A 126754-nucleotide genomic window follows, 5' to 3' on the forward strand; every position below is an offset into this window, starting at 1 on the left:
AGAGAGAAATATCTGACAGAAAGCTGTGGGATGTTGGGGAAATCTTCTCTTTTCAATGAGCCTTGTTTAACCCATCTGTGAAATAGGAGAACTGAAAACCTCTCTATGACAATCCCAGCCAACAAGTCAACCTACTTAAACACATGGTCTTCATATTAAAAATTTACTATTTACTTTGCTGTGTCCTTCATCCACACTTTTGGATACTAGAGATATTTTAATAAGCCTGAGAAAAACTACTAAAAAGGTGAGCACTACAGGGGAATTTAGCAACGGTTTTCAAATATATTTTTTATCCTGAGAATGCTGTGAATGAAATCACAGGAGGAACATAGTATTTAATACAAACCAGTTTTCTCACATACCTCAGAAAAAATTATATACAGATGCATATGTGCATCTATATATACAGACATACATATGTGCAAGGATATATATGTCCCATACCCACATACAGAGAGAAGTAAATAGCAAATGTGTTAACCTTTGGGGAATCTGGTGAAGGATATATGGGTAGGGTATAAGGCTATATTCTTGCAACTTTCCACAAGCCTGAAATACTTCCAAATAAATAGAGACCAGAATTTTATCCCAGCTTGAAGTGGTGCTCACACCCATACGCAGATGATGAAACCACGGACCAGAAGCGACGAGGCTTGTCTAAGCACATAAGGCTCTAGAATTCCAAAGCCAAGGCTCAAGCCCTCACCTTGCAGCCTACAGATCAATGCATTTCTTCTCCCTACGCTGCGTCTGATCTTCCTCTTTTCTTTTCAAACAGTTTCCCTGTTGGTTCTCCTTTGACGAGAGTGTCACTGAGTCTTCCTGCCATGGACTCCTCCACTGTTCCCTCCCTCCCCCCCCCCACACACATACAACGAGTAAGACTTCCTGAACTCTTGTCCAGAGCCAATGCCCCCATGTTACCCCTCGGACACACAGAATCACAGATCACAGAGAGCTGGAGCTGGAATAAAGCATGACTGTGTACAAATTATTCTAGACACTTAACACCACAAATAGGGAAATATTTCTTCAGTACGATCTATATTCTTTTTCCATCCTTCGGTCAGAAGTTGCATATTATGGTGTGTAAGATAGTCTCCCCTCTACATTCCAGGCAAAAGGAATCCAAAATTATCCTGCAGACCATACACCTGTTCTTGGGCTGTGTGCAGAAGCACAAAGCCTGCAAAGACACCGGCTGGTACATTATGAGATTTTCTGTAATGACAATCATCATCATCATCCATGGGCCACAAAGCTGCTCAGAAGCAGATTCTTTCCTGAGCATGGAAGAGGACACTCAGGTATGGACGGCTGGTCTAGAAAACCTTTAAGGTCTTTTCTGTAATGGATACTGTTATAATTTAGTTGTAGCGAGTGGCGTCATGTCTTTGAGTTTGTTTCTTCTCAAGCTTTGCGATGGCTGAGATGAAGGAATTTAGGATAACAAACAGTGGGTAAATGGAGTCTCTACATAAATGGAGGCCACTGTGTAATTATGGCCCCTCATTTCACAGGCTTTGCCTTTGGAAAACAAGATGCAGAATCATGCTCAGTCTCCACTTACCCCATCTGGAGGGACGTTCGAGATCACCACTCTGGACATAGGCCTAGGACTCTTGAGCTACCTCAGCTTTGGGGACACCACACAAGCGAACATCACCCTCAACCCCTCCAACTGCTGTTGAGTGAGTTCAGACTGCAGAGCCAAGAGGATGTTGTGCAGGGTGGGGCTGGCCTAGCTTCCCCTTAAAGAGGGGAGTAGCAAGAGCATGAGCGTGGATCAGGTCTTCAGCGTGGAGAGGAGATACCAGGAAACTGCACCGTGGAGAGAGGCTGACTGGGTAAACAAGAGATCTGGATTCTTGTCCAGCACGGTCATTAAATCTCCTGTTCTGGACAGGATATTTTCCTTTTCCTATGTACTTCAGTTTCCCCATCTACCCAACCCAGGGATTAGACTAAATGCTTCCTAAAAGCCCTCCCAACTTTGAACAGATGTTATTAACCAGAGCTCTTTCACTTGCAAGTGACTGAAACCCACTCCAGTCTGGCCCAAGTTTAAAAAAAAAAAAAAAAGTCCAGGGGTGCCTGGGTGGCTCAGTGGGTTAAGCCTCTGCCTTCGGCTCACGTCATCATCTCAGGGTCCTGGGATCGAGCCCCGTGTTGGGCTCTCTGCTCACGGGGAGCCTGTTTCCCCTCTCTCTGCCTGCTGCTCTGCCTACTTGTGATCTCTCTCTCTCTGTGTCAAATAAATAAATAAATAAAATTAAAAAAAAAAAAAGAAAGAAAAGTCCATGCATATATCTAACTTCCGGCACAGCTAGATCCAGCCTTTTAAGTGGTATCAGCAGGACTCTTGTCTTCATCTCTATTTGTGTTCCTCTGCATGGGCTTTACCAAAGAGACACTTCCCTTGCAGTATAGAGTGGCAGATAACTGCTGAAAACCTCTCGGTTACAGGCCATTCTCCCATCAGCCCCATGTAAAGAGAATTTCTCTTTTCCAAAAAGTCCATAAAGTCCTTGGAATGAATTCTGATCCCTGCAGCTAGAGTCATATGTCCTTGCTGAACTAAACCTATGGCTGGTAGATGAAATCTACTGATTGGCTGGCCTGGATCCTGTGCCTTGCTGGAGCGGGTCAGGAGCACCCTGAACCTAGCACACTGAGAGTGGGGATGGGGTGACCCCTGCTAACTGATGGGGTGCTGGCTGCTGGCTCAGTTAATCCATCTGAGGCATGTTAACACAGATCAGAATCGCGGTCAAATCTGAGGACCACAGATTATTTGATTGATATTCTTACAACTTCTTAGTAAGCCAGAGAAGGAGATCATTACAAAGGTGGTAAATGGGATATCACTAGAGGGTGGTTAATAGCTTCTTTTCCCTTTTGCTCACCATCTTGGCTTCCTGGAAGCGCTCAGGTTCTCAAGTACATAGACCCCTTCTTGGATTCTGCTCCCTGCTTTATGCCCTTACATTAATAACCTCAGGATGATTCTATGTAAATTTAAATAAAGGGCTTACCATGGTGATGATCTCATAGAAGTGACTCAATAAATTTTCATTATTATCATCCCCTAAAAATACAATCCCATACATGTTATTCCCTTTCTTTAAAAAAAAAAAAAAAATCTAAACCAAGGTACATTTTTCTTCCCCTGTGTGTGGCCTCTTACTGATTTTTAGCTACTGTAAGTTATGGCCCTAAAGAACAGAAATTATGGGATGCCTGGGTAGCCCAGCCAGTTAAGTGTCCAACTATTGATTTAAGCTCAGGTCATTACCTCAAGGTTGTGAGATCGAGCTCCCCTGCCCCCCACGTCCATCGCGCTCTATGCTAGGCATAGAGTCTGCTTAAAATTCTCTCTCTCTCCCTCTGCACTCCCCCAGCTTGCACTAAGAAAAAAAAAGAGAGCAGAAATTCACATGCTTAATGTATAATGTATAAATAATGTATAATGTATAATAATAAAATGTATAAATGTATAAATAATAAAAATGTATAAATAATATAAATTATAATGTATAAATAATGTAAAAATAAAATGTATAATGTAATGTGTAAATGTATAAATAATAAATGTATAAATAATGTATAAATAATAATGTATAAATAATAAAAATTTAGAAACACATAATATGATAACTTGGATTTTGTTTTGAATGAGTATTTCACACTCGTCGTTAATGGAGAAGAAAGAATACAGGTATTTCCTGGATGCTTCCCAACTGGTTTACAGGCATGATCTCCTTTGTCCTTAACACAGCCCCATTTGCCAAGGGAGATAATAGTACCAGGTAAAGGAGTCCTGACAACATCTGGCCACATTCCCTACCCTCATGGAAAGCCTGACACACACACAACCAATTCGGATTCTGTGTCAGTGGCTCTGGAACTGGGATGAGGAACAAGGGTTATGAGAACTCCCAAGGACAGTTAATCCTGACCAGGGAATAAGAGGTTCCCTGGGGGCCTCTGGCACTTGATCGATGAGCAGGAATGTGACAGATTAGGAACGGAGGAAAAAGCAATCTTGGTGGAGGGAACAGAGCACTGATGCTGAGGGTACGTGTTCCCTCTCAGGGGATGGCTCTCATTGTCTGGTACAGTTGCAGTGTTGAGCATGAGGGCTAGGGGCCGAGGTGGGACTGTTTGAGATGAGGCAGTGGAAAATTGCACTTGAAATATGATGGGCTTTTAATCCCAGGCTCAGGTTTGACAGTCTTTCTTGTGGGCGATGAGATACCATTAAGGTCTTTTTGAGCATTATGGTAACATAATCACTCATCTCTTCTGTCTTATGTCCACTAAAAAGTAGTGGGTTTTTTTCTATTCTTGATAAAAAGAAGTCCTATATGTTTAACATTTTATAATCAGAGCCCATCAGATTCAGCCCCTCCCTACCTTTTAGCAAGTACAGAATATATCCCCATGTTACAGATGAGGCCAGTGACCTCATAGTGACCTAGATAGTTAATGATAGAGGATGAGTTAGGATTTAGACCTCCCGCAATTCTACCTAGTTTTTCGAACATCCACATCATAACTCTGACCTCATGCAAATTCGATTATGAAAGAGGGAGTGTGTGCTATTTTTAAAGGGCTGGTCATTTCACCCATCATCCCTGCTCATTGGATAGATGCCCTGAAGGAGGTGAGATGGGAAGTGTGAACACAGCACTTTCTCTGTAGGTCTTGGTCTCCTTGTGCCCTTCCTAGACTGAGGCTCTTGCTACTCTTTCTTGAGTAGGACTTTAGTGCCTAACATTTGCATAACATTTTGTACTATATGGTCTCTAAATACCTTGCTGTATTTTAGGGTGTTTAAGGGATTATTCAGGGCAGTTTTGACAGTTCCGCATTTCTGCCCCTCACTCTGGCAAAACTGGTTTCCCTGCAGTCCTGCAGCAGGTTCTCCAGAGGCTGCTGATATCTACAAATAGGTCTTTTCGGATCCCTCTTGCATTCCGAAGTTTGTACCAGTCTGTCAAGTTCCTCTCCTTGAGCAGAATCTGCATCACACCCCTGCAGTTCTGTGTCCCTGTAGAGATCATTGTGCCCTTCCCTGAAGCACTGGGTCTTCTCGGTTGACCTGGGCATGCCCACTGCTGTGGTCTGTCTGACATGTGAGTGAAAGGTAGGGAGCCTCGCAGGACCCTGGGAATTTCCGGAAGTCAGTCTCCCAGAGCCTCCCCAGGGCAGTACAACATTTTAGGCAGAATACATGTTTGTGGAATTAAGCCAAACCTAAGGGGAGCTTTGGTGGTAAGAAACAGAATACAAGTCTGGACAACTTAAGCTTTAAAAAAAAGCGGATTTAGAAGTAGCTCACAGAGTCAAAGCAAAAGCTATAGAAGCAAACCTTAAAGAAGACAGGAACCAGGGAGAGCCTGAGATTAAAATCAGAGGAATTAAGAGAATGCCTCTGGGATAAATTTCCTCCAACTCTTTTCTACCCTCGTGCTCTCTGCTTAAGATGCAAATTCTGTGGAGATAGAGTTCCATCACACAGGCCCATTCATTGGATGGAGGAGGTTGGGGCATTCAGATTGGCAGTGCCTTCAAAACCCCCACGCAGTGACAGAGGGATGGCATGTCAAAAATAGGGTTCTGATTATCCTTACAACTCTCTCTTCGATGCACGGGTTATTTAGAAGTGTGTAGTTCAATTTCTAAATATTTGGTTGTTTTTCAGCTACCTTCCGTCACTGATTTCTAATTTAATTCCATTTTTGTCAGAGAACATTCTTTCCGTATGATTCCAATATGTGGGTTTCTTTTACAGCTGAGAATATAGTTTATCTGGGTCTATGCTCCATGTGCTCTTGAAAAGAATGTGTATTTGGCCATTGTAAAATGGAACATTCTATAAATATTAAGTAGGTCAACTTGACTGATGGCATTGTTCAGGTCTTATATATCCTCATTGGTTTTCCACCATCTTATCCTGTTAATTACCAGGAGAGTAATTTGGAGACTTTAATAAATAAATAAATAAATATATATATTTATCATATAAATAATATATATTATAAATATATTAAATAAATAAATAAATAATAGATAAAGTCTCCAAATACATTTGTGGGTTTGTCTACATTTTTATTTTTTTTTTTTTAAAGATTTTATTTATTTATTTGACAGACAGAGATCACAAGTAGGCAGAGAGGCAGGCAGAGAGAGAGAGGAGGGAGCAGGCTCCCTGCGGAGCAGAGAGCCCGATGTCGGGCTCGATCCCAGGACCCTGGGATCATGACCTGAGCTGAAGGCAGAGGCTTTAACCCACTGAGCCACCCAGGCGCCCTTGTCTACGTTTTTAAACCCAACCGTTTTGGCTTCATACATTTGGAAGCTCCATTGTTAGATATGTGCTCATTTATATCATTGAGTTTTGTCTTGAAGAATTGACCCTTTCCTCACTAGATAATGTCTCTCTTTATCTCTGACAATATTCCTTGTCCAGAATCTAACTTGTCTAATATTAATACAGCCACTCCAGGTTTCTTTAAAGTAGTGTTTATATGGAATATATTTTCCCCCCTTAATTTTAACAGATTTATGTCTTTACAATTTAAGTGCATTTCTTATAGATAGCAGTTCATTGGATCTTGCTCATATAGTCAATCTCTTACAATTGGTGTGTAAACCAATTATATTTATATGGTTGGATTAGTTCCATCCTGCCATCTTGCTAATTGTTCTCTGTTCCATCTGCTCTCTGTTGGTTTTTTCTTCCTTCTGCTTGCTTTTGGATTGAGTATTTTTTTCAGATCCCAACTTATTAGGTTTACCTCCTTCAACTTTTTTTAGGAGTTGCCCTAGGTTTTATAATACACATCTTTAATTAATCACAGGGTATTTTCAAATACTATTATACCACTTCATGTGTAGTGGGAGAACCTTTCCGCGGTGTACGGCCAAGCCCTTCCTCCCATGTTTGTGCTGTTTTTGTCATATGCTATAAACCCATAATATGTTGCTACTATTTTTGCTTTAAACCAGGGATAGCCAGACTTTTTCTTAAAAGGTCCGATGGTGAGTATTTCAGGCTTTCAGCCCATATATCGCCTGTACTGCAACTGTTCAACTCTGCCACGATAGCAGAGCGCCTCCATGGACAACACATGAACTAAGAGTCATGGCTGTGTTCCGATACAAGCTTGCTCATGAAAATAGCCCACAGACCATAGTTTGCTGATGCCTGCTTTAGATAATCCAGTCTCTTTAAAAATAAAGAAAAAATATCTTTTGTATTTACCTTTCCTTTAACTATTTCCAGAGATCTTTATTCCTTTTTGTGGATCCCTGCCTGTCATCATAGTCCTTCTTCCCGAAGAATTTCCTTTAACGCTTCTTATAGCACAGATCCGCTGGGAATGAATTATCTCAGTTTTTGCTTGTCTAAAAAAAGTCTTTAGTTCTCCTTCATTTTTGAAAAATATTTTCTCTGAGTTGAGAGTGTTTATGTGTTAGCCCTTTCAAGATGTCATTCGTTGTCTTCCAGTTTGTGTGATTTCTGATGAGGATGCTGCATTTCTTACAGTTCTTCCTCGGTAGATACGCGTTTTTTCCCCCTGGCTGCTTTCAGGTTTTCTCTTTATTTTTGGTTTTTATTAGTTTGAATATAATGTGTCTACGTAAGTGAGAGTTTGTAGGCGGGTAGGGGGTGTTGGTGTTTATCCTATTCTGTTTTGGTGATTTTCTCTGAATTTCTTGATCTGTAGTTTGTTTGTTTTTAAAGATTTTATTTATTTATTTGGCAGACAGAGATCACAAGTAGGCAGAGGCAGGCAGAGAGGGGGGTCGCTAAGCAGAGAGCCTGATTTGGGGCTCTATCCTAGGACCCTGGGATCATGACCTGAGCCGAAGGCAGAGGCTTAACCCACTGAACCACCCAGGTGCCCCTTGGTCTGTAGTTTTATGTCTGTAATTATTTTATGAAAATTCTTGGCCATTATTTCTTCAAATATTTCTCTTGCCACATTCTTTCTTCTCTCTCTGGGATTCCAATTATTGATATGCTAGGCTGTTTTATATTGTCTTTTAACTCTTTGATATTCCAGGGGTTTTTTTCACTCTTTTTTTCTTTTTGTATTTCAATTTGAGTAATTTTCATTGGCCTATCCTCAAGTTCACAGACTCTTTTCCTTGACTCTCTTGAGTATACTGCTAATCCTATCAAAAGAATTCTTCATATTCTATCAAAAATTCTTCATAGTATTTTTTTTTTTTTTACTATTTTCATAGTTTCCATCTCTCCACTGAATTCTCCGTTTATTCACACATTTTGTCCAAATCAATTTCAGAAACTCCGTGAAGTACTCAGAAATCATCATGTTCTCAGTTCTTTTGGCCTTCTGGGATGGTGGACAGCAGTCTTGGAACTGAATCAGTTTGTAAGAGCAGCCTTCTGTAGAGGACAACCAGGATAACAACCTAGAGAGTCTCCGCTAGAGTCACAGAATCTCAGAATTCTAGAACCTTATCATCTTGGAATCTTGGAAGCTAGGGTTCAAAAAAAATTCAAAGGATTTTAGAGTTGAACTTTAGAAGTTGAATACCTCCAAGGAAGGGCGTTCACCAGCTCACAAGGCAGCTGAGTTCAAAGGGAAGATGCTGTCCTCCCTCAGGCGGGACGATGATGTTAATGCACCACTAGAGGGAAGCCAGTCCTTGATAGGGTGTCACAGTCACACCAAAAGTAGGATCTCCCCTCTCCCTGACCTTCACCCCCACATATACCAGGAATGACATAGCCACTGATCAGAAGAAAATCTAAGGAAGATAAGTAAACACTTGTCTTCTGTAAAGCACTGTATAATGTTATTGGATATGGAGTCTTAGCTCCTTCTCAAAAGGAAGGAATAAAAAATAAGACTATGCCCTAACGTTCTTGAACACCTCTATTTCTTAAAATTGCTTTTCCAAATCTTTGTTGATAGTTGGAGCCAATAATAAGACAGACTATTATTATTAATGAGGGGTTATTTTAACCTCACTAAGCCTCAATGATCTCATCTCTAAAGTGGAATCCATTTCTGTTCTGTTTCCTTTTTAGGCTTTAAAATGCCATAATGTAATATTTAAAAATGCTAATGACATATTAACGGAGAAAAACATATAGTAAGACAATGACTATTATGCGGTGCCATTTGTAAAAAATGAATGTGTGTGTGTGTGTGTGTGTGTGTGTGTGTGTGTGTGTGCTTTGTATGTGTGTGTCCAGAGGGAGGAATAACAGTTGATCTCTAGGTGGTAGAGTGCATATACTTTCTGTGTATATTTTCCAATTTTTCTACATTGAGTATATTTTTTAGTAAACCAGATTACATAGAAAGTGAAAAGTTCTATACAAATATAAGGAATGATTGCCATTGTTCCATGCAGAGCCCCTCCCTGAACTGAATTTATTTATCTTCCCTCTTTACTTACATCAGGGATTCTCAACCGGAGGTGATCCCTGCTTCCTTTTGCAACAAAAATAAAAACATATGTGTATATGTAGGATGTGTGTGTGTGTGTGTGTGTGTGTGTGTGTGTAGGTATATATATATATATACGTACATTTGGTATGTGTGGTACATACGTAGAATAGAATATATTCAGCCATAAAAATGGAAGAAGTGCTGCCATGTATGAAAATGCGGATGGACCCTGAGGGCAATATGCTAAGTGAAATAAGTCAGACAGAAAAAGAAAATACTCTGCAATCCCACCTATGTGTGGAATCCAAACAACAACAACAACAACAACAAAAAACAAACTTATCAAAAAAGAGATCAGATTTGTGATTACCAAAAGCAGGGGGTGGGGAATTGAATGAAGGTTGTCAAAAGGTACAGATTTCCAGTTTTATGTAGGTGAGGACTGTGGGGGTGGTGATATACAGCATGGTGACCGTAGAGAACACTGCTGTGTGGTACACATGAAAACTGTTAAGAGAATAAATCCTAAGAGTTCTCATTACAAAGGAAAATGTTATTTTACTTTTTCTTTTTTCTTTTGTATCTATATGAGATGATGAGTGTTTACTTATTGTGGTAACCATTTTATGATATATGTAAGTCAAATCATTATGCTCTTTACCCTAAACTTATATAGTGCTATATGTCAATTATATTTCAGTAAAACAAAAGGCACAAATATTATGTAGTCATTTTGACTCAGAGGACATTTTGTTTTTAATACATCAAAATTAATACATCATAATAATTAATACATCATAATTAACCAAAATTACTACATTAATACACCAAAATCCACAAACACCAGCTCTTCCTTCCATGTGATGGTTGAAGAGACTTGTTTCTTTCCTTATTCCTGAGTGTGTCTCAGTCCCAGGTATACTCCAGGGAGTACAGGAGAAGAGTATGGGGAGGAGGAAATAAAGCTAAAAAACGGGGTGAGAAATATTTTCTGCATAACTCGGCATTTTTACAAAAGACCATAAGTTTGTTGACTTGTATTTCAGACTTTATCAAACCACAGCCTCAATATAGCCACATTGAAGTTGGCCCATGAAAATAACCTGTCCCGGTAAAGCATTATTAGTAGCATGAAGAGATCCCCTCTGTGGTCCAGTGAAATGTTTTCTAACGCCCTGCCATGCTAAGATTCTGTTACTGTAAGTGTGTTCCCTCTAGGGCAACTGGAAATCAGGTGTCTTCTTCATCTGCAGTTGCCATAGTCATCCTGATCCCCAAGCTGGATGAAGTCAGGTCCATGAACAGCAGTGCCCTCGTCCTCCTCATTCTACCCCTCCTAGAGATCACCACCTACCACTCAGAGAGGGTGAGCACCCTCATCATCCCAAGGATGCCCTAATCAGCATTCTGGGCTTTGTGTGCTTTATGGTGGGGACCTGCCAAGCCCCAGACAAGCTGATCCAGCCGGAAGACACTTTCACTTTTCCCAGCTCCACTGGCACCTTGGAAAAGTCACTAGCTTTCAAGTTGACACTTTTCCCTTCACTCCTTAAACTGGTATCTTAGCCTTTTCTGAGCAAAGGTGCTCCTTTCATTGCTAATATCTATTTTTATAAGACCTCCATGGTGCTCGGCAGAAACGGGGTCAGAAGATCTGAGTTTTAATCCTGAGCTCTGTCATTGACTCCCACCTGATCTGTGCACACACCCTCAGGTGCCCCAGTTGAACAAATGTGGTTAAAGAGTCCGGCAGCACCTACCTCAAACTCAAAATGTTGTGGAAAACAAGTGAGGGTATGTGAACAAACATACTTTGACAAGATAAAGTGCTCTATCAATGTCAGTGCTTCTTATTCTTTTGATTTCTTATTATTTTACCATTGCCTCGTCTGAGGCCAGAGAGGCAGGAAGGAAGGAAGGAAGGAAGGAACGAACCTACATTTCTTCAAACCAGGCTAACTTATCTCTTGTCCTAACTGCTGACAAGACTCTGAACTGTGATCCAGGAGACCTGGTTATAGCAACCCCCGGAGCAGGCACCATTGAGCCAGACTTGCTGAGGGCCAGGCAATGTACAAAATGCATCACATACCTTATCTCTTTAAGTCATCCTCAGAACCCCATAAGGTCAATGGGCTTAAGGTAAACCCTTGGGCTCCAGGAGATTAGGTTATGCTCTAAATCATACAATTAGTAAGTGGCAGAGCCAGAATTTAAACACTGGTCTAGGAGGCACTGAAGGCCATGCTCATAACCATTACACCCTGACATTACCTCAGCTGCATGAATTAAGTGATTTTTCTCTGGGACTCAATTTCCCCATCTATAAAATGGGAGGGTTGGCTAGATCTCTGAGGGCCCATTCTAAATCATCTTTCCACACTTCAAAGTCTTCTTAACACAAGAGGCTGGCCTCCCGCCCTCAGTTGTTGGGGCCAGCTGTGGCCTTGCCTTCAGCCTTCTGTAGCCCCCTGAACTGGTTGCTTTCCCTGAGCCGATCAAGTAGAGACAGGAATGATAATGGGTTTGCACTCACTGGTCACTTGAGCCAGATGAAGATGCAGCTGAGAACTAGCATTACACTCAAATAACACAAGCAGCGTCTTGATTCAGGAGAACTGCACTGAGCAGAGATTCGTATAGAACTGGGTTTTTAGGTCCAGGACAACTTTCAGCTAGCTGGGGGAGTGGACACGTGGAAGGGCTACCGTCCCAGCATCCTTTCCCTCGTTCTAGAAACAGTGCCCTGATTTTGCCTTAAGGATCCACCCTTTCTCTGCACTCCCAGTCCATGTGATTGCAGAAGTACAGACTCCACCTAGCCTCCAGGAGTGGGCACACTGACCCAAGTTGGTAGTCAGTGAAGTCACCCTCTTGCCCATAATTTTTTGTTCCAAGGTGGTCATGTGATCCGTGGGCTTTGATCAGTGATTCTGGGAAAGGGGGATCTTTGTGCTGGGATTGCTAACCCCAGGTGCTCAGCAGAAGCTCATCTCAAGCAGAAGAAAATGAAGTCAAGAGATGAAGGAGAAGCCTGTTGATAACACTGGAGTTCCTCCTTCCATGGGTGCCTAATGCAGGTGAACCTAATTCCCGGTTCCTGGGCCAATTTTCATTTTGTTTACGTTGCATTAGGCTACGTTTCTGACATTTACAACTAAAGAAATCTGACTGGATCTCTCAGTGACCTTGAGCAAGTTCTTTCACCTCTTACAGGGTTGCCTTATCCAAAATGAGAGAATTGAAACTCTAAGATCCATAATAGTACAACAACCTATAATTCTATATTATAATTAAAATGGAGTCTCACTATCCATCCAGCAGAATGACTATAATCAAAAAGATGGACAATACCAAGTGTTGACAAGCATGTGAAGAAACTGGAACTCTTGCGAACTGCTGATGGGAATGTAAAGTAGTTGCAATCGCTTTGATAAACAGTTTGGTAGTTTTCATAAAGTGAAACCTATACTCAGCATACAGCTTAGAAATTCTACAGCTAAGTATTAATCCAAGGGGTGCCTGTGTTTCTCAGTCAAACACCTGCCTTTGGCTCAGGTCATGATCTCATGGTCCTGGGATCAATCCCCGAATCAGGCCCCCTGTTCAGCAGGGAATCTGCTTCTCCTTCTCCCACTCCCCCTGCTTGTTCTTTCTCTCTCTTTGTCAAATAAATAAATTTCATAAAAAGTATTAATCCAAGAAAAATGAAAACAGACATGTGTCCATACAATGATGTATATGCAAATGTTCATAGCAGCATTACTCATAATGGACACAAACTGGATACAGTTCAAATGCCCCTCAACTGGTAAATGGGTAAACAATGTGGCATATCCATAGAATGGGATATCATTCAACGATTAGAAGGAACAGACTATTGATACATGTTACACCATGAATAAACCTCGAAAATATTATGCTAAGTGAAAGAAAACAAATGTAAAAGACTACATACTGTGTGAATCCATTTATGTGAAATATCTAGAAAAGGCAAATTTACAGAGACAAAGAGCAGATAAATTGTTGGTTAGGGCTCAGAGGGTAGAACTGGGGATTAGCTATAAATGGGCAGGAGGAGACTTTTTTGGGTGATGGAAATGTTTCAGACTGCCTTGTGGTGATGGTCGTACAGCTATAGATTTACTAAAATCATTTAATTGTACATTTGCAGTGGATGAATTTTATATGTAAATTAAAGCAATAAAGCTATTCAAAAATGGGAGTCCTTGGTTAGTCTCTCATAGGAACATTAGAATAGGAGAGAAAGATGCCTCCTCCAGGAATTGCCTCTTAAAATTTTTCTTTCGGGTGCCTGGGTGGCTCAGTGGGTTAAAGCCTCTGCCTTCAGCTCGGGTCATGATCCCAGGGTCCAGGGATTGAGCCCCACATAGGGCTCTCTGCTCAAAGGGAAGCCGGCTTCCTCCTCTCTTTCTCTCTCTATGCCTGCCTCTCTGCCTACTTGTGATCTCTGTCTGTCAAATAAATAAATAAAAGCTTTAAAAAAATTGTTTTTTCTTTTAGGGGCACCTGGGTGGCTCAGTACGTTAAGCATCTGCCTTGGGCTCAGGTCATGATCCTGGGGTCCTGGAATTGAGCCAGACTCCCTGCCTATGGGGAGTCTGCTTCTCCCTCTCCCTCTGACCCTCCTGCCTGCTGTGCTCTTGCTCTCTCTCTCTCTCTCTGTGTGTCTCTCAAATGAGTAAATAAAGGAATCTTAAAGAAAAAAAGTTTAAAATTTTCCCTTTAAGTTTTTGTCTTTCTTGCAACTCTTTTTTGCATCAGGAAAAAATACATTAGAGATGTAAGTTGAGTGGGATGGCCAGGAGAGATCTAGAACATTCATGGATGTTGTGTCCAAGTTAACTCAGGAAAGTGTGGAAATGTTTGAAGCTGAAACCATCATAGTTTAAATGGCTGTCATTGCTCTGGAGAAAGGAAATCAGTTTGACATGTGTTTTATAGCTCTAGGACTGAGTAATGTCACAAATACTGTTTCTCACATGACTGCATTCGAATCACTCCTCAGTGATTATAAATAGGTAGATTTCTAAATCACCATTAATGGGTAGGTCCAGGAATCAGTGTGTTAACCAGCTTCCTGGGTGGTTGCCTGCCCACTGAAGCTTGAGGACCACTGCTCCAGTCAGTAATGGCTATTAATTAGGTGGGCATGGAGGAATTTCTCAGGACCACCTAAAATGGGTCACAAAATTCAAGTTCTGATCCTGTAAACTAGCAGTGGATTTTTGGAAGTGGAAGAGTATGAAGACATAGAGTTCATGCTCAAAAATGATGGATTGACTTAGGTCAGAGGTTGGCAAACATTTTCTGTGAAGGGCCAGATAGTAAATATTTTAACCTTTGTGGGCCATACAATCTGTCATAACTGAGCAACTCTGCTGTTGTAGTGAAAGCAACCATGGGGAATATGTAAATGGAAGGACATGGTGTGTTCCAATAAAACTTTATTTACAAAGACGGACCTCAGGAGAAATTTGGCCAAAACAAAGTCATAGTTTACTAATCCCTGCTTTAGGTTGTCACAAAAGAGAGAAATCAAACAAAATCAGTAGCAATTCTTGGCATTCCACTCATCTTGTAAAAAAGTACAAGACAGTAAGGCTTTATTGACTCTACAAAATCAGCAATGGAAGCTCCATCTCTCCCATGTTGGAATACACACCCTACCTGGCTGGTGCTAGAATGGCTCCTTTTAGTGCAAAGAAGAGTAATGAGTTTTGTCATGCTGATACTGTTTGCCAACAATATTTCTCCCGCTGCCCACTACTGCCTATTATCACACGATGATAAACTCCTTAGCTACATGGGCCTGTGGGTAAAGCCAGGAGGAAGGTTAATGCTGACCTAGGAACAGACCTTCTGTGACTTTGTGAACAGAAGACTGAAATGAGGATTTTCTGGTTGTCCACTAATGCACGTGGTCCTGTCATTAAACCCCTCTAGGCTCAAGTAGCTCATATGTAAAAAGGGGACTATAATCCCTCTCCTTCTTCCCCCCAGGTTTGTTGTTCACATCAACAGGATTCTGGATGGGTTATTTCCTGGGGAACTGCATAGCCCTCTTCCCACAGGAGCACCCTGCCTGGGTAAATATTAACTGCCAGACCTCTCTTTTTTATTCTTTAATGATCTTCACCTTTGAACAAGGAATCACAAGCAGGTGGAGGGGGAAAGATACCTCTGAAGTTAAATTTGAGGAAGAAAATTGTCCTCAGTTTGGTAGCACTTATTTTTTACTGAATTTATAGCAGAGAACTATGGCTAACAAGATGGGTTAACTGCAACCTAAAACCCAGCAGTTAAGCTTACTATGCAGGGATTTCATTGACCTGCTTCCTTCTTTGTCTTTGTCTGAGTGGATGGGAGAGTGGCCTGAAGGTAAACTTCAGTGTGTGTATTTCTCCTTGCAGAAGTGCAGAAGAAGCGCCAGTCCTGAGAGCGGAATTGCAGGAAAGAGACAGTGCAGCAGAGGCATCTACTACGTGTGGGACACAACACTCAAAATGGAAAGGAATGCAGAGGTGAGCACCAATACACAGCCTCTCTCCTCCTAATGCTGATCAGCTCCTGCTCGGAGGGGACGTAAGTATTCAACAGACTTTTCTCTCCTCTGTTTTTCTTCCAGCACTTTATCAGAGCTGCCCTGTACTCTTAACATACCCTTTTTAAATTTTGATTTTTGTTGCAAAAACAACATCTACATCTTTAAAAATTAAAGCACTGAAATGAAAACATGAAGTTCCACCCCCGCTGCTAGTACTGTATCCCCACTCACACAGCTACAATGTCGGAGGAACTACTATCAATTTTTTCAGACCTTTGCCAGCACATACAAAGATGGATGTGAGATGTGTGTGTCTTCATCCATACAATACATGCTGCTGTAGCAAACATACCACAGACCAGCTGACTTACAAACAACAGAACTTCGTTTTTCACACTTCTAGAGACTGGAAGGCCAAGGCCAAGGCCGCAGCATGATCAGCTGAGGGCCTTCTACCAGGCTGCAGACTTCTCATTGTATTGTCATGTAGTGGAAGGGACAAGGGAGCTCTCGGGGGTCTCTTTTATAAGGGCACAAATCTCACTCAGAGGGCTCACTCTCATGACCTAATCACCTCCCAAAGGCCTCACATCCTAATACCATCACATTGGGCATTAGGATTTCAACATATGAATTTTAGGGGGACACAAACACTCAGACCATAGCAGTGTATGTATGTGTGTGCGTGCGTGTGTTTTCTTTGTGTGGGTGGGGATTTGGGTTGTATGTGTATGTGACTTCTTATTTTTAGAGAAAAGGGATTACATTAAACTTAGGTTAGCATTTCATTTTTCACAATAATATACCCTGAACATCCCTCCACATGAGTATGTACAGAAGTACTTGAATCTTTTTAGCAGCTGCGGCAACATTTTACTCAACAGAATCACGATAGTTTATTTGATCAGGATCCCCTTGATGTACATGCAGGGTCTCCGATATTTTGCTGGTACAGATGGTGTTATAGTAAACACTGTAGTGTACAGCTGGGCAAGCATCTCTGCAGGATAGATTCCTAGAAATTGAATTGCTGAGTAAAGGTAATGTGCTTTTCAAAATTTCAATAAGTATGGCAAGTTAATTTCCAGCTCTATGTCACTGTTATTTCAGTGGCCCTGTCTTTGATCTGTAGAGAGGTCTTACAATGCTGTCCCTTGCATTACAGCTTCTGATGTTCAAGTTTTATTTCTCCTGTGTGACAAGCATCTCTTTCTGCTGCCCAGCATCCATCCTCCCTTCTTCTGGTAGTTGTTCCCTGATTTTCCTTCAGAAAACCACTCTGGCACCCTCCTTCCTATGTACACAGTTCCAAGGCTGACTCTGTCCTCCACTCCAGGGGTGAAAGATAACCTAATCCTGGGCCAGCAAAGTAGCTGGTTCAAGCCTGTGCATGGGACCCAATCTGGTTAATAGCAGCTAGTGCCAGGACTGTTTCTAGAGCAACCAAGAAGGGGAGTAGCCCTAGAATCATCCCTCCTTCCTGTCTTCCTACCAAAGTGGAGCTCAATCCAGCAACCCCCAACCGCAGCTGAGAGGTAGGGTCCCAGGTCCAGGGCAGAGTCAATCTCCCTGGGCCTGTTTCCCCATATATGAAATAAGGAGGTTGGACTCTGTGTTCCCCAAGCTTATTTTAACTCATGTGACTCTGCACAGAGAAGCTCAGGGACTTGTCTGAAGCGCAGGTATTTATCTAGGTAAGAGATCATTTCCTCCAGAATAGCTGTTCTGCAAACCAGACCTAACAAAATGAGGACATCGTTTTATGATGAGCAGATTTACCCAAATGAGTTGAAAACTCATGTCCACACAAAAACTTCCACGCAGATGTTTATAACAGGTGTATTCATAATTGCAAGAGCTTGAAGCAAACAAAATGCCCTTCAGTAGGTGAATGGATAAGCAACCTGCAGTACGTCCAGACAGTGCAGTGTTATTCAGCACTAAAAGGAAATGGGCTATCAAGCCATGAAAAGATGAGGAGGAACCTTAAATGACTATGACTTGGGGGAAAGAAGCCAGTCTAAAAATGCTATATACTGAATGATTTCAATTACGTTCATTCTGGGAAAGGCAAAACTAGGGAGACAGTAAAAAGATCAGCAGTTGTCAAGGGTTGGGTGGAAGGAGGGATGAATAGGCAAGGGTCTTTAGGACAGAAAAACTCTCCTCTATGATAATGTAATGGTGGATACATGCCATGAAACATTTGTCCAAACCCACGGAATGTACAACACCAAGACTAAACTCTAATGTGAACTATGGATTTGGGGTGATAAGGATGAGTCACTGTAAGTTCATTGATTGTAACAAATGTACCCCCTGGTGGGGGGTGTTGCTAGTGGGGAAGGCTGGAAGCTGTGTTTGGGGACAGGGGTTATCATGAGAACTCTACTTTTTACTCAGTTTTGCTGTGAACCTAAAATTACTCTAAAACATAACGTCTATTAATAATAAATTTTTTTAAGACAATAACAGGTTTGGGTAGACATTTCCTAAAATGAGAAGCATATTTTAGGTTCTTTTTCTGGCTCTGTCCCAAACACAGTGTGTCTTTGTATATGATCATTTCCTCTCTCTGAGCCTCAGTTTCAAGTTCTACAGAATGAAGAAACTAGTCTGTGCTTTGGATTCTACAATTCTGTGACATCTAAGAATAGAAAGGGAGGAAGGACAGACGGAGAGAGAAGGAGAGAGAGAAACAGGCAGAAGATGCAAGGGGAGGTAGCAAGAGGAGGGAAAGGGGAAGGAAAATGGGACAAAACAACCACAGAGTCATTAAGTGGTAGACAAAGAACTAAGGAAGAAGGCAAATTGAGCCAGAGCCATCAGCGGTATCTGCTTTGGGTAGATCAACAAGGAAAATGCGTTGGCCCAGAAGCCACATCTGAGTCTTTAGTCTTACCTGAATGAGAAAAACTCTAATGCCCCAAGGGAGACTGTTGCATTTATTTGATGAGCACTAAGTGAGAGGTAATTGTGTGCACAAGCACGAGCTAGATACATCCTGGGAAGAGAAATGCCTGTATATAAACACTACAGCTTAAGGTCGATGGTTGGGTTCTGAAGTCAGACAGATCCTGGCTTGGTGATTGGCTGTGTAAGGTAATCAGGTGAATAATGGCCTCAAAGATATCCATGTCCAAATCCCAGAATGCTCCTTTATATGGCACCTTGCAGACATGGTTAAATTAAGATACTCAAGATGAGATTATCCTGATTATCTAGGTGGCCCTAAATGAATCACAAGTATCCTCCCAAGAGAGAGGTCGAGGGAGATGTGAGGACAGGCAGAAGAGAAGAGAAGCATGTGATAAAGGCTGAGTCAGAAAGAGAAGCCGGCACATGAAGATGCGGGAAGGACCAAGAGTCAGGGAACGCAAGGAATGCAGATCTAGAAGCTGGAAAAGACAAGGAAACAGATGCCCCTAGAGCCTCTGGAGGGCACGTGGCCCTCCCAACACCCTGATGTTAGCCCACCAACTGATTTTAGGCTGGCATCCAGAACTCTAAGAGTATAAGTTTGTGATGTTTTAAGCCACTAAGTTTGTATCAATGTCTTAAGGCAGCCAAAGGAAACTAGGCAGGGGCAAGGAACTTTACCTCTCCAAGCCTTATTCCCATCTGTTGAAAAGGAACAATAATACATTCACTCATCAGTTGTTTTTGGAGAGCCTACCATGCGCCAGCCCTAAGTACTGGGGACAGCAGGGGACCAAGGTCTTTCCACTTTCACGGAGTTGAAATGCTAGTGAGAAAAAGTGAGAACGTAAGCAAGGCAATTACAGACTGTGCGAAGCAACCTGAGGGTAGACAGTGGGTGTGGGACACAGTAACTCAGTGGCAGAGGGGGCTTAGGAGAGGCCCTTGGAGAAGAAAAAGTCCAGCTAAGACCAGCAAGGCAAAATGTAGAGGGAACAGTGCAGGCACAGGGAGGAGCCGAAGGAGGGAAGGACAGAGTTTTGGAGAACAGAAAGGCAATTGGGTGGCTAGGAGTCCTCTTCTAGGGAGAGGAATAAACAAGGGGAGGTTGGGAGGGCAGCAGGGGCCAGAGCGTGCAGGTGGTGACGAGTCTCTGGATAATATTCTCGGGACAATTTGGAGCAGTGGGAGGTTTTAGGCAGGGGCGTGGCATCATCACCGGCTATGGTGAGGATGTAGGTTTTTAGGTGGGGAAGAGGGAGGCGAGGGCACTCCTTAGGGTGCTCTTGTTTTCTTCCAAGTGAGAGGCGGTGCTGGCCTGGGTGAGGGTGAGGACCATGAGGGCGAAGGACTGCTGTGAGCATTAAGTAACATACCGAGTTCCATCGGAAATGGCCAATGAGTGGAAGCGCTCATTATAGCATGATTACCACCATCTCCGTCATTATCATACTGAAAACAAACGGGCTGAACACGACTCACACTGGGCAGGGTAGTGCGAGCAGAGCTGACATCTGTGACAGGTGGAAGAGGCCCCACCATGTCCTCACTTCTGCCCACCAGGAGAAGTTACTGGCTGAAGCCACTGACCTTCTCTCCCTCCCTGACCTGCCCGCTTCCGCAGATTCGGAAACCCAGGAATGTGTGACACGAATACGTTCTTAGGAGTTCTGAGGGATAGCTTTAATGTTCAAAATGGCATGGTAAGGCTGACGGACCTTTGGAGATTGGACCTGTCACAATATTATCATGAAAACTTACGGTGTCATTGAGTGGGCCTTTGTCTGACCGTCTGTCTGTCTCCCTCTGTCTACAAACACACACACACACACACACACACACACCCCTCCCTCCATCTCCACCAGCTCCCTAGCAGCCCAAGCCCAGACCTCTCTCAGTTAGTGCACAATCACCTCCTCGGAGGTCTCTCTGCCTCTGCTCTGGCTCTTGGGTGACCCGTTCTCCACACAGATCTTGCTCAGCACGCTTCAGATAACCCTCCAGACCCTACCATGACCCGCATGGCTCCACCTGCCTTTGCCCTCCGTCCCCCTGCACTCACACAACTCCCAGCCCTGGCCTCCTTTCAGCTGCTCAGACTCTCAGCCACCCCCTCCTCAGGGCCCCCTCCCTTACCAGCTCTACCTAGAACACACCGCTACCTCCTCGCCTCACCCGTGTCCCGTTTTCCCACAGCCGGCCCCTTCTTTTTGGTTCTCGGCTCCAGTGCCACCTTCTCTAAGTCCTTCCCTGACAGATTTACCTAGATTGCCTCTTCCGTCCCCGCCCCCCTCAATCTCCTTGACTGTACCATGCTCACTCCCTTCAAAGCACTGAGCGCACTTTATGATTATCTGCTGTTTGTTGATCGTCTGGCTCCCACACTAGACCATAAGTCATCCGGTGGGTTGTCATGGACTGGATGTTTGGGTCTCCCAACATTCAGATTTTGAGGTCCTAGCCCCGTGCCCCTCAGCATGGCTGTATTTGGAGATGGGGGTCTCCAAGCAGCAGTTAGGGTTAAACGCGGTCACCAGGGTAGGTCTCTGATCCAAAAGGATTAGTGTTCTTGGAAGAAGAGACATCAGAGGGGGAACTCTCTCTTCATGCACGCACACCCAGGAAGACCATGTGAGAACGTAGGGAGGAAGCGGCTGTCTGCAAGGCAGAAGGAGAGCTTTCCCCAGAAACTGACCTGCCAGACCTTGATCTGGGACTTCCGGAGTTCAGAACTGTGAGGAAGTGAGTATCTGTGTTGAAGCCACCTGGCCTGCGGTGTTTTGTGGTGCAGTTCAAGTGAAGACACAGGCGCTGGTTTTGTTTGTCCGTTACCTTTTTCCCATTAGGGCCGTAGCACTTGGCACATGGCAGGGACTTGGTAAATAGTCGTTAAATGAATGAATGAAACTTCTCCTCTGTGCGGCGTTTCAAGGTGTCTGGGAAGTGTGAAAGCAGCGGGGCTGGGAAATCAGGAGACCTGGACTGGGTCATAGTTTTGGCCCTGCCCTGGCACCACTATTAATCCACTGTGTCCCTTCCCTCTCTGGGCCTCAGTTTCCTGATCGGCAAGATAGTACAGCTCAGCAAGATGACCTTTCGAGGTCCCACCAGGGATAAAATCGTATAAGAAAAATAGTTCCCCTGGAGCAACCGGGTGGCACCATCGGCGAGTCTTGATTTCAGGTCAGTCATGATCTCAGGGTTGTGGGCTCGAGTCCTGCATTGGATTATGTGCTCAGGGTCAGTGTGGAGTCTGCTTAAGATTCTTCCCTCTCTCTGCCCCTCCCACAACTCATGCACGTGCCCATGTGCATGTTGTATGCTCTCTCTCAAAAAAAAAAAAAAAATTATCTCCCCTTTCTGGGGCCCTGCTGGTGATCGAGGCACTGTACTTGTCCCTTTTCTCTATTGCTCCTCACTCTTGACTGGAGAGGTCGAGACGCCCTTGTCAGCATTTCACAGGTGAGGAACACCAAGGCCTGGAGCAGTGACCAGCCAGAAAGGGGAGGAGCGCTTCTAGCATTAAAAACATTGTCCTTTATCCTGAGATTGTGTCCTTCCAGTTTTTGGGGATTGAAATATTCTTTAAGAAATGATTCCTCTCCCCCTTTTTAAAAGATTTTATTTATTTATTTGGAGAGAGACAGAGCAAGTGGGGTAAGGGGCAGAGGGGACGCAGGCTCCCCAATGAGCAAGGAGCCCGATGTGGGACTCAATCCTGGGACTCCGGATCATGACCCAAGTCAAAGGCAGGTGCTTAACTGACTGAGCCACCCAGATGCCCCAAGAAATGACCCTTTTAAGATACTTACAGAGAAGAATGAGAATTTGGCCATCTATGCCTGTCCCTAAAAGTCATTTGGAAATTTGATAGCTGCATGAAATCCCAAAGTCTTCAACCACATAAATTATGTACATGGAAGGGTTTATTATGATGATGATTATGATTATTTTAGAGTTTCTAGTATACATTAAGCATCGTCAGGGCACACGTTCCAAGAGGCCTGGATTCACATCAGAGCTCAGCCTCTAGTGCCTCTGGCAAGTCAAGTAACCCCCTTGAGCCTCATTTCCTCATCTGTAAAGTGGGGGTGATAACAGGGCCTTCCTTGTGTAATGCACGTAGTCTCGGGGCGGCGCACGGAAGAGACTCACTACGGTGAGTTGTGATTATCGGCACATAGGGAGTTGATATGCAGTCAGGGAGAGAGTCATAGTCATCAGTCACAGGCTGGGAAGAACTACTCAAGGAACACGGCTGGGTGATGAATTCCCACCACGGTAGTGGTTTCAGCGTTTCTGAAGTCACCAACGTCCTGCTTAAAGGAGTGCGTTGTGTTCATTCTAGCCAAGTCCTACACCTTCAGGTAAAGCACTTCCCAGCCTCTAACCTGTTAAAGGCGGGCAATGACTTTTACCCCATAGCACAACAGTGGAGCTTGAACTCTGGCCAGTGTCAGAAACAGCTGGGAAACTTGGTCGAAATGCAACGGCCCAGATTCCCTCTACTTCAATGAGTCAGAGTCTCTCTGTGGCTTATTACCTCCCCAGATGATTCTGATACACACTAGCTTTCAAAAGGACCGTCAAAGAGTGAAAGAAAAAAGGCCCTTTGTTTAGTTTACTCTACAGGGTCATAAAAGATTATTATCATTATTTAAATCTCATTTGTTCCACCCACCGGGGCAATACTAAGTGAGTAGGCTGTGCTCACACAAGGGCCATGGGCTCCAACCAAAGAGAGGCTGGGCCTGCAGCTCAGCGCCCAGGGGGGATGAAAAGCACAGGCCCCCAGGGTCCTCAGTGCCTTAGAAGTCCCCTACAACCTAGCACCCAGGGAGAGTGGGTCCCCCCTAGCAAGTTGGAGGAGAGAGAAGCAATACCTTTCCTGGGGTCACAGCAGCTTCATGTAAGGGTGGCAGTGGAACCAAGAGCTGCAGACGCTTGGGTCAGTGTTAAAGGCCTTGCTTTGGAGGCCCCCACCTGGAAGGAGCCCTCTCGCCGGCTGACAGTGATACGACAAGTCGGATGCCTGCAGACAGTGCTCTGCAAGTTTCCCTGTAGCTGATGACGTCTGGGAAGGGCCCCCAGCAAATTCCCGTATTCCAGCAGCTCCTTTCTCAAAGGTCTGAAGATTAACTCAGGCTTCTCACAACCTGGGGAGGAAAACAGGACCTGGCCCGTATCTAAACATCTCAAGCTCCTTTACAATCTCATTCATCCATCTTGTTGCCTCAGGGGGAGCCAAAATCTGTTGGTGGGATGAAAGCTGAGATTAGATCGAATTATAGAACCTCAGTGCTGCGAATGAGCAGACCCGAGGATGAAGCCTGCCGCCCCACAGACCAGGAATGCTGCCACGTAATGCTGCCAGACGAGTGAAGAGAAGACGTTCCAAACCGCAGCAAGTGTCTCCGTTAATTCAGGGCAAGAGCCTTGAAGGGTGGGGCCAGGATTCAAACCAGGAGGTCAGTGTGGTGGTCACAGCTGCAGGCTTCTGAGATAGAAAGATCTGGCTAGGGTAGATTTGGGGTTCTGCCAAGGATTAGCGGTGCCTTCAGGCAAGCTAGTCTATACCTCCCTAAACCTCAGTTTCCACATCATAAAAACAGAATGACAATGCTACCCGGAGAAGTAGTTGGGCTTTTTTGAACCTGACGCTTATACCACTTGGGTGGGGATAGGGAGGTGCTTGTAAGGGGTGGAGTGGGCCTCTTTAAGGGAAGGAGTACAAAATTACAAATTCAAAATTGCATACAGGACTTTGGAAGGGGTCCCATGTGAGGGAGGGGCTGGACAAATCTGTCTTGAATGCTACGGTTAGCTGAGAGATCACTGGAGTAAAGCTCTTGGCACATGAAATGATGGTACGGAGAGTGGTCTGGCTTGAGTAAAATGCTATAATTTTAAGGAAGGAGGAAATCTTGGCCTGTGCATCTGTGACTGAAGCAGAGATAATGACAGAAAATGAAACACTAGAGAAACCCCCACGAGTCCTTCTTTAGCTGCAGAGTTCTATCCCGAATGTCATGCGCGACCTTAGGCAAATCATATGCTCTCCTGGTGTCTGTGTCCTACCCAGTGAAATGTGGCTTGGGGTTGTACAGTCTCTGCCCTTTTCCCAAAGAACCCCCACTGCTTTCTCCCTGGAACCTCACAAAAGCTAAGAAGCAGCTAGAGATGAGTGAGTGCTTGCTTCTTTTCCTCCCAACTTTTCCCAGGGAAGAGGATCTCCCGGAAGGATGCCTTACAACGGTTGTCAGCCAGTGGGAAGTGGAGCCCTTAACCTGGGATGAATAAGGAGATGGGGTGTGGAGGTATTCTCCCGGAGACAGAAAGAGGGTATTAATTAAAAAGCCTGGTCCCCACTCTTTCATTTTCTGGCTGTGTGACATTGGGCAGGTCTCTTTAGTTCAGAGTCTGGTTTCTTCATTATTTAATTTATAGGGATAAATGAGAAAATATAAGTAAAGCATTCAGGAGAATGTCTGTCTCTTAGTGAAGTGCTTCATACCTGTTAGTTAGGAAAATGAGGGGTATTGTCACTGCTATTAGGTGAGGTGGATGACTCCCCTCCCGAGTCTGTTCCTGCCTCTCTGTTCTAGCCTCTCCTGCAGGAGCTGCTGGGGCTTCTTGGGGCAGGAGGAGCAAACTCCGGGGGAGGTGGGCGGAGCCTCATTCCAGCTCCACCAGAGCCTCCTGAGGCACAGCCGCTGAGCTGGGGTTTGCACCTGACGGACACCTTCCTGCTTGCAGAGCAGACCTCCTCCACACCCAGAGCCCTCTCTCGGAAGCAATCATGCCTGTGACGAAGAGTGCCGGGGGTCCCCAGGGCACTGTTGACCTCAAACTGGACCTCAGGTCCCCTCCCAAAAGTGCCAAGAAGCTACAGAGCAAAGACTCCAGTTTCTGGGATGGATGTCCTTCCGAGTCACCAGGCTTAAAGAAGACCAAGGGCATAACGTGAGTGCTTTTTTCTGCCACCTCCCATTTCTGCCTCTGAGCCTGCAAGCTTGCATTGACAAAAACCCTAGCGCAGCTGTGTCTGACGCCCAGCCCATTATGCAGATGGGAAAACCAAGGTCAAAAAAAGTACAGGCAGAGACTGAGTCAAGGTGAGAGGTTACAGGGGCAGGAGCAGGGACTCAGAAAGCCCTAGGCTCTCATGGTACCACACTCCATAGTGTGGGGACACTAAGTCCCAGTTACCGCAGGCCATGCACTGGGTCATTGGCAGGATGGGCACTAGAATCCAGTGCTGGCCCTAAGTCAGCTTTGCTCCCAGTCAGTCCTGACCATTGGCAGAATCCCTAACTTTCTCCAAGGAGATTAGTTCTGAGCTTAAAACCGTGGCCTCACTGACAACCAGGCAACGACTCCTGTCTAACTCCTTCCTCCAGTCACTCCGACTTCTACTTTGGCCTGTGTTTAAGTTGTGAGGACATCGAAAGCACAGGATGTGGAAGACTTTCTTCTACTTCCCTGCGGTGTGTGTGGGGGGGGTGGGGAGGCTTGCAAACCATGACCAGGAAGGGTCTGCAGAAGGAGTTTAGGAGGGGGAGCCACACTACGGGGCTCAGCAATCACCGCCTCCACCGCCCAAGCCGAGTGGCCAGTCCCCTTAGGAAATGTGGGTGGGTGGCCTGCTGGAGAGTGCTGCTGCTTTAAGAAGAAAATGTTGACAGCACTGATATAGTAGAAAGAACACCTGCGCTCAACTAGTGATTCTGTACCTTCCCTTCCCCCAGCCTCGAGCCCCCCATATGCAAAACAGGGGTAAAGGGGTGGCAGTGCGAATTTAAAGAGACCGCCTGTGGGAATTACGTCTGTTGGGAGGGGGTGTGCGGTAAGCAGGGAGAAGTTACCAGAAGGCAGGCGAAACCCCCTTCCATTGTTAGCGTCAAGACGGCACCAACAGGGTTCATTTGCCCCCAGGGGCTAGCCCTGGGGGCTGTGAATTCCTGACACTGAAAATGAACTCTCCAGGCCTTGGGCCATCCACAGCAGAGCATGGATATTTCTCAATCAGAGGCCTTGGGGGAACCAACCAGCTCTTGTGTCCTAAACTGACCACGTGGTTTGGTGGCATTTCAGCTACTTAAGGATCAAAGACGGTAAAGCACGAGAGAACTAGAGGGGCCCTCACGGTTTGGAGCAGAAGAGAAACATGTCGGGCAAGTGTGGAACTCAGGTCAGCTCACGCGGTTTCAGATGCCCCCTTAGCTGCTAACCAGCTCAAGCAAGTGACAGAACTCACTGCCCCAGTTTCTCCTCTGTGAAATGACAGTTCACTCCTCCCAGGATGGCTGCAAATGTGACTTGCACATAAAGCCCCCAAACACAGGACCCTTAAAAGCTGGCTGCTACGAATACCTTGAAAGTCCAAGGTCACCAAAGGACTTGGGGCTAGAACACCAGTGCCTTGCCTCCCAGCCCAGTGCTCTGCCCAGCTCACCACCCTAAGTTCCTAAGTCAGCTGCGTGGCCCAAAGTTAAATTCTGATTTCTTAAGTCCTTTGCTTAGAAATTTCTAAAGCGACCTGTTGACCCTTTCCCTGTTGCAAAACAAGCCCATTATTGGAGGGCCGAAGGGCACAAGCGCTGGGTCAGCAATGCTGACACCCACAGCGGGAGAGAAGGGCACAGCACTCTCCGCCCACATTTCTCCCTCAATTGTTCTCTTTAACCCGTAACAAATCCATGGGCAGATGCTCAGAAAGCCAGAGGATCTAGGGATTAACACAAAGATAAGGGTGGTTGGGGGCAAATTCTTTCAAAATTTACAGAGGCTCAGCAAAGTAGACCTGTTGGCCAAGATGACACAGCTAGTTAAGTAGTGGCCTTGGAATTTAATCCCTCGTTCATCCAACCTCAGAGACCAGGCTCCCTCCAGAATACCTCTGGTGCCCTTTATAGTGTCCTCGCTGAAAGCCTCTTCCAGGGAATTTCCAATGTTTCTGAAGTTGTGGATATAAACCCAACACTCAACTTGGTCCAACCTGGTCCAGGTACAAAGAGGTATAGTAACAGGTTGTTCCGTAATTCATCAACACAGAGCGTACCTCCCTGGAACTTATCCTTAAAGGTGCCCTTCAGACCACTTTCCCATCTGTCTTAAAGAGGAGATCGGAGTTTTTATTTTTGTTTTTGATTGGGGTGGGAGGAGACATGCCTTTCCCCGGTTTGAGGTCTTGGCCTGAGGGCCAAAAAAATTCCTCTGGAGCCCGATCCTCAAATGACCTTGTCTCAACAGACCCCATCTGGGGTCCTATTTAATTCAGAAGTCACCATGAAGTCTCTTTGCTGCTGGCCCCTTTCCCTTTTCTCTGAGTTCAATCCTATCTCAGCTACTAGTTTTATGACCATGGGCCATCCCCTTTCTGAGCTTCCATTTCCTTCATTACAAAATGGGATTTTTCCTTTTATGTGTCTCTCTGGGCCTATTTCCGGGAGGTGGTCCAGTAGAAGCAGGGTGAAGAACAGGGATACGGAGGCATTTCTGAGTTCAAATCCTGACTCCCCTGTGTGTCTCTGGACATGTCATTAAAAAAAATCTCTATGCCTCAGTTTCTTCATCAACAAAATAAGGACAATAATGTACTTCCTAGGCTTGACAAGAGAATTAAATGAGGTAATACGGGTTAAGTACTTAGCATAGTACCTAGTATATAGTAAATATTATCATGGCATATGTTGAGTGTTAGCTGCTAAAACCATGACAGGCAAACTGAGACGGTTGGTCACCCTATAGGAGACCCAGAGGTGCCAATCAAGGTCATGGGGACAGAGAGATGGCCAGGAGCCCACCTATCCAGCTGAACTCAGCTGTTGGCATGTCATGAGGGAATGCCTGTTGGACCTCCTCACCTTCACACACCTACACCCTCATGTCTCTTTCCTCTCCTTTAGAGCCTTCCAGACCTTGGTTCACCTGGTGAAAGGCAACATGGGTACAGGGATCCTGGGACTACCGCTGGCTGTGAAGAATGCAGGCATCCTGGTAAGAGGGGGTGCTGCAGGTTGGGCCAGCATGACAGGGTTGGAAGGGGAAATAAGTGGGAGGAGAGGCTCTCAGAGTTTATAATGGGTTGCGAGAAGCAGTCTTTCTTGGAGGCAGCTTGGTCCAGACCTGGAGTCTAGACATCAGCCAGGGTTTGAGTTCTGGCTCTGTCACAGAATTGGAGTGGCCCTGGTGAGTCATTTGTCCCTTCTTTGCGGCTCAGTTTTCTCCCTTGGAGAATGCAGGAGTTGGACGAGGACGAGTTTTCTGATTGTGCCTTATGTAGCACTAGGACGCGTAGACACCTCTGAGGTCACTAAGGGTCAGAATCCTGAGTCCCCCACTCACACTACAACACCCATTGTAATTGCTTTATGTACTTTATTGGAGTACTACTTGAGATTATATTTGAAAGCACCGTTATTGCTGCCAAAAAGGACTTCCAAACCAGTTTGCTAGAAAGTTCCTTGAGTGCCAAATGGTATCTGCGCTACCAAATCTGTCCTTGCAAAGTTCTTCCTAAATCCATTCCCTTCTCTCCTCCCCTTTCCCTTGGCTCCCCCTTCCCTCAGATGGGTCCGCTCAGTTTGCTGGCCATGGGCTTCACCGCCTGCCACTGCATGCACATCCTGGTCAGATGTGCCCAACACTTCTGCCACAGGTAAGGAAAACAGCATCCTCATGTCAATTGCTTTGGTCCTGGGTTCTCAGGGATGTCCCAGAAACATCCTACATAAAACAAGAGTTTACTTCTTTCTTCTAACAAGGCTAAGAAAAAGAGAAAAGCATTTGGGACAGAGACCTAAGGTGAGGCTCTGCCACATGACTCATTAGGTGATCTCAATCAGGCCACTGGGATTATCTGCTTGGCTCATCTGTAAATTGGGCATAAACAATCCATGCCTAACCCTGCCTCAGAATTGTGATGAGGATCCATTGGGATCCTGGATAGGAAAACTGCTGTACCTCACGCAAGGTGTGCTTTATTACCCTGGTTCTGGGGGAACCACCCTGCTTGACAGGTAAGGAAAACAAGCCACCCAGGAAATACTGCCAGGTGTCTAAGTCTGAACTAGAACTTGGGTCTCTGCCCCAGTGTACTTTCTCCTCCAGCTGGGTCCTGCCTTCCTGTGTGTCTCCAGACCTTTTAATACAGGATCTGAGGTTAAACACCCTCTTGGTAACTCTATATGCACTTTCTCCTACAGGCTTAACAAGCCCTTCATGGACTATGGTGACACGGTGATGCACGGACTGGAAGCCAGCACCAGCGCCTGGCTCCGGACCCATGCCCACTGGGGAAGGTAACTTGTTCTTACTCTGCCTGAAGTGGAGTGAGCTAGAGGAGGAGGAAATATGGCTGTCAGGGATGCCTTCTTCCCTGGAAAGCTGGCTCATGTGGCACAGAATGACGGGCTTTCCACATGGAAGGGGTTCACTGGAAATCTTCCTAATCCAGGACCCCACCTTGTATACTTTCCTTTTTTTTTTTTTTCAGCTTTAGTATTATTCACTTCTTTATTAAACTATGCTTATCCTGTTGGGCTGTGTACAGGCCCTGGAAATACTGTGGGGAGAAAGGCAAACAGGCATTGCTACCACAGAACCCATTATCCAGCGGGAAAGACAAGCATCACACAGGTTAGGAGACAGTCACTTCATAACCACTAGGATGAGTGTGATGAAGGAAGGAAATACTAGTTGTTACTGAGCAGATAAGGCAATGTGTGTGGGCTCATGTGGGCTTCCTAGGAGGGAACAGTTGAGATGAGCCCTGAAGGAAGGAATTCTTAAGGATAAGCAATTACCTAAGTTAAAGTGGGCAGGAGCCTGGATTGCCTTCCCGGAAGATGAAAGAGCAGAGCGTGAAGGTCTGAAGCTAGATGGAATGTGTGACAGTTTCAAGGTACAGAACAAAGGGAGCTTGAGGGCAGAGTCAATGAGATGAGGCTGAAGAAGGATCCAGAGTTCCAAGCAAACTCTACATTGTAGACCTTCTTAAAGGTTTTTGTTCTTTTCTTTAATACCATGAAGCCGCCACTGGAAGGTTTTAATCAGTCAAGTGATCACATTTGCGTTGTTTAAACATCTATCTGGCTTCTGTTAGGAGAATACATTATAAGTGAGCAACAGGTCAGATCCATGAGGGGGCTATTGGCAACGTCCAGGGAGATAACAATGACAGCTGGGACCAAGCTGGTAGCAGTGGGGGTGGAGAAAAGTGAATTTGGGTTATGCTTTGGATCCCAGGACTGTGGGAAAAAGGAAAGTCAAGGTTGACTCAGATTTCTGATGACTTTAAGTTTAGACAAGTTGGGTTTTAGGTTCCAGTGGAGATGTCAAACGGGTAGGGATATGTACAGTTTGAACCCGTCTTCATGTAGGACATACAGAACTAAAGTCATCAGCACGAAGCCAGGGCGCAGAAGACATCCCTTAGGGAGAGAATTTATAGTAAGAAGAAAAGTGTTAAAAACAAACAAACAAACAAACAAACATGTTAAGGACCCTTTGCTGAGCAGACATCCTCCTCCAGCAACTCCCACCTTTTGCTTTCGGGACTGACACAGAACAATCAACCCCCTCCATGCTCGGTACTTGGGACTAAATCTGCTCTTTTGTCTTTGTTTTCAGGCCTGTACCCAGTCTGTCCACATGCTCTTTTCTGAGTACCATCTAGGTCAAAGTCTCTCTTGAATTGTGATACTCTAAAACATTCCAGCCCTGCTCTGCACCCTCTCACGAAATGTAGTCTGCAGAGCATGGTGGCCCTGGCACCGCTCTTGGCCCAAAGCCCGTTCACATCCTGAATCAATAAATTCAGCCTCTGAGCAGACTCAGAAGGCTTTGGGATGATGACCAGAATTTTTCCAGTGTGTGACCCAAGAAGAGGCTCTGTCTGTCATTTACCCCTCAAATCCTTCTACCCATCGTTGGACATATAAAGCAGCTCTTCCTGCTCTCCTTAGGGACCTGGCTCCCCTAATCATCTCCTCTCCTATAACTTGAACTTTTCTTTGGATCTATGGGCTCTTCCAATCAACATTTAAATGCGTTCACGTGTCTCCATCTTAAAAAATAGTGAAATAAACTCATAAAGCTTCCTGGACTTCACACCATCCTGTAGCCACCACCCAATCTCCTATTCAGCAGCTGCTTATTCGACAGAGAGCTATTGAGTCCCCGCAGTGTGTCCAGACGGGTTGTGACAATGGGTCTACAATGATGAGCAGAATGGGCACCATCGAGACTGAAGCTCACACTTAGCTCCGTGAAAGAACAGCACACATTCTGACTTTACTTCCATCCGTCTGGTTCACACCCCTTCCGTGGGTCACCTGGCTTTTCTGTCCTTAGACTTCTGTTGAAGTTCTTTCTGCCTACGTCCTAAAAGACCTCCTTGTTGCCCCTTCTTCAACTTAGAGAACCTCTCAACAGTGTGGGTACAATTAAACATTCTCTTCATCAGGTGTTTTCTCCTCCCTTGGCTTCTATTAAACCCTTCCCTCACCCCTAGTTTCCCACTTACCTCTCTGGCCAGCCCTTGGCTTTCATTACAGGCTCCTTTGTTCCTGTCTTACCTTTAAATACTGGTGTTCTCTAGGGTTTGGGACACCAGCTTCTCACCTCCTCCCTCTGTGCACTCCCCAACACTGACCTGCCTTCTTAGGGCTTTATCTATTACTGACAAATCAATAGTTCCAGACCCTCATATGTAGTCATCTCCTGAACCATAGGAGCCTTAGGTTCAACAATTCAGATACTGAATGTGTCATTTCTTCCTCTTCCCCCAAAACCTGTTCCTTCTTTCCCATTCATTTCATTGTCCTAGCCAAAGCCTGTCAGGAAACTCTGAACATTTCCCTTCCCTTTCCACTAGAGGTTAGTGGTCACCAACTTCTGTAAGTTCTAGCTCCCTAGTACCTCTTAAATTGCTTTAATTCTCTCCTCCTAATAACCATGTCTTTGTCCAGGCTGCTGGACACCTCTGTTATTATAAGAATCTGCTACGTGGTCTACCTATCTTGAGTCTAGTCCCTCCAGTGGATTCCCCACAACCAGAGAAATCTACCTTCTCCCTCTGCTGAAGTGCTTTCCTCACTCCTTCCTCTCCACCCCTCCTCCTCAGTCTTTTTTAAAAATTTCTCTCTTTCTTCCCCTTCCCAAGGGACACCTGCTCAGGTATTGGTTTTTCTATGAAGGCTATCTGCTCTATAATTAGGATAAACTGTCCTTTCACCGTGGCCCTGAGTGTCAATTCTTTTTTGGTCACTGTTCTATGAACCAGTGAGGGGACCATGTGTTATTTGTGTTTCCCTCAGAGCCTAATATGGCGTCTGGCGCATGGTAGAAAAAAATTGCATGTTAATGATAGCTAATAAAAATGGTGTGCTTGGTAGGAGAAGAGTAAATGAAACAAGATGGGATTGGGAGGGAGACAAACCATAAGTGACTCTTAATCTCACAAAACAAACTGAGGGTTGATGGGGGGAGGGGGGTTGGGAGGGGGGTGGGGTTATGGCCATTGGGGAGGGTATGTGCTATGGTGAGTGCTGTGAAGTGTGTAAACCTGGCGATTCACAGACCTGTACCCCTGGGGATAAAAATATATGTTTATACAAAATAAAATTAAATTTTAAAAAAATGGTGTGCTTGTTTCTATACGTCAATTAGTATCAATTATGAGGAATGCCACAGAGCCAGGTGTTGGGGGAGGCTCCCAACTATGAAGAATTTCCCCACTTGCTGAGCTGGGAGTGTGAGGGTGGTTGAGAAACACTTTTTTTAAAAGGAATGATTGTTACCTCCCTTCTTACAGCCCATTGTTGACTGCGTTAGCAGAAGCGAGGGTGCTGGTACAAGGTCACCAACCCCTGGGGACAGAACTAGAAACGACAGACCAACTCTTCTTTTATAACATGTTTTCTTTCTCCTCTCTTCCAGGAATATCGTGAGCTTCTTCCTTATAGTCACCCAGCTGGGCTTCTGCTGTGTGTACATTGTGTTTCTGGCTGATAATTTAAAACAGGTAGAGTGTTCCAGAGAAGGTGGAAGGGGAAAGGACGTGGAAAAAGAGGGTCCTCTGTGAATTGTTCAGCAAATGTGGCTTCTTCTTTTGGGCTCCTGATGTCCTCATGAGTACAACAAAGGAAGTTAAACTAGATGTTATGAAGGAATCCAGACTTCCCCGGTTCACTGATCTGTTCTGCAAGTGTTTACTCTTTCCAGTATCTTGGGCCTGTTCTCAAAGCCGGTCTCTAACACTGAGCTGGTAGAAACCTAGAATTTTGTCAGTTGTCCTGCCTTGGAGCTTAATCATCCCTAACTCTCCCGAGACTGATCTGGCTCTTTTTGGATGATCCCTCATCTTTGGACCATCTTTATCTACCTTTAGCTGCTTAACCTCTGGTTTAACAGTTGTTGTCTCCAGGAAGTTGTTTTGATCTAGCCCAGAAGTTATCTTGTAGGAATTTAAGCAAAATATGGTGGGTAATAACAAAGGCCATCTTTAGTCAATTAGTGAGTTTAAAAAAGAAATTATTCTTTAGGGCTCTTTTTGTTTGTTTGTTTATAATACCAGAAATTTAGAAATGTAAAGAAATTAGGCAGAAGGAACAAAATCGCATGCATTCAAGGTTAACTGCTATTCTATGTCAGAAACAGGAAGTTTATGTCTGCTTTCCCCCATTTAGTTCTCTCTGGGCCTTTTCATGGTAAGTATTGTGGTTATTCCTATTTTGTTGATGAGAAAACTAAAACTATAAACTCTATAAGGTGTAGAAGACCACAGAGCCAAGGTTAAAAATCCAGGCCTTCCAACATCAGAGCTCAAGTTTTTGAACACTATGCTATATTACTTTTCAAAATGAAACAAAATTGGGGTGCCTGGGTGGCTCAGTTGGGTAAACATCTGACTCTTGACCTCAGCTCATGCCTTCATCTCAGGGTCGTGAGTTCAAGCTCTCTGTTGGGCTCCACGATGGGCATCGAGTCTACTTAAAAAAAAAAAAGTAATAAGAAAGGGAGGAAGGAAGAAAAAAGAAAGAAAATTATTAATTCAACCACTCATGGTTATTGTTTTAAGTTAGTATTAACTAGTTAGCATTTTGTAATGTGCTTACATATTTTTGTCCTTATGTTTTTTTAATGAAATTTTTACCAGTTTCATAATATTTCATCACACTGATTGGCCAGAACGTAGTCTTCTCTCGTTGGATATTTTATTTGTTTCCCTTTGTTTTTCTGCTATAATCTCTGGAAGGTTTTGTACACCCCTTTATTTCTTTGCAATATATTCCTTAAAGTAAAATTACTGGATCAAATAGTTTGATTGTTTGAAGGCTCTTAAAACATGTCGCCAAACTGCCACTTGGAAATTAGTCTGCTATCAGCTGAACGTTATCATCTGTCTAGATACAAGGCAAGCATTCTCTCCAAGAGTTTGCAGGCTAAGTAGGATGTGTTCTAAAACAAACAAGCTAGCTCTCAATATATTTTGGTGCTGGGTCAGGACACTACCAACAATGCTCTAAAGACAGGGCCGCTTCACGGTGAACTTAAGGGGCAAAAATATGCGGGGGCAGGAAAGACCATTGCAACAAGGGAAGGCTCCTTTACAGAGGTGCCACCAAGCAGGGTGTTGAAGGACAGGTTTGAGGAGTAGGGGTGGCAGTGAGGGAGGGAGGAGTGAACACCTGGAGGCAGGAATGTACAGCCCCGCTCAGGAGAGGCCATAAAATTGGTTGTAGGAAGGTGTGGACTTTGGGAGACTTGAATGGGGCCCATGATGGAGGGCCATGAATGCCTGCTAATGTTTCAAGTACTTTTCCTATTGAAAGGAACCAGAAGGTGAGGAATTAGAAAAAAACAAGACTTAATGGTTCATCTAAGTAACCATGTTTGTGTGTTCTTAAGTGAAAAGGAGATTTCAAAATAAGAGCATATGCTGTGATTGTGGTCTTGTAAAAAAAAAAAAAAAAAAAAGTTGAGTATAATACATGTAATTTGTGATATGGTATAGAAAATGCATAGATGAATATATTCCAAGACATCACTTTGGCTACCAATGCGTACTGAGATCATCATTGTTTTTACATCTTCTTCTTGCCTAATTCTAGTCTCTAATTGTTCTGCAATGCTCTGCAATATTGCTTGCACGGTAAGACGGTACCCATTAAGCCAGGCTGATTCTAATCTAGGGTAGGACCATCCCTCTCCTCCCAACTTCAGGGGGTTGTTTGTACTGTGTGCAGGGGGCTGTTTCTTGTTTTTCACAATGATTGGGGGATGCAAATAGCTTTTACTGGGTGGATGCTAAATGTCCTGCAGATAATGGTCCAGTCCTCATAAGGAGTAATTCTCTCGCTCAAATGCCAGTATTACTCTGATTAAGAAACAGTAAGTGATGGGTTTTTGGTTATAAGCAAAAGAAACTCTAACTCATCGTGAGGCCCTGGCATGTGAGACTTGCTTTGTGTGAGGGAGTTTGGTTATGGGCCAGGCACTAAGCTAATCACATGGCCAGTAGATGTATTGACTCTTCCCTCTTCCCTCTTCCTGTTCCTTCCTCAGATAGTGGAAGCAGTTAATGGGACCACCAACAGCTGCCATTACAATGAGACAGTGATTCTGACACCCACCATGGACTCTCGACTCTACATGCTCTCCTTCCTGCCCTTCCTGGTGCTGCTGGTCCTCATCCGGAACCTCAGGGTCTTGACCGTCTTCTCCATGTTGGCCAACATCAGCATGCTGGTCAGCTTGATCATCATCACCCAGTATATTGTCCAGGTTAGTGGACCTGACTCCTCCAGTGGGCAGAACCTTTTATCAATAATAGACTGATACCTACCTAAGGCCAACCCTGAGAATAGGCGTGAACCTCACTCTTGAGTCTCGTACCATTGTAATATTCTTTCCACGAAGATGTCTCTGTGCAATCTCATTCTTCTGGATAGGTCCTCTTTTATGTTGCTGTTCCAATCCTTGTTGAATTCTGGACTTTGAAAAAAATTTTGCTTTGCAAGGGAAACATCTTGATTGGTGAACCACAGACCATTCCTGTAATGGTTGGATAGCAGTAAAAGGCAAATGAAAAGCATGATCTCCTACTAAAGCTGAAACTTAGCGAATTACCTATGGTCTTACATCCTCTAGGCTACCATTCCAGGTACCAAAATTACCCACAGGAACTCAAGAGAAAAAGAAAAATACTTAGTCACAGAGGCATGGTCTCAGAAGACCACAAGCAAATCTATCACAATGCAAATTACAAAGCCTTCAAGGTTGAGTTGTGGATATTGATTTTCCCTCCATTTCCCACTTTTCTATCCTTTCTAATGTTTATTTACTGGACAAGACTACATAGAAATTTAAACCCAGAAGGCCCTTAGCATATCTCTCATATCATCCAGATATCTGGATAAATCTGAAAGATTTATCTTTCAGAAGTCTCAAGAAAAAGTTATCTTGTCCATGGAATTTAGTAAAAAAAAAAAACACACAAAAAACAAATTAGTCATATTTTAGGATAACTACAAATAGGTCCTATCTTCCTTAAGGCAACATCAATAAATTCTACAAAATTGAATTTCCTAACAAGATAGCTACCTTCAATTCATTTTTGGACCATTCTTGAAGTTGCCCAGTTAGAGAAATGGCTCTATAATTATTGTCCCATTCAGGTCACAGGGTGCATGACATATTTATTCCACACATTTTCTTTCCCTTTAATTTATAACTCATTGAAGAAAAGGGGGCTTTCACATCTGACTAATTACTGTGGACTCCTGAGAATATCACTAACTATAGTCATAGCAGTTTCTGTCACCTGTAACCACTGGTACATTTCTAGTGTCCGTGGGCACTGCAGGCTGGTACCAGCCTGTGGTGCATTAAATTTTCTTTTGGAGGATTCTGGTAACCATACTACCCCCATGAGGTACTGACCCTTCAGTACTTCGACAATACCTCAATGTTTCTGTCCTCTGACTCTTTGGTGGTGTACGTGTTAAAATCAACTTTGATGCCTACTTCCTTTTGAAGTTTTCCAAATTTCTTGACATTACTATTTTTTTTTTAAATTTGGGTCTACTCTCAGAATATTCCCCCTCTTAAATGAACCAAAACATGCTTTGAGAGTTAAGGTCTTACTACATTTCTCTCTCCTGTAGGAAATTCCAGACCCCAGCCAGTTGCCACTGGTAGCAAGTTGGAAGACCTACCCTCTCTTTTTTGGAACAGCTATTTTTTCATTTGAAAGCATTGGTGTGGTAAGCTTTGAATTGGGATAATCCTTTGGGTGGCCCTCTGAATAGGAGCTGGGAACTCTCAGTTTCTGGGTTTCTGTGTGCACACAGGAGAAAGTAACCTCTTGTCCCAATACATCTATTAAACATTTATCTTCCAACCAACATGTGTTTCCTAATCTTTTAAACTCAAGACAAATAGAGGTAGATAATTTACAGGATCCAATGAAACAAACAAAAACAGTTTTAAGCTGGGAAGTACTGTATATTTACAATGGATTTTTATATAGTTTATGTTTCCACACTTGAAGGGTAGTGCTGTGTATGTAATTTTGTTTACTTTTAATTTGCATGTGCTAAATTCAGTTTGGTGGGGCGAGTGTGTACATTTCTGTAAGTCTGGGAAATGCATAGAGTCACAGATGTGCCCCATTCAGGACACAGAACAGCTCCCTCACCACTGGAAACTTCCTCATGCCGTCCCATTGTAGTCAGCTCCTCACCTCCCACTAACCCCTGGCAACCACTTTGTTTTCTGTCTCTGTTGTTCTGTCTTTTCCAGAATGTCCTATACCAGGCATCACGCAGTACTTAACCTTTTGAGACTGCACGTAAGATCACCTGGGTTGTTGCATGCCTCAGTAACTCCCTGCTTTCTATTGCTGAGCTGCCGCTGTATAGACAACACCACGATTTGTTCATGAGTTCACCTGCTGAAGAACAGTGAGGTTGTTTCTAGTTTTTGACAACTATGCGTAATGCTGCTATAAGCAAGTGTTTATGCACAGGATTTCATGTGAAGATAACTTTTCATTTCTCTAGCAGTAGGTTTGCTAGTCACATATTAATGAATATGGTTTAACTTTATAACAAATGCCACACAGGTTTTCATAACGGCTGTACCATTTGGCTTTCCCACAGGCATGGGTGAGCATTCCAGCTGCTCTGCGTCCTTGCTAGTTCTTATAGTCCTGTCAGCATTTTTTTCTTCTGCCATTCTAATAGGTTCATAGTCGTGTTTGATTGCGATTTAATTTGCATTTTATTAATGACCAATAATCTTGAGTTTCACTTTGTGGGCTTGTCCTCTATATATCCTCTTCAGGCAAGTATCTGTTCCAATCTAATGCAAACTTTTAAAAAAAATGGAGCTTTTGAGTTTTAAGAATTCTTTACATATTACAAATCCAAGTCCTTTATTGGATATATAATTGCAAATATTTTCTGCAGTCTGTAACTTCTCTTTTCATTCTCTTAACAGTGCCTTTCATAGAGCAAAATTTTAAATCTGATGAAGTCCAGTACGTCAAAATTTTCATTTTATGGATCCTGCTTTCAGGGTTTTATCTCAAAACATTTTGCCTAAACCAAGTTCACAAAGATTTTCTCCTATATTTTCTTCTAAGTATTTTATGGTTTTCATTGTACATTTAGATCTATGATCCATTCTGAGTTAATTTTTGATAAAGCTGCTTGTATGTTGAAGTTCTTTTTTTTAACAGAATACCCAATTGTTCCAGCATCCTCTGTAGAAAGACTGTCCGTTTTCCATTGAATTGCCTTTGTATCTTTGTAAAAACCTTAACAGTATTGTCTTTCAATCCATGAACATGGAATGTCTTCCATTTATTTGGGTCTTCTTTCATTTCTTTGAACAATGTTTTGATACTTCACATCACTCCCACACATTCACAACTTCAGGCAGAGCCCAGGACTTCACTTACAGATTTAGGGGATCACTTTCTCCAGCATCCTCCTTCCCATGTTTTCTTGCATAGTCACCAGCTTCCAGGGGCTTCTTTTTCTGGTTCTCTGGCTAGAAAGCCAGAATTATAGCCTCCCTGTAGTGCTATGCACATCCTGTGACTGAGTCTGATTGGGGTTAAGCACTGAAAGACAGAGGGAAAAACTTAAATAAAAATGAGTAAATGAATGAATGAATGAATGAACAGCGATTCCTCCCAGGGACTGTTTCATAGACATGCAACCTATGCAGTCACTTAGGGACCTGTCTTTGGAAGGATCCTACACGTGGTTTTTAATGCTCTGCTTTCATCATCTTGAAATTCTTGATTTTTCAACAAAAAGCCCTGCAAATGAAAAGTCTTTTTGCATTGGACCTTATAAACCATGTAGCAGAGCTGATTTATTCCCCACATTCTCTGGACTCCCAAAGCCCCCTTTCCTACTAGTTCTTTTGCTCAAAGAGAAAAATTTGTGTCAGATTTTTAGGTGCCTGTGTGACCACCAGAGTCACTGATACACCAGGATGCTGCTTTGTGACTGGGACTTGCCTTGGGAATGTGATCTTGAGAGCAAAAAAGGAAACAAAAAAGTAGGGGCCCCCCTCCATAGTGTCTGTCCCCCAGGGACCTCTGTTCTATGTCTTCTGGCCAGAAAGAGGGTTTCTCTTGAACTTTTTTCTGTTTCCATCCACTACATAGGATTCTAGGATTTGAGGTCCTCTTGAGTCTAATTTGGGAGATACAGGAAGAAAAAATACCAAGAAGCCCAGTACCATAATGGTCATTTTTACTGGTTTTGATCAAACCATGTGCTGTCATATACTTTTAGAGTCTGTGGATAGTTGTTTTATGTATTCTGCCCAGGACTTCTAATCAGTAAGAGAGCTCTGGTGGAACATGCCTACACCATCTTAATGGAAGTGGAGGCACTTTATATTTAGAACTGGATACTCGTCGCAAAAAGCAGAGTGCAGTAGTTGAGCAAATGCCTTTGGAAGCAGAATATGCTGGAATCTTACTTTGGCCATGGGTTATTCTCTGAACTCTAATTCCCCACGAAATGATGGTAGTTAATTGTTCAGTAAGTATTGAACACCTACTATGTGCTAATGATGATTAGCGTCAGAGTTCACATTAGCTCTAAAAATCTTCTAGCCTAGTCTCCAAACTTTTCATAAGAGCCCAAGCCCTAAAGGGGAAAAGGACTTGAGCCAGGGCACCAGCTGGGAACAGCTGCATCTGTGGCTAAATCCAGGGGTTCCTTACTCCCAGTCCAGGGACCTTAGCACTTTATGTAAATGGTCATTTATCAATTTGATTGATTGCGGGAGGAGAGAAGGAGAAAGCCAGCTACTGAGTAAAAAAGGTAATTTTTAGCCTGGAGAATTTATGCAGTGAAAATGTATGGCAGGGTGGGAAAGCTCAGGTTGGATCATTCACTCTCCGTGTGATTTCCCCAGACGTTTTCCCGAGCACTGGCTGCTACTAGGAGCCTTCCCTCAATCTGGGAGGAAGTGGAAAGGCACAGTGATGACTTTGACCTGGCATTCCCCTCAAGCATTTTCCATTTGTATGGGGCTGAGATGCCTCTAGGACAAAAAAGGAGTTAACAGTACAGAGGACTTGATGCCCAGGTCCTACCGAGTAATAAATACAATGCTGGAGATTGGGGAGAAGCAAGTACTTGAACTTCCGAAGGCAGCCCCAGTCTGCAGCCTCACTCTGCAACTTTCGAGCTGAGTAATTTGGAGCAAGGTACTTCATCTTGGGGCAGTCTTGTTTCCCTCACCTGTAAAATAAGAATTATACAAGTACCATCTTCATAGAGATGTAGTCTTCCCAGTATTAAAAAATAAGAGCAGTTGACATTTACTAAGCTGTTACTGTATGCCATTATGGTGCTCATATAAATCTCCAAAAAATTCCAGTAGGTGAGTTTTCAGATAAAGAAACCGAGGCACAGATCGGCCTAATGCTGCATGCAAGGTGTGCTTGAGTCCATGGCCTGATCAAAGAGAAGGACAGGGTGGAGGAGGGCCATCAGCCGATAGACACCAAAGGAGGAATTTATGGGATGAGAGGCCAGAAGGTTGGTTCCAAAAACAGAAGTGACCTTGGGATGTCCAGCAGGCTCCATGCAGTCCGTCTCAGCTTGGATCTCTCAGAGCCAGGAATGCATCTGGAGAAGGAGGATCCCGAGAACAGGGTGTGTAGGGAAGTGTCCTGCTAGGGAACCAGGAACCTCCAGTCCCAGCTCTGCCACCGTCCGCTGTGTAACCTGAGTCGCAGCCGTCGCATCTGAACAGAGAGCAGCGAATGCACTAGAATTGGAAGTCTCAAACTCAGATGCCTTTAGAAGGCAATGTGAGTGAAGAAACCAGATACTATGTCCATGTGAGGAGGAGAGGTGGGCCTGGTAAATGGGGCAAGAATGGTGTGTGCAAAGACATTCACCTTCAATTGTCTAAAAGGCTATGCTGGCCAAATAAAATGCATCTGCTGGCCAGATCAGGCTGCCTCAGGGGCTGAGCTCCTTGGTCTGCACAACCTGAAGAAGGGCCCTCCCAGCTCTGAAGGTGCAGGGCTCATCTTGTGACAGCAACCCTTCCTTCCTTACTTCCCTCTTTTCTCATTTATTGTGGTAAAATATACCGAACATAAAATTTACCATCTTTACCATTTTTAAGCATGCAGCTCTGTCACGTTAAGTACATTCACAACATTGTGCAGCCATCAACACCATCCATCTTTTGGCCTTGCACAACTGGAACTCTGTACCCACTGAACAGTGACTGTTCATTTGCCCTTCCGTGAGGCCCTGGAAACCACCATGCTACTTCTTGGCTCTCTGAATATGACAACTTCAGATACCTCCATAAATGGGATCAGGCAGTATGTGTCATTTTGTGACTGGCTTATTTCACTCAGCGTCATGGCCTCAAGGTTTATCCATGTTATGGCATGGGTCAGAAGTGCCTTCTCTTTTAAGGCTGCATCATAGCTACTATATGTATATACCATCTTTGCTTATCCATTTATCAGTGGACACTTGGGTTGCTTCTGCCTTTTGGCTATTGTAAACGATGCTGCTATGAAGATAGTTGTACAGATATCTAATCAAGTCCCTGCTTCCAGTTCTTTTGTGATATACCCAGAAGTGGCATGCCTTTCTTTTGTTCATGTTCCTCTTTCTCCTTCTCTCTTTTTACCCTATGATCCTTCTGTAGGTTCTGCCCCTAGAAAACAAGATGAAGGATGCCCGCCGCTTCCCAGCCATCCTGTCTCTGGGAATGTCCATCATCACGGCCCTGTACATCGGCATCAGCTCTCTGGGCTACCTGCGGTTTGGAGATGACATCAAGGCCAGCATAACCCTTAACCTACCCAACTGCTGGTAACTTCACAGGCCTCCAAGTGGTGGGGATTCAGGGCTGGGTGGGAATGCGTGGGTGACTGCCCCCTTCTCCCCTTCACAGATGGCAAACTAAGGTTGAGAGGATCTTCACAGTGAGAAACAGAACTATCATTAGAACCCTGGCTCTGGTTTCTTTGTCCAAGGAGCTCTTCCTTCAATAGCCTGCCATGTTGAGTGAGGCCTTGATGGCTTAGTATGAAGAAGGACTTGATTTAGGAGGAGAGAGAAGTGACAGTTTTTGGTCGCCTAAGGAGAGAAGGGAGGGGCGCTCAGGGAGAACAAGAGGCAAGAGAGAGGAGTTGGTGGGTGGCAACACTCATCTCCAATCACATTTCCTAAGGTCTGGACAATAAGCCTTGCTTTGCCAAAGCCAAGGGTGCACATCCTCCAAGTTAGAGTAGATAAGATGAAAAAGTAGTAAAACAAGTAGTGAGACGAGAACCAGCTTGGGAAGACCACCGGAAAAACCTCTATGTTCAAATGCACCCAATTCATGCAACGGTTAGCAGACCCAGACTTCAGCAGTACCATATCTAAATAGACACATGGCCCCGTACTGCATCATGCAACACTGTCTCCCACACTGAGGCATGTCATTAATTACAGGATGTCTGTCTTTTTAGGGGTTACTTGGAGGTTTAATTTGCCTAAATGGGGCTCCTTCCCCAAGGTGATAAATTATCATTCATGAAGCATTTACTGCCTGCCAGTTAGGTGCAGATACCAATCTAGGCACACACGGGCATGGTGGGTGCTGGCAGAGTAGACTAGGATCTTGATTTTCACTACCTTCCCCAGCTCATGATCCAGGGACAGTGGGGGAGCGATGGTGTATATATACAAATAGAACAGATCCAGGAGGCCTCCAGAGTAACAAAGGGGCTTTGGGGACTTTTGAGGAAAGAAATCCATCAGAATGAGAATCTTTTTGTGCAACAAGACAACTCCAGCCAGACAAGGACAACCCTGTCACTCATGGGCCCACGTCCTCGCTGCACCACCTCCTCGGTTGTGATCATGGATGATTTAGCGAACCTCTCTGACCCTCTGTGTCTTCATCTATAAAGCAGAGGTGCCATGGGAATTAAGTTGGGCATGCAGTACACCTCAAAAGATGGGACAGATGGAAATGGAGTAAAGTGGTGTTTCAGGGAGCAGGACTCAGGAAGCAAGAAAATCAGGGAGCAAGAAACTCAGGAATGTGGAAGTTAATCTTCCTAAGGAAATGATCCCCAGCCTCCCCCAACACACACACACACATACACACAGGTTCACTGAACATGTGAGACGCAGCTACCACCTTAGTGGAATAAAGGAAAAAGTCCTTTCTCCAGAGGTCAAAAAAGTCTTCTATAAAACTCAACCCCCTCCCCGCATCACACCCTGTCTCTGCTCCTAGTCCAAGGCCTGCAAGGAACCGTGCCTCTCCTTTTACCTCCCATCCCCCATGCATCCCTGATTGTAGACCTGCTTCTTCCCCTAAGGACTTGAGTTCTCTCAACCTACTAGAAGCATGAGCTGAGGGCCTGTTCTGTGCCAAGGGCTTTGGGGGAATCCAGAGAATTGCTAAGGACTGACATTAGATCACAAGGGATGGACGTGCTTTAGACCCAGTTTTTTGGTCTTCACTATTTACCACTTGTGTCTCCCTGGGCAAGACAGCAGGCCGAAGCCTCTAGTTTCTCAAATCTAAAACTGACCATCAAGTGATAAGTGGTTTATGAAGGTGTTACACGTAGCCATGCTCAAGATTCTCTCTCTTTAGAGATGACCCTCTGTCACCATTCAAATCTGTCACGCTTCACTCTGTTTTCCCCGCATGCTCTGCCATGACTTCTTCTTGGCTCTGGGAAGTCCCCTGCCCGTCATTTTCAGACAAGGAACCTGGATCCCAAGGGACGATCCCGCAGTCAGAGGTTAATGTTCCAAGGAGGCCGGGTACCTGAATGTGGTGGCCTCAGGGGGCATTGCTCTGGTTTGTCCCGCAGGCTGTACCAGTCGGTGAAGCTGCTGTATATCATTGGGATCCTGTGTACCTATGCCTTGCAGTTCTACGTCCCTGCAGAAATCATCATCCCCTTTGCCACCTCCCAGGTGTCAAAGCGCTGGGCACTGCCTCTGGACTTTTCTATCCGCCTCGCCATGGTCTGCCTGACAGGTGAGTACAAGGCCAGGCAAAATGTTGCTCTTTTTCCTGAGGCTGTCAGGAATCTGCCAGGTGGTGAAACATAGTCCTGATAACCAGTGATGACTGAGCACTAATTGTATCTCGAGGACCGCACTAAAGCTTCACAAGTAGTAACTCATGTAAGCCTCGGGGACAACCTGATTCTTCTCTGTACCTAATTAGTCGGATTCACAGGTGTCCAGACTGAGGGAGTGACACAGGAGTCTGAACAATAATCATAATGATAAGACCCGACATTTATTAAATACCTGCCGTGTACCAGCCACGGTAAGTACACATTTTTTAGGCCAAATTTCATAGTATTTTGTTCGGCCCTGCAGGAACTCTTAGGAGGTAGGACTATGATAAACTTTCCTTTACAAATGAGAAAACTGAAGCAGAGAGCCATAAGTAATTGGCCAGGAAGTGCCAGAATTGGATTTGAACCCACATCAGCTAAGTCTGGAGTCAGCACCCTTCACCTGACAGGTCAGTGGCCAGTGAGTCTAATCTAACAGCAGAAGTGGGTTTTCGAGCCTCCGAGTGTTGTATAAACTTGTGCCGACATTTAAAATGTCCGAGATCTCACATACAAATCCAGATTTCTAACGTTTTGTGGGGGAAACAATTAAAATGGTTCGGCAAGCCGAGGATCACATTCCCCACTGGCCACAGGGAGCGGAACTTGCCCCCTGGGCTTCGGCTGGCCCTGCTCACCCCCTCGGAGTCCTCCTTATGCCCCAGGCCCCGTGATCCAGGGCGCCCGCCCCACATCGACAAGTGTTTCAGCAGGGGTGACGGAGGTGATAGAGATTCCTGTAGGGAGCGTGGCATTCCCCAGCTGTCCCTAAAGCTCCTTTTAATTGCGATTCTAAGAATCCTCCTCAGGGAGATTCTTGTTTCTTGCTGCGCTAGACCAACCGATGCCGTTCAATGGACACCAGTTTTCTTTCTTTGAAATGATTTGTTCCCAGTTTAACCCCAGTAAGCAGGGATACTGCCATTCAGAACCTTAGTGACTCTGGAGAGATTAAGGCATTTGTCCTAAATATGAAGATAATAATTCCTGAAGTTTACAACTTCTGCATGCATTGCCCCAATCTGGACAATTGAGGAAATAAATTGAAGTAATAATACAGATAACTTTTCTGTAACTTTTTAATTATATGATATTATATTGCTTAATATTAACTCAATGCTTTATATCAACTCAGTTATGTTGAAGCATATAAATGAGTTTAAAATTTGAACACCAATTGCAGTGTGAACCATAACATCTGAAAGGATAGGTAGCATTTATCCCCATTTTGCAGAGGAGGGAACAAGTTGAGGAGGAGGTAGGGACCTAACCCAAGGCCACACAAGAGGAAGCCAGAATCCTGCCTTTCAGACCCGTTTTTATTCTGATACACTACACTCCTCCTCCCTGGGAAGCCTGGGAGAGGCTTTGGAGCTTTCTTGGTGAAAGTCTTCCAACAAGTCAAGTAAAAAGATGTGGAAGCCCAGGCCTATAAAACAACTCACTAAAAAAATAGATAATTTCAAAATCTTTAGCTTCTGGTGTTTGTTGTTTTCTGACATATATGTAAAACCTGGAGAAGACATTTTTTTTAAGAGACCCTGCAATCTTGTTCCAACTGAAGACCCATTTCTCCTATAATTTCATGTTCTAGTCATTTGCCAAAAAGTGCATATAGTCGTGTTAATTATTAAAATGTTAGCTCTACCAAAGCTTTTTTTTTTTAATTTTTGTATCTTCTGTACGTTGATGTGTCCCAAGCAGAGGAGACAGTTCCCAACACTGTTATTTAATGTTATTTATTAAGTAAGAGCTTAATCGTTGTCTTTTTAAAAAAAGATTTTATTTATGGGGCGCCTGGGTGGCTCAGTGGGTTAAAGACTCTGCCTTCAGCTCAGGTCATGATCCCAGGGTCCTGGGATCAAGCCCCGTGTCAGGCTCTCTGCTCAGTGGGGAGCCTGCTTCCCCTGCTCTCTCTGCCTGCCTCTCTGCCTACTTGTGATCTCTGTTTTCAAATAAATAAAATCTTTAAATAAATAAATAAATAAGATTTTATTTATTTATTTGAGAGAGAGAGAGAGTGGGGGGGGGATCAGAGGGAGAGGCACAAGCAGATTCCTGTTGAACAGGGAGGCCGATGTGGGGCTGGATCCCACAATCCCGAGACCACAGCATGAGCCAAAACCCAAGAGTTGGATACCAACTTACCTTTACTCATTGTTGAATAATGTGGATATTTGAAGGGCACCTCAGTGGCATTAAAATTATTTTAAGCTAAAAACATTTGAACAAACAGCATCTACAGGGAGGGGAAAAGTAAATCTTTATCTGAACTTCCTTTGCTGAATTAAGCAGGACCTTCTGACAAGGTACAGCCTGAATAATTCGGCCAGAAAGGAGACTAACCATCATCACAGACTGAGTAATTCCCTAAATAAACTATCTGAACCATCATTAACTTCCACTTGTCCTTATGTATGCTCTTTCTGCCCCTTCCTTTCCACTTAAGAAATGGGCATGTGATCCCCTGTCTTGGGCTGTTCTAGGAGCTAACTCCTCTGAAGGCTCCTTAGCCCCAATCAAATTCTGTCTTTTGTCCTGTTAATTTTGTCTGCTGTCGGTAAATCCCCAGCCCCTGCTGTCCCCCGCCCCATCCTTAAACCTAAGTAGGCAGAGGGAAGATTTCTCTTCTCAACAATATGAACGCAAATTTTGGAAAAATTATTAGGAGATACACCAAAGTTTTAATGCATAGCCTCTAGTGAATGTGGTTGCAGTATTATAGGACTTCCAGTGTTTTCCTTATGTAACTAAATATGAGAAACAACTGGTTTATGTTCTAAGAAAAGGATTCTTTAAAAAAAAAAAAAAAAAAAAAAGCTTGACTAAGTCCCAAAGATCCATGTATCCCATATCATCTCCCACAGGCACCTTGGCCATCCTCATCCCCCGCCTGGACCTGGTCCTCTCCCTGGTGGGCTCCATGAGCAGCAGTGCACTGGCTCTCATCATTCCACCCCTCCTGGAGATCACCACCTACTACTCAGAGGGCATGAGCCCCCTCACCATCGCCAAGGACGCCCTGATCAGCATCCTGGGCTTCGTGGGCTTTGTGGTGGGGACCTACCAGGCCCTGGACGAGCTGATCCTCTCAGGACAATCCCTCCCCTTTTCCAACTCCACCATTTTTATTCAGTGAGAATGGCACTGCTCCTTACCCACCAGCACCTGACTTTTACTGACGTGGATATCTTCTGTATGCTTTATCTTTGTTTTGCCTCATTATCTTTTTTCTGGGCCAAGTCATAGTGAAGCAAGCAAGGACTCATCAGTTACAGGGTCTAGATGGTAATTTACAAATTTGTTTTTATTACTTTTCTTTCCATCTCTAGCTTTCCCTTTAAGAGTCTCCCATGGAAGGCTCCTGATTCATCCAACTTGGCAATTCACAAGGTGGATTTTGTACCTTGAGTGGCGCTATGCAAGAAGAGGCCACCAGGGGGAAACCAAGTGACAGCAACTGGCAGAAAGAGATGCCCTGGCTGAGGCTGACCCTGATCTGGTAGACAAATGGTTTCTCCTTTTCCAGATCTATTCAAAGAACATAGACTAGGGGAAGTAACCTATAATCCAACAAGGTATACACAACTCCTATGACAAAATAGATAGGGAAAAAAGGTCCAATGTGAACTGTAACTCTCCGAAAGGAGCCATCATATTTAAGTCAAGGGCAATAAACTTTCTAAACCACTGGGTAAAGTTTTGGCCCAGTTTGAAGATATCAACAGCAGATAGGAGGAGTAGTAAATGTGCCAGTGGGGCAGGGGGGGGCAGACAATACCATTGCAGTATCTGACATTATTTACCTCTTAATTCTTGCAACAAGCATTCTACCTACTGTGTGCTAAGCACAGTTCAAGGTTCTTAGAGTAGATTGCAAAAATGGCCATAAATTCCTCCTGACAATGTGACTTTGCAGCTCCTCTTATCAAGAGGTGAAATCTATGTCTCTACCCCTCAAACCTGGTCTTGCCCTCATGACTTATTGGGGCCAATGGGACGTTGGTTGCTTGTGCATCAGGACTCACGTTTCTCGCTGAGCTATGGAGCCACGACCGTCAGGTGAAGAAGACTGAGCTAGCCTACTGAGGGATGAGAGGCCATATGGAGCAGAAGCGAATCATCCCAGTTGAACCCATCCTTCAGGTCAACCTGTCTGCCAACTTCAAGACACATGAGGGAAGCCTCCTAGACTACACCCAGCCCCAGACAAGCTGATCCAGATGATAAGGATTGTCCAGATGATCCACAGAATTGTGAGAACTAATAAATGTGGTTTTAAGTCATAAAGTGTGGGAGTTTTTATGCAGCAAAAGCTAACTGATACTCACTTGAAAGACGTTGTACCAATGAGAAAAGCATCCCTGCCCTCAAAAAGCTAGTTCACTATCCACTGGGGAAGAACTACAGGTAATCAACTAAGTCCGTAACATCATTGATCCTCATGAGGGCAGAGGGACGAGGACTGCTCCAGAGTACTAAGTATGACTTTCCACAGGTGGCGTCATTGACCTGGATTTCCAGTAGAACTTGAGTTTCCTGACACTGACTCTTCCCTCCTTCCACTCTGACCTGCTTCCTTGACAGTCCTGGGCCTTTTCTCATCTCTGAGCTTGGCTGGCAGCAGGAGCCAGTCAACCTGAAACACCATCTCAACCTTCCAGGTAGTGTTTGCTCCTTCCTCCCTAAAATCAAATTAGGAAAGTGCCCCCAAATAACTGTGTAGATATGACAGGCAGATCTATAATCCCAAGAGAAAGAGTTTCTCATCAGACTTCCTATAATTTTGCCCCATGTTTGTTTCTGCCTCCATTTTAAGAGAATATTTGAAAAAGCCTTTTCCTGCTCATTTTCAACCATGATCCTTCCTGTACAGGCTAAGGAAGATGTTGAGGGAGAGTGTCTGCCCCAGTTCCTAAATCCTGGTCTACTCCTTTTGTAGGAGTTTTCTACCTGCTAGACTTCAAGAAGGTGCTTCATGCACACCAGCCCTGCTCAGGTAAGAGGGGGGCCAGCAGACTGCACCAATGTCCCATAGACTGCAGGGTACCTGCTGGGAGGCAAGACATTCATAGCCTATGCTGCGGCCCACAGCCCACGTGGCCAAAGAGCTGGCTGATCCTTCCCTCCCTGCACTTCTGTGTTTCATCGGCAGACCCAAACCACTTCCACCGATGGGCTCAGAGCTATGGCAAAGCATTCTTCCTCTCTCTGTGCTTGCCTCTCCCACCATATTCCATCATCGCCCCAACCAGTCTTGCTCAGTTTAAGAGTGTCCTCTGTTATTAAAAAATGGTCACAGTCACTGTCCAGGGACAAGCCCCTACTGTGTAAGATGCTCAGGTCAATCTTATCATTTAGACTAATATGGTTTGCGTTCAATTTTGGAAATAAAAAATAAATTTAAAAAAATTTAAAAATAATAAAAATAAAATTGGAAATAAAAAATAAATGTAAGCTGGGGAGACTTATTAGTAATTATCAGCAACACTAAAGAATGCCAATTACTAGAATTGTGCTTGAGTGGTGAGGATATTAACTTTTTGTCTGGCACTGGTTTACACACACACACCCTCTACCCCCTCCCCATCCCAACTGATTATTTAACTTTCGGAGCTTGTTCTTGAATCAAGAATCATATAAAATCCTTTCTTCCTTCCCTCAGTGAGCAGTTTACTGTGTTTTGCAGGGGATTATCTTACTTAATCCTTATAACAACCCTAGGAGATTGTCACTGACGTTGTCCTTATTTTCAGATAAGGAGACAGGCTGAGAGATGGGAAGAAAGTTGCTGGTATCAAACATAGTTGGGCTCAGGACTCACATAGTTGTGCACCAACGAGGCCCAAGAGGGACCTCGAATGATGATGGCCAAAGTGAAAAAGAAGGAAAATGTGTCCAGTGAAATAAGCCAGTCACAAAAAGACAAATAATGCATTATTCCGATTTTATGAGGTACCTAGGGGAGTCTGACTCCTAGAAACATAGACTGGTGGGGGTGGGCTGGAGAGGGGAGCAGGCAGCAGCTTAATGGGGACAGTTTTGCAAGAAGAAAAGGGTGCTGGGGATTGGTTGCACGACACGGGGGATTATTTAACATTACTGAACTGTGCACTTACAAATGGTTAAGATTATCAGTTTTCTGTTATGTGTAACACAATTATTTTTATCACACAGTAAGTTAGTGGTGGGATGTGTGCAAATAATGAAGCACATCCAGATGTTCACAGCTGTCCTCCCTGGATGGTGGGGAGGTTCATTGTCATCTCTACTGTCTAGCGGACGTGTGTAGTGTCATCTTCCTACTTTCCACTCAGGGGCAGACTCCTTGAAAGTGTTCATTGCTAAGCCTGCAGGACCTAATGTGGAGTAGACATTCACTAGAAAGTATTAAAGCAGTGGCTAAATGCAGTGGGGGAGAGGAAACTCTTTCCAAATGGAGAAAAAAAACCTTTGGGGTATCAGAGGAAGGAGAGATCTCAATGGACATTCAGAGGAAGAAAGAGGCTCTTGGAGCAGATTTTGCAGCAGTACTGAGTTTTGACATGGGCAGCGTGTGGATCCCATAATCTTCCCAAGGAGCCCATCTGGACCATCCCAAATGAACGCGCAGGCCAAGTACGGTGTACCCAGGCTTGCTCTGCAAAAGCATCTTGAAGACAACGTTTGTATGTGCCAACGCAATCCTTCCTTTCATGTGAAAATTCTTAGCATCATCTTGATCCTTCCCTCTCTTCTATACCCCACCTCACATCTGTCCATCAGCACGTCCTCTTGGCTCTATCTTTTAAAGGTACCCAGATATCTCTTTAGTTGCCACCCTGATCTAAACCACTGATGATATAAGCACCTGGCTCATCGCAGTCCTTTCCTATTTATTTCCCAACATTGGCCCTTGCCCTCCTTCAATCAGCTCCCAACCTAATGGCCCTAAGAGATCCTGTTAAAATGCAAGTCATGTCACTTCTCTTCTCAACCTCTCCATGATACCTCATCTCGTGGTAAAAATTAAAGGCATTATAGTGGCATACAAGATCCTACTTATCCCATTCCATCCCTCTTCTATTACTTCTACTTACATTAACTGCATCTCTAGTGTGATCATGTAATTTATCATCCAAACCAGGACACTTTTGATAATGAAAAGAGGCATATTGGTAATTATGCCAGGGCAATAAACACATACCAGAACAGTCCTGGGCAAACCAGACATATATCCACTCTACTCATCTCCCCTCTCCTTTGTGTGTGCTGAGCCAGCCATGTGGGCCTTATTACCATTCCCCAAATGCCCAGACCCTCTTCTGCCTCAGGACCTTTGCACTTACTCTTCCCTTGCTTTAAGTTTCTTACCCAAGACCTAAATGAGACATGTTCCCTCATCCCATTCAGCCCTTTACTCAGATGTCACTTTCTCAGTGAGGATCTCTCTGACCACCCCATCTAGGATTGCAACCCTCTCTATCCCAGTCAGCACTTCACATTCCCCTTTACTCCTCTATTTTTCTCTATAGTACTGATTACCAACTAACATAACTTGACATATTTGTTTGCTGTCTGTCTCCTCAGTAGACTGCAGTTCCATGAGCGTAGAGATTGTAATAAATTTCTACCCTAATGTATTCCCAGGAGGGAGAACAGTGCCTAGTATATCTTGGGTGCTCAATAGATAGTTGTTGAATAAATTATTTTTTTAAAGTTTTTCAAGTTCTTAAAAGTTTAAATTATTTTTTAAAAGTACTCCCTTCCAAGTAGGTGCGGAACATACGCCCTTCCTGGACAGAAATTCTGAGCAGGTAGCACTTGAACTGGGCCTTAGAAGACACTCTTCATTCCCACCCAGGGAAGGTGGTGGCTGGATCAGTCTTGATTGGGCCACACCTGCATCCTGGGATTCTGTAGCACTTTATTGGCTGGGCAGGCCTCATTGTGAGGTAGCTCTGGCTTCCTCCTCACAGAGGTAGACAAGCGCTGAACCTGGCCCCCCATCCAGGCACCAGGACCTGCAGTCCAATGGTGACTTCCTCCTCCCGGTCACACTCTTCTCTTTGCCCTATAGCACTAAGGGCTGACCTGGGAGGGACTGGAAGCCCAGGTGAGTCCTGGCATGTGGCCGACCAAATGGTGAGGGGTCCTGAGGGTCACACTGAGATGAGACTCTCAAGTCCCCCAAAAGCCAAGTGAGGCATAGTCAACATCAACTTCCCCTGCCACCAGCGCTTAACTGATTCGCACATTTGGGCTTCAGTCTGGGTCAGACACCCTCGGGAAACAGGAACCAGCATCTTGGGGCTGCGGCCTTGGTTTCTCTGGAGAAAAACCCATGGGAAGCTGGTTCAAGGCTATTACAGGCCTTCAACCTGTTCTGCCACCACCCATCCGCCATGTTGAAGACGTCACTGCTTGGAAAGGACTTCAACAGTGCGCCCAGCAACTTGGACGACGGGTCCAAGTCACTCTTAGAGAGTAGGAGCGGTGTTGCTTCACAGAACGTCTATCCTGCTGAGGAAGCCAATGGATTATCGTAAGTGGCTGCACTGCACTTCCAGACCTGAGGTCAAGCGCTGCTGCCTTCACAGCGCTGGGCCACCTCTGCCTACTTCTCTCTTCCTAACATCCTTAGCCTCACTGAACAGGAGATGCACGGAGGAAATAAGAAAGCCAAATCCAAGAAAGTTCATCTGTGTGGCTCTCTGTACTATTACACCTGTCTCCTAGCTTTTGCAGAGAACCCAAATAGAGTAGGCATCCCAACATGAGCTTGATTCTAGGAACAGTTTTCATCACAGGCTGGCTGCGTGCTCTTCCGCAGTTTCAGACTGCTTTCCTCTCTTTCTGCATCTGCTTTATTCATTCCTATTATTCTCCTTCCCTCCCTCCTTCCTGCAAACCCACCCAGGAAACAAAAGGTAACCTCCTAGCCCCATGTCCTTACTTCTACTGCTACAAACTCAGACACATAGAACTTTTTCTTAGAACTTTACTGCCAGTTAGACTATTATCTAGTAATCAGATCCGATAATAGCCCTGGGCATAACGAGATTGAATATGACAATATCCAAGGTGGATAAGGATGTCAGGAAATGCCCTCACTCGTGTTCTTCTAGGAAGACTTAAACGGGTGTATTTCCAAATGGCAATGTTGTAATGTACGCCAAATCTTAACCCCTATTTTTTTTTTAAAAGATTTTATTTACTTGTCAGAGAGAGAGAAAGAGCGTGAGAGTGCACAAGCAGGCAGAGTGGTAGGCAGAGGTGGATAGAGAAGCAGGCTCCCTGCCAAGCAAGGAGCCCGATGGGGGACTCGATCCCAGGACCCTGGGATCATGACCTGAGCCAAAGGCAGTGGCTTAACCGACTGAGCAACCCAGGCGTCCCTACTTAGGTATTTTTTTTTTAAAGATTTTATTTATTTATTTGACAGAGAGAGATCACAAGTAGACAGAGAGGCAGGCAGAGAGAGAGAGAGAGAGAGAGAGGGAAGCAGGCTCCCTGCCGAGCAGAGAGCCCGATGCGGGACTCGATCCCAGGACCCTGAGATCATGACCTGAGCTGAAGGCAGCGGCTTAACCCACTGAGCCACCCAGGCGCCCCAGCTACTCAGGTATTTTTTAAGTACAAATATAAATAAATACATCCTTTGATCAATAAACACCACTTCTAGGAATTTTTCCTAATGAGATAACAACAGGTATGCATAATTTTATTGAAGTACTGTCTATAATATTGAAGATTTAGAAACAGTAACACATTATTTAAATAAAGTATGGTACATACATACAGTAGAATGCAATATGGCCTTTACAGGTGATGAAGGAAATCTGTGGAAAATGTGTAGGACATACCATTCATAAAGAAAATTAATTTAGGATACAGTATTATAATGGTTCTGCATGTGTAAAAGTGTGTATCTTTAAAAACAAACACCCAGAAAAGTGCTAGTCAAAATGCTAACAGTGCTTATTTCCAATTAGTGGAATTTTGGTGTTTCATTTTACAATAGTAATGTATCATTTCTCAAAGAAAAAGAACGTTTTTTTTAAAACCCCAACATGGATTTTACTCTCCAAGGCCCTGATCTATAATGCTGTTAGCTAGGGCATCCAGTTTCTCCAAAGCTGATTTCACCTTTTTCAAGAGATCTGATTCAACTTGGACAAGATGCTGCTTGTAGGCAAGAAGTAAGAAACGGAAGGACAGAAGGCAGGAAGGGGGGAGAAGAGCACATGTCGGAGAAATTACTACTAAGAAACTGACAAAACATAAAAAGTAGTGTTTTGTTTTTGTTTTGACATATTTTCCAATAATTGCAGTTATCAAGAAATGAAAGTCATAAATGTCCTCTTGGCAGTGAAGCGACAACAGGTGCCCACCCCCATCCTCAGGTGAATAGACCAAATTAATGAAGATGCAGAAAGTCAGGGGGGCCCCAAGGGCCTACCCTGTTCTCTCAGCCCCAACCCTTCTCCCAGGTCTGTATTGAATTATAAAATTGGACACAGCCCTAACTCCCTAACCGATGGGACAAAGCCCTGGAGATCTGAACACTGTCTCTAAGGGACTCACTCTGTGACCGAGGCAGTCTGCCTCTAGAAAGTTCTAAGACTGCACAAGGAGTTCCCTCTAATGGCCTCCTCAAGGTCCCTTTTATTCCAGGAGGAGGGGACACTTCTACCTGCTTAAACCAGCCCTTACTTGCCTTCATTCCAGCTCTGCTTCCCCTTCAAGGGAGTCCTTTTAGCAGGTGAGCACCATAAGGTCAGACCTTATGATGATGCTGAAGATGAAGAGAGGATGGTGATGATGGTGATGGCGGTAGTGACGATGCCTCACTTCTTAGATGCGCTTCATGGTTCCAGGATTCCTATTATCATTACCTCTTTGGATTTTTACCACTTCCCTGGAAGTAAGGGCAAGAATTATTCCCTTGCTCTCTCTCTCTCTCTCTCTTTTCCTTTGTCATGGAATCTTTTTTTGTTTGTTTGTTTGTTTATTTTTATTATTTCTTTCTCTTTTTTGGCAGATGAAGAAGCAGAAAATGTAAGCAGCTAAAGGTCTTTCCAAAATAGTGACCAAATTTCAGAGGTTAATGGCAGAACTAGAACTCAGAACTCAGTGCTCTTTACCTCTGAATTCATTGCTCTTGAACTCAGCTTTTCATTTCAGTTCCTTCTTGATTCTCTTCTCGGGATCTTGTCCCCCTTTCCCCCTTCCCAACGGACATGTGGTGCCTGGGCAGGAACTGCTAGCACAGGCGTGGAGGGTGTTTAGAACCCTGTACCCAGCCCCCTGCCAGGCACGTAGTAAGCATTCTGTATGCATGATAACAATTATTATTAAATTGTATCCAATGCAGAGCATGGAATAGTTCGGGGAATGTTTATTGAGTAACTGGATGGAGTGAACTAGAACCAGTAAATACTCCATATGTCATGAGAAGTTACGTTCTTTCTAGTGAGTAAAATTAATACATGACCTGGCATCAATAATTACTCTAGAAATTGAGAAAATTACTATTAGGTTTTTTCATTGATCATCTAAATGTAAAGCAGCTAATACATCTCAATAAATATTATGTGAGTGAATAAGTTATGAAAGAAATCATTGGATGAATACAATTGTGAATTATTTCATTAGAGCCTATTGTGTGTTAAATATTTGTTGAGTCACCTAAACTAGCACCAGCCCTGGATCAGATGTTACAGGGGCCACTTCATCTGGTTTTTGTCCCTCTTCCCAAGAGAGGGTTCTGGAGATGCTGAAAGGAACCTGAGCTTTGGGTCACCTTTCCCATATACTAACATAACCTCTTGTCTCCCTACTCTCCCCCTACAGGATCATGCAAACGTTGATCCATTTATTGAAATGCAACATTGGCACAGGACTCCTGGGGCTTCCCTTGGCCATGAAAAATGCTGGCTTATTGGTAAGAGGGACCTGTGCAATGGAAACTAGCTTTACCCATTTGGGGAGAAGGGGCAGTGGACCTCTAAGGCCTCTGTGTTATCAATGGCCAATTTGGGGGTACCCTCTGCAACAGGAAATGTGCCTCTTGGCATCAATCCACCAGAGTCAGCCTGGAACCAAATGGAGTGCTCCTAGAGAGGAGCTCCTAGAGGCTATTACTCTCCCTCCCCCAGTTTTATTGAGATATAAATGGCAATATAATACCATATATGCTTAAGGTGTACCACATAATGACTTGGTATACATGTATTGCAAAACGATTACCACAGTAAGTTTGGTTAACATATATATGTATATGTGTATATATGTGCCATATATATATATATTTATATATATATATATATAAATATATATATATATATATATATATATATAATTTATCATATACTTTGCAACTTTCAGGCATACCATACAGCAGTGTTAACTATGGTCATCATGTTGTACCTGTTTATCTCATAACTGGAAGTTTGTACCTCTTGGCCCCCTTCCTCCAATTCCCCCACCCACCACTATTCTTAAAGACCCCCCACACTCACATACTGGCACTCAATCTGCTTCATCACAGTCCTCCCACTCCCTAGAACTGTAACCAGCCCATTTCATTCATTTACCTTAGCAGCCTGGTCCCGGCAGGCATTTGAGCACTGCCTCTTGGTTCGAACCCTGAGGCTGACTGTGAGAAAGTGGCCTAGAAGAAGAGGATAGCGAAGGCCTCACCTGTCCCCTGACACCCCATGTCATCCTACCTCTATCTCTTGCCTCCTACTGTTCCTTCTCCCTCATTTCTGTCTTTTGAAATCTGCCTCCTCTGCGAAACTTTACTATTTCCTACTAAAATTAATGCCATCGTCCCCTTGTGTTTTTCTAGAACTTATATCTACCACACCCAGAATTCTTACAAAGATGAGATAATATTTTAGAATACCTACCTTCCTCGTTTACCTGAAAGCCCTGAGGGCAGGAACTCTCTAATGCATTCTTACACCTCCTCACAATACCTGCTGTAGAGACAGGACACGCAGGAAGTCCCAATTCATGTCTATTGAACTGAATTGATGCAAAATATGTGATTTCCATTTAGATGATGCTTATTTCTCCTCCTCTTCAGGCCTGGTAAGGGACCCACATGTCAAAAAGAAGGCATATCAAAACTCTGGCTGCTTTTGACGTGACTTGCAGTCCGAGGCAGTTCCAACCCACAGATGAGACTCTCCCCCTTTGGAATCCTCAGGGTTCTAGAACCTCTGAAGAGTATTATTACCACATGGCCTCCAGCCAAACTCTCTTTGCCTGTGTGGTATTTGAAGATAGCTCTCTTACCCTCTGACTTTTGCTTCCTAAGAACCATTTGAAATTTTCTCTGCCCTCCATTTCCCACCAGAACTTCTGATCATGGTTCATTTGAGAAGTACATACTGAGCACCTACTATGTGCATCCTTAGGCACTGCAAATGTGGAAGTAAACAGGATAAAAAAAATTTTTTTAAAAAGAAAAAAAAGAAGTAAACAGGATCAAAGGAAGTACCTCTTATATGGAGGCTGTGTTCTAGTGAAATGTAGTGGTGCTCTTGATCTCTCATTTGTTACTTTGTGATAATGTTCCATCAGGTCACATCTATAAAGGCGTGACGAGTGACCAGCACAGAGGAGATGAGGGAGTCTCTCTTTCCTCTATGCCCCTCTGATCATATCTGAGAATTAGGATTAATAATGAGTTCTGGTTTTTTAATCTCATCACACAAAAATGGAAACTATGTGAGAATAAGATAGTTTTATTAGCTTGACTGCAGTAAACATTTCACTATGTATATGTATGTCAAATTGTCGTGTTGTACACCTTAACTATATAGTCTTTAAAAAATAATAGGGTTAATGACAAATTAGACATACTAGAGCAATGATACTCAACTGGGGACAATTTTGCACACACACCTCCCAAGACATTTACAGTGTCTAGAGACATTCTCAGCTGTCACAACTCATGGGGAGAGGGGGTGCCGCTAATGCTTGAATAGAGACCAACGAATAAGCTGGACATTCTGCAATGCACAATAGGGCCTCCACAACATAGAATCATCTGGTCCAAAATATCGCTAATGTCCCCATTGGTAACTCTACACTAGAAGAAGAGAGCCAAGTCCTAAGTGAAACCTTGGTCTTCCAATATCTTGAAGGAGGTGAGGGCTAGGGTGTGAAGAAGGAACGAGGGATCTAGAAGGCAGAACCCAAGGCAGATGAGGAAAGGCGTGGGTTGTCTGTGGAGGTGGTAGGCTAGTCATGAGAAGTACCCTAGCAGAGACTGGGCAGCTACTTTGCAGTGATGCTAAAAAGGGCATTCAGACTAGACTGCCTAGGGGCACAAGGACATTCAGGCAAGGACCTCCATCCCAGAGGCAGCTTTATCATGAGAAGGACACCCTAGCACCCAGACTAGGAGAGGACCAGTTATGGGAATGATCAATGTATGGCTCACTGTACCCACCCCTCTTTCCCCGCCTAGGTGGGTCCTATCAGCCTGCTGGCCATCGGGATCCTCACTGTGCACTGCATGGTCATCCTGTTGAACTGTGCCCATCACCTTGGTCAGAGGTGAGAATCTTGCTTCTCTCTCCCCCCAGTGCCAGGCCCCGTCTGTGTTGAGTTTCCTTTGGCCACTGACCCACTTAATGAGCCACTTCTCCAGCCATGCACCTACTGCTCTAGATTCTATAGAAGTGCTGGAGACAGGGATACAATCGCAACGGGAAACTCCTCTGTCCCGGCCCCACTCTGCTAACCTGCTAGATGACTTTGTCAAGTTCCCGCACCATCTGACTCTAAATATCTGTACCTGGAAAGATCAAAGGTGATAAAAGATGCAAGCGTGCCCTAGAAACTACCATGAGTATGCATGATACTTAGGATGTCCTTCTTTCCCCCTTACTCCCCACACCCACCCTCCCCCTAATTCCAAGACACATACCTTGGAAGGGCAGTTTGGGCCAGGGAAACCCTTTCTGGGACAATTCAGTAAAAGCAAAAACCATAGTTGAAATGAATAGTACACAATGGCTCTGGTCATTGATAAAGCATACATACAAATACTCAGTGTTTCCATATTTGAAACTCCCAATGCAAAAGAAATTCCTGAAAGAGAAGACAAATGCGATGAAGGCGAACAATGCTGAGAGTTGCATATTTACAAACCAACAATTCATGGTGATTAGTAATTCCTTACAGCCAACTGCCTGGTGGCTTTCTGTGTATAACCCTTATCTGCTCCCGAGCCACACAAATCCAGAGGGGTCCTTGCTGATATGCAGAAACTCCCCATAGGTCAAAGTAGAGAGAGTAACAGAAACTCCTCCTAAAGCCAAATTATCAAACCCAAACAGGTGTGTCCGGACTACTCATCAGTCACACCTAACTTGTAGGGCACTTTCCAGCTCACCAAAACACTTGTAAGAGCATTTATTCATTCAACAATTAAATTTACTGCGCAATTACATGTGCGAGGTACATGGCCAGAGCTTTAGAAGCCTTCTTTTATTTACTCCTTACAGTAAACTTTTACAGCAGGCACTATTATTGTCCCCATCTTACACAAGAGGAAACTGAGACCTAGGTGAACTGAACGTCTTGCTCAGGGTCACACAGCTAGGAAGTGGCAGAGCTTGTATTCAAAGACCTGTGGGACCCGCTCCAACAATTCTGCACATCTCTTGCTGGGACAATAATATCACCTTGTAGGTTTCTGATGCCTAAGCCATGATAAGCCTTTTCCTGGTTTTTAAAAAGATTTTATTTATTTGAGAGAGAGAGTGAGACCATAAACTTGGGTGGGGAGACAGCAGAGGGAGAAGTAGACTCCCCGCTGAGCAGGGAGCCTGATGCAGGGCTCCATCCCAGGAACCCGAGATCATGACCTGAACTGAAGGCAGAGGCTTAACTGCCTGAGCCACCCAGGTGCCCCCTGATTTTTTTTTATAAGTTGTTTTTTCTTTTTTTCTTTTTTTCTAATATAGAGTTTACAGACTGATGGTCTAAGAGCTTCACAATTTTTGTTTTGTTTTGTTTTAGCCTATGTTTAAAAACCTGGAGATTTCACATTAGGAAAAAAACAAACTTCACCTTCTCCTTGCCAGTTAGATAATCTGGCAGCTCTGGGGTCTCATTCCTTATTGCTCAGGGGGAACCAAGTCCCGGTCAATCCCTCTTAGAATAGGATGTGTAGCAGGGGCTTGCTACAGTCTCTACTCTTCCCTCTTCTGTGGTACACCAGCCCCTCTCCCCTTATCACTGATACCTCATGCCCCGCAGTTTTTGAATTTGTAACCCTCAGACTAATAAATATACCACTCCTATGCAATGTGATGACCTCATTTATAAGGGAATGCCCAGCGTAATGAACAATAATAAAAATGGAAGGATTATGCCATATTTCCAGCAGCATCTCCACATTCATCAGTCACCATCTCCTCCCCCAAACCCAGATGGCATGGCTCAGAAGTCTAAAGAGACTTATTCAAGGCCTCTCAGCCATCTGAAGGGGGGTGTGTTGGGATTTTAACCCAAGACCCCAGTCTGGGTCTCCTTCCCATTCCCAGCTACGTCCCTCAGTTAGCAGTTGGGGTCCATCCCTTGGCCCCCTGCTGTGGCTCCCCCTGCTCACAGATGGTTCTTCAGTAGGGTTTTCCCTGCCCTTAGGAAGGGCCATCTAGGGCAGAGGAACAAGACAGACAGCAACTTAGGTGTCACATCCTACAGGGGTGCTTGGCAGAAGCCTGAGTACCATATTTGCATGGGACCTAGTCTGGGGCAGGTATCTCAAATGTTCCAACACCCTCAGCAGTGGGAGGGAGGGAATTAAGTCCAGAAAAGACTATCACTGGCTTGGTCATACCCAAACCCCCTTTTCTACTTCCTACTCCCCCTGACTAGGTTTGCACACCTTTCATGACCCCTCTTCCCTGGTTTGTAGATTTAAGTCAAGGCAAAGCTACTATTTCCTTAAAAATCTTTTTTCACTTAAATATTATTGTTTAAGAAGACAACTACAACAAAGAAAAAAAAGGCAGTCTCCTGAAAGTTGTAAATGTGTATTATAAAATATCTTGTTAATACCATTGCTAGAAAATTTCCAGAATGTTCCATGCTAACACACAAATATATAATAATTACTCACTTTGGGAGTAAAGTATACCCTTACCAAAAATGCTTTAAGTTGTACATTGCTTGCCCTTTCCCTAGACTGCAAAAGACTTTCGTGAACTATGGAGAGGCCATGATGTACAGCCTGGAAACCTGCCCAAACGCCTGGCTGAGGACCCACTCGGTGTGGGGAAGGTAGTACTCATAAATGTTGTAGCAGTAGTGGTGGGAGTAGTAAGAACAATAATAATCCTCACCTGGTCTTCCCTTATTCCTAGTTACAGGGTTAAATGAATACATTGTTGTTACAAGCCAACCAACAAGACATTGCTCCATCACCAGCCCCTCTTCATCCTATAAGTAACAACTGATACCTAGTTAGTAAATATTCTTCTAGACTTTATCTCTACAGGTACATGAATATACGTGTGTGAGTGGAAATACAAGTTTCATTTAGCATTTTCTTGTACACTAAGTAGAATTTTGTTTTTGAAATTTGCTTTTTCATCTAATAATATATCTCTAATTTCTTTCCATGCTGGGACATAAAGATCTACCTGGTTATTTTTTTTGTCATTTAATAGAAATATGGGATTTATTAGTCAACTATAATCACAATACAATCACTATAGATTTCCCCTTCTGTATTCATCCCACCAAACGCAAAACAGGAGTGTGTCAGTATGACATTCTTCATGTGAGTCAGCATCTTGGGTCACTCCTTTGTCAGTGGAAGTCCCTTTCTCAGTATCACAGTTCAGAGTGACAAATTTGAATCTTCTTTCTCAGAAGTACACATCACTGGCCATGGAATGACACACATAGAATGATCTGAACGTCCAGGTAGTAGAAAATTTTCAGATTTTTTAAAAAGATTTTATTTATTTATTTGACAGAGAGAGAGATCACAAGTAGGCAGAGAGGCAGGCAGAGAGAGGGGGAAGCAGGCTCCCTGCCCAGCAGAGAGTCCGATGTGGGGCCAGATCCCAGGATCCCGAGATCATGACCTGAGCCGAAGGCAGAGGCTTAACCCACTGAGCCACCCAGATGCCCCGAAAATTTTCAGATTTAAGCAAAGTCCATCCAATGCTGCTTTTCTATGTAATACTGGTACATTGTGTCCAGTGTTGCTGCGTAGAAGAGTCACCCCTACAAAGATATGCAGGTGTTTCCCCATAATCTCAGTTGAGTGCACAGCACAGCCTATGGGAGGTGCCCCAGTGGGACTTAGCCTTTGCCACTTCATGTCACTTTAATCAGTGCAATGGACATTATCATAGAATTTGTCCCCTGCCAAGCCTCGTGGATGAAGACATTTGTCTCTTACTGCCACTGTCACATGAGGGGTGGAGGTTTTCCAAGTGTCTGTCTGTGACCAGGTTAGAGTGTCTGTGTCAAACACATGCAGCTTCACACCCAGATGGGCTGGGCACCTCTCTTTCCACCTGCAAAGACATACAACTGGTTTTCAATGGCTGCATGATGTGTGGAATGTTCTTGGGGTCGGTGGGGGACTGCTTACCTCTGGCATGGTCTCAAAGTCCTAGTTCCACGATTCGGAACTTGTAGGCAATTTCAGTTTCCTGACCTCCAAACACCCAGATGCTATTAGGTGCACAAGAGGAAATGGAGCTGGCATGCTTGAAATGGGGCAAGAGGCCCTCCAGGGTGGCTAAATCCCACTGGTGTGTTCCCGGACCTGTGCTGCGCACAGCAGAGAAGCTCTTGCTTGGATCTGCTCTCCCAACAATGAAGACCTTCCCTCTCTTGGCATCACCAACTGTGGGTAAATATGAGCAGCTGTGGCCAACTCAAGCACAGGAGCTGTCTTGGGGCAAGGGGCTGGTGCACGGTACAGTCAAGGTCTACCATGTTGCTTTCCTGGGCATGTCTCCAGGCTCCAAGACTGGCAGCAACTTCATGGTGTCCTGTGGCAGCTTAGGATGGTCCTGGGCTTACATGATTATTTTTTAAGGCTCAGAATGTTCCTCAGTGGAGACATGTGCCATAGTTGCATTTAAGTCTTCCCCAATAGTGAACATTCAGGCTGCTCCCTTGTTGATAAAAAGTACCTGTAATACAAGATGACTTTCTGTGTCTTAGCATCTCTTATTATCTCCTTGACTTTATAGATAAGCAGGGAGGGTTTTTATTGTCCTGGAAATATGTGACGACCAAAGCTCATAAGGAAAAAAATAACAGGTCCATGAACAGATACAGATAGGTGTTGCACCGAAATTCGACCCAAACCTAACATTCCAGCCTTTCCCAGCAGAGTCCTTCAGGAGGTAGTAAGTCAGTATTGTGGCTGCCAAGATCCCTTCTGCAGCTCCTCTCTTGTGACTCTCAGTAGGTCATTGCTCTCTTGATCAGGAGACACTCTGATTATCAGACAGGTGAGGTCATGGGGCAATAATGAATGAATGACTCACAAACACTCATCCTCTCTCCCCAAGGTTTATGTTTCAGATAACCCCTAATCAGAACTTTTGGGTAGGAAGGGTCCTTAGATACCACCATATCCATGCCTATTCAATGGCGAAATATAGAGCCCAGATAGGGCAATAAAGCTACCCAACATCACACAGGAATTTAGTGGCAGAGCAAGAACTAGAATCCTGAACTTCTAGCTCCCACCCATTACACTGTACCATTTCTCGAGAGGCCCAGTAACTGAAAAAGAGTTAGGAACATATTTTAAACAATGATTTGTAATTTTTAGTGTGCTAAGGGATATGTGGGAGCATGAGGTAGGCAATAATCATCAATAGGTGCTCAAGCCACGAGGTGAAAAGTCATTGGGAGACTTTATAGGAAGAAAACACTGACACCACCCAACCCCAGGTATTAATCATAGCATCTCATGTCTAGACATGGGATAACCAGACACAATGTGTCTTATAATGGAATACAGTAGGGAGTACAGAGTATCGCCCTGGAAATATTCTTGCCAGAGAGAGGAATAAAGAACCTCAGTCTAGTCAAGCTGCTAGATCTAATACCAGTTTACAGGAAACATGGGGTATGGAGAAATGCATTAACTGACATTATGAAGAAGTCATCAACCAAATCTAGGAAGTGGGACATACTACAAGATAAATTATCTGGTATCTTCAACACCCCCTAAACGGTTAAAAATTGCAAAGGGGGAAAAAAAAAAAGCAGAGCGAGGGGAATGCAACAGTTCTAAAAACTTAAGAGATGTCATAGTAATAACAAAACGCAATGTATAGACTTGTTTAGAAACCAGCAGTAAAATAGATATTTTTAAGACAATAAGAGAAATATGAATATGGACTGTTATTAAATGATATGAAGAAATTATTACTAATTTTGGAGGGATGATAATGGCATTTTGGAGATCTATATATAGTAAGTCCTTATCCATTAAAGTTATATATGGAATTATTTACAGATGAATTGCCTTAAATTCTCTAATCTGCTACAAATACTCCAACAAACAAGCATGTGTGTCGTAGGGGTAAAGGGAGAGATAGAAGAGGACTGGCAAAAAGTTAATAACTGTTGAAGCTGGGATTGGCAGGTGAGGAGTAATGGATTATTGTCATTCCTTTTGTATATGTTTAAAAATTTCCATCATAAAGAGAGAAAACATCTCTATTCTGGTCTCACATGATAATGAGCTTCTGATTTCAGAGGCTGATACAAGAGTCAGGAATCTGTATTTTTTTGCATAAACCTCAGGTAATTCTGATGCAAGTGGTACTGCACCCCAACTTTGAAAACCACTGCTCTAAGGCTATACTACCCTGAACACATCCAATTTCATCTAAACTGATCATATTTTTGTTCCCTTAAACAATAAATGCATCTCCAATTTTGGGACAATTGAAGAATACAAAAGAATAATGACCATAATGGAGTATAATATACTAAATTTTAAAAATTAGAGTGAGTTTTTTGTGTGATACCCCAAAAGAGGAAGAATATATCCTTCTTAAATACCAACTGATAAATTTAGAAAAAATGCCAGATAGAATGAGAAAACCATCACTCTGTCACCGATGAAATAATTGATTCAAACAAGGATCACCAATGAATGTCAAAACCCTTGGTTGGAGAGGAACAAGATATTCATGCCATCTCAAAGCTTTACTTCCAGATTATAACGAGGTTAAATGTGCATTTACAATGGACTCATCTGACAGTCATCATCACAGAGGAGCCACAGGACAGCATGGGCCTCCCAATATGATGGAAAAAATACCAAATATCACCTATGCGGTATGCTTGCCAAATATACTTACCTGAATCTAATCATGAGGAAGCAATCTTCCAACTCTACAGTGTGGGACATTCTACAAGAAAATTGTCCTTAATTCTTCCCCCAAAAGCCAATGTCATGGAAAATCAAAGAATGTGGATGTTCACAGGACTGGTCTACGTGGATAAAGACTAGAGATACAGCCACATGCAGTATAGAAACCTCAATTAGATCCTGAATCCAAAAAATAAATAATAGCTTAAGAGATATTTTGGAGACAATTGGGTTATTTAAAACATGGACTATATATTAGAGGACGTTGAGGTTGATTTTCTGGATCATAGTCTCCAGAGGGATATGCTGAGGGAGTTACAGTTGAAGTATTATGATATCTGCAGTAGTTCTGAAAAAGAATGCCTGTGTGGGGGGATGAATACGTACATTCATATACAAATCCATACTTATATAATGCAGTTAGGGCCAAAAGTTAACAATTGGCATATTAAGTTCAATGACATATTGATGTTAATTATATCCGTCTTTCAATTGTTTCTATGGGCTTGAAAATTTTTTTTAAATATTTTATTTATTTATTTGACAGACAGAGATCACAAGTAGGCAGAGAGAGAGGAGGAAGCAGGCTCACTGCCGAGCGGAGAGCCCGATGCAGGGCTCGATCCCAGGACCCTGGGATCATGACCTGAGCCGAAGGCAGAGGCTTTAACCCACTGAGCCACCCAGGCGCCTGGCTTGAAAATTTTTTTAACGTAAAAAAAATGTAGCAGAGTATTAAAAATAATAACAACAGAAATAATCACTTCAAAATATAAAAACAAATACATTTTAAAAAGTAATTTGTTTTCTCCCTCTATCTGTCTCTTCTTTTCCTCTTCAGGTACACTGTCAGCTTCTTATTAATCACCACCCAACTGGGATTCTGCAGCGTTTATTTTATGTTTATGGCAGACAACTTGCAACAGGTGAAAAGGATCTTCTGGGCAGAGTGGGAGAAAAGCAGACATCCCACTGCTAGGGCTGCATTAGCAAAAGTGTAGTGTTCGGATAGAGGGGGGAAATGGTTTCATTTGTCATTCCTCATCAGTCTACATGGGGGTTCTCTCAGTCCTGTCACTTGTTAAGAGGATTGTTGAGAAGTCAAAGCAACATCCGAGGAGTAGCCAGGATGGAAAAGAGGCTTGCTATCATGTCCAATCAGAAATCATTGAGAATTTTTAGCCTGAAAAGTGTTGCTGGAATTCACTGTAGGTATCTCAGGGTTGTCTGATTAAATATGAGACAAATAAGCTGCAGTCCGGGCCCTCATTGCTTTACCAAGAGGCATTATGAATCAGTCATAGCGTTCTTTCTTAGCTTCGTGGATAGAGGAAGCATAATTGGTTTTGTGCATTCAAACAGCCAGAGCTATGGCAAGTATTGTAGATGAAATATTCAAGCAGATGGATTTTGCTCAGAGCTTTCTAGTTTTTAGGACTAGCTAAAGTTAGAGAAGATATCCTTCTGTAATCAACTTCCATTCTCTGAGTATATGAAAGGAAACCACTTGACAGGAAAGAAGAGGTTGGGTTAGATGACAAAAGGAGATTTTAAGATTCTAAGGGTTTCTTATTGTCACAGTCATGGGCACCACAGTTGGGATTTCCAGATTTTGGGGAAAAAAATATATGTGTGTATGTATATACACACAACACACACACACACACACATGTATATGTGTGTGTGTGTGTGTGTGTGTGTGTATGCAACACCCAGTTAAATTGGTATTTCAATAAACACAGCAAGTTTGGTTTTGTTTTTTTACTGTGAATATGTCCTATGGAATATTTAGAACATACTGACTAAAAAGTTACTTGTGAATTATCTGAAATAGAAACTTAAATCGGCCTTTTGTATTTAATCTGACACTTCTAACTACACTCCTTATGAATTATGAATACATCAGATGGTAGAAGAAGTCCACATGACCTCCAGCAACTGCCAACCCAGGAAGATCCTGGTGCTGACTCCCATTCTGGACATTCGCTTCTACATGCTGACAATCCTGCCCTTCCTGGTCCTGCTGGTGTTCATCCAGAACCTCAGGCTGCTGTCCATCTTCTCGATGCTGGCCAACATCACCACCCTGGGGAGCATGGCTCTGATCTTTGAGTATATCATACAGGTCTGTGCCTAAAATCGACGGCAGAAGGGGTTCTGAGACACCTGGGGAAGGTTAGTATCATTATGGGCAGGTGAAGGTGAGGAAGGTGACCTGCTCTGAGCTAAAGTGACATCTGTGAACGCTTTGGCCCCACAAGCTGTAAGAGCTAGTTGACATCATCATTGTCGTCATCACATTGGATAACAGTGAGTCATTTGACAATTAGTTATTGAATACCTTCTGTGATCCAGGCATGGTGCAAGGCAGTGGGTGAAACTGATGGCATATCTGCTCTCATGGAGTCACATTCATTTGGGGAGATAAACCTCAACTAAGAACCAACAAAAGTTGTAACAGTGGTAGGTTGACAAGAGATACATGCATGATAAAGAAATTTTATTTACTTGATGTCAAGTTCTCAACATATATTAACTCATTGAATCTTTTCAGTAGTACTATTTTATATGTTTTATATTTTGTGAGTACTCAGCTTAGAGACAAGGAAACTGATAAACAGAAAGTAATTTTTTCACTAATTTCTATCAGTTTGCTTCCCAAGCCCGTGCTTTGCTATTATCATAGGCCCTGAAATTCTACCATTATAGCTTAATTTCTTTGACTCTGAAAATCTTTGGGGCTATATTAGTTTCCTACTGCTCCTGTAACAAATTATCACAAATCTAGCCTTTTAAAACAACACAAATTTATCTTACAGTTCTGGAGGTCTCACTGGGATAAAATCAAGGTGTCAGCAGGGCTGGGTTTCTCTTTGGAAGCTTATGGGGAGAATCTGTTTTCTTGCCTGCTCCAGCTTCTAGAGGCTGCCCACATGCCTTGGCTTATGGCTGCCTTCCATCTCCAAAGTCAGCAATGCAAAGCTAAGTGTGTCCCACACCACCATCTCTCTAGTTCTCTTTTCTGATCCCCTTTTCCACTTTTAAAGACCATTGTTATTACACTGGACCCACCCAGATGACCCAAGATAATCTCCTTCTTTTAAGGTTGGCTGATTAGAAACCTGAATTCAGTCTGAAAATTTAATTCTCCCTTGCCAAGTAATATAACATATTCAAAGGTTCCAGGGACTAGGACAAGGACATCTTTGGGAAAGAGCCATTATTCTGCCACAGGAGTCTATTAAAATAACCATTCTCTCTGCATGCATGTTGGCGCTATAGTAGAAGTGATGAGAAAGAGGTACTGGAGAGTGGGAAGACAGGAGACTGAATTCTCATCCAAGCTAGGCCACTGTCTTGCAAAATAGCCTTAGGCAACTCCCTTCTCCCTGGGTCCCACTTTGCCCACATGTAAAGATGTGGTAAATACATGAAAAGCACTCCTGAAGAAGGAATGAAATTCTGATCTACGCTGCAACATGGATGAACCTTAAAGACATTATGCTCAGTGAGATAAGCCAGCCACAAAAGGACAGGGATTATATGATTCCACTTTATGAGGTACCTAGCATTCTCAAATTCATAGAAACAATGTAGAATAGAGATGACCAGGAGCTGGGTAATAAAGAGTTATTATTTCATGCATACAAAGTTTCAAATTGGGAGGATGAAAAGTTCTGGAGATGGGTAGTGTTGTACATCAGTGAGAATGGACTCAGTGCCACTGAATTATACACTTAAGTGTTTAAAATATTAAATTTTATGCTATGAATAATTTACCACAATAAAAAGAAAGAACTTTTTAAAAAAGATTTATTTATTTGTTTATTTGAGACACACAGAGAGAGAAAGAAACCATGAGTGCGGGGAGGGACAGAGGGTGAGGGAGAGAGTCTCAAACAGACTCCCCACTGAGTGTGGACCCCCAACATGGAGCTCAATTTTAGAACCCTGAGATCATGACCTGAGCTGAAATCAAGAGTTGGATGCTTAGGCACCTGGGTGGCTAAGCTAGCTGAGTACCTGCCTTCAGTTCAGGTCATGGTCCCAGGGTCCTGGCATGGAGCCCTGCACCATGATGGCTCCCTGCTCGGTGGGAAGCCTGCTTCTCCCTTTCCTTCTGCTACTTCCGCTCATGCTTTCTCTCTCTTTTTCTATCAAATAAATAAATAAAATCTTTTTTAAAAAGTTTGGATGCTTAACTGACTGAGCCACTCAGGTGCCCCCAAGAACTTTTTAAAGATGAGAGGTCTGATTCAGCTCTAGCTACCTCACAGGTGCTCATGACACTCGTGATGGCAGGTGTGGCCCAATTTTCTACCAGGAAAAGTTTGAGGATGATTCTAATACCATGGCAAAAGAAATGCCCTTCTTCTCCTTCCTCTCAGGAGATTCCAGATCCCAGCAGCCTCCCCCTGATGGCAAGCTGGAAGACCTTCTTACTGTTCTTTGGTACAGCCATCTTCACATTTGAAGGCGTCGGTATGGTAAGATGGATGTGGGGTTTGCATAGAGGGTCCATGGTGCCCTCCTGGGAAGCCAGTTGTTCCAGATATCTTAAAATATTAATGAGAAGTGCAGGATATGATCTTTTCCTGGTAGAAGGGAAAATCAGGACCCATCCTGGTCACCAACTCCTCCATGCACCACACTAAGCCTTGAAGACTGAGTGCAAATGTACTCATTAGTCCAGCCAGAGTAGGGCACTCCTGGCAATAGAGAATGGAAGAAAATAAAAAAGAGTGTGGCCATTCCTGACCCTGGGCCACCCAGAGAAGGGTGTCTGTACCTGCAGATGAAGCCTGCTCCTTCACAAGGGGCCACGCTTCTGACTACCTCTTCTTTCTCAATCTCCTTTAACCTTTAGGTTCTGCCTCTCAAAAATCAGATGAAGCATCCACAACAGTTTTCTTTTGTTCTGTACTTGGGGATGTCCCTTATCATCATCCTCTACATCTGCCTGGGGACACTGGGCTACATGAAGTTTGGGTCCAACACCCAAGCCAGCATCACCCTCAACTTGCCCAATTGCTGGTATGTCCCTGCCTGCCTGTGGTGACGAGGGTAGTAGAGTCATGGGATCTGAGTCTTAGCAACAGAATGTGGCATTCCTTTGGGTTGTCACTAGCACCAACATTAACTGCCAATATTGGTGAGATGATAACCTGTGGGTTTGATCATATAGGCATTGTGCATTATCTGGTTAAGCTCTCATAACAGCCCTATGAGTTAGCATGATTTTCATCAAGTCCAGTCACTAGATGAGGAAGTTGATATTTGGAAAGGCTGTAGAGAACTCTCCCAGCTCACCTTGTTTGTGAGAAGCTGAAACTTGACACTGAACCTGTCTGATTCTATGGTTCAAAGACCCTAAAACAGAATGGTCTGGGAGTGTTTGGGAAATACAAACAGCAACAACAAAAAGTGTAACTCCAGAATAATGATCGAGGGTCTCGCAGATGGACTACTACTCAGGCCCCCAGTTCCAGAAATGGACCTAGACTGCCATTGTTATGCCCCAGCTGGAATTTAGTTTGGAGTTCTTACATTTGATTATTCGTTCGTTTACTCACCCACTTGTTCATCCAGGTAACATTTTGGGGGCTGGCACACAGCATTCATCAAGTGTTAGCTATTATCATTATTCTGACAGTATATAGTGAGTGCCTTGCAACTCAGCAGTCAGTAGAACCAAGTGTTGAAGGGCACAGGTTCTAAAACTAAGTAAAGGGATTCACATCCTGGTTCTTATGTGACCTTGTACAAGCTACCTAATTTTGCAGACCTCATTTCCATCATCAGTAAAATGGGGATAACCCTAATGCCTATGTGTATTGGCTCGGTTATTCTCCAGTAACAAACAACCCCAAAATTTCACTGGCTGAATACACACAAACGCTTAATTCTATGCTCATGCTACATGTCCATTATGGAGAGGCTGGGGCACAGAATGAGGAGACAGCCACTCCCTCAAATGTCAGATCAAAACATTACGGAGAGAGCAGTGAATCATGCCCTTCACCATGAAGCTGCCAAAGGAAAAGAAAAATGCCCAGAACGCAGTAAGTATTCATCAAGTATTAGCTCCTGCCCTTGTTATGTTCAGAGACGAGTAGAGTGGTAGGGTCTTCAACTCCCACAAGGCCACAGCTATAAAATGTGAAAAATACCACCAGCCCCACGCACCTCATTGTGTTGTGGTAATGACTAGGTGGGGTAATAATGTGGAATTTCCTTGAAGTCTTAGCTTACTTTATGCAAGTAAAATATCATTCTAATATGCTCCTCCCATTCTGGGCCATTCAGGCTGCCTTTGGCTACCTTGGGCAGGGCACATTCCTTGTGGGAGGGTCTCAGCTGGAAAACGTGGGCATCAGGTACCATGAGAACTTCACATCGGCTCTGAACCTGGCTGGCGACCAGATTCCCCAGAGGAGCCTTAGACAAATACCCCTTCCAAATAAGAAAAAGGCCAACAACCCAAGGAAAAAATGGGCGTGAACCCACAGTTCACAGTCAAATCTTTTAAATGGCATTTTATATATTTGAAAAAATACTTTGTTTCCCTCATAATAACAGAAATGCCTGAAAAAAAACAGAATGACAAAGACCAACACACATTCACACATTGTGTTTTGACAAAAATACTGGGAAGCAAGCTTTCCAAAAAGCTAGGATAACGAAGGGGAAATATGTCAGTAGCTATCCTAAGTTCAAATCACATGTACTTTCAGCCAGCATTTTTACCTCTCAGGGTGTATGCTAAATGTGCGTAAATAACTATGTAGCAGGATATGTTTTGCAGCATTGTTTACTAGCAAAAGACTGGGAATAATCTAAATATCCTTTAACTGGGACTGGTCAAAAAAATTATCGTGTATCTATGCAATTGGAATATTAAGCATCTATTACAAAGAAGAGCCAAATCTATGTATACTGATAAACAATCTCCAAGAAATATTTAATGAACAGAAATGGAGCTCAGCTGTGCGTAGAGGATGCTATGGTATGTGTGTAGGTGTATCTATATTCAGTATAAGATTTTTTATACACTGATTATTTTTGAAATGGCTACAGGAAAATTCTTAGAGGAGTTGCCTATGGAAAGAATGGGAATCAAGGGTGGGAGGGAAGCTTTTCACTCTATGACTCTGGAACTAGGAATTTTACTCTATATAAATAGAGCTTTTCAAGAAAGTAAAAGAATAAAAGGCACAGGTGTCTGAGACTGTACAGGTCTAATGAGTTAGAATATCCAGGAATGTCACTTTTAATGAGCTTCCTGGGTGGCTCTGATGGCAGGTCAAGCCTGAGCCGGTTCTGTAACTCCGTGATAGGTACTCAGTGATAGGTGTACCAGTACACCAGAGCAATGAGTGAGTCCTGAGTGACCCTGCCCAGGAGCCACATCAAATTTCACGTCCTATCCGTCTGTCTGCAGGCTGTACCAGTCGGTCAAGCTGATGTACTCCATTGGCATCTTCTTCACCTACGCCCTCCAGTTCCATGTCCCAGCCGAAATCATCATCCCCTTCGTCATCTCCCAGGTGTCAGAGAGCTGGACACTGTTAATAGACCTGTCTGTCCGCACAGCCTTGGTCTGTCTGACCTGTGAGTAGGATAAAAGGGCACTCTTCCTCCAAAGCTATGGCTGCTAGTCACACTGGCATCTCCCCCACTATCACTGGCTCTGCCACTTACCTTCTTTGGACCTTGGCCAAGATAACTTCACCTTCCTGAACCTCAACTTTCCATCTGAAAAATGGGCTTACACATGGAATGTATCCTTTGGCAGGTTTATGGGAGAAAGAAGTACCATTCATTCAATCATACTCTTATGTGCCTCCCAGATGCCAGGTGCCATACTGACATTGCCTTATATTCATGAAAGCCTGGCATCATAATATTACCAACTGGAGGAACGGTGGCCCAGAGAGTTTAGGTAACACACTCAAATCATAGAGCTGCTAAGCGACAGAGCTGGGAACTGAGCATCGGTTATATAGCACTTAAGTCTGTTTTCCATCGTGTGCCATAGAGGCACAATAATAGAGGGCAACTCTATTATAAATTAAGATCAAGTCCCTATCATAAAGTAGCCTTCAACTGTAGGAGAAAACAAGGGATGATTTGTCAAAGTCTTGGCGATCATTTTTTTGGGGTGCAACCTTTTCTCCTCTCCTCCTCCCATATTCCTTCCTTAATGCTTCCTTCATTCATTGATTCACTCATTCATTCTACATTAGGCACTGTTGGAGATGTGAACAGGGCTGGAGACTTTTTTCTCTGAAGTTTGTCCAGGGAAAGAACATCAGTAAAGGTGCCCCATGAGGAAAGAGGGAAAGAACTAGGGACGTTTTGCCTGGAGAAGTGAGGGCTTGGGAAACTTCTCCATCTGTCCTCAAACACCTATGGTATATATACAAGAGAGAGAAAATTTAGCCTTAAAGATTCCAGGAGTCGGAGATTAAAGTTGAAGAAATGAAGTTTTAGTTCAAGGTCAGGAGAAACTGTGTAATTGTTGGAACCTTCCAGCAGAAGAATATGCTATCAGATGCTATGCACCACATAAATGGATTTCTGGAAGCAGAAACAACACACCTGCTGGTTTAAGGTACTACAGAGTTTCTGGTCTGTAACAGGACACTAGGGACCTGCAGCTCTATTGTTTTGAGATCATTCCTAATAGGAAGGGTCTAAGTTGAAGAGAAAACCTGCACACAGGTTCAGGCCACTTGAGATCAGGGAAGACAGTGCTACACAGAGCTGACCGTCTAATGACAGGCCCTGTTTCTGTTACATGCCAGATGACCACTTCCTCCTCCTTTATTCAGCAGTCAATTCCATTATCTTTCATTCATTCAGCAGTCATATGTTGAGCACATACTATATGCCTGGCATTGTGCTAGGCACTGGGGATACAATAATGAATAATAAAGAAGACATGTTGCGTAAGAAATATATACAAGGAAATAATTACAACACATTGTGATGAATGTTAAGATGGCACGTAATGAGGTACCATATAATGGTTAAGATAAAAGGATACTCTGAGAGCACATTAGAAGGTCCTGTACTTTAGCCAAGGCCAGATCAGGGAGTCCTCTCCAGTGGAGTGATATTTCAGTTAAGACCTAAAAGATCTTAACTGGGTTAACCTGGGTTGCTCAGTTGGTTGAGCATCTGCCTTTAGTTCAGGTCATGACCTCAGGGTTCTGGGATGGAGCCCCACATTGGGCTCCCTGCTCAGCAGTGAGTCTGTTTCTCTCTCTCCTTCTGCCCCTCTGCCTGCTTGTGTTCCCTCTCACTTTCTTTCTCTCCATCAAATAAATAAAGTTTTTTTTTAAAAAGACCTAAGAGATAAGTAGAAGATAGATGGAGAAGGGAAGAATGAACCACATTAGGAAGGAGGCTGTGCACAGAACTGAGGCAAGTACTTACATACGGCCTCTTAGAAGAACTAAAAGTAGTGGGGACTGATAAGACATGAAGCCAGAGCACCTGGCAAGGCCCAAGTTGTCAGAGACCTTGTGCTAAAGAGATGGAAGTGGGGAGCCATAGAAGGTCTATGAGCAGTGGGTTGGTATCACCAGATAGGATCTTTCTAGAGAACTCATCCAGACTGCCTTATATTATAGCTTTCCATTAAAATATTTTCTCTGCCCTGTCAGTGTGAGGTCTCCTGGAGAAGAGATAGATTTTCTCTGTGCCTCCACCAGTAAGCAATTCATTAAATATCTGAGAAGGGAAAGCTGTGGACCTGACCATCCCATCAGAGGGGTGACGAATTCTCAACTGCAAGAGTTGATGAGTCTCTCTCATTCTCTGAGTAGATGTGTTGCAGCAATTTCAGAAAGAGGTGAGGTTTTCTTCAAATCCAGCAGGCTAGTTTGAGTGCTCTTGTGGACAGTTTTTCCCTAATTTGTTCGTAGGAAAATCATACAGTTGTGCAAAGTGAAATCATATATGTGGTATAGTTATTCACTCATACATTATTGAAATTGGAATCCCCTAGAAAATCCATGATGTCTGTTCATCATCTGTAGGAAAGATGGAGATTTAAGACCATGGTGTTTTAGATGAGATGGGGAGGGAGCAGCCTATTGCTATCTTCATGTATTATGTTCTTTTTAGTTACCAGAATCATTCTAGGAGTGGGAAAACAAGTCATTCAGATTCTGACAACAAAGCCATCTCCCATTTTTAAGTCATTCTTGCTTCTAGATAGTGGCTGTGTTTTGTAGAGTAGTACAAATTCACAGTAGATTCAGTGTCTGAGTAAGAGCATCTATGATGTACAAGTTCTTTCATATGCAAGGGATGCAGCATAGACAAGTGGAAGGGCCTTAGACACATTTCAATGGATTCTCATCTCAGAGAATTTGTGACCTTGACCACATCCCATTTCCTTGGAACTCTAGATTCCCCCATCTCTTGAATGAGAAGGAGAGAATAGATGCATGGTACAGGAGCCCATCCTCTTTTATGTTTTAGATAAAACATAAAAGAAGAGCATCTATATTGGTCTTTAAAACAGCGGGGGGAATCCAAAACCACAGTGCCTGACCTACTGCTCTCATCTGCAAGGGATCCCTTGCTCACATTTCCAAAATGGTCTGGGATCCATGGGATTATAAGGCTCCAAAGAAATGTTTGGTTTCTGAACTTCCCTCTTGCAGGAACAATCAGGGATTCTAAGTTTCTTCTCTCTCTGCAGGTGTCTCAGCCATCCTCATCCCCCGCCTGGACCTGGTCATCTCTTTTGTGGGCTCTGTGAGCAGCAGTGCCCTGGCCCTCATCATCCCACCTCTCCTGGAGCTCGTCACCTTTTATGCTGAAGACATGAGCTGTGCCACCATTGCAAAGGATGTCATGATCAGCATCCTGGGCCTTTTAGGGTGTGTATTTGGAACATACCAAGCCCTCTATGAGTTGATCCAACCCATCAACCATTCCATAACCAATTCCACAGGTGTCTTTGCATAATTATCTATTTTTATTCTAATAGCTCTCCTTTCCTCCCATCCCCAACTTGACTTTCATTGTGGATGTTATATACATTCATCAAACCCCAACATCTCTATATTAATTAGCGGCTTCTTTATCTTTCCAAGAGAAATGTACATGACACAAGTCAGTACTCATACCTCTCAGACTATGCCTTTTTTGGTTTTGGATTTCTTTGGAGGTCTTTTGTACCTATGAACCAAAACCACATTCAACCATTTGTACCATCAGCCTCATGTACTGGGAAGAGGGATGACATTTGCCCATGATATCCCTGGAAACAGACCAAGCATGAATGTAAATGCAAAAGCAATTTTTTTTTTCTAGAGAAAAAAACATTTTTTTCCTACATTTGTTTCCCTTAAAGCATAAGATTTAGAGAAGTATATGCTGGGGAAGTGGGATTTTCTATTTGAATATTCTTCTAAGTGGAAGTCACAGACAGAACAAAAACAGAACTTATCAGTAATTTTATCCAACCATTTGGCTCTGCCACTAATTTCCCAAGGGATCTTGGGCAAGTTCCTCCCTCTCTCTGTCTCAGTTTTCCCATCTATGAAATGAGATACTGGACGAATTGGTTGTTAAGGGTTCATCTAGATACAACATTCTGAAAGTGAAAAGAAGAATTTATCCTTCAACCACCTGTGTGAAAATAAAAGTGTTTGCCATTTAGCAAGCCACATTATTGCCCTGGAGATATGGGCCTACCAGAAGTAAGGTAAGGAATACAAACATAATTCTTAGCAATCTGTTGTAGTGGTGACTTCCCTACCTAGAAGACATTACCTCTTTCTCTCTCTCTCTCTCTTTTTTCTCTCATATCTCAAGGCCACTTAGAACTATTTAGGCTGAAGAGGCTGTGCAATTTGCGTGAGAGAAGGATTTCATCATGTGCAAGGACTACTGACCTACTTAACAAAAATTATACCTAGTATTGGGAAGGGTTTTGAAAAACAGACAGTCTTGTACTCTGCAGATGGGAGTATACATTGTTATGGCTTTTCTGAGGGACAATTTTATAATACATAAATTTTTAAATATGTGGCCCTCTGACCCACTAGTCCTGAGAATTTATCCTAAGAATATTTTGGGTTTGCAAAAATTTATGCAAAAGGAGAGTTTGTGTTTTTTATAATATTAAAAAATTGGAAGCAAACATCCAACATTAGGTTAAGTTATGACTCATCCAAAATAAAATGGTGTGATGCTGCCACACATTGAAAAAATGCATCTATTGATAGGCAAATATGTTTGTGATTGATCAGTGGGAAAAGGCTTGTTTATTAAAAACATATGTAAACCAAAACTAGACAAAGACATTATGAGAAGATAAAGCTATGGATCAAAATATTTCATGGACATAAATGTAAAAATTGTAAGCAAAATTTTAGTAAACCAAATCCAACAATATATTAAAAGGGTAATATGTCATGGCAAAATGGGATTTATCCTAGGAATACAGGATTGGTTTAATATTTGAAATCAGTGTAATTCACCATTACTAACAATCTAAAAAAAAGAGATAATCATCTCAATAGACACAGAAAAGCATTTGGCAAATCTAACATCCATTCCTAATATAAAACTCCCAACAACTAGGAATAGAAGGGAACTTTCACAACCAGTAAAAAGCATCTATGAAAACCTACAGCTAATGTCATACTTGATGGAAAAAAAATGAATGCTTTCCCTGTAAGAAAGATCAGAAGCCCTTCAACACACTAGTGGATAAAGAAGATGTGGTCCATATATACAATGGAGTATGATGCCTCCATCAGAAAGGATGAATACTCAACTTTTGTATCAACATGGGCAGGACTGGAGGAGATTATGCTGAGTGAAATAAGTCAAACAGAGAGAGTCAATCATCATATGGTTTCACTTACTTGTGGAGCATAAGGAATAACACAGAGGACTTTGGGAGTTGGAGGGGAGATGTGAGTTGGGGGAAATCGGAGGGGAAGACGAATCGTGAGAGACTGTGGATGCTGAGAAAAAAAACTGAGGGTTTTTGAGGGGAGGCATATTGGGGAGTTGGGTGAGCCTGGTGGTGGGTATTAAGGAGGGCACGTATTTCATGGAGCATTGGGTGTGATGCATAGTGAATCTTTGAACACTGAAAAAAAGTAAAATAAAATTTAAAAAAAGAAAGATCAGAAGCAAATCAGAGATGTCTACTCTCACAGCTTCTATTTGATATTGTGTCAGATATCTAGACAATGAAATTAGGCAAGAAAAAGAAATAAATGGCATCCAGATCAGAAAGGAAGAAGGAACCATCTTTATGAAGATGGCATGCTGTACTCACTTCAGCAGCACATATACTAAAAATGAAGATGGCATGATACCAATGTAGAAAACCCAATGGAATCTACAAAAAAGCTACTACTAATTGGTTTACAAAGCTTCAGGACACAAGGTCAGTATACAAAATCCAATTGTGTTTCTCTGTACTAGCTGAGAACAATCAGAAATTGCATTTAAAATTGCATCAAAATATGCAATAATGGGGGATAAATCTGATGAAATATATGAGGCACCTGTTAAAGACTATAAAATATAATCTTTATAAAGACAATAATATATTACTAAAAGAAATTAATGCCTAAATAAATGAAGAGACATGCCTTGTTAATGACCGAGAAGACTCTGTGGTTAAGATATCAATTCTCGGGGCACCTGGGTGGCTCAGTGGGTTAAGCCGCTGCCTTCAGCTCAGGTCATGATCTCAGGATCCTGGGATCGAGCCCCGCATCGGGCTCTCTGCTCAGCAGGGAGCCTGCTTCCTCTCTCTCTGTCTGCCTCTCTGCCTGCTTGTGATCTCTCTCTGTCAGATAAATAAATAAAATCTTTAAAAAAAAAAAAAAAAAAGATATCAATTCTCACCAAATTTGGCAGGATTTTTATTTTTTTTAAGTTGACCAGCTGATTCTAAAATTCATACGAAAATGTAAAGGACCTAGAATAGCCAAAATATTTTTGAAAAAGAACAAAGATCGAGAGCTAACACTGTCTGATTTCAAGAATTGTAACAAAGCTATGGTAACCAAAACTGGTGTTGGTGCCAAGACAGACGAGTACATGAATAGATCAAAATAGAGCCCAGAATAAATTCTACCCATATGCGGGCAACTGATTTTTGACAAAGGTGCAGAGTAGTGGGAAAGGATTGCCTTTTCAAGAAATGGAGCTACAGGGGCGCCTGGGTGGCTTACTGGGTTAAGCCTCTGCCTTATGCTCAGGTCATAATCCCAGGGTCCTGGGATGGAGTCCCACATCAGGCTTGCTGCTAAGCAGGGAGCCTGCTCCCTTCCCTCTCTCTCTCTGCCTGCCTTTCTGCCTACTTGTGATCTCTCCCTCTCTCTGAAATAAATAAATAAATAAAAATCTTAAAAAAAAAAAAGGAATGGAGCTACAAAAATTGGATATCAATATGCCAAAAAAAAGAGATCCATATTTTACATTATATATATTAATCAACTCAAAATAGACCTATGGACATTTGGCCTAAATATAAAACCTAAAACTATAAGATTTTTAGAAGAAATCTTAGGGGACAAATTTTGTGACCTTGAGTTAAGTGAAAATTTCTTAGATACAACACCCAAAGCACAGTCCATTAAAGAACAAATCACTAAAGTAGACTTTGTCAAAATTAAAACTTTTGCTCTTCAAAGGCACTGTTGAAAGGATGGAAGGAAAAGTCACAGTCTGAGAAAAACTTTGCAAAGTTATGTCTAAGGAAACACTCATACCCAGAGTACATGAAGGACTCTCAAAGCTCAGTGACAAGGAAACAACTTTTTTTTTTTTTTTTTTTTTAAATAGACAAAGTTTGAACAGACCCATTACCAAAGAAGATATGTGGCTGGTAAATAAGCATAGGAGAATATGTTCAACATCATTAGTAATTAGGGAAATTCAAATAAAAGTCATAATGAGATACCACGATTTATCTAAAATTTAAAAGATTGACCCTACTAGAGTTGGCAAAGATGTGGAGGAACTGGAACTCCCATAAAAGAAAAGGAAGCATATACCTGTAAAAAGACTTGTCCATAAATATTCATGATAGCTTTATCATAGTAGAAAATGCAACCTGTTCCAGAGGGACAGAAAACAAATCTGGTTTCTGAAAGGGGAAGGGGTGGATGGAGTGAGTGGGAAGTATTACAAAGGGGCATGAGGAAACTTTTGGACGTTATGGATAATGTGTTCATAATTTCGATTGTGAGGACGGCTTCCCAGGGTATGTATCTCAAAACTTACCAGTTAAACACTTTAGATATGTGCAGTTTAATATTAGCTATACCTCAATACAACTGTTAAAAATAAAATGCGAAGCATGATTCCATGTTGGTTCTTTTTTAAAAAGAGGTCATTTGCATATAGTCAAGCAATTTTAAAGGGTATGCAGAGCATAAAATGTTATAGGAACTTTCACCAAGTTGGTTGAGTTAGGAGTGAAATTTTATGCTTTTTTTTTTTTTTTGCTTGCTTGCTTGTGTTATTGTATTTTTAACAGTAATGTATTGATTTTACAACTAAGGAAACTTTATGTAAGGGGAAATTTTAATGATGATTTGTTTCACTATAGTGGAAACACAATGTAAAAAAAAACTTTTTATTTTTAAAGTATGTAAAGCATAAATGTATAGTATAATGAATACTTAGAGGCAATGTCACTTTTCTTTTTTTTTAAGATTTTATTTATTGATTTGGCAGAGACGGAGAGAGAGAGAGAACACAGGCAGGGGAAGGAACAGAGGGAAAGGGAGAAGCAGGCATCCCACAGAGCAGGAGGAACCCGATGCAAGACTTGATCCCAAGACCCTGAGATTACGAAATCACGACCCCAGCCAAAGGCAATCACTTAACCAACTGAGCCACCCAGGCGCCCAGTAATATCACTTTCAACCTTCCCTTCTATAACATGATTGATGCTATGGAACACCAGGAATCCCAGCAGAGTTAGGAGAGTTCTCATCTTCAGTCATCATCCATTGCCAATAGTCAGATGTCAAGCAACAACCTCTTAGAAGAGATGAGAAGTAGCTATGAAAGAGAGGGGGGTAGAGAGAAGCATCCTATCACTAGATAAGAAAGCTATAAACCAATAACAAAATCTTTGCTCTTTTGAGACTCAGGCAACAAGTATGGAGAAAGGCTTTGGGGAATATAGTGAAGACTTCCTTTAGAATACAGGGCAATAAAAATGCAAGTAAGACAGTGTAGTTTATGACCTTAGGGTAGGAGATGGTTATAGACCCTGTTGAGATTCTAATGGAAGTCATAGATCCTCCTTCATAAAATTCACATATATGTGCACATGCTAAGATCTACATGCAATTTCAGGCACAATCACAAAGTCCATGAAGCTAATAGATCCTGGCTTGCAAAAGAACCTCTGGGAAAAGGAATGTAAGAATCTCTGCTTCTCATAGCACTGAATAATCTATAGATAGTGGATAGCCAACCTTGGCACTAGAGTTTGCATGCAAAATAAAACAATGCAAAACAGATTAGGGAGGTAAGCCACCAGACAATGAACGTCAGGCATCATGCGACTGGCGCAACACATGCTATCTGATTGCAACCTACATTCAGATCTTCAGATCACTGATAGGACCCAAACTGGCCATTCCAACTGCAACAATGCAGGCTGAATTCTCCCCACTTCATTCCTGCCCCCACCCCCGACCAGGACCTTCAGAAATGTTTCCCATTGTAGTTCTCTGCTGGACAAATGTGATCAGTCTTAAAATGACAGAGCTGGACTTCAGATCTTCAGCAAGCCCCCTGAAAGAAGGAGCAATAAGAGAACTGGGATTGCTACAGAACTCAAGTCGATATTGCTAAAGCAACACAGGCTCTGCCTGGGTGGGAGGCGTGATGGGCAGCAGAAGTCACCCACGTGAAATGGAGGCATCCAGAGTTGGTTCCAAGTGACCCAAGTGCAACCGTTTATAAGTCACAGTGCCCCTGGCAATGAAACTGAAAGGCAAATTCCTAAGGACGCACAAGATTTGCTCTTGGCAAACAGTGTCCAGGCTGACTCAGACCTACACAGGAGAGCCTCGAGCAAGTCCCTGAGTTCAAAGATTTAAAAAAAAAAAAATGGGTGAGGGGGCAGAACTTCTGCCTGGTATGCCAATACCACGTGAAAGTGAAATTGAAGTGATATGACCCTTGAAAGGGAAGATCTTCAGGAGGACTCCAACTTAAGAAGCTGGGCTTATAGGTCACGGAGGTAAGCTACCAGACAAGAAAACTCAGCCACTGTGTGATGGGTACAACATACACTCTGATTGCAATCAGCACTCTGAAGATCACCAATAGGACCCAAACTGATCAGTCTAGTCGCAACAATGGAGGATAAACTCTCTGTTGTCTGGGCTGCTTTGGCAAAAACTGGGACCCACTTGCAAGGCCCTGGGTGAGCTGGCCCCTCCCCACCTCTCCAGCTTCTTCCTGCACCAGCAGCACCTTTTCTTTCCAGTCCTAACAGCCCTTGTCCGGTTCCCTAAACACACCGTGTACCCCCTTGCTGCAGAACTTCCCCATACACTATTCCTCTCATTCCCTGATGCATTCCTCCTCATTTCTCAGATGTCAGCTGCTACGTCCTCAAGAAAACCCTCTCTGATTTCATGCACCAACCCAGACTCTGTAGTCCCCAGGATCTTCTATCTTGTAACACACCACAGTTGTGGTATTTACTTGCATACATTTGTCTCCCTTGCTGGGCTGAAGTGGCATGAGAGCTAGCTCATACCCTCTTTGTACCTCAAAATGGAAACTTCAGCAATATATTTTTACAACTTTCTATTTTGAAAAAACTTAAAGGTGGCAAAAATAATACAGAGTTCCCAATACACCTTCCGCCTAGCTTTCACTAATGTTAACATCTTACAGAACCCTAATGCAATGATCAAAACCAAGTAATTGACATTGGTGAAATCCTGTTTCTGGGCCTTTTTCTAATCCAGCATTGAATTCAAGAGCCCACAGTTTATTCTCTCTGATCTGTGACCGTTCTTCAGTCTTTCCTTATTGTTCATGGCCCCACACTTTTGAAGAATACTGGGCATTTATTTGGTAGTGTCTCTCAATTTGGGTTTGTCTCTTTTCTCCTCACTGAGGTTAACCCGTTTCTTACAATACCACACAAGTCTCATTGTGTTTTATCAGTGCCTCATATTGGGAGGTGCCCAAGGTCAATGTCTTATTATTAGTGATGTTAACTTAGTGATTTACATTTGATTAAGGGGGCGCCTGACAGTTTTCTCACCATAAAGTGACGATTCTCCCCTTTGCAGTTGATATCTTGTAAGAACCTTGAAACCATGAAAATCCCATTTTGTTTTGCTTTAGAGAGGGAGAGAGGGTGAGCACACGAGTTGGGATGGGGAGAGTGGAGGGAGATGGTGAGGGACACAATCTCAAGCAATCTCTCCACTGAATGTGAAGCCCAATGGGGGGCTAGATCTCATGACCCTGAGATCATGACCTGAGCTGAAATCAAGGGTCCATGGTTTAAACTGACGCACCCACGTGCCCCATAAAATCCTGCTTTTGATCATACTTTGACCCAATAATTTTAGCGTCCATAGGTGTTCCTTGTTATTACAATGTTATTTGTCTAATAGTGATTTTTTTTCCCTCTTCCCAACATTCCTTCTATATTTCACTGGGATTCTAACATGTATGGACTCATGGATTTTTCTGTATTCAGTGGATTAGAATATATTACTGTCATTATTTATTTTATTGCTCAAAATGTCCTAGATTTGGCCATTGAGAGCTCCTTCAGGTTGGTTTCCATGTTCTTTCAGTATGCCCCCACGCTCTCATTATCCACACCATGTTTCGTTTTTCAATCCTAACATACGCTTATTTTCAAAATTTCTAACCCCTATTCCTGTGAAAAACAAATTAATTGGACTCCAATATTTGTGTGCAGATCCATTGGTCTTTAGCTTTATAGTATCCCATCAAAACTGTAACTTCAGTTACCTTTCTTACTCACCTTCGTCAATATGGTTGCATTCTTCATGTGAAATACGATATGGTTGTTATTGTTTGTATTCCATATCGAATTCTCCTCATCTCCTTGATGATTTTAATCCTGTTCTGGGTATGAGGAACATTATTATGTGTCTAAGAGTCACAGTTAAACGGAAAGATATGCTCAGAAGTATCCCACCCCCTTTATCCTCTATGCCTTGTTATCATTTCGCCCTCTTCCCCCAGTACTCTTACCTACCCTCTGTAAATAACTACTCTCATCAGTCCCAGCTCCTCTTTACAAATGAGCAAATGCATATGTATTTATTTATACCCACCCCTTCTTTCTTATAGGAAAAGTAGCACATTACACTTCTCTGTCTTTGCCTTTGCACCTAACACTATAACCTGGAAATAACAATATATCAGTTCAAAGATCTTCCTCATTCTTTTTTAATTAATATATAATGTATTAATTGTTTCAGGGGTACAGGTCCATGATTCATCAATCTCACACAATACACAGTGCTCACCACAACACATACCCTCCCCAGTGTCCATCACCCAGACATCCTAACCCTTCCACCTGTTTCTACTCCCGCAACCCTCTATTTCCTGAGATTGAGAGTCTCTTATGGTTTGTCTCCCTCTCTGGTTTCATCTTCTTTCATTTTTCACTCCCTTTACCTATGACCCTCTTGTTTATCAAATTCCTCACATCAGTGAGATCATATGATAATTGTCTTTCTCTGATTGACTTGTTTCACTTAGGAAAATACCCTCTAGTTCCACCCATGTAGTTGCAAATGGCAAGATTTCATTTTTGATGGCTGCATAATATTCCATTATAGACAGACACACACACACACATACCTACACACCACACCCTCTTCTTCCATTCATCTGTCGATGGACATCTGGGCTCTTTCAATAGTTTGGCTACTGTGGACATTGCTGCTATAAACATTGGGGTGGACATGCCCCTTTGGATTACTACATTTCTATCTTTGGAGAAAATACCCAGTAATGCAATTGCTGAGTCACAGGGTAGCTCTATTTTCAACTTTTTGAGGAACCTCCATACTGTTTTCCAGAGTAGATAGACCAGTTTGCATTCTTACCAACAGTATAGGAGGGTTCCCCTTTCTCCAATCCTCACCAACATCTGTCATTTCCTGACTTGTTCATTTTAGCCATCCTGACTGGTGTGAGGTGTTATCTCATCATGGTTTTGATTTGGATTTCCCTGATGCTGAGCGATGTGGAGCACTTTTTCATGTGTCTGTTGGCCATTTGTATGTCTTCTTGACAGAAATGTCTGTTCACGTCTTCTGCCCATTTCTTGATTGGATTATTTGTTCCTTGGGTGTTGAGTTTGTTAGGTTCCTTAGATTTCAGATAGTAGCCCTTTACTGATATATCATTTGCAAATATCTTCTCCCATTCTGTTGGTTTTCTTCTGGTTTTGTTGACTGTTTCCTTTACTGTAAAAAAAGCTTTTTATCTTGAAGTCCCAATAGTTCATTTTGCCCTTGTTGCTTCCCTTGCCTTTGGTAAGGTGTCCAGGAAGAAGTTGCTGTGGCTGAGATCAAAGAGGTTGCTGCCTGTGTTCTCCTCTAGGAGTCTGATGGATTCTTGTCTCACATTAGGTCTTTCATCCCTTTTGAGTCTATTTTTGTATATGGTGAAAGGAAATGGTCCAGTTTCATTCTACTGCATGTGGCTGTCCAATTTTCCCAACATCATTTGTTTGTTTGTTTTAGAGATTTTATTTATTTATTTGAGAGAGAGTGAAAGAGAGCATGAGAGGGGAGAAGGTCAGAGGGAGAAGCAAACTCCCCGTGGAGCTGGGAGCCCAATGCAGGACTCGATCCTGGGACTCCAGGACCATGACCTGAACTGAAGACAGTTGCTTAACCAACTGAGCCACCCAGGCGTCCGCAACACCATTTGTTAAAGAGACTTTTTCTTTCCCCATTGGATATTCTTTTCTGCTTTGTCGAAGATTAGTTGGCCATAGAATTGAGGGTCCATTTCTGGGTTATCTATTCTGTTCCATTGATCTATGTGCCTCGTTTAGAGCCAGTACCATACTGTCTTGATGATGACAGCTTTGTAATAGATCTTGAAGTTCAGAAATGTGATGCCACCAACTTTGGTTTTCTTTTTGAACAATCCTGTAGCTATTTGGGGGTCTTTTCTGGTTCCATACAAATTTTAAGATTACTTGTTCCATTTCTATGAAAAAAGTTGATGGTATTTTGATAGGGACTGCAATGAATGTGTAGATTGCTCTAGGTAGCATAGACATTTTCACAATATTTGTTCTTCCAATCCATGAGCGAGGAACTTTTTTCCATTTCTTTGTGTCTTCCTCAGTTTCTTTCATGAGTATTCTATAATGTTCTGAGTACAGATCCTTTACCTCTTTGGTTAGGTTTATTTCTAGGTATCTTATGGTTTGGGGTGCAATTGTAAATGGGATCAACTCCTTAATTTCTCCTTCTTCTGTCTCATTGTTGGTGTACGGAAATACAACTGATTTCTGTGCATTGATTTTATATCCTGACACTTTACTGAATTCTTATATGAGTTCTAGCAGTTTTGGAGTGGAGTCCTTTGGGTTTGCCACACAAGGTGTCATATCGTATGCAAAGAGTGAGAGTTTGACTTCTTTGCCGATTCAGATGCCTTTTATTTCTTTTTGTTGTCTGGCTGCTGAGGCTAGGACTTCTTATAATATTTTGACTACAGTGATAATAGTGGACGTCCCTGCCGTGTTCCTGACCTTACGGGAAAAGCTCTCAGTTTTTCTCCATTGAGAATGATATTCACTGTGGGTTTTTCATAGATGGCTTTGATGATATGGAGGTATGTACCCTCCATCCTACACTGTGACAAGTTTTAATCAAGTAAGTATGCTATACTTTGTCAAATGCTTTTTCTGCATCTATTGAGAGGATCATATGGTTCTCCCCCGATCTTTTTTTTTAGGATCATATGGTTCCTGACCTTTCTTTCATTAATGTAGTGTATCACATCGATTGATTTGCAGATGTTGACCCAACATGGCAACCCAGGAATAAATCGCATTTGGTCGTGGTGAATAATCCTTATACTGTACTGTTGGATCCTATCGGCTAGTATCTTGGCGAGACTATTTGCATCCATGTTCATCAGGGAGATTGGTCTGTAATTCTCCTTTTTGATGGGGTCTTTGGTTTGGGGATCAAGGTAGTGCCAGCCTCATAGAGTTTGGAAGTTTTCCTTCCATTTCTATTTTTGGAAACAGCTTCAGAAGAATAGGTATTAATTCTTCTTTCAACATTTGGTAGCATTTCCCTGGGAAGCCATCGGCCTTGGGCTCTTGTTTGTTGGGAGGTTTTTTGATGACTGCCTCAGTTTCCTTACTGGTTATGGGTCTGTTTAGGTTTTCTATTTCTTCCTGTTTCAGCTTTGGTTGTTTATACATCTCTAGGAATCAATCCCATTTCTTCCAGATTGCCTGATTGGTTGGCATATAGTTGCTCATAATATGTTCTTATAATTGTTTGTATTTTTTCAGGGTTGGTTGTGATCTCTCGTCTTTCATTCATGATTTTATTTATTTGGGTCTTTTCTCTTTTCTTTTTTATAACTCTGGGCAAGGGTTTATCAGTCTTATTGATTCTCTCAAAGAACCAGCTCCTAGTTTTGTTGATCTGTTCTACTGTTCTTTTGGTTTGTATTTCATTGATTTCTGCTCTAATCTTTATGATTTCTCTTCTCCTGCTGGGTTTAGGCTTTATTTGCTGTTCTTTCTCCAGCTGTTTTAGGTACAAGATTAGGTTGTATATGTGAGACCTTTCTTGTTTTTTAAGAAAGGTTTGTATTGCTATATACTTCCCTCTTAGGACTGCCTTTGCTGCATCCCAAAGGTTTTGAACAGTTGTGTATTCATTTCATTTGTTTCCAAAGATTTTTAAAATTCTTCCTAAATTCCTGGTTGACTCATTCATTGTTTAGTAGGATGCTCTTTAGCCTCCATGTATTTGACTTCTTTCCAAATTTCCTCTTGTGATTGATTTCCAGTTTCAAAACATCATGGCCCAAAATTATGCAGGGAGTGATCCCAATCTTTTGGTACCAGTTGAGACCTGATTTGTGACCCAGGATGTGATCTATTCTGGAGACTGTTCCATGTCCACAGACAAGAATGTGTATTCTGTTGCTTGGGGACTGAATATTCTGAATATATCTGTGAAGTCCATCTGGGCCAGTGTGTCATTCAAAGCCCTTATTTCCTTGTTGTTGTTTTTTTTTTGCTTAGATGATCTGTCCATTTCAGTGAGGGGGTGTTAAAGTCCCCTACTATTATTGTGTTCTTTTTTATGTGTTTCTTTAATTTTGTTATTAATTGGCTTATATATTTGGGTGCTCCCATTTTATGGGCATAAACATTTACAATTGTTATATATTCTTGTTGGATAGTCACTTTAAGTATGATATAGTGTCCTTCTTCATCTCTTATTACAGTCTTTGGTTTAAAATCTAATTTGTCTGATATAGGGATTACCACCCCTGCCTTCTTTTGATGTCCATTAGCATGGTAAATGGTTTCCACCCTCTCACTTTATATCTAGAGGTGTCTTTGGGTCTAAAATGAGTCTCACGCATATAGCTTATCGATGGGTCTTGCTTTTTTTATCCAATCTAATACCCTGTGTCTTTTGATTGGGATACTTAGCCCCATTTACATTCAGGGGAACTATTGAAAGATAAGAATTTAGTACCATTGTATTGCCTGTAAGGTGATTGTTAATATTGTCTCTGTTTCTTTCTGGTCTATGCTACCTTTGGGCTCTCTCTTTGCTTAGAGGACTCCTTCCAATATTTTTTGTAGGGCTGCTTTGGTGATTGCATATTCTTTCAGTTTCTGTTTGCCCTGGAAGTTTTTTTTTATCCTCCTTCTATTTTCAGTGACATCCTAGCTGGATAAAGTATTCTGGATATATATTTTTCTGAATATATCATGCCAGTCCTTTCTGGCCTGTCAGGTCTCTGTGGATAGGTCTACTGCCAATCTAATGTTTCTACCATTTTAGGTTATAGACCTCTTGTCCCAAGCTGTTTTCAGGATTTTCTCTTTGTCTCTGAGATTTATAAGTTTTACTATTAGATGTCAGGGCGTTGACTTATTTTTATTGATTTGGAAGGGATGGTTCTTTGAGCCTCTTCCTCATTCGTTTTTATAGCTAAAGTACTCAGTGTGCACATATACTGTGGTTCATTCAGTCACTTTTTTATAGACACTTATATTCCCAGTCTTTGTAATCATAATGTTGCAGTGAATAATCACATCCGGGCATATTTTTTATTGTTGGAGGTTTATCTTTAGAGGAAATCCCCAGTGGTGAAATGTTGGATCAAAAAGTAAGTGTTTTTGAAGTTTGGTTAGGTAGTGACAAATTCCTGTCAAGAATTGTACCATTTTGCATTCCCACCAGCTGTGTAGGGATGCCTGTCTCCCTACAGCCTTGCCTAGCCATGTGGTTGTACTTCCATTGTTTACCAGTCTGAGATGTGACGTTCTCTCTAGTGTTTCATTGACATTTCTCTAATCTTGGGTAAGTTTGTACATTTTTCAGGTTTAAGGGTCATTTTTACATCTTAGTGTGAGTATGTGTGAGAGAAAGAAAAGAGAGTTGTCTACTTGTCTTTTCTCAATTTTTCTATCAAGTTTTTAGTCCCTTGAATGTTTCATTCTTTATATGGTAGAAATATTAATGGTTTGTCTATTATATGTGCTATAAATGTTTTCCTCCAGTCTTTTGACTTTATGGTATTTCTTAAGAAGTGACTTTTTTTTTTAAGGTAGTCAAATGTGTCAATATTTTACCACCTCTGGATTTTTCACCTATGTTTTCTTTTAGTATTTGTATGGTTTCATTTTCTGACATTTACACCCTGGATCCATTTGGAGTTTATTCTGCATATGGTGTGATGTACAAATCTATTTTCAACTTTTTCCAAATGGCTTTCCAGTTGGCTCAGTATCACTCCTTAAAAAGTCTATTTTGCCTCTGATTTGAGATTTCTCACCCCTTCCCCACTGACACCCAGGGGAACATTGGACCCAAGAGCCTGTCATGACATGGGAAGATAGACCAACATAATGAGATGCCATTCTCAAATATGAACTGAAAACAACTGTGAGAATCAGGACAAAAAAAGCCAAAAGGGTGAAAGGCTGGCATGGTCACAGAGCAATAAGAAAGTCAAAAAGTAAATCAAGGACATTGGATGGTGATGAGGCTGAATAAGGCAGGGATAACAAGCAACTCACAGGACAAACACAGAAGAGGATCCCTGGAACCACCTCAGCTCTTCTGTGCCATCACAACAAACCCTTCCACCAGGAGCAGCCCACCTGACAAGCTCCTAAAACCCCAAGATGGACAAATATGCAGCCAAGACAAAGGAGGAGTTCTCAGCAAGTTAAAAAGCTTTATTGCCATTCCAGGCTTCAAATGAGCCCAGAAGCTGGGGTCGATCCATAGAAGCTGGGGTCGATCCATAGGTCAGTAGGCTGTGTGGAGGATGGGACGATGGCCTCTTCATGGGATCCCTTCATGGTCCCCCCCTCTTCATGGGATCCTTGCTCCACAGAGCAGCTGCTGGTGTGTTCCAAATCTTCAGGGTTTTCCCCATTCACCCTGACAGCACTCCTAGACAGGGGCAGGCGGCCTCGTGATTCTTGCAGCTCCCATCCTGAGAGGCTGCCTCCCCCTCCCCGAGCCCTGGAAGAGCCTGGTCCATGCGTCAGACACTATGGATTTGACCCTAGGGAGGGAAAAACAGCACTGGAGGAGTTGTCTCCAGATCGAAAGGACAATGTGTATTCTTACATCAGAGGTCGCAAACCGGCCACATCGGGCCAGACTTCCCCACTGGCAAGTCTGTTTGGCCCTCTTGGCCTGCACAGTGTTTTAAAAAATAGCTAGTTGCCAATATGTAAAAACTCTAAGATTTCATATAAAAGTCTGGATTTCTGGCTTCTCCAAGGAAAAAAAAAATGGAGACTATTTGGTAATAGTGGGCCCACGACATTCTCATGCGGCACCAGCTGCCCCTAAGGGCTGAGCGCACCCTCTCTAACTCAACTCACGCCCCATCAGCCTTGATAATAGTCCCAAGCTCGAGACTGGACACCAGCTGCCTTATAACAATGGATATGAGCTGCTACACAACACGGGGAAAAAGACGTGCCTGGAAGCAATATCTTCCTCGTGGTTGTCCTCACTCGTTTAGGTCTCGTGCTTGGCCCAGCAGGCAGCTGAGCTTGTAAACTCTCTTAAATACATACAGCATTCTTAAATACCTCTCCCAGTGAAGCCCTCCACCACGTGCCCTACCTCCCCAGGACACGCTATGCCCCGCTGTTCCTGGGCAAATCTATAAAAGAATACTGAATGAATCACAGCAGTTAATGGAGGAATAGGCTAAGCTGAACTACTTTAGTCCCTTCCTTGTAAGCAGGCTTGGAGTAAAACAAAGACTGTTCATACTCTCATTCTGCTTTCAAGTCTGTGACCAAAAAAAAATTTTTTTTAAGAAAATCATGGATATTGGGGCACCTGGGTGGCTCAGTGGGTTAAAGCCTCTGCCTTCAGCTCAGGTCATGATCCCAGAGTCCTGGGATCAAGCCCCGTATCGGGCTCTCTGCTCAGTGGGGAGCCTGCTTCCTCCTCTCTCTCTCTCTCTGCCTGCCTCTCTGCCTACTTGTGATCTCTCTCTCTCTCTCTCTGTCAAATAAATAAAATCTTAAAAAAAAAAATTTAAAAAAAAAGAAAATCATGGATATACCTCAGGAAAACAAGATTGGGTCAGTCTGAACTTGGGGTCACAAAACATATTAGTCCTATTGCTTAATTATTTAGAAAATGAGTTAAGCTCTTAGAGAGAAAATCATAGGTGTGAGAAGGAAGATGAAACGGCCGGCCTGGCAGGTCATGGGCTATCAAGAGTTTCCAAGCTCCTCCCCAGGTCAGAGCTGCCTGCCCAAGCCTAGAACGCAGGTGGCACAGAAGGATTTTCAGTGAGGAAAGTGGCATCATTGTAGAAAGGGGCTTGAAAGGGGACAGAGAGTCAGAATTTGACCTTGGCAAATGCAAGGCAGAAGAAGTGGGACATCTTCCTCATACCCTTTCATTCTGCTGTGGCTGGTGCCACTTTACTCGCCCTTCAGAGCAGCAGAGATCCTGAAACAGCCCAGACGTTTCCCACCGCTGCTGAGGATGCTCTGGATGCGGTAGGTCCCGGAGCTGATCCAGCCGGGCAGCTCCATGTCAGGCAGGGTGAACTGAGACTTGGGCACTGAGTAGGTGCCCTGCGGGAAAACCAATGGATCACAGGTCAGCGGGAGCCTACTGACGGGACTGTCCTGGAGCTCTCCTGTAAGACTGCAGCCATGAACTGCCCCTCCTCCCACTCTCCTGAGTGCCACGTGAGATTAGAGATGGCTGGAGCACTACACAGCATGGAAGGTTACAGCTCATGGGCACTGGAGGCCACACTGCAGCTCAAGTCACCCAGTTCACAAGTGGATAAACCAAGGCCCCCCAAACATAAGCAATTCAGGATAGATCACACCAATTTTCACCCACAAACATCCAGATCTGCAGAAGGAGAATGCGAGAACCCATCTCTCCAAACCCCACATTTTTACTCCAGCCACAGAAATAATACTCTCCTTCCCTAAGTACTTACTGCTTTGAGGGGACAGTGGCAGGGAAGCCCATAGGTATGCAGGGGCTCTGGGCACGGCTGTCCGGGGGGGATGAAAACGTCTAATATTTGGCAGATGTCGTCAAAGGTGCAGCTACCAGCATGGCCCATACATGGAACTTTGACCCAGAAGCTGGCCATTTCCTTCTCTATAGTTAATTCCACCTGGTGAGAAAGAGTTTGAAACAGTATGAATTCCAAGGCAAACATCCCAGCCTCTCTATATCTCCAAAAGATCAGCATTTTATTTTAATCAAAGAATTTTTAATCAGATGGGATCTTGGAGATATTCTGATAGAGCAGTGACAATATGGTGGCACATATCCCAATAGCACCTCTTCCAGTGCCCATGGCAGGTATTAATCATTGCTGTGATTTTTTTCACCCTTCAATGAACCTCAGTCTTAGAATTCTTTAGGTAGTCACTACCATCGGTGGCACTGGATTTGCAAGGCACTTGCCATCTAACTGCTAACTGGCTAACTAGCACCATTTCCTAGACTTCTCTTCTCAGTCCAGTCTTGGCTTCAGAGCCCTTGTCTGTGTAGGACCTCAGCTACTGCCAGCCAATTGGAGCAGAAACCATTTTCTATCTTTGGATCAAATTTTCTCTGTATAGCTACCAAACACAGTATTTATTTTTTAAAACATTTTAAAAATTTATTTACTTGAGAGTGAGAGCAAGAAGAGATCACAGAGAGGGAGAAGAAGACTCCCTATGGAGCAGGGAGCCTGATATGGGGCTCGATCCCAGGACTCTGGGATCATGACCTGAAGCCGAAGGCAGACACTTAACCAACTGATCCACCCAGGCATCCCAAGAAAACAAAAGGAATTTATAGGGAGATCACTATGGGATTGATATAAAGGAAGACCTTCTTAACCATCATAGCTAGGTTACAACAGACAGAACTAACCCCCAAGAAGTGGTGGGCTCCCTGGACTCAGCTGGAGAAGCCACCAGAGGAGCCCTACAGCCAGAGAGAAGCTGGACGAGAAGATCTACAATGTGCTTCACACCTCCATGCCGTCAGGATGCTATTCCCGTTCTAGAGGTTGCCACTGACCTAGAAGTGGCCAGGATTTCAAGGCAGACAGTCCCAGCTGTGCCGGATGTGTGCCAGGCATTCACTGAGGGAGTTGTCTCTCTTGACCATATCCGTGCCCTCAACCCCCCAAAACGTATCAAGGGAAGATAGTAAGGAAAGGGCAGGAGGACGTTAGCTCACTTGAGCATCTGACCCCTTGTGGGTGTTATGGCAGGAAACCACAATTTTAAGACACTTTTCAGTTCTGACATCCTAGCAATTCCATATTTCCCAGCCTCCAGGCTCACTTGACTTAGGACTTTTCTGTTTGAGACAAACCCTGGAGGGCTCGGGCTGGCTCTCCAGGCTGTGGACTCAGTCTCCCAACTGCCATAGATGTCATAATCCAGGAGGAAGGGAGATGTCAGTATACTCTGGATGCTAAGAGGACAAACTCAAATCGTCTCCTTCACTGACATCCTCCCGCTCTGCTGATGCACACAGTATCCCCCACGCCCCACTCACACACACCCCTCCCAGCCCTCCTCTCTGCTCTCCTGCCAAGCCTGTTCCAGCCCCTCTGCCAAGGAAGAACCACAGGGCCTGGGTTAGAAAGCAATTCCTGCCACTTTCCAGTATTTTGCCCTTGCCTGGAGCCACTTCTCTCAGTTTCCATTCCCTTACCTCAAAAGCAGGATATGTCTGCCTCTCTTACAAGATCCCATCGAGTGGGACAGTGCCCATAAAACACTTGGCACAGTGTCTGAGAGCCAAACATTAACTCCTGTAGGACTATCTGTCCTCCCTTCTCCCTCAGCCAATACTGTCTCCCCTCCCCTTGTTTCACCAATATCCCAAGGAAAATGGTTGAGTCAGTTATGCCCTAAGCAGAAAAGCCCAGATGAGGGGACCAGTGAGGGCCAAGTCCTGCCCGGTGTCCTCCCATGTGGGGCTGTATCTACCAGGAGCCATGCCTCCCCCACCCAGGACAAGCACAGCATCAGTGGTACTCAGTGGCGATGCATGGAAGGGGGGGCAACAGGCACTTCTGAGGCAGCAGTCACGCCTATCATTTGGGGACTGCAAACCATGGCTCATTTCCCAGCCCTTGTTCTCAACCGACTTGCTCTCATGGCTCAGGAAAGCACTCAAGGCTGGGTAAAAAGGTACCATAAATCTCTCTAGCCCAAGACTTCTGTTGCAGTTAGGTAGCTCGATCTAAATAAACTTCTGTCATGGAACCTGTCCCGACAACAAGACAGACAGAGGCACTGACAGGTAATCAAGACAGGAGCCCTGCACCTGCCAGGACCCATAAGCAAGTCCCTTCCCCATCAGGTCTCCACTCCTCCATCCTAACAATGGAATAATTGGATCTCACGATCTCAAAGACACTGACCCGTTGTGACATCCTAAGAGTAAAAATTTCTTACAGGTTAAAATGATTTCTCTTGGCCTCTCCCACCTGGATAGGCACACAGAAGCTCTAGATAAAGACACACTGATAGGAAGTGAAGGGGAGTCATGTGATGCCCTGGGAAGGGGGCAGTTATAAAGGCCACAGGCCTCAGGCAGGGGCACTGCAGGTACATGATTTTAGAGGGGAAAAAAGCCAAACCATCAGGCCTGAAAGCCATGTCTAAAAGCCCCACATAAGGCTATATGCCAAATAAAACAGCAATTTATGATTCTTGAGGATGGGAAAACCAGGGTCCCGGAGGCTGGAACTTGAGAGAGGGCCCACAGAAGGGAGTTGTAAATTATTCCAGATCCTATGAAGCAAGTCAAAAGAGGAAAAGGGAGCTCCTGGGTGGCCCCTAGCTCCTGGCTCATGGAATTTGGGACACCCAGTTCTCAACATTGCCGCTGGGGTTAAGTCCATCCAGGTCCGAGATGAGACTCTGCATTAAAAAAATTCCACCTCAGCAAGGTCAGAGGAAGAGAGGATGTGTTGGTTCTCCAGCTAATGGGCCATGGGTCTGGAACACTCACTCTCCTCTCTAGGCCTCAGTAACAAGAGGTGGAAGCCATTGAGGCCTCCAAGCTCATAAGGGGCTGGAGTCCTGACACTCTCTCAAAAGGGGGTCTCTACTGAGCAAGGGAAAGTTCTGGAGCATTCTCCTCCAACCATATCAGCCGCTAAGTCCACCTCCCTGCCTGAAAGAGTTGAGGAACAGGGAACAATACAACATAAGGACACCCAGCCTTGAATGTGCTGATAACCACGTGACCTGGGGCAAGTTGCACCCTTCTATGAGCCTCAGTGTCCCTTATCTGTAAAACGAGGCTAATCATCTTTTTTCCTACACATGTGTTCAGTGGCTTTCATTTAATAGCTAATATGCACATTACCTGAAAAGTAAAAAACGAAACCAAAAATAACAGAGGAGAAATGTAGGGTGAAAGGAACCTGAGCATGGTTTTTAAAAAGTGCAATGGCCCAAATATTTGACAGGTAATTAAGGAATAGGAAAGGGGGTGGTGGTGTCCATCTTAATGGTCTTTGAAGAAGCCAAGAAAAGCAGGCTGGGGGCAGAAGGAGATTGTGAGTTTTTTCCTTCCAAGTCAGATGCACAGTGTCACAGAAATGCCAGCATTTTGCCTAACGATGGCATGAGAGCACCTGCCAGAGAGTTCTGCACCCCAGACCCAGCAGGAACATGGAAATGGCATTTGTGTGACCCTGCTAGATTATCAGTTGAAGTTCAGCTAAAAAAAAAAAAAAAATGCAATGATCTCGCCTGGAAAAGACTTAGAAGGAGGTACCAAGGAAGGCAGGGCCCTAGAGCGGTCCACACACAGCCGGGGCTTCTGTCTGGGTCCCAGGGTGGCAGGAAAAGACACTAATTGAACAATTAACAAGAGTTAACATTTTCTGAGCAGGTCTTGTGGGCCAGGCCCTATGCAAAGTACTCTCCACATTATTAATCCAGCAATTGTCCACAAGCAACCTACGAGGTAGAGGCTGTGATTCGGGCAAGTTGAAGGGTAGTTACAGGGATATTCCAAATCAAAAACCTTTCAAAGAATCAGAATAAAACTGGGGCCAGAGTAGAGTTGCAACAGGACAAGCAGAAGGGCATATAAGAATATGCTATAAAGGCAGCAATTCAAAGTAGTGAGAAGGATGACAATGTATGGTGTTAAATAGATAATGAAAAGCCTTTATTGTTCTAAAAAAGTATGGAAATAGCCACCCCCAACAGAGGAAACAGACATGATCAAACTGGTCAATCTCAAAGGAAACACAAAGGGCAAAAAAATTAATGAAAAGACATCAAACCTCCCCAGGGATGACATAAAATAGTGGAAAACGTTATTAGAAAATGCTCAGAATCAACAGATGTGTGGAAAAAGGCAAATCTGTTGGAGAGCGTACATGGATTCAAAAATCTGGAGGCACCAGAAAGACCTAAAAAGTCTGTGTCTAGGTAATCAGAGAAGGACAAAAAGATACATTACAAGGATAATTTCAGCAAAGGTGTTTCTAACAGCCAAAAAATAAAACCAAACAGACAAAAAACTACCACAGAAACAAACTATATGTCTGATAACAGATTTGTTAAGTACACCAGGACAGACCTACAGTCTCACTCCCTCTCTGGAAATCAATAAAGTCTTTAAAGTATATGTGTGTTATATGTGATTGATTGGGGGACAGTTCTAAAGACTTGCCTACCAAATATTAAAAGTGTTTACCCCTATCACTGGGTAGGAGATTTCAGGTGATATATTTCTCCCCACCTTTTGGCAATTTGTGATTTCCAAAGTGACTAGATGTCACTTACGAAGTGATGTGTCTGTTTTATAATTAACAACAGCACCACAACAACACTGCCCGACTGGGGTTGTTAGACAGTCTATGCATCTATGCATCCTTTGTTGCTTTGCGAAATCGGGATTGCACAATTACCCACAGGTCCCTGAACATACATCCTTCAGGGCCCCTGCCATATGGCCCCCCGCACCTTCCCTCCAGCACCTCCCCAACCATGCCCATGCCCAGGCTCACCTTCAGAGGACTGCTGAGGGGGACACGGATCTGGAACTCGGCGCTGATAGTCACGTTCCCAGGAAAGTTAATGGGGTCAGGTTCCAGAGTCATGCTTTTGAGCAGCACAGGGTCCCTCCTGCCATTGCAGTTCTCCCAGGAAAATCTACCTATCTGGGATGGCCAAGGAAAAATCAGGCAGAAAGAAAAGAAGCATTGACAAAAGGAACCTTCTTCGCAGGTCAGAAGCATCAACAGAACAGGCTACTGAGGGTGTGACACTGGGCAAGGTACCTCCCCACCCTGAGCTTCACCTGCAAGTCTGTACTTAGAAGCCCAGGATAACACTTGCGGTCCCCATTTCCTGGGTAGTACTATACTAAAAGATTCCAAAAACATAATCTCCCAAAAGTGTGCTGTAAACTATAAAGCACAATATACCAGACCTTGAGCTTCAAAACAGGTGACTAACCACATCTACCCTTTGTAGGTACCTTCTCTGATCTCCCACTCCCGGCCCCCCACCCCTCTCCAGCCAGTCCTGGTATCTCCTTAGAGAGAAGCTCCCAGAGGATTCACCTTTGCAGCCTCATGCCCAGGACCTTATTCATGTCATACCCCATGCCCAATCCATGGCCAGGAATAATAGGAAACTTTTCACAATGGGAAACCCCACCCTCAAGGAGTATGCAATCAGCCCAGGAAGGTAATAGGACATACGCAGAGAGACCCCCAGTGGGGCACTTGTTGATAAGCCCTAGTGAATAAGCTTCCCCAGTCCTAACTAGTGCTTCCTGCCCCCCATCCCATTGCCCATGCCCTGCCCCATCTGAATCACCTTCCTGGCCTCTGCTCAGCCACTTTCTCCTCTTCTCCACATCCCCCAGAGGTCTTAGAATTCCACCATCTTGTCTGGCTACACAAGACTGCTGACTCCCCACTCCCACAGAACCCTGCTTACTTGTCCATGATCTTTAACACTTTCTATATCAGGCAGACTCTGCCCACCCACTCACCCCTTTCTCCCCCCCCTGAAGGCCATCTAAGAGACACTTCAGGCACTCCCACCATGCACATCCCATCTTAGAAGGAAACCCCGCCAGCCCCACACCCCCGAGCTCACCCCATCGTCAACACAGCCAACTGAGCTGAAAGGAAACACCTAACCCAAGCTAGGCTGACAGATTCTCTCTGCCTCTGGGACATGGAGGTTGAGACAAAAATCACTTATAGGACTTTGTGCTGTTATTGTGTGATAACCTTTGGCATGAGGCCAGAATACCTAGACCTGTGACTCATGACCAAGCCAAAGTTTGGGAAGAGACAAGAACTAAGGGCTCTGCTGGTCTCCGGGGGAGAGAACAGAGGTGTCCCCTCCCCACCCGCACCCCTGTCTAACCAGGCAGTACGGAGTAGCAGTGGAAGGCATGACTCTGGAGGGTGATATAGGGTACATCAGAGCTTTAGTCAACAAGCGTGGCTCAGCCAACATATCACATGATTCTGTGAGCCCGTTTCCCCTTTGGCACCTCAATTTCCACATCTTTGAAGTGAAGGCTTTATACTTTCCTCTTAGGGCGATTGTGAGGATGAGCACGAGCATGAGAGCTTCATGCTCTTAACACAGTGCCAGGCCCAAAGTTTGACTGGCTCACAGAATGAAAGCCAGGATGTGGCCCAGCCTCCACTTCCTGCCATTACTTCCATGAGATTCCTTGGATACCTGGAGTAAACTTCCCTTTATTTGAGCTTCTTGGAATGGGTTTCTGTCCCTTGGAATGAAATGTCATGACATGAGTAAGAAAAACAGGACAGGGCCTGATCCATGCCTGCGCGCCCCACAGCCCCTCACACAGGGCAGGTACCAGTAAAGATTTCCTTCAGTATTCATCCCACAAATACTTAAGGAGCAATGATCATGGGCCCTAGGCTAAGTCTGTATTAATAGTGGTAAACAATTAGAAATGTCCTTGCCCTGGGGCGCCTGGGAGGCTCAGTCGTTAAGCATCTGCCTTCAGCCTGGGTCATGATCCCAGGGTTCTGGGATTGAGCCCTGCATCAGGCTCCTTGCTCAGTGGGGAGCCTGCCTCTCCTTCTCCCACTCCCCCTGCTTGTGTTCCCTCTCTTGCTATGTCTCTCTCTCTCTCTCTATCTCTATCTCTATCTCTCGGTCAAATAAATAAATAAATAAATAAATCTTTAAAAAAAAAAAAAAGAAAGAAAGAAGTGTTCTTGCTCTGCCTCAAGGAGCTTAAAGTCTAATGCCAATAAATATTACCCACCATGATTTCTGAGAGCCAGAAAAGAAACGCACAGAGGTCATGTTGAGAGTAACAAAGGGCTTACTTAAATACTTAAATAAGTCGGTAAGGAAATGATACTTAAGCCGGATTCCTGCAGGATGAGGAGTCAGCCATGTAAGTACAGAGAGAAAGAATGTTCTCTCCAGACAGAGACAACATGGGCAAAGGCCCTCTGGTAGGAATTTTAGCTGGTCTGGGCACTACAGGAAGGCTATAGGGCCAGGTGTAGCAGATGAATGACATGGATGAGGCTAGAGGGATGGCAAGGTCATTTAATGTATGACCTCGTAGGTCGTAACTGGGACCCTGGACTTACTATATTGCAATGGAACCCCTCTGCAAGAGAGTGCCACGCTCTGGTTTATGGTTGAGAATGGACTGGAGAGGGACAAGTGGATTGTCCAATCCAATGGATTGGAACGGGGAGACCAGTTCGGAGGATGCTGTCGAATGAAAGAATGCCTGGACTTAAGAGTTGGGCTGAAGGGTTGGTAAGGAGGACTAGCCATTTTCTGGAGCTGCTTTCACAGATTCTTAGGCAACCTGCTTCACATCAAGGACTCCTTCCAGGTTGGGGCAGGTATCCGGAGTGTCCTGCTAGAGATGAAAAATTCCCTCCCTTCTCCCAAGCTCCCTGTCCTTCAGGTCCTGGGGGAGGCATAACAACGCAGTTTCCCAGTGCCCGACTAGAGGTTTCTGTGGCAGTGATTTCTGCAGCTGGGTCCAGCCTCATCTGGAAACAGAGGCAGGAAGGATTAGCAATGCTCACTACGAGCCAGACCCGGCACAGGAGTTCCTCTTATCTGTGCAGTATACGTCCCAAGATCCCCAGTGGATGCCTGAAAACACAGACGACACTGAACCCCATATAACCCTATATAGTCTATGTTTTTTTCTATGCATATTTTTTATACATCCTTATGATCAAGTTTAATTTATAAAATGGGTACCATAAGAGATTAACAACCATAACTAATATGAAACAGAACCATCATAATCATAACAAAAGTTATGTGAATGTAGTCTCTCTCTTTCTCAAAATATCTTACTATACTACACTCAGTGCTTTTTCTTGTTGATGGTGTGAGACGAGAAAGTGCCTGTCTAATGAGATGAGGGGAGGGGAATGACACAGGCATTGTGATATAATATTAGGCTACTATTAAACTTCCGATGATGTCAGAGAGGATCATCTGCTCCCAGACTGCGCATCCAGGCCACAGAGAGCAAAACCACGGGTAAGGGGGAGACCACTGTATTTACCACTCCCAGGAGAGGCCAATACGTGGGAAGAGGGAACATAGGGCAGAGGAGAAAGGCACAGGTCTGGAGGCAAAAATACAGGTAGACATCACAGACCTCGGTGCCAATCACCCCTCAGCTGAGACCATGGGTAAGTTACCCTCTTGAGGTTTGGTTTCCACATCTATTAAATGGGCACAATTATATCTTCTCACAGGGCTACTGGGAAAAAGAGAAGTCTGTACAGAAAATACAGGTCATCATTCCTCAAGACTGTTAAACCATGAAAACACAAGACTGAGAAGCTGTCACAGACCAGAAGAGCCTGGGGAGATCTGATGAGAAATGTACTGTGGAGCCCTGGACTGGATCCTGGAACAGAAAAAGGACATTCATGGGAAAACTGGTAAAATCCAAATAAAGTCTGGATCTAGTTCATGGTGATGAACCAATGTTAGTTTGTCAGTTCAGACAAATGCACAATGGTAATAGAAGATGTTAGCATTAGGGGAAATGGGATGAGGAGTTTATGAGAATCCATACTCTCTCTGCACTTTTCTATAAATCTAAAATCATTCCCCCAGAAATGCCTGGGTGGCTTGGTCAGTTAAGCATCTGCCTTCAGCTCAGGTCATGATCTCAGGGTCCTGGGATCGAGCCCCACATTGGGCTTCTTGCTCAACCGGGAGCCAGCTTCTCCCTCTGCCTGTCACTCCCCCTGCTTGTGCTCTCTCTCTTGTTCTCTCTCTGACGGATAAATAAATAAAACCTTAAAAAAAAAAAAAAAAGAAAGCATTCCCCCACAAAAGTTTATTAGGAATAAAAGCACACAGCTCAACACGTTGCACAGAGTATGTGCACAATAAATGACAGTCATTATTCAGTGTCAACGAGTCTATTAAGCACCTACTGTATGCCTAGCACGGGATTAGACATTCTCGCCCCCGTCTAATGCTGGCCACAGTCCAGTGACACGAGACTGGTTAATGCCAGAAAAGGAAATAAAACTCAGGTTTCCAAATGCTTAAATGCTCACTATCACCCACTACCTTTATCTGGCCTATGGTCTCAGGCATAGGGCTCTGAATCACCATGAGCCCAGAGAAAACAAAGTGCCTCTTGCTGCACAATGAATGGTGTGCGGGCCCGTATCCTATAGGGGCCTGAGCGAGGTGGGTGAACTCTATGATACCTCAGGGCCTCCCCAAAACAGCTGATCTATCTAAAGCCCTCTGGTCTGGGATGGCAACCATGGCCAAGACACATAAGAGAATGGGAATGTAGGGCAAGTTGGAGCTCTAGCCAGACTCCACCTCATAGCGGTCAGCCCTGGAACCAAGAGAAACATTCTCAGCCTACACCTGGGGTCAAACTGGGAATCCTCTGGGCAAATAAGGCCAACAGGTCCTTATGCCTTCATTCAACAGGAAAAATAAAATGGGACCCCTTGCCCCTGGGGCAGGATGAGGCCAAGCCTACTGGCTTGTATCACTTTATTTGCCTAAGATTTTAGAGCCTTTCTATCCACAAAAGCATTTCCTTTCACTCACATCCTTCTGAGAAAGGCAGGTTGGTACCATCATGCCCATCTGTGTCTTGCCCACAGCTATGCAGCAAAGAGGCAATGGAACTAGGCTGCTCCAGATCCCAGAATGACAGAACTTCCCTTTTCCAAGGGTCTGGAGCATGGGGTGAGTGAAAAGTGAAGGAGGAAGCTGGAGACTCTTTGTGGCCTGTAACTAGAAGCAGTGGGTCACAGGGTTGGATCTCGAGCACGGGAAGAACAAGCCTCTCAAACCCACCCACCCATCAGGACAAGCTGAGACACAGAGCAGTACAGAGGGGAAGGGATGGGTGCCAGGTCTTTTTATGGGTGGTGAAAGGGCGCAGGCAGGTAAACAAGGCTGAGTCTCTGGGCCTGGGAGCAGTTCCTTAGCCTTGCAGTTCTGCCAAATTTCACTCAAATGCTCAGGAAGAAGAGGACAAGAGAGTAGAGACCTGAGGGAGATTAACCCTTCCCAGATATCTGGAGCAGTCCACCTTCACTGCCCAGATGAGCTAACCAAAACTCGGAGAGAGAAAAGGACCCACTCACAGTCCCACAGTTAGTGACTTTAGGAGCCTCTACAAAAGAGAAGGAATTCTAGACACCTGAGTAGTCACCCCCATAATCCCACCCCAACTGGGCCGGCAAGCTGGAAGCAGCCACCAGAGGAAACGGGGGCTCACCGGGTTCACCGGAACGCGAACGGGGACATGTGCATGGGCCGCAGGGCCGGCGAGAAGTAGGCCCAAGGCCATCAGAAGAGGAGCCTGCATCTTCAGCATCATCGCAAACAGTGGATCTGCGCGGGTCTACTAGGTCTGTGGCAGTAGCGTCTCCTTTAAATGCTTGCCTTCCCTGATTATGCAAAGCTGGTCATTGCTATGCAAAACAGCGGCGGCCACTTCAGGTTTGCTCCGCCCCGTGGGGGATGGGAGATTTCAAGGCCTGGTGCTCCACGGACCTCTCCTGACTCCAGCCGGACTGAGGATCCGCCTTCAGCCCCTCCCTCTGGGCGTGGGCGTCAAGCCCCTCCTTCTGACTGGCAACCGTGGAGCCAGATGACGAAGGGGGCGGGGCCTAGGGCGGGGCCAGAGCACGGGGGCGGGGAGGAGCTGCTCTTCCTAAACCCACGCAGGCAGTGACCATCCCTGCCTGAAAAGCATTTTTGTTTTCAAACCCGGATACATTCCTTGACTAAATGTCACCCTCCCTGTCCCTGTTAACGCTCTCCTGTATCGTGTTATGAATCACTGTGTCTTTTTAATGATTATAATCATAATTGTAATAACCGATAGTAAGTGCTTTAATGCATGCTAAGCACTGTTAACCACCGATGAGGGAATCTTTTTTTTTTTTTTTGCCCCATGTTACCACTGAGGAAAACACACACAGTGAGGTTAGCTTTGCCAAGGTCACAAAGCTAGAAAGTGATAGAGCAAGGATTCTGCTTATATAGCCCACAGCCAAGATTTTGTTAAGTTATAATGCTTTGTAGTTGAGTTTTGCTTTTTAAAAAAGCAATAGAGATATTATTCCTGCCGAATCACCACTAAGTTGTAAACCCTAGAAGGAGTGGAGCTATGACTTTTGGTCCCTAACGTGACTTAGGACCTGACACATAATAAGCAACCAATCTTGGGTGAATAAATGAATGCATGAATACAATTTAAAACTTACCCAATCATCTCTTTATATATAATTTTTTAAATTTTGGAATTAGGGCGCCTAGGTGGCTCAGTGGGTTAAGCCGCTGCCTTCGGCTCAGGTCATGATCTCAGAGTCCTGGGATCAAGTCCCTCATCGGGCTCTCTGTTCAGCAGGGAGCCTGCTTCCCTCTCTCTCTCTCTCTCTCTCTCTCTGCCTGCTTCTCTGTCTACTTGTGATCTCTCTCTGTCAAATAAATAAATAAAATCTTTAAAAAAAATTTGGAATTAATTTTAGATTTACAGAAAACTTGCAAAACTAACAGAATTCTACCAATTTCCCCACTGTTCACATTAAGATATCAGGGTATTTTTATCACTTGATGTAGATGAGCACTGGGTGTTATACGAAACTGATGAATCACTAAACTCTACTACATGTTAACTAATTGACTTTTTAAAAATCTTATTAAAATATAAAAGCATTGCATTTTTAATTTTTTAAACATTTTTAATTTAAATTCAATTGATTAATATAATTTATTATTGGTTTCAGAGGTATAAGCCTATGATTCATCAGTCTTATATAATACCCGGTGCCCATTACATCCCATCCCCTTCTTAATGTCTATCACCTAGCTACCCCATCCTACACTCTCCTCCCCTCCAGCAACCCTCTTATGGTTTATTAGGTTTCTTATGGTTAAGAGTCTCTTATGGTTTTTTTCCCTCTCTAGTTTATTCTTGCTTCATTTTTTCCTCTCTTCCCCTATGATCCTCTGACTTGTTTCTCTAACTCCACTTATCAGTAAGATCATATGATATTATCTTTCTCTGATTGACTTCCTTCGCTAAACACAATACCTTCCAGTTCCATGCACGTCTTTGCAAATGACAAGATATCATTTTTTGATGGCTGAGTATATTCCATTGTATATATATACACCACATCTTTTTTATCCATTCATTTGTCAATGGAAATCTGAGTTCTTTCCATAGTTTGGCTATTGTGGACATTGCTGCTATAAACATTGGGGTGCATGTGCACCTTCAGATCACTATATTTGTATCCTTGGGGTAAATACCCAGTAGAGCAATTGATGGGTTGTAGGGTAGCTCTATTATCAACTTTTTGAGGAACCTCCATACTGTTTTCCAGATTGGCTACACCAGCTTGCATTCCCACCAACAGTGTAGGAAGGTTCCCCTTTCTCCACATCCTTGCCAGCATCTGTCGTTTCCTGACTTGTTCATTTTAGCCATCCTGACTGGTGTGAGGTGTTATCTCATCATGGTTTTGATTTGGATTTCCCTGATGCTGAGCGATGTGGAGCACTTTTTCATGTGTCTGTTGGCCATTTGTATGTCTTCTTGACAGAAATGTCTGTTCATGTCTTCTGCCCATTTCTTGATTAGATTATTTGTTCCTTGGGTGTTGAGTTTGTTAGGTTCTTTATAGATTTCAGATAGTAGCCCTTTACTGATATATCATTTGCAAATATCTTCTCCCATTCTGTTGGTTTTCTTCTGGTTTTGTTGACTGTTTCCTTTGCTGTGAAAAAGCTTTTTATCTTGAAGTCCCAGTAGTTCATTTTGCCCTTGTTGCCTCCCTTGCTTTTGGCAAGGTGTCCAGGAAGAAGTTGCTGTGGCTGAGGTCAAAGAGGTTGCTGCCTGTGTTCTCCTCTAGGAGTCTGATGGATTCCTGTCTCACGTTAGGTCTTTTATCCCTTTTGAATCTATTTTTGTATATGGTGAAAGGAAATGGTCCAGTTTCATTCTACTGCATGTGGCTGTGTTGTTTATCTCTTTTTCTCAGCTTCTTTATTCTCCATGATTTTGTCTTCTGGATCACTAGTTCTCTCTTCTGCCTCATTTTCCTAGCAGTAAGAGCCTCCATTTTTAATTGCATCTCATTAATAGCCTTTTTGATATCAACTTGGTTAGAGTTTCGTTCTTTTATTTCTCCAGAAAGGGATTCTCTAGCGTCTTCTATGCTTTTTTCAAGCCCAGTTAGTAGCTTTATAATTGTCATTCTGATCTCTAGTTCTGACATCTTACTTATGTCCATACTGATTAGGTCCCTGGCAGTCATTACTGTCTTTTTTCTCTTTTTTAAGGTGAGTTTTTCCATCTTGTCATTCTTGCAGAAAGCGGTGGCTCTTCTATTTGTAGAGCTGCAGCTATTCTTTTCTTAGCTCTCCAGTGGAGTTCACGGGGCTACAGAATGATTTGGTACCTAACTAGCTGAATTCCTGGGATCACACAAAATTAAGGTCTCCTGCTCCTCTGCCATCTTGGACTCTTCCGCCTTAATTATTTGATTTTAAATTAAAAAAAAAAAAGATCAGGGTATTTTTATAAAAACTAAGAAAGTGGCCCTGTTGCATTGCTATTAACTAATCTCCAGACTTTACCTGATCTTTTTTTTTAAAGATTTTATTTATTTATTTGACAGACAGAGATCACAAGTAGGCAGAGAGGCAGGCAGAGAGAGAGGGGGAAGCAGACTCCCCGCTGAGCAGAAACCTCAGGACTCCGGGATCATGACCTGAGCTGAAGGCAGAGGCTTTAACCCACTGAGCCACCCAAGCGCCCCTTTACCTGATCTTTTAATATGCTTTTGTTAAGTTTTTATTTAAATTTCAGTTAGTTAGCATACAGTGTAGTATTACTTTCAGGTGTACAATATAGTGATTCAACACTTCCATATATCACCCAGTGCTCATTACAACAAGTGCCCTCCTTAGTACCCTTCACCTCTTTCACCCATTCCTCTACTCACCTTCCCTCTGGTAATCATCAGTTTGTTCTCTATAGTTCAGAGTCTGTTTCTTAACTCTATGTCTCTTTCTTTTTCCCCCTTTGCTCATATGTTTTGTTTCTTAAATTCCACATATGAATGGAATCATATGGTACTTGTCTTTCTCTGACAAACTTACTTTGCTTAGAGTAATACACTCTAGCTCCATCCATATCATTGCAAATGGCAAGGTTTCATTCTTTTTCGTGGCTGAGTAATATTCCATTGTGTACCTACCACATCTTTACCCATTCATCAGTCAATGGACACTTGAGCTGTTTCCATAATTTGGCCGTTGTAGATCATTCTGCTATAAACATCAGGGTGCATGAATCCCTTTGAATTAGTATTTTTGTATTCTCTGGGTAAACACCTAGTGGTACAATTGCTGATCGTAGGGTAGCTCTATTTTTAACATCTTGAGGAAACTCCATACTGTTTTCCAGAGTGGCTGTGCCAGTCTGCATTCCCAACAGTGTAGGAAGGTTCTCCTTTTTCCACATCCTCACCAACATCTTTTTTGTTGTTGTTGTTTAGCATTTTTCACAGAGCCAGAACAAAACAATCCTAACATTTGAATGGAACCACAAACACCCCAAACAGCTAAAGCAATCTTGAAAAAGAAAAGCAAACATGGAGGCATCACAATTCCAGACTTCAACATATATTTTGAAGCTGTGGTAGTCAAAACAGTATGATACTGGCACAAAAACAGACACACAGATCAATGGAACAGAATAGAAAACCCAGAAATAAACCCACAACTATATGGTCAATTCATCTTCAGCAAAACAGAAAAGAACATCCAATGGGAAAAGACAGTCTCTTCAACAGATGGTGTTGGCAACATGCAGAGGAATGAAACTGGACCATGTTCTTACACCATATGCAAAGATAAATTATAAATGGATGAAAAGCCTAAATGTGAAACAGGAAACCACCAAAATCTTAGAGGACAACACAGGCACCAACCTCTTTGATGCCAGCCATAGCAACTTCTTCCTAGATAAGTCTACTGAGGCAAAGGAAACACAAGCAAAAATAAATCATTGAGACTACATTCAAATAAAAAGCTTCTGGTCAGTGAAGGACAGTTTTTGTTGAAACTGTCAACAAAACTAAAAGGCTACCTACAGAATGGGAGAAGATATTTGCAAAAAAGATATCCGATAAAGGGTTAGTATCCAAAATACCTAAAGAACTTATCCAACTCAATACCCCCAATACAAATAATCCAATTAAAAATGGGCAGAAAACACGAATAGACATTTTTCCAAAGAAGACATATAGATGGCCCAACAGACACATGAAAAGATGCTCAACATCAGGGAAATGCAAATCAGAACTACAATAAGATACCACCTCACACCTGTCAGAATGGCTAAAATTAATATGCTTTTTAAATTACACACCTTCCTCCCATTCTGATAAGCTCTTCATTCTCTCATCTAGAACAGCCTTTTCATTATATGTAAGTGCATTTTCAGGCCCCTTGAGGTAGAGGATTTGCCCAGTGATCCACAGCACAAGAAAAATTAAAACTCACTTGTCCTAAAGCTAATCCCACGGTGGTATGAGAAGTGCCCATGTGCCTATACTCCTTGGCACTTGTGTCGGTAGATGGGGGAACTGGAAGCTTACACTGGTCTGCCCTAGAGCCTCATTAAGAACTAGGAAGGGGGCTGCACTGGCTCCCTTCCAGCATCATTCCTTCTCCATCTATGTACCTGTCAAGTCCCTTCAACCCCATGACCCACTTCCTCCCCACTCCTGAATACTCCAGTCTCTCAGCCTCAGACACACTCTTTCACACAAGCCCTTATTGATCTTGGGCATCAAAGGCTAATGCTTTCAGCCATCTTGGAGGATCTCTCTATGAGCTGGCACATTCCTTGTGGATGAGAGTATTTGATCTCCCATCTGAAGGGCTTTGGAGGAGCTGCTGGAAGTCCACAGACACAGTGACTGGAAACCAAATCTATAACCAAGGTAGAAGGTAAAACCACAAGGACAGTGTCTAGTTCAGAGCACTTATTCCACGTCAGGCAGACCCTGGCCTTTTCCAGCAAGAGCATAGGAAGGGGTCTTATCCTCTCTGGCCTCGTTTTCCTCATTTGTAAAACAAAGATTAAAAGAATAATAATAATAAACAACTACTTGTCGGTGCTAAACTAGTCACTCATTCAACAAATACTTACAGATTGAAACTATAAAAAGATTTGAACTATATAAAGGTCCTGCCCCCACCCTTATAATCAAAGCCCTATCCCCTACAAAGTTCATTCCAGAAAGGCAGGCAGCAGGGAAGGACATAAACAAGATACGATCTAAGAGTAATTATACTGGAAGACAAAAAATACAAAGTGTGGCAAGGTTGAGTCTGGTGGGAATTCTCTGAGGAGACAGACTTTTGATGATCCTCGGGAGAAGTGGAAAACATCTGGGTAAGAGTCAATGGGAAATGTAAACATGGTTAAGACCATCAGGTGGTGGTTCCCAGCCAGGGCTACATACCCTCATCAAGGCAGCTTTTAAAAATCCCCATCCCCAGGCCTACACTCCAGATCAATTAGATCTCTAAATCTCTGGCCTCAGTGCATTTTTTAATTCCAGACAATTCAAATATGTAGCCAAGAGTGACATCCGCTGATGTGAATCACCCGGCCCACAAGAGGTGCCCACGTACATAAAAGTGGCAATTATTAAAACAAGCCAATTGTCCTGGAAGAAATCACATCCTAGGAGTGACGGGTTGGAAAACTATAAGTTGTTATCACTCTAACGTTCATGGTCATGAGCTTCCTAGAAGAGTAACTGGGTCTGAGCCCTCCAATAACAGGGCCCAGGATGACCTACCGGCTGTGCCCCTGTGTGGTGAGTCAGTGTTGCCGGGGACCCAGCAGGTGCACACAGGCTAGTAGGGTGAGTGCCCCGAGTGTGATGAGGAGTGCTTATCACTTTAAATTCACATAAAGTGGGCACTGAGTCAGATCAGAAGTCACCAGACTGGCAACTCCAACCTCAAACTCATGATTTGTTTGCATGGTATTTCTTAAAAATTTACGTAGTTGCCAGTATATAATAAAAACAAGGGATTCCTCATTAAATTGTGGATTTCCTACTTTTTCTGAAACAATCAGAGAATCTGGACACACCAGCCTGCCTTCCCACAGGCAACAGTCCACTGAAGCTGAGCTGTCCTTGCCCCTTTCCACGGCATCTGAGCTCAGGGGTCTCCACAGCCCCTGTGGGCATACTTGGATCTCCCATTTCTGTTAAAGCCTGGTCTCTGTGTGGTTTCAACCCACGTGTAGTCTGGACATCCGTTTTTGCTTTTTTTTTTTAAGATTTTATTTATTTATTTGACACAGAGAGATCACAAGTAGGCAGAGAGGTAGACGGAGAGAGGGGGGGAAGCAGGCTCCCCGCTTAGCAGACAGCCTGATGTGGGGCTTGATCCCAGGACCCTGAGACCATGACCTGAGCCGAAGGCAGAGGCTTAACCCACTGAGCCACCCAGGTGCCCCTGGACATCGGTTTCAAATCGTGGCTATGCTCGTTAGTAAAGGATCATGGTCAAAAAGAAGGTAAAATCATAGCTCTCATACAGACAGAAAATGAGCACACGTGAGAGATTTTATTTAACTTCCTCAGTGAGGAATACAGATGTTACAACCAGAGCAAAGGAAAGTCTAAAACACAAACACATTTGTAGATCAGGAATATTGAGATAAATGTGCAAATGGAGGTAAAGCTGCCTCCTTCGTGGTAGAGGAGGGAAGTCAATTTAACCTCCGCAGGACATGCATTTACATGTCCACAAACAAAGATGATTTTCCAGGGTCATGAATTATCTACAACTCATGCAATGAAAGGCTCAGAGCCCGCCCCGTAAAATCACAAGCGCGTATTGGAAGGGGACGCTCTAGGCAATAAACAGTTTTGCATTGAAGCCAAAAATTTTTCTCTAAATGGTAAATGGTATTTCTGACTTTAGACGATGCCTTCTAGTCTCCTGGGTCAGGGCAACACCCCTGGGCGGGATTGCCAAAGCTCAGAGGAGCGCCACATGCTTCTCACCCCACTTGCTGGAAACCTGAGCCTTGGGTGGCCTGACAATGCCCTGGGGGAGGGGTTGGCTCCGTCTGGCTGGCAGGGCTGCCCTGGGGAAGGTGCCTCTGAGCACCAGCCAGGCCTAGCTGCCCTTCCACCAGCCTGAATCTGAGGGCCCAGGGTGGGAGGCCCCTGTACAAATTTGCATGGCTCCAATTCCCAAAGATTTTTATCGCCTTCGAGCCTTTGCGTAGAGCTGTGGTCCCAATACTGGCACACATGGAAATCACCTGAGGAGCTTTAAACAAATCACCTGAGAGCGCATGCCCAGGCTGCATGCAAGAGTGGGACCCAGATATCAGCCCTTATTAAAAAAATATTTATTTCTTTCTTTATTTTAGAGGGAGGAAGGGCAGAAGGAGAGAGAACATCTCAAGCAGACTCTCCACTGAGGGTGAAGCCCGATGTGGGGCTCAGTCTCACGACCCTGAGATCATGACCTGAGCTGAAATCGAGTTGGGTGCCTAACGGACTGAGCCACCCAGGCACCCAGACATCGGCATTTTTAAAAGTCCCCCAAGGGGGGCGCCTGGGTGGCTCAGTTGGTTAAGCAACTGCCTTAGGCTCAGGTCATGATCCTGGAGTCCCAGGATCTAGTCCCCCATCAGGCTCCCTGCTTGACGGGGGGTCTGCTTCTCCCTCTGACCTTCTCCCCTCTCAGGCTCTCTCCTCTCATTCTCTCTCTCAAATAAATAGATAATATCTTTAAAAAAAAAAAATCCCCAAGGGATTCCAAGGTGAAGCCAACATTGAGAACCACTGGTCTAAAGCCGCTTTTATCTAACTGTGAAATGCATGCAGAGCATCTGGGATCTCGTTAAAAAGCAGACTATGATTCCTCAGGTATGCGGTGCAGTCCAAGAATGTGCATTTCTAACAAAGTCTCCTTGAAGTCAATGCCGCTTGTTGGAGGACCACAATGAGAGTAGCAAGGGTCCAGACTGATTGACTTTCCTCCACCATTGATTGACAGAGATAAGATATAGAATCACTATTTCCTTCCAAGGAAGTCATCAGGTGACTCCTCCTGATTTACTGAGACAGAGCAGGAAGGCTTTGTCCTGGCATTCCTAGGTTATCATCTCTGCCCATCACGCTACTGCATGCTGAGGTGAGATGGATTTTGTGATGTCTGAGAGTTGGTCCAGAGGCGGCATCCAGCTCCAGTGAGTCAGGGGAATCCAAGCAGGCTGATCAGAAGCCTGTTCTTTGAAAATCTCTGTTCTACACTTCCCACCCTTCCTCCCTCCTGCTTCTTTCTCTGCTCCCCTGCTTGTCTCCAAAGTAGCTCTGAAGGATTGAGTTTAACAGATCCTGGCCGTTTCTGTCAGTAATTTCCCAACCAAGAACAATCCCAATGACTTCTCAGGAGGTCCAGGCAATGCCTTTAAAAGAACCTTAATTATCTGGTAACTCCAACAGGGTTGGGGATTGAGGGTGGGAGTCTAAGAATTTTGCCCCTTCTTGGGGATGTAGTTTTGGAATAGGGGTGAGGTTGGTAGGGTCCGGAGCCAAAGATCAAGAAAGAATTTTTGAGACATCTTTGGTGCAAAAAGGTGGTTTTGTCAAAGTATGGGGACGGGATCCCGGGGCAGAAAGAGCTGCTGCTGCCCCAGGATTGTGTGGAGCAACTAATTACATACTTCAGGGTTGGGGGATGTAAATATAAGGGAAGTTCCAAAAGGATTTTCATACGCTGAAAGAAGCCTCAGAAAACCTGAGACCTTGTTATAGCCAAACCAAGGTTGTTTCTCCCTCTAGCAAGGAATTAACATTAAGACAGTTGGGAGCTTCCTGGAGGAAGGTTATACCCTTCCTGCCTCAAGTGTTTGTCCATGTTATGGACAGGTTATAAGGACATTTAATTTTATCTACATTCTGCCCTTGCTTCCCACATCTTTAGGACCTGGGACCCGGACTCTGGGGTAGGGGTTAAGTAATGCAGGGGCACCAGATGTCCGCTAGCCAGCACCATCGTCACAACCTCTGCACGCGTCCTTTACAGGTTCCAAAGCATTCCATTAACTGTCTGGATCATTTATTCAACAAGCATGTACTGGACAGAGCAATGCCAGGGTCTCAGGCCCCTGGGATGCCAAACTGAATGGGCCTGTGCTCTAAGTACTCACCGCAATCGCTCTGGGCACCACACACACTTGCCTGCAGGGCTGGGCGGAAACCTGGGTGAGGCGGTCGGCACCTCCCTGTAGTACATTCATCCCACCGGCAGGGGGCGGCAGTTGCCCAATTCGAGCTTCTGTGAGCAGGCGCGCCGCCGGCCCGGGGTGGACAGATCTGATTTTTCAAGAGAAGCTGGAAATACAGAATTTTATGTGAATTCTTCAAATCGTTCAGTGTGGGTAGCTAATTCAGATCGCTACAGAAGACCGCGTGAGCTAAAAATAAGTCTGCAAGACGGATGTACCCTAAAAAACCTCCGTGGACCAACTGAAGTTTGACCCCAGAGAGGGGGATCCTGACTTCATTCAAAACTGCCAGAGCTTTACATCATTATTCCAATGCCCGCATTTTATCTGTGTGGAGACTGAGTTCAGAGAAAAGAGGGGCTTGTCCAGGTTTGTTAGGGCGGAGCCGAGAGTAGGACTCAGGAATCCTGACATCCAGCGCAGGTGTCTCCTGCAGTAGGAAGAACGCCCATCAGAGCCCTGGGGTCCCCCGCGAAGCACGATTCTGTAGCTGAGGGCGTGCTCCGGAGAGCTGGTCCTGCCCAGGGGAACCCTGACGGGGCTGGGGAGGTCGCCAGAGCCCGAGGGCAGGAGGGGGAGCAGGAGTTTATTTTTAGCTGCCTAGAATGTGCCTGTAAGCCTTATTTAGACATCAGGCGACAGAGTGAGCTGGAGGCAGCGGGGGCGGGGGAGGAGATAGCCCCCTCCCCCTCCTCGGGCTCCTTTTACAACCGCTCTCCCCTGCCTGCCCCCTTATCCTCCTTTCTGGGGGCTCTGGGACTGCTCTAAATAGCAGCCTTGCGGGGGCGTGGGCACGGTCCTGCTCCGGCTGGTTGGCTCTCTCCTCCACCTCCGCCCTCTGTCCCGCCTTCCCCACAGTCCCACAAAGAAATAAAGCTCTGGGGTCCTAGAATGTTTTCTCTCCACCTTCGGGGGTCATGGATCTCTTTGAGAAGCTGGAGTAAGTCTTCACAGTGGTTTAGAGCTCAGGACCGGAAGTCTGGTTGACGTCAGTCTCACCCAGCATATGACCCTAAGCAAGTCCTGAACACTCTTCAAACCTGGGTTTTCACTTTAGTACAGTGGGTGGTTCCTGATGATTAAATGCGATAAGATGTAGACTTCGCACATCATAATAAATCATCAATAAATGATGGTAATGGTGATTAAAGTGATTGACCCTATCCAAGAAAAAAAATAGGATCATTCATACATACACAATTGTGAATGAAATTTCAAGAGGTTCGTGTAACCTCTGAAGCCCATGGATCCGGATTCAACTTTGGACCCAATCCGGTCAATTAATCCATTCATGATTTGTTTAACAAATCTTTGCTTGAGTTCACTCCGTGCCAGGCACTGGGTCAAACATGGGGCAAGGATGTGAGGACAGAGAAGTGAGTGCATGTGAGTTATCCAGGGTCAAAATGCAAATCAGTAGCAAGCCAAGGATCAGAATGAAAGTCTTTAAAAAAAAAAAAAAAAAAAAACTTTGTTGGACGCCTGGGTGGCTCAGTCAGTGAAGCATCTGCCTTCAGCTCAGGTCATGATCCCAGGGTCCTGGGATCAAATCCTGCATTGGGCTTCTTGCTAAGTGGGGAGCCAGCTTCTCCCTCTGCCTGCTGTTTGTGCTCTCTCTCTCACAAATAAATAAATAAAATCTTTTAAAAAATAAATAAAAACAACTTTATTGAGGTATAATCCATGTAGAAAGAACTGCACATAATTAATGTATGCAATTCCATGAGTTTGGGCATATGCGTACACCCCTCAAACCATCACCACAATCATGGGGAGAAACATTTCCATCACTTCCCAAAGTTTCCTAGTGCTCATTTATTTTTCCTTTTGTTTTTGTGGTGAGAACACTTAACATAAGAGCCACCCTATTAACAAACGTTTAAGCGCATCCTGAGGATTGTTAACTCTAGGCACTATGTTGTGCCACAGATCTCGAGAACCACCTTGCTACTCTCTGCTTCTACGAGTTTGCCTCATATGAGACACCACATATAAGTAGACTCGTGTGGTATCTGTCCCTCTGTGACCGGTATATTTCACTTCACATGATGTCCTTCAGGTCCATCCATGTTGTCACAAGTGGCAGAATGCCCTGCTTTTTCAAGGCTGATATTCCCCTTGTAGGCACAGACCACATTTTCTTTAGCTACTCATCTGTCAGTGGACATTTGAATTGTTTCCATATCTTAGCTATTGTGAATAATGTTGCAATAAACATGGGTGTGCAGACATCTCTTTGAGATCCTGATTTCAATTCTTTTGGATATATATCCTGAAGTGGGATTACTGGAACATATTACCATATTTTTAATTTTTAAAGGAATCTCCACACTGTTTTCCATAGTGACTGCACCATTTTACATTCCCACCAACAGTGCACCAGATGGAAGTGTCTAGAATCTCAGTCTTATCTGGTTGAGGAGTAACTTCTGTCTCTGAAAAGGGACCACAGCAAAGATCTCTTCCTGTGGCAATAAAAATGGATGTGAGTATCCCTTGTTTCAGGACCTCTACCCCAGCAGGTCCTTGCATGCTTTCTCCAACATGCTCTACCAGTGTTCACTTCTGTTTGCATACCTCCTCCCATGGGGGGCTCACTCCCTCTCAAACCAGACTCCTGAATCTTGGACCAGCTGGAAGGTCTCTCCTCCTAAGGAGATGGGCTTTATATTCCTGGATGCCTCCACCTGCTGCCTCTGGTTTTTCAAGACAGCTTGGGAGACAGATCACCTTAAGTCCTCTGGAAGCAAAAGTGCCTTGAGGAAGGAAGAGGGGAATGGGGTGAGCTGGAGATACCATCTGCTTCCAGCCTTGCCCCAGCTTCCAAGTCCTGCCTGAACTCAGGCTCTTCCAGAAATCCAGGTTCCTGAGGCTGCCACCCTCTGCAGCTGCTTCTTTAAGAAGTGCCCAGGGGCTGGTCCTTGCTACTGTCCTTGGATCCTGTCCAGGGCCCTGATTTAAAAGGTATTGCAACGTTTTTTAAAAAACAAACATGTGTTGTAACCCAAGGCCCTGGTAACCACAACACGGCTGGCTGCTAGCTGCCACCTCCCAGGCTAAGAGGGGAGGAAACTACTCTCCACTTATCCGCCTACCGCCTACCGACCTACCGCCTACTGGAGGCACCCCTACTCTGCAGCGGGCCCGCCGTAGTTACCATATTATAGCAGGCTGGGAGCTCAGTCAGGGCAGGGCTGAGCTGGACCTGGGGGCTGCCATCCTTCTGGTCTGAAGTGCTTTTTGGACCAGCACCAGTTCTCTCCCGAGCTCTCTGTCCAACCTCCACCAGAGCCCCCAGTGACCATTTGCAACACCAGTCTGATCGTGTCTCTCCCACTGCCCACAGGACAAAGTCAAAGCTGGACCTTCAAGGCCTCTCCTGCCTGTATATCTGCACCTCCCTCGCTCCCTGCCTTCGCCAGCCCTCCAGCCACACTAAGCCACTGAGCCCTCCCTGAAAACCCACATGGCACCAGGCCTGAAAGACCTTCCCTATTTTCTTTCTTTTTTTTAAATTTTAATTTTATACATGTATCTGTTGCAAAATTATCACCACAATAAGGTTAGTTACATCCATTATTTTCTTGACAGGAAGAACCCTTACTTAATCTGCCTAGCCCCCCTCAAACATCACATCCTTGGTGAAGCCTGCCCTGAGCTGCTCTCTCCCAGATGGAATTCGTGACTCCTCCTGCTTCATGGTATTCTCTGTACCCCTTGTTACATTACTTGTCCACCTGGAGCAGAAGTAAGGTAACCTCCTCCTCCTCCTCCTCCTCCTCCTTCTTCTTCTTCTTCTTCTTCTTCTTCTTCTTCTTCTTCTTTTTGAGATTTTATTGATTTGGGTGCCTGGGTGGCTCAGTGGATTAAGCCTCTGCCTTCGGCTCAGGTCATGATCTCAGGGTCCTGGGATCGAGTCCCGCATCGGGCTCTCCACTCAGTGGGAAGTCTGCTTCCCCAACTCTCTCTGCCTGCCTCTCTGCCTACTTGTGATCTCTGGCTGTCAAATAAATCAATAAAATCTTTAAAAAAAAAAAGATTTTATTGATTTATTTGAGAGAGAGAGAGCACAAGCAGGATGAGGGGCAGAGGCAGAAGCAGACTCCCCACTGAGCGGAGAGCTGGACATGGGGCTTGATCCCAGGACTGCAGGATCTTGACCTGATCCTGACCCTCGGACCTACATCCTTTCTCACATTTGTTCTGAGCCACTCCCATTTACCCGTATTTGACTTCCTCGTCCCCGTAAACTGTTTGGATAGCCCAGAAACTCCAAAATGCGGGTAAAGAGTAAATGAATAAATAGAATCAGGTCAATAAAAAATATAAATGTCACAAATTCATTCGTCAAATCGTGTGTTCCAATTTTGGACTTGGGAAGCCAAGTGTCCATCCTCGCCATCTTCTGACTCTCACTCCAGTTACTTTCCTGCAGGTAAGACAGTCTCACTGGAATGGAAAAAGGAGGGTGGTGTCAGGGCTAGGAGGACTGGAGGGTGGGGAATGGAGCAGTTACCTGTTGGGAAAGGGTGGCTTAAATTGTGAATACATAGCAGTTGACATAGGTGGACAAGTGTTCATTTTTCAAACTGAAGAATGAGGTGGGCCATGAGAAACTGGGATCCCACCCAACAAGGACATACAGTAAATATATTTGACACAGAATGGCATGGAGAGCATGCAGAAGGGAGAAGCCATCCTCTGATAAGGGGGATGAGGGGGCACATAGAGGGGCAGGTCCGTTTCAGACTTGGATGCAGCCAGAGAAGTGAATATCCATCTCTGATCCAGAAAGCCCCAGCCAGTGTTGCAGTCCTGCTTATTCAAGTACATTTAAATCAACAAACTGTTCATCAGAGGACTTTCAGCAGAAGGACTCACTCTTAGTTCTAGAGGTGAGATGACTCAGGGCCTGGCTCAGAAGCCGCAGCACAGTCCCCTGTGTTTCACATGGAGGGTACAGGAAGGGGTAACCTAGACATCAACCCAGCCAAGGATGTCTCAACCATGGAACATGGGGCTGGTGCAGAGACTCACTGAGCCCTGGACCTCACTCTCTCTACCTTATCTCTATATCCATTTAAAAAAAATCACCATCAGACATGAAGAGGACAGAAAGGTCAGAGCTACTCAAACATAAGCACACATCCGAATGAGCCGGAGGACTTGTGCAATGCAGATGCCTGGGCCCCACACCCAGCGTTTCTGATTTGGCTGTTCTGGGAGGGTAGGGAGGGCAAAAATTTTTAACAGTTTCCCAAGAGATGGGGATGCCGCTGATCGCTGAACCACATTTAAGAACCACTGATGTGAAGAAATGTCCACTCCTGTTCATTACTTGTAGTTTCCAGACCCTAGAGCCCACTTACCATGCTGGGCAGTTTTCCTTAGAGAAAATCCCTGCGTGATGTTATGCCTCTCCTACTCTGTGTTACATATAAGATCCTTGATAACTTCCTTCTGAACTTTATCCAGCAGAGATAACACTAACCAGATTATTGATCAACTCTTGGTAAGGAAAATGGTAGAGTGAATCTTATTGCCTGCTCTCCTATGGGAGCCCCAAATCCTAAGCCACGGGACTCCTGGGAAAATGGGCAGAGGTGGCTTCTCACTAATTAGCATTACTCAGACTCCATTCTCCCTTCCAAAACCTCCCCCATTAATTCAGTTGAACACAATTTAATATAATTAATGTAGCAACTTGACTCTCTGATGAGATGATGACCCACCACAACCACTGAAGACATAAGGCTCAAACTTTAGTATGAAAATTCCTTTGACTCTGTTCTCCAGTTCCTTGTAGATAGGAAAAGAATGGGGTAGATAGGAAAAGAATCCTCCAGAGGATTCCAAAGCACATGAGCCTGCCCATTCCTTGAGAAATACTCCAGTAGAAGGCTAAAGACTCGGGTGCCTGTTTGGTTCGGTCAGTAGAACATGCTACTCATGATCTTAGAGTCATGAGTTCAAGTCCCAACTTAGGGTAGACCTTACTTAAAAACAACAAAAAGCCTGAAGACTCAAAAATTTTAGGTTTTCTCTTATCTTTTTTCGATTATATATAATTTCAAGAGGAAGCTATCAAAACATTTCCATCAAAGACCTGACAAACTTTTCTCAGCAGAGCCTCACTTCCTACCTCACTTCCTCACTTCCTTTGGGGTCTCTAAAAGGAAAATATTCCAATTAAGTTCAATATAATAAAGCTTAATTAGTGACCTATGAATTGGTTAGAAATTGCATTCTGCTGCTAGTGACAGAATCTAAATGGCAGTGGCTTAAACAAATTTATTTTTTACTCTATTGTGTGAAAAAATTAGTAATTGATCAAGGCTGGTATGGGGGCTGGATAAATTCATCAGCGATCTGAGCTCCTTTTATCTTTTTGCTCAGGGTACTAAGATGGCTGCTGGAAGTCAGCCATCATGTCTGTATTCCAGGCAGGAAGAGGAGGTGGGGTCGAGGAAAAGGGGGAGCCTTCTTCCCAGATGAGTCATTTCCTTATTAGAAATTTTCCTGGAGGGGTGCCTGGGTGGCTCAGTGAGTTGAGCCTCTAGTTCTTGATTCTGCCTCTGGTCGTGATCTTAGGATCATGCAATCCACCCTGTGTTCGGCTCTGTGCTGCGCATGGAGCCTGCTTGGGATTCTCTCCCTACCTCTCCTTCTGCCTCTCTTCTCTCTCTCACTTAAAAAAAAAAAAAAAATTCCTGGATGCCCCAACCAGTAATTTCCTTTTACATATCACCAGTCACCCCTAGACCCTAGATACAAGGGAGGCTGGATAAGTAGTCCCTTAGCCCACACATTGCTGCCCTGGAGAATAGGATGATTTTATAACTAAGGAAGAGGGAAGAATGGAAGTTGAGTAAGGTGACTGGAAGTCTCTGCCACAATTGACTAAGTACCAGCTGGGTAAGGGGGGAGGAGACAGAGCTGCATAACCCTTAGTCTAGGAGGGAGGACACACAGAGCCCACAAACAAGTATAACTCAGAAGGAAACCACCTGTGTGCCAAGAGAGCTGCCGAACAGGTGCCACAGGCTCTTAGGAGGAGAGGGCATTTGAGCTGCTTTGTGGTGCTTAGTGGAACTATAATGCACAGATAAAGGTGGCATGGAAAGTCACTGTGGGCAGACAACACGCTGGGGGAACAGCTGAGTTCAGTCAGAAGAACCTGAACAGAAAAAGCTTTCAGGGCTGGAAAGATGTTTAGCATCACTGAGTTCAAAGGTTCTTAACTGAGGTTGCATACGCAGCCTTACTGCAGGGACTTCAGGGGCCCCTGAATTGCCTGAAATTCTAGACAAAACTTTTATATATGGGTATATTGTACTTCTCTTACGAAAGAAGTTTAGGATAATCCCCATAGTGTTCTTTCAAATTTTTCCCAAAAGAGCCCACCCCATCCCCGACTTCTGTCCCCCTACATGCAACTTAGCCACCAACTCTAATTCCTCATTCCCCAACTCCCCAACCTCCATCTCTACCCTGCCTGGACTCGTGCTCTTCCTCCCTCTTGTAATTGCTTCTCCCTGCTTCTCCTCTTCCCCTAGATATGGGAAGATGGGTAGTGATCTCCCCATTGCTGGAAGGACAAAAACATGGCCTGCACAAACACCTAGAAGGGAAATTATTTTTTTTTAGAGACTTTTTTTTTTAAGATTTTATTTATTTACTTGACAGACAGAGATCACAAGTAGGCAGAGAGGCAGGCAGAGAGAGAGAGGAGGAAGCAGGCTCCCTGCGGAACAGAGAGCCGGATGTGGGGCTCGATCCCAGGACCCTGGGATCATGACCTGAGCCGAAGGCAGAGGCTTTAACCCACTGAGCCACCCAGGCGCCCCTAGAAGGGAAATTATTAAAGAAATTTGCCTTAGTTGCAGGCAACAGAAACCAATCTGGGATGGTAGGATTCCTTTCAGCATGATCATCCTTTGGCATCAGTATTCCTCCAGGAAGTCCTTCTTCCCTAACCCTATCCACCATAGTCTCTTATCTTCTTTTAATACTAATACTTTCCACAACTTAACATTAGCTTTATATCCTGTTTTGTATTGTTCCCTCTCTTTTTCTATGTATAGGCCTAACATTAGAAAACAATAAACAGATTATAGCTAATTCAAGGACAAGAACTGAGTCTCCTCCCCTTGTTCTTTGACCATGCTGTGCCGGAAGGGTGACCAATCATCCCAGCGGTCTTAGGACTAAGGAGACATGGGACTTTCAGAGGTAAAAGTGGAGAAATACTGAGCAAACCAGGATGAATTAGTCACCCTATTTGCCCAAGAAATGGGCACATCGTACCTGCTTGTTGATGGCTCACTATAGGAGACATTTCTGCTGTTCACCAGTATTTCTGGTTCTCCTCTCCTTCTGGGTACACACTGTCCGTTCCATCCCTGGGAAGTTGAGCATGACCATGTGACTTGCTCTGGCCGATAAAATGTAAGAGGACTTAACAGGTGTCACTTCTGAGTTGACCCATTTAAGACCCTATGCTTCATTCCCTGTATACGCTCTTCTCGTGCCCTGGCAAAACTTGAAGGCCTGGTGTTGAGAAGCCTGCATCACAGGTTGTGCAGAATGTCTGTGTGCCGCAGAGCCCCCTACCTTCCCATGCTGGGCATGCGGTGCGAGCAACCGCTTAGCTTCACTCACGGTAAGTCACTGCATTTTTATGTGTTTCATTACCTCTGCAAAACCTAACCTAACCTGACTGGTACATCAACAAAGCTCATTAGCCACTTATTCAAACGCAAGTTACCAAATCAAAAAAACTCTAGATTTTTTTCTGAGGCAGGAGCTTTGAAGAATATCACCAAAAAGCCTGTTGTATGGAAGTGGCAAATCTGAGCCTGGTCTCCCAGGAAGCTCAAAGAAGCTGGAGGCAAGAGCTCTTGAGAACAGAGGCTCCAGGAGTGGCATTTGCCTTCCCAGGTCCCACCTGCCAGCCCAAGTCATTGATTTCAGTTGTTGGCATTAAACATTTCAGATCAGTTTTGGAAACTGCAAGTCTTCAGTGTTCAGATGGGAAACTCTCCAAAAGGGGAAGCAACGGGTTGAGGATCAAACAGGGCAATTCCTAGTTATGATCTTCCCACACGTTTTCGGCCATTTTGACTTTTTTTCTTTTCTTTTCTACCTAGTTAATTCACAGTCATTGTCTCTTTCTTCAGGTTTTCATATATTAACTCATGTATTCACTTGATAGTGAAAAACTAGTTTCAGTCTCATGAATGGATTTAGAAACATTTTTTTAAAAAAAACTTTCTTTTCACAATTGTGATTGTTGTATAATAGTCATAAGTATATACTCATTTTTTAAATATCTGAAACCTCACCTGTACAGAGGTAATCACTATTAATATTTTTTTAAAAATAGGAATGGATTTGTTATTTCTTATCTTTTTTTAAAACAAGATTTTATTTATTTATTTGACAGAGAGAGAGACAACAAGAGAGGAAACATAAGCAGGGGGAGGGGGAGAGGGAGAAGCAGGCTTCCCACTGAGCAGGGAGCCAGATGCAGGGCTCAATCCCAGGACCCTGGGATCATGACCTGAGCTGAAGGCAGATACTTAACAACTGAGCCACCCAGGCACCCCATGTTATTTCTTTAAACTGAAAAAATTCACCCTCATCAGTATATCTACTGGTTACATAACTTTCTGTTTTTATAGATATATCTTAATTTATTTAACCAAGCTCCTTTTTTTTTTTTTTTTGATATTTAGGTTGTTTGGGTTTTTTTGTTTGTTGGTTTATTTAATTTGTTTTTAAATCCTGAGCACTGTTTCAATAAACATTGTAAATTTAAGGAGACACTCTTTTCTCATTACCTGTTTAACACGTCCTATGGCAGTGGTTCTCGGACTTTAGCAGGGCTCAGAATCACCTGCCTGGCTTGTGAAACTGTAGATTCCTGAGCCCCATCCCCAGAGTCTAGGATATGTAGGTCTGGGTGGAGCCTGATAATTTGTATTTCTAACAAAACTGTCTGGTAGTTCAGATGCTGCTGATTTGGGGACCACACTTTGTAAACCACTGTCCTATATTCTTCTTCCTTCCAAGAACCTCATATCATTTAGGTCCTTAGTTTCCTTCCTTAGAATCCGCTATACTTGGGGTGCCTGGGTGGCTCAGTGGGTTAAAGCCTCTGCCTTCGGCTCAGGTCATGATCCCAGGGTCCTGGGATCCAGCCCCACGTCGAGCCCCACATTGGGCTCTCTGCTCTGCGGGGAGCCTACTTCCTCCTCTCTCCTCTCTGCCTGCCTCTCTGCCTACTTGTGATTTCTCTCTCTCTCTGTCAAATAAATAAAATCTTTTAAAAAAATTTTTAATAAAAAAAAAAAGAATCCGCTACACTTGGTTTTATAATCTGTGGAGGGGGAAGTTCTTTTGTAGTGTCATACTCTTTCCTCATTCATGACTGTAAGTCCCTTTCACATTTGCACACCTTCCCAAGTGTCTCTGGCCTGGTATCATTTGCTAATAGACACACGGAGACACATGCACACTGATTTTTCAATGTTAGGTGTGGTTTTGTGGCATTGCCACTCTCAGAAACCTCAGGTAGTGACAAAGTGGGGGTAAATAAAAGTTCTCTTCTTCAGGCAGTGGCATGTTCTGTCCCTTATACCCACTGCATCTGCCTGTCTGCTTCCCAAGGAGTTGTAATGGGTAACATTTATCCAAGGCAGAGTGTTACAGATGCTTGTGAGCTGGAAAGAACTATTGACTCAGAAGTGAGGCGGTATTACGATTAAACTAAGTATCATAATGTATTTGTAGGGAAATGGTTCAAAGCTTAGGTTCAACAAATTCCAGTTTTATTTGGAATATATTTGGGTTCTGGTACTCACCAGTTATGTGAGCTTAGGCAAATCACGTCTCTGAGCCTCACTTTCCTAACCTGTAATATGTAGGGAATAATATCTTTGTTGCAAGGAGATGGAAAAAAATAAAGTAATATGTACAATGTAGCCGGCAGCTCTCAAGAAATGGTAGCTGTTGTGTTTTTTCTAAGTAATTGTGTTAAATTTTTTCCAGGTCTTTTCTCTGGCGGGGGCCCGGAAAAGCATCCGTTGCTCCCAGGGAACTCTTCTGCCCTGGCCCAAGGTCGTTATCATTTACAGAGAT

General features: G+C 43.8%; 3 protein-coding genes and 1 pseudogene across 5 annotated transcripts; 2 read left to right on the top strand and 2 right to left on the bottom strand.

The window, feature by feature from the left end:
- The first annotated feature begins 25711 nt into the window (after window positions 1-25711).
- On the top strand, window positions 25712-48719 carry LOC111141058 (solute carrier family 36 member 2). The gene is made up of 10 exons (XM_022493387.1): window positions 25712-25890; window positions 28836-28926; window positions 29499-29587; window positions 30135-30230; window positions 33871-33955; window positions 36499-36717; window positions 38100-38198; window positions 43147-43313; window positions 45323-45492; window positions 48448-48719. Exons 1-10 carry the CDS (start codon window positions 25727-25729, stop codon window positions 48717-48719), a joined length of 1452 nt encoding a protein of 483 aa, XP_022349095.1. The 5' UTR covers window positions 25712-25726.
- Window positions 48720-53964: 5245 nt separating this feature from the next.
- LOC111140983 (solute carrier family 36 member 3) lies at window positions 53965-103590 on the top strand. Of its 2 annotated transcripts, XM_022493275.1 has the most exons (11): window positions 53965-54104; window positions 57416-57506; window positions 60048-60136; window positions 62777-62872; window positions 67798-67882; window positions 68863-69081; window positions 71345-71443; window positions 71824-71990; window positions 74398-74567; window positions 77674-77854; window positions 103521-103590. In XM_022493275.1, exons 1-11 carry the CDS (start codon window positions 53965-53967, stop codon window positions 103588-103590), a joined length of 1407 nt encoding a protein of 468 aa, XP_022348983.1. The 2 variants fall into 2 exon arrangements, with proteins under 2 accessions (XP_022348983.1, XP_022348982.1); XM_022493274.1 differs by lacking the exon at window positions 103521-103590 and having other exon boundaries at window positions 77674-77942.
- LOC111140985 lies at window positions 63276-64599 on the bottom strand (annotated as a pseudogene).
- LOC111140986 (GM2 ganglioside activator) lies at window positions 92453-105700 on the bottom strand. 2 transcript variants are annotated; one of them, XM_022493278.1, is made up of 5 exons: window positions 105533-105700; window positions 99780-99932; window positions 94722-94904; window positions 94157-94341; window positions 92453-92680 (listed from the first exon to the last, which is right to left on the bottom strand). In XM_022493278.1, exons 1-4 carry the CDS (start codon window positions 105632-105634, stop codon window positions 94186-94188), a joined length of 594 nt encoding a protein of 197 aa, XP_022348986.1. In that variant the 5' UTR covers window positions 105635-105700; the 3' UTR covers window positions 92453-92680; window positions 94157-94185. The 2 variants fall into 2 exon arrangements, with proteins under 2 accessions (XP_022348986.1, XP_022348985.1); XM_022493277.1 differs by having other exon boundaries at window positions 92453-92795.
- Window positions 105701-126754: the final 21054 nt, after the last annotated feature.

Source organism: Enhydra lutris, unplaced genomic scaffold (genome assembly GCF_002288905.1).
Source record: "Enhydra lutris kenyoni isolate GAN:26980312 unplaced genomic scaffold, ASM228890v2 scaffoldscaffold5, whole genome shotgun sequence".
In the NCBI taxonomy this organism is placed as follows: domain Eukaryota; kingdom Metazoa; phylum Chordata; class Mammalia; order Carnivora; family Mustelidae; genus Enhydra; species Enhydra lutris.

What these genes read in the sequence shown, in the direction of transcription:
- LOC111141058 (XM_022493387.1), top strand. Translation starts at nt 25,727, where the DNA reads ATGCCTGTGACGAAGAGTGCCGGGGGTCCCCAGGGCACTGTTGACCTC. An exon ending in TGAAGAATGCAGGCATCCTG is followed by an intron (nt 28,927 to 29,498) that starts GTAAGAGGGGGT and finishes CCCTTCCCTCAG; the next exon opens with ATGGGTCCGCTCAGTTTGCT. An exon ending in TGGCTGATAATTTAAAACAG is followed by an intron (nt 33,956 to 36,498) that starts GTAGAGTGTTCC and finishes TTCCTTCCTCAG; the next exon opens with ATAGTGGAAGCAGTTAATGG.
- LOC111140986 (XM_022493278.1), bottom strand. Translation starts at nt 105,634, where the DNA reads ATGATGCTGAAGATGCAGGCTCCTCTTCTGATGGCCTTGGGCCTACTT. An exon ending in CCCTCAGCAGTCCTCTGAAG is followed by an intron (nt 94,905 to 99,779) that starts GTGAGCCTGGGC and finishes CTTTCTCACCAG; the next exon opens with GTGGAATTAACTATAGAGAA. An exon ending in GCCACTGTCCCCTCAAAGCA is followed by an intron (nt 94,342 to 94,721) that starts GTAAGTACTTAG and finishes GTTTTCCCGCAG; the next exon opens with GGCACCTACTCAGTGCCCAA.
- LOC111140983 (XM_022493274.1), top strand. Translation starts at nt 53,965, where the DNA reads ATGTTGAAGACGTCACTGCTTGGAAAGGACTTCAACAGTGCGCCCAGC. An exon ending in GAGGAAGCCAATGGATTATC is followed by an intron (nt 54,105 to 57,415) that starts GTAAGTGGCTGC and finishes CTCCCCCTACAG; the next exon opens with GATCATGCAAACGTTGATCC. An exon ending in AGCCTTGGTCTGTCTGACCT is followed by an intron (nt 74,568 to 77,673) that starts GTGAGTAGGATA and finishes CTCTCTCTGCAG; the next exon opens with GTGTCTCAGCCATCCTCATC.